This window comes from Plodia interpunctella, chromosome 8, assembly GCF_027563975.2.
Source record: "Plodia interpunctella isolate USDA-ARS_2022_Savannah chromosome 8, ilPloInte3.2, whole genome shotgun sequence".
Taxonomy (NCBI): domain Eukaryota; kingdom Metazoa; phylum Arthropoda; class Insecta; order Lepidoptera; family Pyralidae; genus Plodia; species Plodia interpunctella.
Genome location: NC_071301.1, coordinates 6,712,910 through 6,857,088, shown reverse-complemented (window position 1 = coordinate 6,857,088; position 144,179 = coordinate 6,712,910). Strand labels below are relative to the sequence as shown.

Genomic DNA, 144,179 nt, shown 5'->3' with positions numbered 1-144,179 from the left:
TTTTATTTTGTTAATAAAAAAAAGCATGAAACAAATAATTTATTTCCATATATACATGACATAAACATTAACGATAGCAATTTCCACTATAATATACATCCGATATTACCTTTTACGCATAGAAATCAGAATATTCAAATCGCAATTCTGTATGCACCATCTATACGAAACTCCTTTTACACACGGCTGTCAAGCTCCATACAGTCTCAGATTGTTAAAACGAAAGTTGCGCGGTGTTTACTACACCAATGCCTTATAAATCTCTTTAATTTATATCCAAAAACATAATAAGAGGAAAACGCTATTCATAGCCCAGCATAGTGTCCTGACGTCTCATATAGACCTCTAGTAATTTATAGCGCAGACTTTTACGGAACCAAACGACTATAAAAGTAAATAAAAGCCATGAAATGTCCATAAATCGTTAAACAAAGATTGTGTTTGAAAGTATTTTGAGGTTATTTAATCTCATTTAATCGAAGTAGCCTAAAAACAGGTAGGGTTTTAACAGTAATAGAAAATTTTCACTTACTTTAATATAACATATAAAATAGTGTCAATAATTGTGTTTTCTGAAATAAGAACAAAAGAGAAATGTTGCTTTTCTTTCAAAATTATGTTTCAGCAATAATATTCAGATGCTAATAATACTTGGTTCTGAAACACAATTGTTGCTTTAACTTTCAAGTTCTGAATCTCTAGACAACAAACTTTTGTTATTAACCGCAGGAGACATCGTTCACTAAGCTACTACCTCATATTAAGTTCGTGTACCATCTTGAGAACTAATAACGATACATTGTATATAACAATAATTGTAATGAGCACGTACATGAAATGGACGAAAACCCGGTAAAAAAGGTATTTTAGAAGGTATAACTTAAACTGGAAGGTTTATTAATTTTTCTAGTATCTACAGAAATTAAATAACTTACAATGATCTAAACCTTACTGGAAGCGGAGGTGGTGTAATGGTTAAGACCAAGGCTCGCGAATCCTACGCGTGACCAAGTTTAAGTACTTTTAAATAGTTACTAAAAAGACAAAACTTATCAAAACCACCCAATACAATAATAGTGCAATAAAGTACTTGTTTTGAAGAAAAATTAGTAATACTTTATTAATGATAGGTAATAAAGTATTAAAAATTCATAATATGGACTTAGAAAAAGTGGTGTTAATTATGCATATACTTATGTGCTTTGCAACATTGTCCGTCATTTTACCTTACAATTATAGCTACAGCATAATGAGAGACGATTGTGACAACTCCCCAGAAGAAAATTGTCCTCGTTAACATTTAATCGGTTTGAGAAAGGGGTCGATTTTAAATAATTACTTAACACTTCCTGACGAACCAGAAATCACACCTTTGAAGTTCAAATTAAGAGGCTCGTTTCCCGTACGACCGCACCGCGGCGGGTAGAAATGACTTACAGTCGCTAACAAGGCGTCATTATAAGGATGTCGACCTCGAGTATCGATACTTTTTGCTCATTGTTTTTATCAAGCGTAAATGATTACTGTGATCTAAAATTGCTTCGCGGTAGTCCTAATGCTAAATGACGCAACGTAATTTCGATCAAATTAGATGTCATTATTTTTATTCAAAGAAGAGTTAGATATTCGAGAAATATCGATAGGTGTAGTCGATAAATGCCTCGTCTCTAGTGTTTGGGCAGGTGGCGAAACACACGGACAAAAGGCGGGTCGTATCATTATGTTGTCTTGTTACCGGCGCTTGCGCATCTCGGCGAAGCGATATAATTCAAAAGGCGTAATTACTTTGAGAACTGATAGTATGCCGCGGCGTCGTCGCTTGCTCCCATGATTGTCATGGGTTGAGTAAGTTTACAACGGGTTACGTTAATGAATACGAGTTGTAAAACAATAAAAGGTACCTCATAAAGAGATAAAGAGTTAATGGATTAACTGCCTTTGGGAAATTGTAATCTGATTTGCTGATAAACAATATGTAACTTAAAATACTTTAGCTTCTTTTTTCATTTTGTTTACCTGTAAGAAGTTACTTATGTTATAAAGCTACCTTTTTATCGTTGAAGTTTGTAAGTTTTGGTGTAAAACTTAATATAAATTATGTTGGATTGTCTCTATTACAAAATACCTCATAAAAAGGTATTTATTTTAAATATTATATATATTCAAAACAAAACAATTTTACACTTTCCGTTGCCCGCAGCTCTGCCCTCGGCAAAATAAATATAGCTTGTCTATATAATCTTTCCGATCTCTAGGGGTAGAAATTTGAATTTTATGAATACTAGTTCTGCGAGACCCATTCCTGATTAGTACCCAAATTATTCAACTTTTGGAACTCACCAAACGTGGGATGCATTTTGACACTGGTATTTGATATTAGGTCATTTTGGCATTTTATTAAGATTTATTTTTTTCCTATAAAATAAAATATAACCTGCTTTATCATCTTTCTAATATAAGTACATATTTTGAAGCAGTCATAAAGCGGTAAGAAAAATATAATATTTTCTTTGTTCGACATAATGTTTACCAAAACAAAAGTCAAAATATTTTTGGTTTTAGTTTTGGTTGTTATACCTAATTAACATAACTAAGTCAATTACAAAAATCTAATTACTGCATGAAGATGGTACTGTTTCGATGGAGTCATCAAGCAAAACATTACAGAGATTATCACATTAGACCCAACTTGATAATTACCGACTTAGTTATGGGCGTTCACATATACATCATTTGTGTTTAAGATGTTAAGAACGTTATTTAAAAACCTTAGTTAATCGTCTCAACTGTTAATTTGGGAGATCTGTTATCCGTTACTTCGTGAGATCCCAGTTTTGTTCTGTTTGTCGGAATAAGTTGAGGCCATCATGTCTCAAGTCATTTGGGATTGTGTAATAAAGATTGAACTGTGAGTCAATTTGAAATGTAGTATCACATAATAGAAGTCTCGAATTTATTTTGAGTCTGGATTTCTTCCTGTATATTTATTTATTTAAAAAGTCAGTAGGTGTTATAATTGTAAGTATCTTCATTGTTTATATTACCCAAAATTACATTTTTATATATAACACAAAATTTTGCTAAAATAATGTACTTTATTAATTTTCCAAATTACTGCTTATACAGATATTTCTATTTCTGCCACCAAACAGCAATGCTTGCATTGTTGTGTTCCAGTTTATAGGGTGAGAGAGGCAGTGTAATTACAGGATACTGTATAAAAATACCCGAGGCTACAAAGTACGCAACGCGTGTGTGACACCCTGGTATTGCAGGCATCCACGGGTCGCGGTGACCACTTTTCCCATTAGATGGACCTGCTTAATAGCATTAAAAAAGTGGTTATTACCCTTAAGTAAGTCTAAATACAGTTTACGGTAGGACGAATTTAAATATAAGAAAAGTTGTTTCCATACTTATTGATATACACAATGCACCATGAAGAAATACAGAAAATAAATATCACACAATACAAAATGTAAGACACAAAGACGAATTTATCACAAATCGTTATCGATCTCTTCCAGTTAACATTAGGGCTTAATATACCTAAATATTGTTGTCCTAACTAATCGTCAAAGAACTTTATACATGAGGTTGTGTAACAGACAAATTTATGTAAAAAATTCATTTCACAAGGCAAATATAGATATATAAAAGCACTTAGTTCGACGTGCGATATAAGTAGATATGTTTAAAATTGTAATTATATCATCACGATTTTGAGTTATAATTTAAGAATTATAAATTGTAATAGGCGTGACTGCTTGGCACGAGCAAACATATACCACGTTGTCGCTAGTTATATGGAGAATTGCTATTATAAATGTAATTAAATAGTAACTAAAGGCGAGGTATTCATTACTAATAATAACATATGAAAAAATTATATACTGTTTTTTGGAAAATATGTTCACTGTTTTTTAAAATAAATTTAATTCAGGCATAGCCCAAATAGTGTTAGTAATACAAATATACATACATTTATATACATTTATATATTAGTGCTGCAAATACGCTTCTTAATGGTTGGAAAACTGTCTATATACGCTTCAGGTAGCATCCTTGAAATAATGTTGAATGTAAACTGTGAAAATATATAATATCTACTAAGATAGAAAGATAAAAGTATATATAATATACTAAGATAGAAAATATTCAGAAGAAAAATATACCTACATACATTACAATACAAACATTTCCTCTGTTTATCCTACCAATATTTTTTACTGTAAAATGACCGCCGCGTGGATTGGACCTAAAACATTTGTATATTCGCATGATATCAGATTGATTACCATATACTCGGAGCCATTTGAAATTTATAATCCAATCATAATAATTGTACAAAAAACTCAGTGGCCAGAGTTTAACAATCATTATACTATTGTGAATTGCTTGTGTTCCACATACTGATTTGATCTCATTAAATTCCCTCTTGGTACAGGTGTAATTATTAGAACCTAAAGTAGAAGATACAATATATTAACTAAATGAATTGAAAGCACTGTTCTAATGAAATTCTCATAGTATTATGGCAGAGTTCCTGAACGCCAGAGAAAATATATTATATTTATAAAATTTTGGACAATAACAGGTATTTAAATTGATTGAATATCACTCGAAAACGAAGCGGTATCTCCACTTCCAATGGAGCTTAATTTTACGAGCTGCGCTAAAAGGAACGTGCGGTGGTGGTCCAGTAGTTAAGACGCCCGACTGTGAATCTAAAGTTCCCAAGTTCGATTTCTACTAGTATCATATGAGTTTGCATACCAATCTGATTCATGTATAGTAATTTTCATAGACCTCCGCTTCAGTTCCGGTGAACAAAATCATCGTGAGGAACATTGGGTACTGGTTGTCTAATTACTAGTGTGTATGCGACTACTTGCCTCTAGATGGAGGTAGGAAGCGATACTTAAGTCATGTCAGTTGCCTTTAAGTAATTTGAATAATATTTAACATCAATATTAACAATAAGACACTCGATAAGAAAGATGCAGAAAAATATACTATCTATCTACAAAGTACTTTAATAACCTAATCACAACAAGAAATATGGACAGCACAATTTTTCCAAGAAACATCTCTTCAATTTCGAGATTGCATTGAAGACTTTTTAACAAATGTTTGCAACCGCCCAGAGAGCCACTTTCGAAAAACTAGCTATGAAGTGAAGTTCCCGAGTTTTAACGCAAGTTATAGACGAAAGTTTAAGAAAGATGTTGTCTTGTGATACTTCTTGTTTCTTTTAAAATCACATACAAAATTTGGAAATGTCAAGACTCGTTTTCAAAGAGAGATTTATAAAAATATGCAAAGGATTTTGATGCGCGTTTTTTTATATGATACCTGCGGAAGGTTTATGTGTAAAACTTATTATGGTTTTACGCGAAAGAAGCCGGAACAAGCCACTAGTTAATAATAAACGCCATTTTACATTTTTAAAATGAAAGATTATTAAAATACAAAAGAATAGCTAATGATGTTAATTATTTGTAAAAATAAAAAAGATACATTAAAATTTAATATAAAAACAGGGTGTGTCCACAGTACATCAACATTCGTCGCTAAACGCAAATAGCTTGTCGTTCTATACTCTGCACGTATCTTTAGCACGTGAAACTCATAACATTCATAAAATGATTACGTGAGAACTTTGTCTAGCGTTTTAGAGCTAGTTTACATTGGTCGAGTAATGTTGAACGGGCGAGTGAAGGTGACAGTAACTTCGAAGTAAGCCTTGTAAATACAGCTTAATCGTATTGGGAGATAAAATTAAATAAATACTGGGTTACTATTATTTTTTTCTCATATAAAAATCCACTTGCTTGCTGTGCTTAGTATAAATAAAAATTCGCATTATTTATTATATTATTAGCAGCTGCCCGCGGCAGCTTATGTCACTTTTCAGCTGCCCAACTATCTACATACCAAAAATCACCTCATGATTAAGAGTACTAGATTAGAGACTATTTAGTGGACAGAAATTACGGTGAAAAACTTCGTCCAGTAATTTTAGATTTTTCGCGTTCACACAGATAGATAAACGCGACCTCTTCTTTTTATAATACTTTGTCTATATTTTCCAAAACCTTATTTAAAATAGATTATACTAAACACTCGACTGATGTGAACTAGCTTTAAGAGTGAGTGCGGATTTTCTAATTCTAGGTAGAACGTCGTATTTCAAATCGAATAAATTAACATGTCAAAACAAAAGTTGATTTCAGCAACTTTTTTCAAACTTCGGACTATTACTACACGTTTAGTTTAATAGTAGCATGACAATATGATATGTATAACCTTATGATGAACCCAGATAGAGCTCGAGAAGAGGTAACCAAATGTATGTAATAAGATTTCTCTAACTACAATAAAAGTTTGTGTTAATCTTATGTAATACATTGTCAACGTTATTTAAAAACTTATTCGGTTAAAAAATGTAAATTTAATCGAACACACGCTCATTTAGGGCCATTTACTTGTACATTTTCTATTCAATACGCATATGCGACTATGAACAGCAGGCCTTTTAAAGAATTCAAATTTTATTATAACCGATGCTTCGAATTAATGTTTCCCTGCCAAATTAAAGTTGGTATTAATGTGATCTTTATGATAATGCGTGATGGATAACTAAGATTAACACGTAATTAACGTTAGTACTAATTATGTGAATTGTACGTCCTATTTTATGAACGTCATTAAACTTAAACAAAGGGATGTGTCATTGTTCATTTATTTTCTTTTGAATAAGTTTGTGGAGTTGCAAAACTGGATACGATTATAATAGTCTGACTTCGCTAAAGATCGATATACCAATAATTACCTACAGATGTTCACTAGTACACACATAATTATTATGAATTTTGTAACATTATATAATTTTATGAACAGAATAACAATAATACCTAGCGACCGAAATCGGGGAATATTTTAAAAAATACTTTTCAGGTAATATTTATTTTTTAACAGTAGCGACACCTATAGCCAGCCAAACCTTATCTATGTAAGAAATATCAATGCCAAATAATTCTCCCTCTTCATTATACCCTACTATTAGCTCTTAATAAGAAAGAATATAAAAGAAAAAATATATAAATATACGTTGGATTCAAAAACAGATCTTTTGTTCACAGCAATCTCGCTCAGTTAACCTCGATTCAGGACCCAAAGTACTCTATTAAGGGAAAAAAATTCAAGAATAAAAATGAAAAGCAAATTAAAACCAAGACTAGCAGTCATTCAAGTACGAATAAAAGTGTTTTAATTAAACTGTTGTTATTGATGGGGTCCCCACAAGATGGCGTTTAATCATCAACAAAGGAAACATAGTAAATAAAAACCAGTAACACATTATTACACCAGGTAAAAGATATGAATATGTTTGTTTTGAGAACTTAAAATGATATTAATAATCACACTATTAAAAGTTTTTTACTATCTTATGTTGATAAGAATAAATGGCTTGTATTGTATAATGACAATTGGCAAATCACGTAGACAATAATATCAAAATAATTAAAATATATCTTAGAATAATATAAATATAATTTGTTAGTGTATCTATCTTGTTTGTGTTGGGTAGACCAAACGCACAATAGGAGGATGACAGGGTCCTTCATGGCTAGAAAAAAGTTATAGCCAGACATGGCGAGAATTGTGAGAGGCTTATGAGGAATAGTAGGAGATGACTTTGATGATGATGATGATTTTGGTTAAGATGGCGTACTGCTAATTACGTGTATACTATGTCAAAGTTTTTAAAGCTTTATTTTTAAATCGACTTAATTGCAAGAGTTACGAGCGGTCTAAAGGACCCAAACGTTACGCTCGAATCTTTATTGGAACCAGCAAACTTGGATCTTAATTGCTATAAATGTACTGTACCGAGACTGTATCCTGCCTTTTGTTTAATGTAGGTTTAGAGCGGGTTAATAAAAATAACAGAAAAACCAACGAGAAGGAGAAAATAAACGTAGTGACAAATATATTTTCATCTTTCCACATTCCTGGTTGCGTTCGGGCTGTATTGCCGCAATATCAGATGTCACTTAATATAAAGAATGCTTAATTTTATTCTAAAACTAGCTACACCTTGAAGCTCCTGTGTCTCTCTCAACTTTGCGTGCCAATTCCAAGGTTCGCGTAAAAAAAATATCGATTAAATTTTGAAGATTCTACTGTGTATTACCGGCCGCCTGCCTGACGTCAATCTTTCTGGGGAATATTATTCTTGCCTAGGTTTATGTGTACCTTCGTGGCCCCGTAACGGCACGGGCCTCTACATTTTGGTAACACATACACAACAATGTCAGTTACGAAAATTTTTACTATGAAAATCTATCTATGTTTTTTAAAAACTTGTAATATTTCCTTTATAAATAGAAAGAGAACAATAACTTTTAGAAAGTTCAGTTTACATGTACATTTACAAAGTACAGTCGCAGAGACAATAGTTGCACAAGAATGTAATTGAAATGTCTGCCTTAATTTGTTCCTTCGTTTTAGAACTCCCAGCGTAAGTAAGAATGCGCCTCCATTAATTTAAGTTATTTCTCCTTAATTTGTTGCGATTTAACAATTTCCACCTAAAGTTTTAATTTGAAACGTGACTTGCTAGTAATTATTGTGAAAGTAACTGTACTTTCTTAATGTATGATCTACTTATCGGCAATTAGCCGTCAAAACTTAATTATCGAGCCGCTTTTAACTTTTAAATCGACACGCGATTAAAAGTAATATGAATGAGCACAATTTCATTTAATCGGATACTGGTGATATTTTCAACAAGAATTTTGTATAAAGAAAAAAAAGCTAAATTGCTATTTATTTAATTTAAGCATATAGTGAATCATTCGGTAGGTATATAATTCGCATAGGTATAAATTAGGGCCAGTGCTATATCTGTCTATATAGGTATCTACATCACCGAATTAATTCGTAAATTATTATTTTAAATTCTAACACTTTCTAATAGAATGTTAAGTTTTTGACCAGACAAGTTATGAAAATTGTTGATAAAAATACAATACTATGAAAAAATGCTTAGGAATGAACTCAACTTCCGATTTTTGAGCCTAAGCTTATTCTACAGGATTGACTTCTCAGGAAAATCCGTTTACAACCGGTGACGTCATAAGTATATATAAAATTGTTACGGCGCGTTTTGGCAAGACCAAAGAATTGTTATTTGTTAAATTTTAAGAAATTCTTTGGTAATTAATATGATACTTTTCACTAAATATTATAAAATTTGGACCTTTCTAAAAGAGGGATGAGGTCAAAATTGTGTCTGGTTTCCTATGAATCAATAAATACAGTATGAAGATATAATCAAAATTAGGTCAAACATAACATCTAACTGCCGATTCGCATCTTGTTGGGATCATAAATCGTTGAAATTCTATTAATTCGTCTGTCGATAGAAACAGTAAATGATAAAAGCGGGCTGTCCAAAATCGAATCGATAATGGCGGCACACCCAGTTTTAAATGAAGTCGGTATTTCTATATGCGAATGTTTGTTAGTTTTTCAATCACGCAAGATCTAAATGGATTTCATTGAAATTTGGTTTCAAAGTCGAGAGAGAGGTAACTTATAATAATACATAGGGTAAATACCGAAATCCCTCCACAGGAGCCCCAGGGGTAACTAGTTTTAGAATAAAATTACGCATTCCAGGCATTTTTGCGATAAACTTTGTGATATATCTATACTACTATTAAATTCCAATAGTATAAAAAAATAGAAAGTGTTATTAGCAGTACGTTTCTGTAACATTATAATGACAGCCGAAATAACATGCAAATGCACACGTTCACGTATTAGTTTATCGTATCATGCAAACTTACTGATGCCGTCACCTACTTGTCCGGTTGTTCGAATTTAATCTTTATAATTTTGACTTTACGTAATGTAAGTTTAATATGGCACAGTAAACCAGCTACAGCGGATCATAGAAGAACGAAGATGTAATGACTATGTATGCAAGTTGAAGGCATCGCCCAAAATGATAGTCGTATCAGAGATATATAATAAGCTAGATACCTCATCACAAAAATACTATAGAACTGACATGTCACTTATTGTTATACCTGTGATAAATTAAAATATAATTATGTCCATTGAGATATAGCTTAGAAATTTGAAATTGCTTTACATATGTACAATGTGGTATTTCTACATTCTGAGATGTTTCTTCTTTTAGTTTCGATATCTCTCTGAAAATGATGAGCAAGTACTTACTTAACCCATACTTTGTGCAAATACAGAGTAAATAGGTAATTTTATAAATAACTATCGACTTTCCGCTGAAAGTCCGATCAGCTTATCAGTCAACTTTTGGAAGACTACAACAATTTTGTGAAAACTTGACACCAATTTGTTTGGATACCGACTTGGTTTTATCGTTTGTGCATCAAATATATATAAATATATATATATTATAAATATATATATATATATATTAAATATATATATATATATATATATATATATATATATATATATATAAATATATATATATATATATATATATATTAGGACAAATCACACAGATTGAGCTAGCCCCAAAGTAAGTTCGAGACTTGTGTTATGGGATACTAACTCAACGATACTATATTTTATAACAAATACATATATAGATAAACATCCAAGACCCGGATCAATCAGAAAAAGATCATTTTCCATCATGACCGGACCGGGGATCGAACCCAGGACCTCTCGGTTCAGTGGCAAGAACTTTACCACTGCGCCACCGAGGTCGTCAAAAAATATGTTCAGTTTGTGCAGTCTAAACAAATACGTGTATAGGTTCCTGGTCACACTTCCTGTGATGTCTAGGCTTATATGACTCTATGATCGTAATAAACGGAATCATATGATACGGCACAATAATACGCGTTTTCATACGAAACTGCCAATAATTGCCTCGACCTCTGAACCTCGGCTTTTTGTTGAACTGTTTTGTAACGTGCGAATGAAATGTATGATTAATTTTTATGTTACCTATTATTAAGTAGTGAAGCGGTTGTGGTGTAATGGTTAAGACGCTAGCCTGTGATCGGGAAGATTCCAGGTTCGAATCTTAATCGTACCACATGACTTTACCAATCTGATTTAAGTATAGTAGTTTTTATCGACCACCACTTGCTTCCGGTGAAGGAAAACATCGTGAGAAAACCTGCAATTTGGTTGATTATTAACTTGTATGTGTGATAGAGAAGGCCATTCTTCATTGGTTGCCAGTGCAAGTTGCTGCACTGTTGCTAAGAAGTCGTTGTGTTAGTTTTATTCCAGGTAATGACCACTATCCTCAGCCACTAGGAAGACGTCTATGAAGATTATTAAGTAACTATTGCTTTGAAGAACTCACCACGAAATAAGGATACTTTATATTTTAGTATTATTGAGAGTTTATTCTATGCCAGAGGAAAGACAAGCTACCAAATTGTTCTATGATTGATAGCAACACTTTGACGACCTCGGTGGCGCAATGGTAAAGTGCTTGCTTCTGAACCGAGAGGTCCCGGGTTCGATCCCCGGTCGGGTCATGATGGAAAATTATCTTTTTCTGATTGGCCCAAGCCTTGGATGTTTATCTATATATGTTTTGTTATAAAATATAGTATCATTGAGTTAGTATCCCATAACACAAGTCTCGAACTTACTTTGGGGCTAGCTCAATCTGTGTGATTTGTCCTAATATATATTATTTATTTACTTCAGTTTTTTATAGTAGTAGATAAATTAACACATAAATTAACAATAACCACTAAACACGTCTCAAAACTAAGTTTTCAGAGCGCCATGGTTCCATAACTATCATTTTTATATATCATTGAGTCAAACGTAAAATTTTGGTTTTACATTTTAGACGAACTTCGTCGAAATTTAAAAGCGAATTAATGTCTATTTCTGGCCCTTAATATGAACTTATAATAAACCAGAATTCGAGTCGATGGGCGAATTCTTCGTAGGTAGAATTAATTTTTCGCATAGTATTAGCATTAACACACAGGACTATTACAAGCACACCAAAATTGAGCAGCTTAACTATAAAGCAGCCTTAATAGACCACTATAAGCCTAGTACACACGTGCAGGCGGTGTAATGTTGCATGGTGACAATAATTTAACGTCACAGGCACTTGCATTGAAACCACTGCACAATTTAAGACCTATGCAATAGGGAGCCAGCATTGTCTAGGTCGAGTTACATACATTCACAACGGTTAAGGGGCTTTCATATGGTGAATTAAAAGAAGAGTTTTAAATTTTTCTATCAAAAAAAAAATTGGGGAATGTCTGAAATGGTATTTTTGTTATTGAAGTAATGAATAATACGAATTTCCTGGTAATTTCAAAAAGGAATTTACTGTTGCACTTATATTTTCATTTTTATTAATATTATTATTTATTTTACTTTATTTTCCAGATAAACCGTAAGGAAAATGTATGTGATAGTGATTTCAAAAGTATGTTTTTCTTGAAAAAAAAAACTTTATATTTATCACTAGGGTATTAAAGGAAGATGTACTTCGTAATAAGGCTAATTTTAGATAAAACTGAAGCATCCCAGTGAAGTCGGAAACTCCTGCGCTTTCCAACGTGGTCGTTAGGTTGGTAATGCTTGTTGGTTTCAAGTGCTCTTACCTCTCCACATCCACGTAATGACTTGGATATAGTGACGAGCTTACCTGCTTTAGCACATAAAATCTTAGCGTGGTAACTTACCGCACTAACTAGCGTAGAAAATTAACATTTAAATAAAGGCATCTGACATGACAATGTAACAGAAGTTACTCGTATTTGTACTAGTTTAATGTGAGTCGCAGAATTCATAATAAATAATGTGGGATATGAAATCAAATTATATTCATTTATTCCAAAAACAATACACACAAAAAAGCAGAAAAAAAAATATACTACGAAAATAAGTTACACTCTCATTTCTAATGCAATTTCTTTTGAGATCATCATGAATATATAAGAAGAAATTTCATGATCACCAACAATATTATTGTCTTTGAGTTTTCTCCTTAAATAAAGTTATTAAACAAACAAATAAATGTTTAAAATCACCAGATTCCCTCTTGATAGTTCAAGAATTATTTTAAAAGATTTAAAAGTATTTTAATTAGGGTTTCGACTCATTGCTGTCTTCGTTTTTCTATCATTATTGCCTGAGGGTTTTCCGCCATGACCCAAATCTTCAGTCGCCTGATATTTGCCGCTACCGCTTACCACAGTGGCGGACTTATACGTTGCTTTAAGAGGATTGCCTCCATAAGGATATCGTAACAAATTGACTGTAATTTAGTTTTTTCCTCTCACCGACGCAAATCTAGTTCCGTATATCGTGTTTGTATCATATTTGTACAGACAGCATTTATTTTACGTATGGTAAAGAGAAAAGTTTATATTGTGTTTTTTTATTTATTTTTAATGGCTTAATGGTCAAACAAGCGTGCAGGTTGAGCAAAATTGCATACAAAAATTGTAGTACTTTTATTATCTACTGCTATTTTTTATACTTGAACTAATTTTTTTTTACTTAACTATCTATTTTCTCATCCGAATATGTAAAATTATACACAATTATGATTGTTAACGTTCACGTACTAAAACTACGTCCAGTTTTTATAACATAGGTACTTATTAACTTTTATCTAAAAACACAAATTTAATTGTCACTAAACTTAAGTAAATTGTAAAAGTATGCAAACAATTAGCTATTATTCGAAATAGACTATATTATTATCTATACTTGCGAGGGTGTCTAATTTCTGGTCTGCACATGGATCTATGGTAAGTACTTACGGAGTACCTACTAATTCCATAAATAATACGGTCTCATTTATTCTATAGTAATATTTGACCTGTTTTGTAAACCTCGTAGCCATACTATACTCGTAGCGATACTTCAAAATTGAATTTAAATTACTTACATATAGTCAGATCCTATATGTAGGTAATTTGAATTCAATTTTGAAGTATCAATGGCTACCAGGTTTACAAAACAGGTCAAAAATTACCTACATATAGAATCTGAATAGATGGTTTAGTTTACAGCAAAAATACCCTATTTTACGTGTGGAAAGACTCTCGGCTTATTTATTCATCCAGCCTACGTATGGAAAGGCTCTCGCCTTATTCATCCAGCCACGAATAGCCTACAGGAACAGTACCTAGTAGTAACATACTAATTATAAAAATAAAAATAAAAACAGAATACCTAAATGGTACCTTGTGGCAGAATACCACATTGGGAATTTGGGTCGAATATTGAAGATCCATTGGATACTATATATACTTTACAGGGACGCGAAAACACGCTCTTTGCAAATAGCTACAAAATTGCTTATTTGTCTCCATACGTACTCCTTACGTGCTATTTTGCGCCTCATCGTCTAACAGTACTTTGTGATTTCACAAGTTATCGTAAGGTCGTTTAGTACAGACTTACAAGTAAAGATGTAAAGGTAACCGATGCTTATTAGCATCGTTTTGAAATTAATATGAATAGGTACTTGTAATATTGTTGGACTCATAATATGGTCAGCCAAAAAACATTATGGTTACTCTCTGTAACCGTAGAACTATGTCAAGTAAAAGTCAGATTGTAAAGTAAACATATTATCACTTTTGATGTGCCTAACGGTTTATGTTTCAATTAATCCCAAACAAAGAATATATCAAATTATAGATAATGATGATGTAAAAGCTCAATTCAAGCGTACTTATATAGAAATCAACATTGAGCAGAATATGTCTTGCGGCTAAATTAAATAAGATAATGAAAGACCCGAAACTTAGATCAAATATGAAATAATTACGTACAATATAATTACACATATGTAGTACGTACCTACGTAATGAATAGTGAATATTAAAGAGGTTGTAATCGCTTTGACTGTCGACTAAGAAGTTTAATATTGAATATTATGGGTTTGATTATGCTTAAAAGATTTCCATAGATCGCAGTAGTAAATAAATTATTACATTGCGAACAAAGAAGTGTAGTTCCCGCCCTAGAATAGAAAGGAGATGGGAATAACTTGAGAGCTGTCAAGCAACAACAAAGAAGTTTACTTCAAACCTGTGGCGAATCGGACCTCGGGCTAAAAACATTAACAACAAATATTATATTACTATAATATAATATTATTACAAATATTATATACAAGAATCTTAAAGTATTTACGTATATTATTTAATTATATTTTATCTTTGAAAGGATTTTTTAAAAGTAGATGTTAAAACTATTAAGGTTACCTACACTCATTAACTTGTTCTCAAAGTTCTCAAGTAACCCAGAACCCTTTCAACCGTACAATATAGTTTACAATGCAGTTTAATGAAACTGAAGTTTCAACATTAATAGTTCAGGGGTAGTTAGACTAGTTACAGTCGGCCTCGATGTTTTTAAAGGCTTTCCCGCTAAGCTGCGGTTTTCCTGATAATTTCTCAAGCGGAAATTAAACGTTGCCAGCGAGGCAAACCGGGAAACTTTAAAATTAAAACTGTTAACTTTCATCTCCTTGTTTCAACGGATTCTTTGTGTCGTGATAATCTCGTAATCTTGAACAGCTTTGTGACAGCCCTTTCGGTCGGAACTTTTGTCAAAGTTTTTGCGATTCACGCCACACTTGGAACATAATTACGGAGTTGAAACGTTTAATCTGATGGAATTAGCGTTCGCGTGTGCTTTGTGCGAATCTTTTTGCATCGAGAATATTTTAATAGTTATGGTACTCTCATATCAGATCACAATTGAAATTCTTTTAAACTTAATTTTTATCGAATAATGTGCTTAACTATTATTCAAACTTTAAACGTTTTTTATTTACAGCTAGGAGTTAGAACAGATCCTTATCACCGTGATCAAGTATGCATTCTATTTTTTCACAAAGTGTGATCAGCAAAAGAGGTATGTAGTATTATTGAAACGATAATATAATAGTGCAATAACAAATTTTATTGTAACCACTGCTTCTCGTTCAGCACACTTCCCCACACAAGATTGAATATAAGAGTAAAAAATAATTTATAGAAAAAATAGAATTTCCTATGAAAATTAATTGGATCGGCTTCCGACGAAGCTATTGGAAACGGCAACAGATTGACAATAACAACAGCAGTTCAAAACTTTGTTGTACAAACTAACAAAGTACACCTTCATAACTACAAGAGGTTACAATAGCTTACTGTAACTAGAGAACAAATCTGAGTAAAGTCGAGTTTATACTGGAGTTGAGTAATTGCTGCCGTCATAATGGTGCACAATAAACTGGCTAAGGAACAGTGCACACAATAAATTTCTGTTTTACGTCTTTGATTAGCTCGGCTCGGGTTGCGACACGACCCTTGCATTCATACGCAGCTTGGCTTTTATGTCACTCCGGTATGCCTCGTGCTCACATTGTTTGGACCACCAGGCCACCCTTAAGTAGTGCCACTATTCATTCATACTTTGCTGATATTAGGCAAATTGATTCTATTTTTATTATCGCATACGACAATTTTTGCATTCTCTCTTATATATCTAAGCAAATTCCCGGTTGTTTCTTCAGCCAGTATCGGAGCCCGGAGCGCTTTTTCATCTTCACGCGGTCTTGAGATTTCTTGGTTGTCAGACACACATATCCCGTCGTATGTAGCACATCCTTGTTACGACTACAATTTTGGGGGTATGATAAACTTGCATGTGGATGGTCAACGTATTTGTTGTACTATACTCAAGTCGTACCTTTTAAAACTTAACCATCTTTTCTATAAGATCAGGCTAGCACATCTAGGACTTATTTGCCTCTTCTGTTCTACCATGTGGAATCGGCATAGCCAGAATGCTGTATGCTACATAATTTCGCGTAAGACATTTTTCTTCAGTGGCACTTATGATGAAAATTTAAGTAATGGTTTTTAATTTCATAAATGTTTTGAAAAAGATATATTGCACGTTTCGAGGAAATTACACTAAAATAATATGAAACCGCTCACAAACCTTTGAATCCATATAATAATTTGTATAGCGATCAGTTCACTGATGCAGCAACATCAATTTTGAATTATAATAAAGTACGCAACTGCGATTACAATTACCAAAATGATTTCTTACAAACACCTACTGTATTATCAGAACTGATAAATGTAAAATAAAATAAAGCACGACAAAAATGATATGTTAAGTTTGACATATTGATAGGTAGCAAAAAGTGTAATAAAATGGACTATAATACTACTGTATTCGATTCACTGCGAGACGTCGGAATGACAAATGATCGGGAAATATTTCGGGAGGTTCGAAGTCTGTTATAATAACACTATTATCAATTTGGCAAGCCTTAAATCATTACTTTAATTCAAACTGTATATGGAATGTCTTCTATTTATTTTCTTTCCATTCATAAGATAATGAGTTTCATTTTTATCTTGTAAATCAAAATGAGTCTACAATGGTAGAAATTATTCATGGTGAATTAAAACTTCGTGTCAAAGAAAATATTTTGCTTGGTTTTTTTTAAGACACAGGTGAAGCGTGGGTGTAAATGAGCTCGATTCGCATTCGCATAATAAAATAGGTATTCATCACCATATAAGGTGTTTAATTACTTCACGCGGATCAAAACTGATAATTAAGCTGTGTATAAATATGGAAATAACTACAAATTATATTTAATTAAGTGGAAAATTCAAAAGACAATTCAAGTAAATACATTGTAGCTTTTTATTTTATGTTTTTCTTAAAAAATATACATCATGTCAATGCACGCAACGCATGTATCGAAGTAAAACATGTTATTTTTATAAATATGTATATATGTTGTCTAATTAATTACTTGGTCCATCCAAGTAATAAATTAGACGCTATCAAAAATACATTTTGATTCCCAAACTAACAAATTAATTCGCAACTTAATTCCCAAATTCTTTTTGCAGAGATTCTAAAAGTTAATTAAGAGTAAGGCTATAAATTAATATTCACACTTGGCTCTGTCTACCCCGTAAGGGGTAAATATGTGATGCTGTACCTGTATCTACAAAATGTAATTAATTTCGTATTTTTACCTAAATTCATCATTACCATAGCAATCAGACATCGGTAATGATAAAACACCGACCTCACGTCGTCATGTAGCGTGCGAAAAAAATATCACAATAATTTCTTTGCTTCGACCAGTATTGGATGACATTGCTGTAGTCTTCCAACAGCTAAAACATTAAGACAGAGCGCTACGAATCGAATCGAATTTATAAAATAATAAAATGAAAAATAAGAACCATTTGATGAAAAATATTTTTAAAACTGGTAATTGAAATAAGTGATTTACATTTACAAAACTAGAGATTAAAAGGTACTCTAATCGCAGTAACTTCATATTACCTGTATGAAAAGAATAACAATTTGACAAATTATAATTGTGCATAACATATAACATGGTAAGGATAATTTTACTTTTTATTTTATTTTTTTACCTACTAAAATTGTTACAAACTTTTTCTCCTATGACTCACAGGCAGGCGTTTTTACTTTTTTCTTACTTTGAGGTACTTTGATTAATTGTCGCAACGATTGAAACGGCCGGACCCCCACTGACATTCGAATGGAATATTGTGAGGCCGAATAGGACCTTTTTAATATCGGGCGCCAACGGAAACTAATTTATGTACCGTATACAGTTAGTTCTAAAGAGCCGGTAGATTCTTAGATGAGATATCACTAAACATCGCTTGTGAATTTAGAAAGTTAAGACCGGCTTTGCAATGTCAAAAAATGGCCGTTATGAAGTACAATAATATTTTTGCCACAAAGTATTGAAGATAGCATTCCAATCGACACAAATAAAATATTTGTAAAAGTTTCATATTCCGCATAATAAAATATAGTCGTCGACGTTCGAAGATTCCGCACACGATTAAAGCAATATAAAAAGGTAAAAACCTAACGTGCTCATTTCAAATGGAACATGACACTTATATGCGAATTTCATAAGATCTCAGCGGGCAGCGAATACCGAAAGGTACAACATTTACGACTTAACATCTTTTTAAAGGCCGACCTCCACTCGTATCGGAATATTAAATGAATACTAAAACATCCCGTATACTGCCCAATATTGTTTATGATACAGCTGAGTATAAATTAGTTCACTTTAACAGAAACCTGCTCTTTAGGGGTCCATGAACAGGTTCAATCAGTTAATTTGTTTCATTTTTTTATCCTTTTATTGCTCGCCGCGCTGTTGTAGAGTCCTTGACTCAACGAGGTGTAACTAAATGGTCAAATTTGTATCGAATTGATGTCCGGCCGTTGGTTGGTCGTGATCTTCAATGGCTACACCTGCCTAGTTATCGGCTAAATCTCTAATTATGTAATTGTGTTTTTTGTTACTAATGTTATTTCCTATCGGAATGACTCTGCCGTCTTTATGATACGTTTCATTGTTAATCTGCTATACGGTTTTATTATCCTTATTAACTCCATTTTACACTTCCAGAAGACACATTACTTATCCGAGAATTCTTTATTTACTGTTGATAAAGATTGCAATCTTTTAAATAATATATTATATGTTCCAATTTATGTTACCAAAAGGTATATTACTCTAAATGCGCTTCTTGTAATATTACAATTTCAATAATATAACTAAAAAAATTGTTCTAAAACCAATGGGTTAATAAATAAACCAATGTCGACCGCGCTTTGGCTACATTTAGAGAGATTTTAATTTACAAGTCCATGATCAATCAAAGGTCGAGCTGCCAATCAAAATACCTTAACTTTCATTCCAAAACCGTTCACTAATAGAAATGTTTGATAGAAACTTTTATTTTAATTACCTCTCGCTCGCACAGCCGGTTTGGAGTCAATATTTTCTGCTGAGTTCGAGTTATCAAATAATCGACCTTATTGATGTATGGGCTACTGTCTGGCAATGATTTATAATGGCTTCCGTCTAGGACATGGTACCTCTGCGATGATTTTCAATCACATCCGACGGTTCGTTAGCGCACGTATCTTGTATCTGTGATACACGATGATGATACAACAACTATAAATTTCTAGTTATTTTGGAGGTGGCATTTTTAAATAAGGGCATGGTTCTTTTTCGAATGAATCTAAAAAAATATCAGCTGACAAAAAAAAGAAAACGCAGACAATAAATCTTAGTTATACTTATAGACTACATTAGGAAACTAATAAATGTGTAATAACAAAACCAAAATATATTTGCAATAAACCATTGTATTACTGATTTGACTGTGATTTAATATGCATCTATCGGTACTTTATACTATGCTTTCTAAATACATCATGATGATACACAATGTTAATTAGTCAACAATGCCATAATAAGCATCACTTTTCTGTTCATTTCTTTGTTCCCTGACATCAAACTATCTTTTACCGTTGGCAACATCAACAAGTGGTACAAACACATGTAAATAAATTGAGATGAGCATTCTCGCTGCTGGCAGCACGATCTATCAGTAATTCACGGTGTGTTATCAATCAACCATTGGATGATTGATGAAATATTTTCTTCGGTAGCTAGATAACTTGTCTGCTTTGTACTTAATTAAGACTTCTGCGTACACAGCCTTTCATAAAATATTGGGCTGCCTTTTTTGTTTCATGTTCTACTTTTACTGTCCCGTATTAAGTTAGATGTATCAGTCGTATCAATTAATGTCAAAGAATTCAACTCTGAATACATAAATTGTACCATGTCATTTTTGACATGATTTTATTTTATAATTTTATGATAAAAATATATACATTTTCGATGCGTGTGTCTGTATCTGTCAATATACGACAACTTCATTTTTGAATACCTAAGTCATTTGTCTCACATTTTCCACCATTTTTATTAAATAAATTTTTGACTGTCGTAACTGAATATTACTTTTAGGTTCGTCTTACATACAACTTACATACAAATCACAAAAGGATACCGAGGTTAGTGAAGTTAAAAATGCTTGTAAACATTCTGACACTGTACGTAGATGTTGGCATCTACAAGACTGGTTTGATCACTATCATTATAAAGAATGTCTCCTAAAAATAAAGAAGAGCGTGATATGATCAGTGTTGAGGAATCAAGAAATTGTAAGTATTCCGATGGGATTTTATCCATAGTTTGTTTGGGTGGATTGCGGTTAACTTCGGTAGCTTTGATTTTGATTATGATAATATTTTGATTTTTGGGCTGAAAAAGACTTTATTTTTAATTAACAAAATTCTAACTGCCATAGCAATAACAAACATTATTAAATGTTATATTTTATTACATTATTACATTATAATCAAGGATAATTAGGTTCTTCATAGCTATATAATTACAAAGTAACAATTTCTTCAGGAACATGTAATTTATATACATTTTTATTTGTAATATATACCAAAGGATCTTTTTACATATACCTACCACTACACGTAATTTGTTCAAAGTTGTTAAAATATTCCATTAGGTGTTCGTATTTCTTACAATGTTCAGTGCAATGAATTAAGTGATCGTAAACGCGAATGTGTATATAACATTGACTGTTATGTAAGTAATGTGTAAATTTAAACACCTATTTCTTATTTTATATGCAATAAACAGTTAAATAAACAACATTAATTTGTTGTAAACTATTCACAATGGGAATCTTCACCTGCTTAAATGGCTCTTAATATCGAGATTTACTTTTGTAAAGAATTGATTGTTCTATTAATTTAGTCGTAACTTATGATATTGCAGGTATTTTTTGAGTTTGTGTGTAACATTCTACTCTACTGTCTTTGCTTCTCTTCAGGTTCTCATTGAGGTCAAACGCAAACAAATATTTTTCATAAATTGATTTGCTTATATAGAATTAAATTTCTTGAAATTTTCCCATAAAAACATTTTTAAAGTTAGATTATTAATGTAAAAATAATGATCGCACCTCATAGTCTTACAGACAGTTAACTCAATCAGACTAGTAACGAGAGTCCAAAGTATGACGTGATAAATTATTGTGATTCGCTTAAGTGAAAACGTGCAAATGGACGGGCAATTCTTCAAAGATCCGATCTTTGACTTACCTCAAACGGAGAAAGTACTGTTTAGATGATAAAATGGTATTAAATTATATTCTAGGTTATTGTAAAATAGCGTTTTTTTATTTATGAAATCGTTTTGAAATGTCCTTATTTCTCATTACAGGATACAATGTTCATATTAGATAGATTAACAAGGTCTATAATTAATATTACATCAGCCACAGTACAAGTGGAGAATAAGTTGTGAAAATTTTATTAAAAAATATCTTCAGGTGAATATTAAATAGGTGATTATTTTATTAAACTAATTAGTTACTTGTAGTACTTACTACTAAAATAACAATCAATCAATCTACACTTTTTAGTTTTATAGTCTACTTGACAATATCAGAAACCTTGAAAGCTCTTACAAAATATACCCAACAAACTGCACCATTGCTTGTCGATTGGAATTACTTAAGTTTCAAAAATAAACCTCCCGAGAATCGAATTCTGATATCGATACTCTGACTAATAGTCACGGTCACTCCGTCTGCATTTGACGGACAAAGGGACGAATCGAATCAAACTGTCAGCCATTGTGTTAACATATCGACTACTCACTATTTGTATTCGAATTCCTTCTTCTCACTCTGCCTACATTATTGGATCTACGGCTCTCGTCGACATAGCGTGGTCACGTAGTTCTTTCTATTGCCACTTTAATACTTGTAAGCCAATCATAGTAGATGAATGTTTTGTATCATTTTATTGCAGTATCTACGAATACAACCAAGTAAAGTCAACCGTTAGCATTGGATATTTATAAAAACAGATAACTTTTTGTCAAGTTTGTACGACATACGAATAGAAGTATTAATTAATACTGCATTTTTACATGTTTCGAAGTCTGATACTCAGAATATATCTGACATTTCTAGTAATATTTGCGAAATTAGAAATGTAGAACTACCATTTGGAGACAAAGCTGTTTAAAGTAAAACCTACCGAATTCCTGTAACATATCTTATGAGTCCCAGATAATCTGCAATATCAAATACATTCAATAAATTTTGTGTACAGTAAACCGTTGAGGAGTTTCTAAGCCTGGAGCCGTTCCTGTATGCACTATCAGGCCATGCTTGTCATAGTAATTCGTTATCATAGAAACTAAAAGAGTATATAAAACTACAACTCAATTGGTTGAAGATGTCTGCTTCAAACTTGAGTAGCAAGATTCCACTCGAGACAAAGGACATAGCGACATAGCTACATACATAGTTTCATTGCAAGTTAAATTAAAGCTTGTAAAAATAATAAATTATATACGTACCTACGTAAGCGTGGAAAGCAAGTAAACAGATAGACGATATTTGTTTTAGAATGAACAACAGTTTTATTAATGGCATTACCGATGGGAGTTTATAACCATATTTTTAGCGTTTGACTCGATATTATGAAACATAATGGTTGTAGCTTCATGTATCATGTGGTTTGTAGCAAATAATGAGTTTTCTAATACGAGCGAGTGGGTACAGTTAGACAGCATCCTATATGAATGTTGATACTTTCGCGGTTGAAGTTAGGGTTATAGAGGAGTATTTCCCTTTGTAACTGGTGGATTGACCCTTTATTATGGGTAGTAAAATACGTGTACAAAATGTAAGACATTTATGTAAATCCATTCTCTGTCATTGGTTGTGTTAATGATAACTTGAAATTAGATATGTTTTTGGCTGTAAAGTACAACAGCATTATATATTTGAAAAGAAAATGAAGATTGAAATTAAGTTACTAGCAAACAAAACTGTTTTCATTCCACATACAAATATAAAGATATTAAACTATGAACTGATTATCTTGATCCAAATATTTCATACACTGCTTATCTTTCGCGAGAAGATGAAGCAGTTATACATCATAACAAAATTAACCGTATTATAACAGCGAATATAATACTGAAGATCTAGGTACAATAGGAACATGAACATTATGTCTGCTTACTGGGATCCTACCGCAACAAGTTTGAACGTAGAGTCAACCGTCAGGCCAGACAGCTTCAGGGCAAGTGGTGATGTGTGTACTTTACGACTGTACTTAGGTTTACTTTAGAACTGCTTTGAAAGTAGCAGATTTGTAATGTGCTTTTTGTGTATGAATAACTATTTCTAATGGTTCGTTGATATAAATATTAAGTTTAGAAACATTCGAATAGATGTAATTAGTATTAAGATAATAACGATTCTTCATCAATTAATCAGTTTATGAAATTCCTTTTTAACTGATTGGGTGAGTTACAGCTGGAAATAAAAAACTGAAATTTGATATGATGTGTGTTCCACTAAGAAAAAAATTCATGAAATTCTAATGGAACGATGTAAAATGTTTTTTTTTTTTGCTGATAAAATAACTATATGTATTATCAGAAGACAATAATAAACTTTCAGTGAAGTACTTACAACCATTTAGACATATAGAATCAGGAAATGTACATGTATAATAAAACTTGTATTAACTTTTTTGATTAAACACTCCAATTCCGAGACGCTAAATTAAGCGTACATTATCGGTAATAAACGAAAAGTTTTAGCCGATATCTGTGAAGTTAGTATTGCGGTTTGACAAATAGGTATTTGAAATGAGAATATAAGAGATATTTATTTTTACGTCAGCTGTGACGTCGAAAATTTTAGATATAAAATCTTTTTTCATTTCATATGTTTTAAATATCAGAAAGACCGCTTCTAAACAGCATTAATTAGCAAAGTGTTTTAAAAAAATCTCTTGCATTGTTAGTAGTTGTTGCGACACAAAATTTAATCCGCATTATCTATTTCTTCAAAGCCTTATCCCGTTAAAATGCCTTTGTAGTCTTGTAATGCTAATTCAATCTTTGCGAGTCTACCAGTATTGTCTTTACCTTAGCTGAGATTATCGTTATCACGGAAGATTGGTTCTGTCTTCTTTGCCTGTTCATCTTTTGTAATTTTAACGAGTTCCAGAACATAAGTACCAGCGTCTGAACAAATTAACTTGCATTTCGGATGACGCTAGTTTGAGACACGTTTGACTTGGGCAAACGAATCATGCCACGATTAGGTAACTGCACCATTTAATGCGGCGACTTCAATAATATTACTACATTTGTTAAAATTGTGATCGTATGCTTGATTGTATCAATTGTTTATGTATTTTTTGGTTTTTTTTTTTTGGGTTATACTTAAGAATTCTTGTGAATATACTTAAGAATTGTTGTGTGATACTTAAGGTCTTGTCTTATGGTAAGGCATGTATGGTACACAATCATAAAATCATCATTTAGAAGTGTCACATGGTTTATTGATTTAACTAACGCGATTACTCAATGTTATTATGCATTTAATTATAGTCTTTGTCATCAAACAGTTACAGAGCAAACCAGTTAATGCACTAAATAATTAATTGGTACAGTTGACATCAATTAGAATAATTCAACAGTAAATTACTATTAGACATATCTACATACATTTCATCTAAAACCTACAGGAGATTCGATTAAATATTCCATTTATTTTTATCGAATTCCAAAAAAGTCACAAATCAATTCGGAGGCGCGTAAATATAAATATTTATATTTTAGTTTCCAAGTTTAAATGATAAAAGGAACGTGAATTATTTCTTAAAAAAGAACTAGGTATAAATCGTTAAGTGAGTGAGAGAAATTCGATATATCGTGTTAAACAGGGCTTGTACCCCGCTGAGATCGGTATAATTTGCCTGCACGGAGGCGAGCGGTGGAACCATGCGGCGATGTAAGGGTAAGCTTGCACTTGCTCTTGCTCTAAATATTTTATTCCAGTTTTTAACCCCTTTACGAAAAAAGGGGGGTGTTATAACTTAAGCTGCTAAGTGTGTCTGTCTATTTGTCTATCTATCTGTCTGTGTACGTGGCACCGTAGCTCATCAACGGGTGAACCGATTTGGATGCGGTTTTTTTTATTTGATAGCTAATTTTATGCGGTGGTTCTTAGATATGTTTGATCAAAATCGGTTCAGCTGTTCAAAAGTTGTAGCGAAATAAAGTTGTAGCGAATAAAAAATAATAATTGAAAGTCGGGGTTTTTTTTAATTTGTCTAACAAATAAACTTGTTATTACTTATTATCACCTACTTCAGCTTAGAGTAAACTTTAGGAATTCCTGACATATACAAATTTGGCAGATATTCTTACGGCGGCTACACACTAACGGCGAACTCAGACTGATGCTCACGCGAATGCAAGAATATTGTGTTGTTTGAGCTTTTATTTACCAAACCAGAAATATATACCGAATCAGACTGCATCGGGATAATGTAATAGCCGGCACTAAAGTTTTCACTAAATCATAAAATCATTGTATTCGTTATATTTTTGTAGTTTATTTTATTATACAAAATAGAATATAATTCACAACCATTTTGTTTCACTAATTGCACTAAAATACAAAAGTATTTCGCATATATTATATTAATAGTATTTGTTTTTATCAAATCTACAATATTGTTGTACAATTACATATCATTCATGTCGTATTTTTTATTTCAAATGAGTTTGAATTTCTCCTGGTGTAAACAAGCCTTATTCCTCAAGCTTTGCGTTGAAAAGGTATGCCTATTAGTAACGACTTAGACTGGGAGCTAAGTAATTGGCTCGTCGTGTAAACCTATTAAAAAACTTGGTACATTTATGTGCAAGGCGCAAACCACGCAAACCCACCACCACTGTGTTACCATAAAAGGCACAGTGTTATAAGCAGCACATTAAGGTACTAGATTATCAGGCATCTAAGTATATAGATAGGTCATTACTTAAACGTAACTAATTCAATTAAATTTGATGAAACTCAGTTTTTAAGTCTTTTAGATTATAATACTTAAGTCTATTAAAATATGGCAATAATAAATAATTTTATTAAAAAAATATCTTGTCGGAATTTTTTTCCAAGTAGTTCGCAAATTCCCACCCACGGTTGACATTTATTTTTTCATAAAAAGAACAAAAAATTCGAACACTGGCTCATTATTGGCACAAAAGATGGCGTATCGCAGAAAAGAACGTTTCGAACACAAAGCTCTTTATCTTTTTTGAGATTAATATTTTTGTTAGACGTTTTTTATTCGCGGCTCAGCACTGGGCCGATTTATTTTTTACCAGATTCATAGTTTCGACGGGAATTCGGAACTCTGAATGACACAGAGAATATTCATCGTTTTCTTTTTTAATTTGATCGGAATAAAGTGAAACATTCCTGATTAAAATGTAGTTTATTGATTCAATTTCCAGTAGTTATACTAACTAATATTCAAATATTATTTATGGAATAATACGCATATAACACAAATTACTTAGGTCTCTGAATATCATTGGATTGGATTATATTTTAACTTACAAGATACAAATATGAACCCAAAGTACAAGTTTCTTTGTTGCTAAGGCTCTTTTTATTATTAGTTTTTTAGAAATATGTTGTGAACAAACAGTAAAGTAAATACGTGTAAATTGCAATATGCAATAATTAAAACTTTGATAGGTATAAATTTAGGAAAAGATTCTTATTAAACAGGCAATTCCATGGATTTTGTGAGGACATTTTCTTTAAATTTTTTATGTTATGAACGACGCTTATAGTGATAATGTTTGCTACCTGAGCAGAACCTTCTAAACACCGCGCGTGAAATATTGCGGACCAACCCCTGTCACCCATATCCACCTTATAAAATTATGAAAAAAATGTTATGAGAGAGATAGATATAAAAAAATCACATGGAAGAAAGGGACAGAATGCACGCGAAAGGAGAAAGAGGAATCATAATTGCTTCGATTAGATTTCAAGGATATTAATTTAGTGATTCACGCGTCAAGGTTCGTATATTGTGAATTCGCTACGCTTTGAGTTGTATAAAATATGGAATTCCTTATTGAATGGCCTGTTTACCCTTCTCGGGTTGGGGTCATTGTCTGTTATAGGTTATTATATTATTGGCAGCCACGACTGTCAACACAAAGTGATAAAAAGCTAAGACGGAAATATTTGGCACGACTCATGCTTCCGAGAGGAAGTTTATTTTTTGATATTTTACAGTTCAGTTTTTTAAATTATGAAGGCTATTTATTGGTTTGAAAAAAGGAAACATGCGAATCAAATGAATCGTCACGATTTTGTTGTGGATTTTTTGTAACTTATAGCGTGGGATCGCCATCATCGTTTAAGAATAGAGCGACAAAATATTATTTCAATTTGTTAAATAATTTTACATATAATTTTTTGTATTTGAGATCGTGGGTACGTAGGTACAGTTGAGATTGATAGTAAATCTTTAGCTTCCTATGTGTATGTAATAATGTACATCGACAAATGAACTTGACACAAAAATGCCATGAAGTAAGTATTAATAATTAGATAACATTTTAAAGCCAGCACCCAAGTTTGGTTTGCCTATTAACACACATGACGTTATACGAAAGACACAAAAAGCTGAAGAAAGCAGTTCTGTATTTAAAAAATGCAAAGCATCCAGCCAGCAATAAATAAATAAGCCATATAAAAATATAAAACCACACATACACACACTCAAAGTTATTTCTATGCTAACAATGATTCGCATGTTATCGCGTTTATGTCTTTGGCATACATTAATAAGGGTATAGATGTGGCTTTGTATGCTTTAGGCAAAGTATGCTTGAAGGCCCAGACGTACAAATGTATGTTAAAGCAATTTTGATCAATTGGTAAACTCTAAAGGTACTTACCGACAGAAAACCGAAGCAAATATCTGTGCAGTTACTACAAACACTTAATTTCAAATATTGTGGTTTTCCTATAGGAAAAAACGTAGAGTTTGGTTGTCTAATCCAATACTTCGCCTTCTTATTTTGTTCTTCTAGACTATTGACAGAGTGGTCGCGATTAACGATTAGCCTTAGAAAAAAAATTTTTTTTCTTGGCCGATCTTGCAATGGCTCTTCAATTATTTCGGTTTCAGTATGACTTTTCTTGAACATTCAATACTTCGTATGAAATTTAGTAAGGTAAACGATATTCATATCTACTTAATTGAGAACATCTGCGACAACTGGCTTAAATGATATAAGGTTTAGGACAAGATAGTAACGTTGAAGTTTATAAAATTTTACACTTGTCTTGAAAAATATGAAAATATCAGTAAACGTTTGATTATTTTTTTTTAATATTAAACTTTAAACGTGCGTGTATATTGCGGTTTAAGAAAAGTGATGTACACTTCTGTATCCATATTATTTTCTGGAAAACATATGGGGTGAATATTTTACTCGTTATTTTACGTACGTCATCATGTGTTTTTAAGGAATTTGAGCTTTCGGTTTAATACCCTTCTACTACAGACTTTTGTTTTTGCAATAAATGCAGTGAGTAAAACACTTCAGTATTTATTGAAAGTGAGTTGTACCACTCGACTGTAACCTGCGCAGAAAGAGGCAAAGTACCCACTTGTGACGGTCTCATGAAATGTATTAAATAGGAAACTATAGATATACATTTCTATGTATTAAGTTATAAATTTTCTAATTTGTAACTAAATAAATTATTTTCTAATTAGGTACTAGAAAATTCCTTAAATTCGACTAGTGACATGCACTATAATAATTTGGAACATTTGGATAACTGAACATTTTTTGTACCATTTACTATTTCCATATTGATAAGCTTTGAGTCGAGAAATAAATGAGGTATGTTCCTGACTAAATGACGACGTATTACTTACAAATAAAGTGGCGACATACAAACGTATTCTTACCTCACTGGATCACCCAACATAAAGTGGCGTGAAATAGCCCGAGAGAAAGTATTGGCTATATTAAATTCTGTAACATTAAGATGGAAAAATTGGTACATATTAGGAAACGGGGCGTCCCGCTGTTACCCTTTCCCCACGAAGTACCGTTAGCAAATATAGAGAGATAGCATTATAAAAATAGCCTTGCTTTAAGTAGTGAAGATAATTTTTTGCGCTTGCCTGCTACTTACCATCATTTCGGTCCAATCCGGTAGGTAAAGCCTACTCTGTTCATAAAAAAGTTGAAGAATGTGTCACTATCGCACATTATAATATTTGGTATTAACAAAAAGAAATTACGCTAGACTTTTAAGTCCGCCATTATATATTGATATTTATGAAATATAATTTAAATAAAATAAAAATTTCACTAATTGCGTCAATGGCTGAGTATTGCTTAAAAATAAAGTATTTTAATATGCATACATTTTAAAATACTTTATATAGATTTATTTCATTATTTTAGATATATATCTATTACTTTAGACTCTTCATTAATGTAATTATTTATTTACTAATGTAATTATTTATATACTTACAAAATACAAAATATATCTATATATATAGATATATTTTGTATAGATGTAAGTACATACTCATTATTATACCTTACGGTTTGTATTATTTTATGTTGTAAATTATAATATAGTAGTATTTTTCTGGCAAATAAATTTTTCTGCTATTCGTACATTGTATGTTCAATAACATAACTTCACTCCTTTATCTCATCCCAACACGTTATACTTCCGATAAACGAAATTTATATTCCGGGGGACCACGAGGCTCATAATATATACATAACATTTGAAATAAATAAGGCTGTGAATAAATTAATATCATTGATTCTCAAAGCATGTAAGTGTGAAATTGCTATAGTTTCAACATAGATGGTACCAGTCATTTCGATATCAAAAAATATTTATCGAAAAAATATTATAATACATCCAAACATGTAGAATGTTAATGCAATATATGTGTTCGACGATATTTTATGTGATCAAAATTGTTATATTGATAAAACCTTATCGATATTCTGCTCAAACCAGTAACTTATCTCAGCTAATTTATGAAGAAAAAATTACAGTAATTTGCACTCCAGACAGTTACATGTTTTTGCAAATTTTTGCGTTAATTTAAGTGACACAAGCAAAAGGTCGTATTACATTTCGTTGTAAACTACGAATTGAGTTTAACAAATAAATTTATTTTTTTCTAATGTTCTTTTTTTAAATCGATATAATTGAAAATTGCTGGCATTGTTGTTTTTTTTTTCTTTCATTTATCAGTTATCTTTAATTAATTTAAGACAATTTCACACTGGCTATATAAAATAAATCTACTTCAAAAACTGACTCGTTAGAATGCAGTTAATCGATTAAGCTGAGCAATTCGATTTTATTACAGTCATCATCGGATCTGCATACAAGATCGATGCTTTGACAAGAAAATATCCGTAAGGTGTGAGTGAAACGATATCATTACTCATTATGACATGACAGACGGTGATGTAAAATACTTCAGTGTAATATCTTTAACACGCTTCACGTCCTACTGTATATATTTTATGGAATGACAAAACGTGTTTTTACACAAAGAAACATAATTGTGTCAACGATCCCATAAATAATGATGATAAAAAGAACAGAAACGGATTTTAGTAATATTTAATAATAACTGGCTGATAGATCACAACTATTCTTTGGACGGATTCAAAAGCAAAAACTTATCATGAAGACACCACATCAAGGCGAATAACGATAAAATTTCTTAAAACAAAAAACGTAGGTTCCCTACATTCTTTAAAATATTTAAATTATCATTTGACTTTAGTGAAAAAAAAACAAAAAAGGCGGCTTCACCTAAAATATCACATAATTTTCTTATACTCGAATAATTGACAACATAAATGACCTTATCTCTCGTCAAGCGAATGTGTCAGATACGGAAAAAAAACTCAGATGCCGGCAAGGCATCTGTCCTTTCATAGTCAACTTAACTAAAAGGATTAAATGATATCTTCCTGACAGCGGGTGTGGTCCACCAAGCTTGAACAGAAACCTCTTTTGTCAAAGCATTAAAGATTTTGTTACCTTAATCTTATAATACTATTGTGCCACAGTTAGTTTGTAATTTTTCATCGAAAGGGTTGTTTAATCCAGACTTCCTTCATATAAGTTCTTTTGTGCCAAAAGTTTCAATTCATCTTGCGGCAAATTCGTTTTAGATTTTAATACAAACGTTAGTAAGTGGTACATTTTATGAAAAAAGTTTTTATAAGATTTTTCTCTCAAATTCTATTAAACCTTATTTTCGTTCGACGAAACTGCAGAGACGTGAATGACTTCAAGTTAATCGGATTTATTTGAAAAGTAATGCATTTATAAAATTGATATTTTCTGATTTTCATTATGAGTGTTTCAATATTGAATTATTTTTTTGTTATTTTAAAATTCATCATTTCGTTTAAATAATGTTATGATAAATTTATTTTAGTTAAAACCAGCGAATCAGTTTCCAGACCTTGAAAAATAAATCGGATTGAAGAAGAACACGAGAGGCTTTCAATTATTTTTAGTTTTCATCGTATCGCATCTACAATAATCAAGATTTGAAAGCAAACATGATTACAATGAATGATACAATTATTTAAACAGATAATCGAGTATCACATGCATAGTTTTTAAGTTTGTCTATTTATACATAAATTATAAAACTACCTTTTACTATGTATTTAATGTATATTGGTACCTGTAGGTACATTTATCCAATAGGACATATAAAACCAATAAGAACTATGCGATTAATGGATTTTCAAATTTTGTTAAATAAATAAGTAAGTTTATTAATTTTCAAAAATTTGCAATTGCAAGTTCTTTCGTCTTAACCACGTATGTGGCTTCTTTGAATTTTTCGCTCGCAACTTCGATATGGCTTTGAGGTATTTCGTGTCAAAGTATGCGAAACATCCCATAACTTGCAAGGTTTCGGCGTTTTGTGAGCTGTGAATTCCCACAGTCACCAGAATATGTAGAACATGCATATACTGTAGTGTATATAGCCACGACATAGAATTTAATTTTCTCTCGCAATTCTATATTCTGTATGTACTGTAAAAGTTGCAAGAATACTTCAAACTAACAGAAAATTCTAAAATTGGTTTACTCGAAAGAAAAAATAATAAGGCAATAATTATATTTTTATTATGCCATCGTATTGTGGAATTGGCCCATTTACTTAATCGATTTATTATCCAATTGCAATATCGAGCTTTGGAAGCTGGGTAGTACTTGATAGGTTCAAGATCCATATAAAACAAATAGTTTTTATAGGTGTGTAAAACTTAAATAATGTGTGTGATTAAAACTTAAATAGAAACTGATTTTATTATTATCCTCTAATAATACTCATTGCCAATATAATCTGGACAATATTTAGAAAAGTCAAAGCAATTTCTATTAAAATAATACTTACTTATTTCAATATAATTTATATTAACTTACATAAGCTTTGTGTTTTTAATGTTGTAAATCTATAAGTTAGTTCCAACTAACTTCCCAAACCAGCTGATGCCAGCTTTCATTCAAAGTTTGCGGTGCGGGATACGTTCAGCCGATGGCTTAAGAGTTCCGTAAAAAATAAATTTATTGTAATAAGTCGTCGTGAACACTCGCCACCGCTCGGCTCATCTGCCCCTCGCCCCTCCCTCACGCGACACGAATACTACTCCACTGCAATGCCTTTACCAACATTCAGTCGACTCGAAGCAGCGTCCGAGCACGGTCGCGCCGCTCGACGCTCCAACCGGGTTTACGTTACTGTCTAAAACACGCTTATCGCAAAAATATTTCAACAATACACTGACGAACTCTATTCATCACTCGATTTAAACGAAAAAGTTCAATAGTAGAAACAATTGTGAATATCGGACGTTATAGTGAAATGTTTCAGTGAATTTTGTTTACGTTACCAAGGACTAAATAAAAGGATTGTGATCGAAATAGTTTCATCATGTGCGGTACAATAAGGACTATTACGTGTTAAATTGATACCGAAATAGACTTTTATAAATTGATGGATACTTTACATCCGGCGAGGGAACGCAATATACAAACGCCGACGGAAAAAACATGACACTGAGCCTCCCGTGTCTTGTTTTCTTTCTTCCTTGATATTTGATTTCCCCCACAATGGATATTCGTCAAACTTTATCACGAAAATATCTCTTCAGCCAAATCCTATTTTGGTTTGTTGTTGGTTTCAACGTCGCCGATCAAAGCTCATTACCGCTGAAATATGAAGCTCCCGATGATTGCCAGTGGTGGTTGAGAGGTCCTAATGATGCCCATGAGGTTTCTCTCACATGTAAACTTCGGACAATCAACAGCGAGTTCGACACTACTAACTTCAGTGTCATACCGTCGGAGCACACAACATCTCTAAGGATAGAGTGCAATGAAGAAATGATGTACAAAAGTTCATTAGACGACCGCAGTTTCGCGCATTTAGTCAAACTGCGTGAACTTGTTTTGGATAACTGTAAAATTGGAAGATGGCCGCCTGGCGTTCTATCCGGACTAAGAGACCTCCGAAATTTAACGATTCGAACCAAAAACACGGAATGGGCCGCTATGAGCCTAGAGATAGCATCAGAGAGTTTTACGGCTGTTCGACAATTGGAAAAGTTGGACCTCAGTTTTAATAACATTTGGTCGTTCCCAGAGAACTTGTTTTGCCCTCTCACTAATTTAGTGTACTTGAATGTATCTTCGAACAGACTTCAAGATGTGAGTGATTTAGGCTTCAGAGAGCGTGCAATTCATCAAGCCTTGATAAGTGAACAAGATGTACCTCCATCTGCATCATCATTATCACATAGTGCTTGTTCGTTAGATATTGAAGTGTTAGATGCATCAAGCAATCAATTTGTGCTTATGCCTGAAAATGGTTTTATGGCATTAAGAAGACTGAAAGAATTGCACATCCATGACAACGAAATCTCGATGGTGGCTGACAAGGCATTGTCTGGACTTAAACAACTACAGATAATTGATCTCTCAAACAACAAAATCGTTGCTCTTCCACAAGATCTATTCAAAGATTGCAGGCCAGTGATCAAAGAAATATACCTACAAAATAATTCTATCAGTGTGCTTTCACCTAGTCTTTTCGCAAATTTGGATCAACTATTAGCATTGGATTTATCTAATAACCATCTTACAAGTACATGGATTAACGAAAACACTTTCACCGGTTTAATCAGAATGGTGTTATTAAACTTATCTAATAACAGGCTAACGAAATTGGACCCTAAAATATTCAAAGATTTATATACACTACAAATCTTAAATGTGCAGCATAATATGTTGGAAAATATTGCAGCCGATACTTTTGCACCGATGAACAACTTACATACGCTTATTTTGTCATACAACAAAATATCTCACATTGATGCTTATGCCCTGAATGGCTTATACGTATTATCCTTGCTATCAATTGACAACAATCATCTTGAAGAACTACACCCAGATGCATTTATGAATACATCGTCACTACAAGATTTGAATTTAAATGGTAATCGGTTAAGAAAAGTACCCATGGCCCTAAGAAATATGCGGTTACTGAGAACCCTTGATCTTGGAGAAAATCAGATAACTTCACTTGAGGAGTCCGGCTTTGTTGGTTTGCATAACGTATATGGCCTTCGTCTTATTGGAAATAAAATAGAAAACATAAGTAAAGACGTGTTTTCAGATTTACCATCTCTCCAGATTTTGAATTTGGCCCGTAATAGACTGAAGAAAATTAATATGAATGCCTTCGAAACATTAACAAATTTACAAGCTATTAGATTGGACGCAAATCAACTCACGGACATCCAAGGCCTCTTTGTAAATATTCCCTCTCTGTTGTGGTTAAACGTGTCAGATAACCAAATAGACTGGTTTGATTACGCCGTTATTCCTCCGGGACTTCAATGGCTGGACCTACACAGCAACAACATCAAAGAGTTGAGAAATAACTATCGCATGGACAAAGAACTACGCTTGCAAACATTAGACGCAAGTTTCAATAAAATGACGAAAATTTATACATATTCGATTCCGAGCAGTGTGGAGTTACTTTTCCTGAATGACAATCAAATTACCCAAGTTGAAGCTCAAACTTTTGTTGGAAAAACCAATTTAACGAGAGTCGATTTGTATGCTAATCAGATAACTAGTATGGATCTCAATGCTCTTCGACTGACTCCCGTGGACCCTGGACGCCCTCTGCCCGAATTTTATATCGGCGGAAATCCTTTTCAATGCGACTGTACTATGGAGTGGCTACAACGCATCAATAAATTAGACCATTTGAGGCAGCATCCTAGAGTTATGGACTTGGAAAGTATTTACTGCAAGTTACTATATAATCGTGAAAGGACTTATATTCCACTTATCGAAGCGGAATCATCGCAGTTTTTGTGTACGTATAAAACCCACTGTTTTACATTGTGTCATTGTTGTGATTTCGACGCTTGTGATTGTGAAATGACGTGCCCATCGAACTGTACGTGTTATCATGATCAACCGTGGTCGGCGAATATTGTGGACTGTTCGGCTGCTGGGTACTCCGAAATACCTAACAGTATACCTATGGACGCTACTGAACTATATTTAGACGGTAATAATTTTGGTGGTTTAACAAGTCATGCATTTATTGGACGTAAGAACTTAAAAATATTGTACGCTAATAATTCTAATATTGACGCTCTATATAATAATACATTTAGTGGACTAAAACGCTTAACAGTGTTGCATTTAGAAAAGAACAATATAAAAGAATTGTTAGGTTTCGAATTATCTCCTTTGGAAAGCTTGCGCGAGTTGCATCTACAAGACAATAAAATACATTACATCGATAATCGAACCTTCATAGAGTTGAGGCATCTAGAAGTGCTACGCCTGGAAGGAAATAGCATTTACGGATTTGCTGTGTGGCAATTCACGATGAATCCTTATTTGGTGGCGATAAGTCTGTCTCGCAATCCTTGGTCGTGCGATTGTCAGTATTTGCACAAATTCCGCAATTGGTTTAAGAATAATTTGGGCAAAGTGGAAGATGCCGACAAAATCACCTGCATATTCGATAACAAAACGAATACAGTCGGTCCATATATGTCTGATTTTAACTCCACATTTTGCACAAGAGATATAGGTGGAAGCTCATCCATAATTGAAAACCAGGTCATAAATGATTACCTTCCACTGTTATTAATATCTTTATGCGTCTTCGTTATAAGCTCGGTACTAATATGCGGAGTATTTTATTGGCGCCGCGAGCTGCGAGTCTGGATTTACTACCATTGTGGCTTCAGAATGTGCTACAAAAGTACGGCTTTTGACGATGAAGCCGACAAAGATCGCCTTTTCGACGCCTACATCAGTTATAGCGTGAAAGACGAGGCGTTTGTTGCTCAAATGCTAGCGCCGGGTCTCGAATCAACCGACCCCAGTTTCCGCCTTTGCCTACATTACCGAGATTTTAACGCTTCGGCGTACGTAGCGGATACGATAATAGAGGCTGTAGAGTCATCCAAGAGGACGATAATAGTCCTATCTAAAAATTTCATCAACAACGAATGGTGTCGTTTCGAATTCAAGACGGCACTGCACGAAGTATTGAAAGAGAGACGAAGAAGACTGATAATAATATTGCTAGGCGAGCTACCGAATAGAGATATCGATCCGGAGTTGAGGCTATGTTTGAAGGCGAATACGTGTATTGAGTGGGGTGATAGACAATTTTGGCAAAAACTGAGGTTCGCTATGCCGGACTTGAGGAAGTGTCAATATCATCGGTCGAATGTGAATATTTACGCTTCGGTGTCCCCGGTGGGGGCCGGTCGGGCGCCGGCGCCGCCCCCGCCGCCGCCGCCGGGCAAGCTCCCCCCTCTGCTGGGCGACGCGCTGGCGATACCGGCCGGCGTCCACGCACGCGACCCCCACACACACCGCTTGCCGCCGCATGCGCAGCTCTGGGCATAGCGTATGCTTCAACGCAGGTAATCAGATACTGTCCATACTTGCAACGCTTAAGCGTATTAGTCCAATAAAAGTGATAATTAATTTTAAGTCTAGGTTCGTATTTATTGTCTTAGGAAATACTGTGCCCGACTCGAATACGCATTTATTTTGTATTACGTAGAACGCTAGTTTTTGTTTAGTTGTTACGGATTTCCTAATTTCTGCGATAGTATTTTTAGATAAATAATGAACAGGCCATTGTAAATATTTATTGTTGTAAAAAGTAAGTTTAGCTAGGTACAAGTTAATATTTGGATCGCTTAAATTATTATAATGCCAAAGTTGAAAACTTTTATTATGTACAGATGCATTTATATAACATTATTTTGTTAAACAAATATGTCACAAAAGAGACTGTAAATAATTATGATTTTTTGTACATACAAATATGTGTAAATATTGAAAAAATATTATTATCAGAAAATAATGAAATACACACATTTTCAAAATTTTATTTGGTTTTGTTTTATTTATGTTTACTCCCATTAAGCTATTGTTTCGCATTACATACTTATTTCTTTTTTTTATATTAACACTTTCTACTTACATATTTCATGATAAAATATTCAAATATTTAGCCTGCATAATATCAAAGAAGGGATAGTTAATATTCTAGAACTTTTATATGAGTTAGAAGTTGAGTAAAACATCTTGTTGAAAGGCATAGAATAACTTATATTCTTGAACGCTTATACACTCTCCAGACCCACTTATCTATAATTTTGTTGAAACTTTGATACCTCAAATATATTGATATTAATATTAATAAAATCTTTATCCGACACGATTCAGGAAAAATAAGTACCTAGGTTTTAAAAATAGAAGTCTGATCAAAGTCTTAAGTGAAATTAATATTTTATTATATGGGTAAACTTTAAATAAAAACATTAGAAATTCTTAATATCGTCATGCATTCAAGAACTGTGTTATTGGCGGTGGAGCAGCCTCCAGTTATATATATATATATCTATCCTCTGCCATCGATTTTACGTCCCTATACTAAACTTTTGATATTTTACACTATTTCAAGTGAAATTTGGGGCGTATAACTCTCTATCTAATAATTTATGTTAATTTAAAAATGGCCATTATCAATCTATCTTTCATACTATAATCTATCTATCATCATCTAATCAATTTAAAGTAAGTATCTCAAAAAGTAATAATTAATGAGGTGAATTGGAATTGAACGACAAGGATATAATGACAGCTACAACAACAGCATTCCGAAAGAGGATTGGCGTCAGGCTGTTGGTCGTAAAACCACAACAGAATATTCAACATTTTAAGATAATGATGAGAATTTATTATTTTGAATATTGAATATATGAATAAGTTTCGAGATGTCACAATCGATAATGTAGAAATAGAGTCTAATTGGAAAAAAAGTAGCAGTGCGCCACGAGCTTCCCTTGAGAAAGTTCTCCAAAAACTTTAACTACTAACTGCTGGCATTAAAATTTAGCTTTTACTAACAAAATATTTAATTATCGAAACATTTCGCTCTCTTCTTCTTCAAATCTGTGTAAGTCTGGAAATAATTTTTAAAATATATAAATAACATAAAATCCCAATCCTGACTAATAATATAAATGCGAAATTAGTTTGATTGTTTGGTTATTTGTTTGTTACCTCTTCACGTTCTATCTACTCAGCCAATCTTCTTGAAATTTTGCATACATAGGGTGCCTTTCATCTCGGAAAAAAAACCGTTTTCTTTGGAAATTCACGCGGGCGAAGCCGCGGGTAAAAGCTAGTAATTTATATTTTAGTAGTTTATTACTAAAATAAAAATGACTCGTACATAAACACAGTTGATTTTATCGTGCTAATATCCTCTGTCGCAAAAAAGATTTCTTTTTTTAGGTAAAAAACTTTATTTATTTTACAGAAATTAATGATAAAGGCATACTTACATAAATAATTGAAAACATAAATTAATTATTTTGAACCATTCGACCGTATGCACATCAAAAACTGCTAAAATCAAACATAAGATTGAGTTGGAAGTAATCACTTCGAACTTCTAATAAACATTCGCAGCCAGTCGTTAAATTATGATTTGACGACTGGTTTATTGTGAAATTGCATAAAACCAATGAATCTTTATTCGAGTATATCAAAACATCGCAAAATCAATGATTTACAACAAATAAGTACATAAGATTTAAATTGACTATAATATTACCTTGTATAGTTGAGTCAATGGTGCAATTTTGTGTAGATTAAAATTTAATATAAATTGACACTATTGATTGTACGACTCATAATGTAAAAGCAAACAAATTTATAAAATGTCTAATGTCGAAAACATATTAGTGTTCTACCAAAGACGAGTAGGAATGTTAAGAAAAACGGTGCACTTAGATTATTATAATTTATAATTTCATTTTTTTTCACATTACACCCTTTAGCCAAGATTTGAGTAGGTATTTTATTCAAAAATGATTTTCACTTTGATATCCGAATTACTTCACGGATTTCTTTGAGAAACATTAATCTGTAAATGTGTTCAATTTTAATTCTCAAATATGAAGCATTAAAGTTTGACTACCTGTTGCCCTCACCTTCGCCCGCGATAGCCTATGTTGGTCCTCTGTAAACTATTCTATTCGAGATTTCATCAAAAGCGATTTGACCATGAACACGTGACTGACAGACGGACCTTTTCTTTTAAAATATTAGTATAGATGAGATTGAGTAAATTAATTCATTACATCAGTTACGTACAAAGTGTAGATGGCTTTCGTGCCACTAAAACTGACAATTTATCGTAAATTAGCGATAAGCATAAAAAAGCAGAATATGTAGACATTATTAAAAATCAATATAAATTAAAATTGTTTACTGCACTCCTATAACGGATTCTAGAACTATAAATAATTCCTATAAACAAAGTAAACAACTCACTTTCGCAGGAAAAAACTGGAGAATTATAAATAAAACACTCCCACTCTATTTTCTTGCCATTACAAAGGCCCCGCTTGAATAAATCCTCATATTTTTCCTATTACGCCAATATCTGCTCTTTGTCGCACTAGCGCCATCTACTCATCGAGTCATGAAACTGTTGTTATCTCCGTGCCGGAATCAAAACGAAATCAACACCATTTACTTTTGCTATTCGCACCCTTATCAAACCAAAGAGATGGGTCGCAGAAATAATGGGAAAAGTTATTTCGTAGACCGCAGTACGAGTGGAAATGTCCCGTACAATTTTATGCCACGTCCTGTGTAGTTTACAATGTCTTGGCGAAGATACGGGACGATGAACTTCGAATGTTAGTTCGATAACTTTCTCGTTAAAATATTTATTATCGATGTAAAAATAATAAGCTTTGAGAAATATCAAATTTTGCAGATAACTCAATGTCGAGCTAAGGTATGTCTGTATGTATTGAAGTTATGTTAATATTTTAGCTTTAACCAGAACTGAGTTTACAAAGCGGCTGCTTTAGCCGAACATTTCTTAAGAAATCATATGTTATTTAAACAGATATCTTTCAAACAAAATTTCATTTCACATTTCTACAAAAGCACAACAAACATCTTTAGAGTTTGACGTAGGTATAGAGCATAGTTTCCGTATGCAGATATAAGTTATTATAGCATGATATATTATTAAAAGGATCGCAGATAAAACTTTTTGAAATAATGTCTAGGTTAATCTAGAACGATTACATCCAAACTGACTAAGGTAATGAAAACCACAGGCTATCACAACTTTCAGAAATGATGACAGAAAACTACTAAATTATTATACAATAACAATAAAACGTAATCAACTTTATTCGCTAAAACATCAAAACAAAGTTTAGGGGTCATTCCAATATTTGATAGATAAAGAGACGAAATACAAAGATCTACATCATGGGCGTGAAATTTACTGATCCTGATAATAAATTCCGAATATAATATTTAACCAATGTTTTGAGTAGGAACCGTAAGGGCAAGGGATAATGGAATTAGTTTGGTAATTAACTTACTTAGTCGTTAAAAGGGATACGTACAGATAGTATAATCTGAAATTTTAGTTTTGAACCTTTGTGACGGAGTATGGTTTGAATGTAACCGCAATGGAATTATCAGTGTTTCATTGTTTTGTTATCAAATTTAGACTGCAGTTTGTGGTGATTTCTGGGTTACATACTATTTATTATAATAATTTATTTTGCATTTGGATGACATGCAAAGTCTTTTTCTATTAATGCTAACCGTTGAGTGTTGTTTACTTTAAACAACATTAAACGTTTAACATTAAAAATTAACATTAACAATACTACAATATACCTTTAAGAATAATAAAATTTATTATTAAGAGAAATGTCATCTTTATGTCTCGAAAATAGTTTTTCTTTAGATTTTTGCGACATATGGAAATGACATTAACACATAGCGGGCAAAATGCTGTAATACATTTTCAGTAACTTTATTATATTATACTTCTATCAATACCAACCTGCATAAAATTGTTTTTGCAAACGTACTATAGTATAAAGTAGCTTTCTCTAAAAGGGCTCTAACAATTTTCATGAATTTATGTATCTTAATAGTAGAATTTATGTATCTTAAGTTTGACCACCAAATTGTTTTTGTCATAATATTAATGATAATCTGATGATAACTAAATATTATTTAATTTTTTTTTGTTAAACATGATCAACAGTTAGCAATTACCTGAACTATATAAAGTTTCTCTTATTGAAACGTCCAAAAAAATTTCAATAGCTACTGTGATGTTTTAGAACCAGATAATTCTCTGAAACCATTCACAGAATAATGGATTACAATGAAACACCGAAATAGAATTAGAGTAACTGAAACTGTATCAAAGTAAAATATTTTTAAATTTGCTTTAACAGAATTTAAACATAGGCAATTTAGACTTTAGGTAACAATGGTATTTATAGCCAATTAACGAAATTCTTTTGGAAAGTTTTCTTATTATTTTAATCCAAATTACAAATATATACTTGCATTATCATGGAATAATGACAAAAGAGCCATCTGTTGGAAAATGCCATATGGCGCGACAAAAGACGCATGCGCAATTTAATAGCATCTAGTTTAAAAGCATCTGATCCTTTTGAATATCGTCATCTAAATAAACACGTATGGAAAAAATGTACATTGTCATTCGATAATCCTTTACGTACTCTAGAGATGTCACCGTCAATATCAGCTTTCGTCTAGGCAACGGTATTGAGTTTGCGTAACTCAATACAATTTTTATAAGAGTCATTAAATAGAGAAATTGTATCGTCACGTTAAGGAATAAGGTTTAATATTGATTGATGATATTAGAAAATTTCAACCACAGACCACAAAACAAGGACATACGAGGACAAAAGCATCACAGATAATGTCCCATCCCTTAATCACATGCACCGGTGCTCTCGAAAAAATATTTGTTGATTCTAAATTATTTGTCCGTTCTTTTCTCTATTTTGGGCAACGCAGACCTATTTAAGCGTTTACAACTGGCTTACAGCATTTTCTACGTTCGTATTTGTTGTCAAAATGTTAACTCCGTCACTAATTCTAAAGACGCGTTCTAAATTAGAATCGTTTCGAGGAATGTTCGAAGCGCGTTCAGATCTAAGCATTACATGGATTTCTTCAACGTTAACAATAGATTTAGGTTCTGATTTTAGTTCGGATTCCTCCAACCTCGAGTTCACGTACTTTTTAGTGTCGTTAATTCAATATAAACTTCCTCAAGAATGTGGATAGTTGGTCATGAGAATTTCGGAGCGCAGTAAATAGCCCCGGCGGAGACCGTCATTATAGTAGGTTCATTTCGAGTTCCCAACATTAAGAGTTGGATGTCAGTAAGTGTCCTTCCGATGATAAATCTTTCTAGCTTGCCGTGGTTTACGGCATTAAAACAAAAAACAGAACATTTTTCACGCTCGTACATGGAAAGGTTAAGTGTAATAAATTGACGTATAAAAACTTCAAAATCGAAATATTTGCATTGTAACTTTGTCAGTAACTCTTCTAATAAAAATGCATTGCTTATTTATATTATAAATAGTTTCAAAACAGACATAAAATAATCTCCCATACATCGAGGCACTTGCCTTTCTTATAGATTTGGGTAAAGAAAGAATGAAAAATCTTGACCCAACATATTCGCAACAATTGTCTAAATCTCCATAGACAGAAAGTAGTCCCAATAAGTAGAACTAAAATTCACATGTTATAAAATGAGGGTTCACAAGTTCCTTTGGGAGCAACCTTTATTTGCGTACAAGTTCGACTTATGAATAGCGAATTAGGCCCAGCCCTGCAGGGTATATGCTTTAGATAACCCATAGACGGCGGTTTCTGTGCCGAGTGCCAATAATTGACTATCAAACTTGATATATAGCTTTCTTGGCGGCTTGATGCCGATAGTTGGATGAGTTATGACCGAAGGTCCCGAAGGAATGCGAGGCATTTTGTAACTGGGATGTGGGTAAATTTTGGATTAGCCTTTGTTGTTTATAGAGTAATGGAAAGTTATACCAAGTCACTAGTCCATATTCAAATCAATATCGAATTAAAAAAAAGGATCTTATGAACGGTGGCCCAGGAAAGAAATAACTAAGTGATTATTTTATGGTTTCTTACAACTTACATTATACTCATGTAGTGGTTTTGATACCTGTTACCTAAAGAAATAGGAAGAAAAACGGATACATTTATCGTCTTTTCTCACAACATCTACTTTTGTAGTAACATACGCAGTGGGATTTTAACTTCCCTAACTCAGTTGAAGTTATAAACGGGGTACCCCTAAATATATTTATGTACCTACATTATATAACATTCTAAGAATACATGGATAGAGTTAGGTTGTATTGAATTGACAGTATTTTTGTAAGATACAAATAACTATTTTCTTTTCTATCATAATACATAATTATCTACTTTGCTAATGATTCTTTACAACGCACCTAAAACAACATTTAGGTACCAATATTTAATATCTCTATCTCATCTCCGCATATCCCCAGTTTGTTTCGGTGCTGTGACGCCGCGAAACCAGAGGTCATCGTAAAAAATAACAGATTCAGCTATGATTTTATAACTGGTGGCGTGTCTGACGTCAACTGTCCTTGGGTGTGCTTGTATTCTAGGGCGAAACCACACGCCACATTTTGGTACCAAGCTCACGTACCAATAATACATAACAGCAATGTTACATGTTAAAGGATCCCATTAAATATTGAGGAACCATAATTTACAATGAGTCGGCGCTGCTTAAGCTGGGGTTATGAAATTTTAATCAAAGTTCGGGGGCCTCGTGTATTGGCGCAAAAATAACGTGGATGAAGAAGTAACTATTTTCAATTTATTTACAGTACAATCTCTTATTAATATCTTAATCGAATTTTGTTTTGCAATGAGTTTTCAACGTGTCCATTGTTACTTTTGAACGGGGTAGATCCAAGACCCCATGTCTTGGATCAAGACCCCGTTCTAATTCAAAATTACAAATTGCTGCAAATGCAGGCGAGGCCGAAAATTAGTAATTTTTTATCACTCTTCCCGTAACCAACCAGTGCGTTAGTTTACATACATACAGGATATTGAGGCTGCCCGCGAGAATCACCGCTCTACGACAGTTTGTTCTGTCCTTTTTATATTTTGTGATATCGACGGATACAATATAATAGAAACCATGCTACGTTATTTGCATTGGGCTTGTTTTGTTTTGAGTAATTTTGCACATGGCTGTGATAATTGGTTTTCATAATTTATATTGCAACCCCATAACATTGATAGTTTAGTCACATAAAAATAACGTTCAATTTATTATCAGAAAAATAGAAAACTTAAAATTATAGCTCTTGGAAATTGAATCTAGATAACGCGAACTTATGGACCTGTTTTTAAAAGAATATCTCCTTCCAAAATGATCTCTTCTAGATACATAAGATATATAAATCCTCACAGATATCTATCTGCTATGAGGACAATTTTATATAGGTACCTATCTTAAAATTTTTTCACAACAATGTAAACCAGATAAAACCCTCACAAGCCATTCGAACCAAAATAATAAGACAGAGGCATGATGTCATAACAATCTGAACCAACAGTTTTAGGTACGATGACCTCAAATAAGCCCCGAAATAGAAGAATAAGCGGCTCATCTTCAGATGGCGCTGACATGTGCGAGATCATTAGGACACCAGCGAAATTAAAAAATGCCAGAGGCGACAAAACACCATTAATTTTAGTTTGTCATACTCCACTAATTTGTTAAATTTAGTACCCTCCTAATAGCAGTGCTTCCTGCTACATATCACTGGAATATTAAAGCCCTTTGAGTTTTTTGTTGGAGTTCGGGAGATTACTGACGTATTTATGCGTTAGTTAACACCAATAAACGTAGGGGAACTCATCAAAATCCCGTTAAAACTATTTATTAGTAGTGTCCCCAAACGATAGTTTTCGTAAGCAGGTGTGTGGTCTAGCGTATTTCATTTTTCTGATTATATTTGTAAGTTCATGAAATCCTGTCTAACTTATAATGCGAAGTCTATGTTTGATATCAACATATTCGACCTCTACTACGTCAATAACATAACAAGAACACACAACAATTTTGCCAATCAGATAATAAACTCAGATTTCATAAAATGTTTAGTAGTTTTTACTGAGCTGCTACATATAACGTACAGGAATAACTATATCAAGTTTTTGTGAATACATTGTGAAGTACTTTCATATCGATTTTTTTCAGTAGATGTCTTGTGACAAACTATTTATCTGTGTATATTGCTCTATGTATGTAAATATAAAATACATTAGCATCTAACACTAAAACATGTACACAAATGGAATCCTCATTCAGCTAAACTTTATAACGCTTTCTAAATATTGTCAGCTGAATGATCGTTCAATAATATCACGCAGCCTCAGGAAATTTACTGCTAAAGACTCGAATACGTTAGCACCTGGGCCCTCAAAGTGTCAAGTAAAGGTTCCTGTAACTTCAAAATAATAATATTTTCTTCGACGCCTCAGGTCAAATTTAATTATCATATACCCGGCGACTCAAAAAGTATGGAACGCCTACAGTTACTTATAAATCAATAGTGAAGTATAGACAGTAAGGGCGATCGTCCATAGCCACAAACGAATTCATATCCTTCGTAATATTTTATAATAAAATGTTTTAATAGTGAAAGTATCTGTTAGCCGCCCTGGCGTTAAACCGTAGGACATTTTCAGTAAATATTTTAATAATTTAAACATAAAATTTAAAATCAAATTTTACTTTAAGGAAATAAGTATAAAACTTATAATTGTGATATCGTACCTATCTAAATACAACTATTGCTACCTATTGCAAAAGCGAAATCTGGAGCCACTTTTTGTATGAAAATGAAGAAACCCTATCAAACATAGATGACTTAAAAATTCAGTGTTATTATAAAATGGGCCTCTACATAGGAGTGTGTATTTTATAGAAGTGCTGTAGTTCCCAAAGTGCCCTTATAAAATTTAAGTGAAGATTTCCTGAATACGTCGTACGAAAGAACGACGAATCACTCGGCTATCTCTTGCATATCTGTTTTGTATGTGGCAACTGGACAATGACTTGACATTTCCGGCCAGTTGTCAATGTATGTTTGTCAGTTCTTTGGATTTCAGATGTACACTTCTCTGATGCACACACAGCGTCTGTAATGATGCCAGGAGCTATATATTTTTGAATCTAAAAACGTCATTGTGCAAAAGCAAGTCCAGTTATGTCCAGATATGTAGAAACGAATTGATGATTCTGATAGTCGGGCTATGGACCTGTGACCTAAAGCTAAGACGATGATTCAGTGGGCAGCTTAAACTTAAACAATAGTTAAAATAATGGTGTCGATGTTCAACAATTATTTTGGATCGTTTTGAATAAATCAATGCATAAATTTAAGGCTGCTATTACAAGTGATTTAGGTGGCAGCTCATTCGTTACATACAAATTGTGTCTGGCCGGAAACTAACTGTGTGTGTGTATTTATTTTAGATAAATGTAAATCAGATTGTAGGAAACCAGTCCTATTGTGTTATTAAATTATTCGCTTGACAAAATTATTGAGATTAATAGTAGTGATAAAAATGGCGTGTTTTGTGTTCTAAAAAGTCAGGTTTAGATTTGTATACTATAATTTGTGTTTGCTATTGCCTGCGGACTCATAGATGTAACGGGTGTGTCACTTTATCATATGGATGTAATGCCGACAATTTTCGTGCTTTTTTGATCGCATTTCCTTTCAATTTATTTAATCATTATCATACTAATCATGATGTGTTTTACATTTGATAGATTTCTATATGTTAAAGCATAGTTTGCAAAATAATATGTAGCTTGCCAGATGGTTAGCAAGTACTGCAGTCCATGGACACCAGCAATCCAATAATTAATAATATAAATTTTTAAATCAGATATACATGCTTATATAAAAACTGCAGTTAACAGGAATAATTTTTATTTAATGTTGCAAAATGTAAATACATTTTGTACTAAAAATGACTACTTAATAAGAAATTTAATAATGAGAACAGTCTAGCAACATTGTTACTTATTAAAATGGGTCAATAGCTAGATAATATAAATCCTTGAAATGAAACATATTTTGTGAAGAATAAATTATGTTCATAAATAATTACCTCGCGATACGTACCATTAATAATCTTTAATGAGCATCCCATTCAACATAATCAAACCCATCAGAAGTATATTTAAACCGCGCCATAAAACTTTCAACGGTCAAAGGATCTTTTTAATTTGTCGAGTTTCCGTCGAATAAAAGAAAGAGAAACAATACAGTACTTTTGTTTCAAAGACCCACAAAAAGAGCGACTATTCTACTCTTATTTTTTATTTCCAGTAAGGCATGGTAATTAAGTGAACGGGTCTGTTCATCCTAGTGGCTCCTAAATGCAGGCTTTGGGTTCCTCTGTCGGAGTTGGAGTAGAAAAGTAGGGAATCGTCTTTGTAGATACGGATTTTGCAAAGTTCACTGAACTCGAATGCAGATACCGTGAGATGTATTTTTACGATTGTTCTCTTAATTGTGCAAATGTATGTTTCTTATTGCCTCTTTCATTATTTTTCATTAAGCAGGAATTAAAATAATTTGATTAACGTTTGAAATGTTTTTTTGTTCTTTTTATAACAAAAATCTTTCTTACTCAGGACTATATCTACCTTACATTTTGATTTTTAACACAAATGAATTTCATGTTGTCATTTTCACATTACTCGCCTACTAGACTTTTCAAAATACGTTTCGAGAAATTGAGGTTCGTAATTTATTAAGAGGGATTAGATTGTTTCATGAAAATTAATACAAAATTAATGGAGCATAAACTAACAAACTCACTTAATTATTAATTGCTTCGTCGTTAATGACTTCATAATAACTAGTAGCTCAATAGAGGTAATCTTAAAAGCAATTTCCCATAGTATATCCAGTGATTTGGAGAGCTTTGATCTCCTGTGATGCGAGCCGTATAAGGATTAGGAATCCGTGCGGATTTGCTTAAAGGAAGATGGGAAAATTGTGAATTGTTTCCTTTACCACACGCCAGAGCCTTGAGCAAAGAGAATGTTTGCGAATATACGAACGCCCAAGCGAAATTTTCTGCTTACTTTGCTTTTTGTTTCTGATTGTTGATTTCTTTATTGCTTTATACCGGATTATTCTTTGGAGTTTTTATAGCAGCTTATATCATTGGCTTTGCCAAAATGGGCAACTTTATAAATCTTTGACTCTTTAGATACTTATTTCGATTGTTAAAGAAATACTTTAAACATGTTTCTGTTCCTATTTGCACTTTGGATGCTTGAATTTGCATCAAAACACTACGTATGTGGGCCGATTTTATCCAAGTGAGGTAGGTTATCATGTATCTATTTTATTTTATAGTTTGAATGATTTTTATCATTCCTGTGATTCAACTTGAAAAATATTTATTTTTACCTTAAAAATGAGAGAAAAAAATATAGAAGCGGGCTGTAGGCGTATCTGCAGTGAAGTAATGAACCATCACTCTACTGCGTTTTGCCCGTTGGGCTTTTGCATATGCGCTTGCTTTGCGAGGGCTTGTTGCAATCAATGGCGGCTATAAAGTGTACAGGTACAGATAATAGTTAATTATATCCTACATCAAAAATAGTTTAGCTGCCTGATCTTGCTTGGGCAATAAGTTGATTATGCAAATATAGAAAATATCGTCTGGAAACTAAAATCGTCATGTAATATAAAATTAATTTTCTGCCGTAGATAACTGACAGAATAATGCATACTTATGTGGAGCATGGAGGAGCAATAACAATAATACTCCTGATTCGGATTTTTTTTATTATATACAAAGTTGTGGGTTAAAAGTTATTAGTATATTTCTGATGCGCTTACCAAGTATATTTATCTTAGTGGATCTACATATAAAAAAAGTAAAATTATTTGCCAACAACATTCACACATATAAACTTTTGTTGAAATAAATTAAACCAACTTGGTTTACAACCGCTACAAACATAACCAAAAATTAATAATTTGTACTAGCTCATAAAATTAAAGAAATAATAATAAAATCTATCGGAGTCTATAATTAAAATAATTATTCCAAATGTATTAATTTGGAATTTTGTTGTAAATTTCCGCTGCCATATACTATTGCCGCTAAAACTAGATCAACGTTGTGATTTGAAATATAAAGAATGTCAGAAAGTATTTCAATAATTTTCCAATTAAGACAATAGTCATAGTTCCTTTACAGAATGAACAAATAACAGGCTCACAGTAAAGTAAGATCTACAATCAGAGCGATACGTTTCAGCGGTCACACATAAATCTCAATGGGTTGTACGCTGCACGTAATGGTTGCCACTAACTTACAATAAAACAAAGCTAATTAGATCTGGCGTTGTTTAGGCCATAACAGATACGTCTGTAAAAAAAAGATCCGAAGATGTAACAAAATTAAACTCTACTACCAATAAGTGGTTGGCTTGATGTCGACAAGGATAACGATAAAGATATGCGTGTAAAATGTGCCAGAATATAAAGTAGGAAAGTGGACTCTGGGCTTCGACGTTTTACGGCTGCGATATACCCGGTATTGACCTGAGTTATGAAAGAGATAGAAAAACATAAGATTCTTTTAGTTGTTTTTGTGGTGATTACTATATTTATTTATTTATTCCATTTTACAATAAGACATTGTGTCGGAATTAACATTAGGCATACAATTAAATCATACAAAATAAATAATAATAAATAATGTCCTATCCATATAATAATTTACAATTTAACATTTACTAATACATTGTTAACATTCACTTACATAAAAACAATTATATGACAATTATATACTATAATATGAGGTAGGTATATATATGTATGTAATCTTATCTTCTACCCTCGTTCGTATACTAAATCCTATGAGACGAAGGTGAACCCAGAAAACATCTATCTGTATTAGTAATACGAGTCAAATGTGTACATAAATTTAGGTATAATAGGAAAATATTTTTTTTATATATCTATGAATCTGTAAGCACATTAGTTGATTTAAAGAGATTTATTTGAAAAATCAAATAGCAAAATGATTCAAATTGAAACGACGAAATAAATCCCATGATAAAAGAACATTTACTACAAATTATAATAATTTTATTGAACTAGTGATGCTGAAGATTTTACATGTTGATCACAAACTTATTTTCAATCTCCTAGAAAATTCACAAACAACCAAAGAAAGTCATGAAAATAGTGAAAGTAACAGAGATTAATCTAAACAGAAAGTTCGAATTGCAAACGTCGTAAGTTTAAATCCACCATTAAGTTTCTAAGGCTAGGCACTAATAAAATATTTATTATTACTCTAAGGCATTTTAATCACATTTAGAAACCTTTTACACAATGAGTTGGCGTAATAAAGCTGCAAAACCGGATTTTAATTAACATTGAAATGTGACACGCTCGGTGCGGGGTGGAACTTTTACCATATTATAAAACCATATTAAAGGGCTGTTACTAATAATTAATTAAATGATAATTGCTGCGTTTGGCCGTAATAATGACTAAATGATATCGGTGGTTTGTTTTATGTCTATAGTTTGGTGTGGTTGTTGTACATTTGCATAGCTCATATTATTACTGTTGCTAATATACCTACGTAGTTCAAACGCTTATCATGATATGTGAAGCTATTTTAGTCAAAGCTGCTTTTTCTAAAAATTTTTTATACTCCAAAAATAATTTTATGTTAAACTAATTACCATTAGTTCACCAATACATTTACAATGAAAAGTTATTCAATATTGTTACTAACTACAAAACTACTACTATTACTATTTATATGTAATTTATGTATCTCTTTTTTTTAAGCGTTTGTCCCTTTAGAATTTAAGAATTTTGTACCAAACTCACTAAAATATTTCTATTATCCCAAATTTAGTTATTGAAATTTCGTAAGGTCTAAGGATGTCAATCAATGTTATCTATAAATTAGCGATCATTTTCGAAAATTACTTATTATCGTGGATCAAAACTGAGTTATTTCTAAAGACGGTGAATAATAGAAAAGGCAATGGTGAACCATTACATGAATATTGCCAAGAAAGTCATTGTGTGTGTTTTGTTTCAGTCGCTTTAATTTCATGGACCCTCAGTATATTAAGTAATTTAAGACTGTAACAAAACAATGTTAAAAAATTGTATTGATTGATTCTTTAAGTGAAGATGGTCTTTTGGTCATGACACTAAGAGACTCTCAACGTCCCTCGATAATGTATTGTGGTTATAAAAGTGATAGCAAATATCTGTGCGGAGGAGATGGCAGATGTCAAGGAGAATTCTCCTCTACTACCCTCATTTTTGACACGCGGAACGAACTGTGATTTGTTGGCGTCGATATTTCAAATCCCTCGCCCGACTTCGTTGGACGTTTTGTATTTTCTCTTAGGATATATTAGGTAACTATAAATTGAATCTATAATAAATCTAATAAAGTCAATTTGAACATATCCAAAAAATTTCAAACGAAATTAAAAATATACCTTGTGTAACTATAATAGTTTTCACAAAAAGGATTGAACCTTGTTTTTTAGTGTTTTATATTACATTCCAAATCTTTGAGGTGAAATAAAAAAGGGAATGCAAGAACAAAATAAGCATGAACACTTTCTGGGTTTTAAATTCCCATTTTTGAGTCTTGCTTTCATTAATCACAATGTTACCGCTTCTCAAGAAGGTCCTTAGAGTGCAATTCTTTCCGGTTATTTATGACTCGGCTGATAGTCGAAATTGAACAAAATTTGCATACAAGGGATGCGTAAAGCGAAACCACATGATTAAAGATTGGAGTACAGAGTACAGTATTAAAATTTTCATTATCAGCAAAAATAAATTTATACGATTTCAATTTAGTATTTATATAAGTTTTACATCTACAATATTAGTAATTTTTAATTTTGATAAAAATTTATTCAGAATTTTTGCTCAAATAAATGATCAATCAACATTAAAAATTATTCTGTTGTTTAAAATCGGTGCAAACTTCAAATTTAAATATTGATTAGACATTCCTGAGCAATGTGGTGCGTCAACATTAAATATCACGTATTTATTCCTTGCGGGGTGCCAAGAGTGCCAAGAGTTGCGATATTCAAAGGCCACATTGAGCAGTACGGCGGGTTTGTAGGTTGAATTGAGATTAATTATAATAATCGCGTTTACACATAACAACATACAACATGCAAAATTGCACATGCGACATAGCACGATATCCTAGTAAAGAAATAACATTTCAGTCACTACCAATTAAAAAAATAAAAATGTTATTTGTGTTAAAATAAATATGTAGTAACAATATTCGTAAAGTATTTACTCATGCATGTGGCAAAACGAAACAGCGGCGATACAAACCGAACGGCCATTGTTCGGGTTACAAGGACTACGTTCTATTCTAGTATTTTTTTCTCTGTTCCAATATCTGTTTGTAAATAACTTATTTAGAATTGAATTGCAGGATGTTTTGAACATGCGTCCAAGGAGTATTGATTATGTATAATTATTTTTTTTGTTTAAGAATTAATTTGTATTGATCCGATTAGATTTACTCCACAATGTTTAGGTAATCATTAGAAACTTAAGTTACATCAAGACGTAGCAAAGTGTTAAATCTTTCTGTTTATTTGCGTGTTTTATTATTAACACTGGTGTCAGATTTTATTAAAGTCGCCTAAAGGTATTTGACATGACTTTTACAACTACCTACCGATATCTAGTGACAAGTAGTCGCATACGCACTAGTGAACTTAAACTATAAACTAGTGTGCAGGTCTATCGTTAAATAAAAAATGAGACTTCGGAACAGGTATTTTTTCCAATTAAATAATAACAGGTATACAATAATTTCCATGCTGCAAACTACTTAATAATTACCACTGTTCAAGAAATGCCGAAATACTTATATTATTCCTATCATGCCAAATATTTATTAAAATAAATATATTGTTAAGATAAATTTCCTATACAAATACAATTAACGAAACAAAAATGTGTGACAATTGAGCTGATCAGCCCCCCTGCGCCTGGCGACATCCGTTCACGAGTTGAAGCATGGGCACAGCACAGATTTTGAACCATCTGTACAAACACTCTTATTTAAGTAGTTTTGCTAGTAATAACTTGTTGCACATTGGTACAAAACTTTAATAGCTTGACTGAAAATCTCTTTACCTATAAAAGTTATTTTATCGGCTACACCGATAGGCTACACCGAGAACACATTAAAGATCAACCAGTTACTTTCCCTTATTCACTTTTACTTACAAACCTTATTACTGGACATTAAAACCTCAAAGTGAAACTTTCACTTTCTTAAAACTATCAGTTTCTATCCTTTGTTCTTCAGGACTTCCAATACCCAAAATATAAAAGAAAGTTGCTTCCAATATTAATATTTATTACCACCCATCCTCGGTATATGGCGCAAGTTATAAATACTTTTATTTTGTACCACCCGTCATTGTATAACAAAACAAGAGGTTTACGACGTATTCTAGCCGGTAAAAGGAGCTATCTTTATCGGCTTAGGAGTTATTATTCGACGTTAAAACCCGATGCGCTGCCCCTGCGCACGCCGTAAACATTGATTTCTTGTTGTAAAATTATTTATTATTTTATGGTCACCCTATAAGGCTGTTCTGAAATACCTAGTACTGGAATAATAATGGTATTTTACTTGACAATGTTCAAATGAATAAAGCGAATCGTAAAATCACACTAAACATTGACAATTTTTATGCTAAATATGTTCAAGCGTGTGACCCTACTTTTTGTCCATCGCTCCCACGGTACTAGACTAGCTCCGTTTCAATTGTAACCTGTTACCCCAGGAAATTATAGAGTATATTTTATAAGACGTATATTAAATTATAACAATACTTTGTGCAGTTTCAAAGTGTAATATAATATATTATATTTCACAAATTAACTAACGGCGTATAGTTCAAGTATCACAACGATATTATTTTAATTGACGTGAACTTAAGAAATCGAATTATTTGAACGAACAAAGGTACTTCAGTTTTTGAAGAAATCTAGCCCCCACTTCTCTAGTCAAAATTGTAGCCGGGAAATGTACAAGTATTACCATAATTTTAAAACAAAATTGGACAAAAGATTGCTTTTCACCGAACCCCTAATGGGGCGACATTATCCGAAAGCCGTTTTGTGCGAATAAAATTTACTGTAGAAATTTTAGGAAAGCATGCCGGGAGTTATCTTTATGTACATTTTTATGTATTTTTCTGCAAAATGTTATCGACTAACAGTTAAACGAGGTCTTTAATGTGCCGGCCTTTTTCTCCTTTATCGTGAAAAGTACATAAAGTAATTCCGATGAATTATGGAAACCATTCGCAGTCTTTCGTTATCACAAAAAATAGAATAAACAAAAACTTTTGATAAAAGGCATTTCTTACACATTTCTGGATTTATTGCCGCATAATTTCGACGAAGTTCACGAGTTGCGTAATCTTCGGGAAGAGGAATTTGCTATGTTGCTCCGATGGCAAAAGTTTTCGTCTAAAAATTTCCGTGCACCATAAGTAAACAGGAGATCGATTTTGTCTGGCACGGGAAACGTGAAACTCGGTCAAACGTTACAACTACCACACCGTAAATATTAGCATACTTCATCTTAACAAATTGCGTCGCGTTTCTCACAAAAATCGTTTAGGCAATTTGTTTAAATTACTTTCCTATGCTAATCCGGGTTGCGCTGCGAATATATTGTTTAGGAAAAAGAAACGTGAGCTCGAATGCTCGCGGATGGTATTTCGCTCGTTTACCTCAAATCATGTAGTTGTGGAAGCCGGATCTCGTTCAGAAAAACAAGATATTGCAAGCTATTACGCGGTTAACATCGTAAATAATCGGCCTTAGCACTGTAAATAAATAAGTGTATAGAGTGGGTCCGTGCGAGCCGTATCTGATCCGAGGGCGAAGATGTTGTGAGCGCCGGGAAAGTTGTGTTTAAGAGTCGAGATACCGTACAACGTAGAAGGAGCATAAGTTCTGCGGCGTGTTAAAAGATAATGAGTGCGGATATAGCTTATAAGAAAGATGTTGCGTACAGCCTTTGTAGGGAGACATTATTTTCTTATCTCGCATAGGCGTGTAGGTAAATCTTCTTTGAACATTTTAACGCACCTAGGAAGAACGTTTAAGGATTCGTAATTTATATTCGCGTGGGACAAAGTTTCAAACCGAAGATTTATCTTCTGTTACTTCCAAAGATACCAGCTTTAAGTTGTTTAAAGTCAAACACGGAAAGGATTATTCGGAATTAATTCGAGATTAAGTTTGTTATAATTTTTATAATTTTTTAATTTATAAATCAAAATCAGTGCAACATAGGTTTTTCATTGTTTGCACTAGCTGAGACATATAGAACAATGAGATAAAAATACCTTCATTCCTTCATACCTTCATTCAGAAGTAATATAGTTTCCTACTGATGAAAGTTTTGGAAATCGGTTGCGTACTTCAGCAAATTACCACCAACAAACAAACATACAAATACTCTCTTTTTACACTATTAGTGTAGATTAGTTAAACAAAACCTCACTATTAAAGTATAAATATACTAGATAGTATAATATCAGTTTATATTGGAACTTGGTATTAATTTCTAGATTAATCTTTTTTAATACCTACTTTTTAGAAGATGATTTTTGTTTATAATTATAGATACCAATACCAATCAATAACAAATGAAATCGTCGGAGAAAATTGCTTTATTTATTCTCGCCAACGCACTTCTTCATTATCCTATATTGGATAAGTACGTATGACATGACGTGGGTGTCCATCAAACGGAACAAGTTGGCTCATCACGTCTCAAAGAACAGATATTTTATAATTGAAAACGTTTACGACACGTCCAATGGCATTGATTGATTAGTGTTTCTCTAAATTCGTTTGTCTTTTTAATTACGTGTCTTCGTTTCATGCGATTAGATTTGTTTTTGCTAATCTGAGGGCTTGGTGCGAGGTTGTTTAACTTCTCACTATCGAGTCGATTAGAAGTGAGACGCAGCGAATTTACGTTGTGGTTATCGTTGCGTAAAATATTAGCCACTATTGGTAAATTTTTCATTAGGTTTAAATAGTAGATTTATTAGACTTTTTTTAAAAGAAATCTGCATTAAAAAATAGAACAGTATTTTTCATTCATTTCAGTCTTTATTTGTGTTACGTTTATGCCTAATTTATATATTTATTTATTTTAATGCTGTTCCTTTATGCAAATTTAATAATCTGTTTACAAATACTCTTAAGTAAAATTTCTCAACGATACTTACACTTAGAAACATAAAATTGCTAAAAATAAACTGTTATATTTGCGAAAACAAAAACGACACCTAATGAATGTTACGGAACTCAATAGCGGCCTGTACAAGCACGGAACAGTCCATATAAATTCTAATTTACTTTTTTACTTAATCCGGTCAGAAAATAAAGCGAACGGTTTAGATGGATTGCGCCAGGGTAAACAATCTGAGAGCATGTTCAAAGCCTTTTGCTCTAGAAAGGGAACTCGATCTAATCTCCAATCTTGCGATTGGTGGAGTGGACTTGAAGGCAATGCATCACCTGCCTTCCGCTGCAGCAGATCTTGATTTCTACCCTAATGTACCTCCCACGTCTCTACACACGTGAATGATGCTGCCATTTACTAAAGATCTACTCCGCCCCCCGATCAACCAACGAAATCAGGTATAGCAAGGTATACTTGGGAATTTTCGGAGGTCTCACTGAACTGGTTTGGGCACATCTCGGTTCGGATGCTTCACGTAACTGATAAGATGGCCTGCTGTCCGTTTGACACCTACGCCGGCTACCGAATGTTAGTACTCGATTGTTCACACTGCTACTCGATTATTATTGCTGTGATGAAATAGTCGATACTTGAATCGTTTTATTTCTTTTATGATATTGAGTACACTTGAAGGTGTACATTTTAGATCTCGGAACTGGAGAATTCGAATCCATTTTATACTATACCTTTTAATAATATAAAAGTAAACAGACTTGTTTTTTTACGTTTCGAAGCTTCGAACACGATAAAATCTGTACAATGCCGACGAATAATGTCTGCTATCGGGACTTCGACTTCATACGGCACTCCATAAAGAAGAAAATAGATAATTTAGATAACAAGAAAAAGCCATTCCAGCTTGCGCCGGCCAAATAAATGGAGAGTATTACTCACATATTCAAAGCGTCTCCTCCGTGACATACTTGGAATGGTGACATAATAGAACTCACTTTATGTATCCGCAATAAGCATATAGAAGCGTTGCCAATAGGAGACGCCACTCGAACTGATAATAGTAGTCAATTTGGCAAGTCAACTACGACAAAATATAGCAGCCTAGGAAACAGTAACTGAATATAAAGTTTGCCGTTTTTGTCACTGAACTATTGGATCGACCAGGGAATAACATTCTGCATCCGTATAATATTTTGTTTGCGAAAAAAGGGTTCCCCGTATTTCCGGATTGAATTTAAAAGTGAGCTCTTTCCTGTTACCGGGAACTAAGTTTTCCCTTAGTATAAGAAGTGTTTTACTACTTCTTGTTCGGATGTATCAAAGTTTTGAGTGCTGTCAGCTTTATGTTGTGTATACTTTATTCGTTTTGGATAAGGCAAAATACTTACTTTAAAAGTAGATAGTACGCATGAATTTTAAATGATTTTCCGTGACAACTTTTTCCTTAAAAATTACAAAAATCCAAGGTAAACAAAAACTAAATAAATGGCGTGATAATCACGAAACATATTATCGTAATGTACACATTGCAGAACGTATTAAAGTAACGAGATTACAAAAAAATATATATTCTACAGAAACTCTCGCATGGGTGAGCTCTGTGAGAGGCGTATTTACATTTTTTCCAACACTCACTGGTTGGATGGATGATCCAGTACCGGCATTTTGTGACATTAGGCTCCATTGGTTTTGAATGTATCGCACCCTGAACCAACCCACTCTTTTAAATAGATAAGCAAATGAATTGGAAGCCTTTTGTGTGTATTTAAATATGTTTGGTGGATGAAATGTTCGGGCATTTGGTAACACGCCGCCTGAGTGGATTTTAATAGCTGCTCTTATTAATTTGAATTCTATTATCAAAGTTCGATGGATGCATAATCACACAGTTGTTTTATGTATTTGTATCCCTCCCATTGCTTGCCATAGCTACGTTAAATGTATCCTAATCAATAAAAAAAATTTTATATAATTAATATAAGGCTTAGGCTTTTGTATGTTCATTACTCGCAAAGCAACTTGCAACGTCCATAATAAACTAAGTTATATTAAAATTTTAATTTATCTACGTGAATCGTTTCCACAAACGAATATTTATTTAATTATCACAAATAGCATTTTCTATACCGGTTACCGTAACTAAATCGCGTTTTCGGGGATTAAAAATAATACCCATTCTTTTGGGTTTCCAAATAAGCGTGGTTTACAAATAGCGCAATTTAAAAGAATTTCACGTCGCTAATTAAACACGTCTTAGGGTTCGCCCTTTACTTAAAAGGATTGTGAAATATTTTGGCAATTAAGCCACTGGTTTTATTAAAGAAGGCTGTGGAGTGAAAAATTAATTAAAATTTAAGCCACACTGCGCCCTACGGCAAAGCCTGTAGACACATTTCGTTGAGCAACTAAAGATCACCCGTGTTAGATAATTCGGATGGCTTTATGCGGCTTGCGGCATGAAAGGGTTACATTTTCATTTTCTGTTGTAGCCAGAAATTACAATTGTATTTCGTAATTCCGTGCATTTGTGGATAACGTTGCAGCTGGTTTTAGTTAAAGACGATCATAATCGGGTTTAGCTTTTTGGTATGTTCGTTTTTTATGCTTATAGTAAATAAAGAAAAAATATTATATAGAAGAAAAAATCGTTATTTTTTTATTTTTTATTTTACGTAACCATATATTACTAAGTACTGGTCATTTGGATTAATATTTAATATTAAGAACGATCGGTACATCGACCAAGTTCCATTTTTAAATATGCTCAAATTACATCCGAAACGACAAATTTGTATGCTAGGTGCGAATGTCAAGAAATGTACGTTAGATTAAATCGTGGGCGCGTTATAATGTTCATTATTATTCTTCAAAACAAACCGATACGATAAATCTGCTTCATTTTCAAACCCACGGAGCTTATCTTTTTAAACGATTTACTAGCGCCATCTAGTTCAACACTGGCCTTTTATCACAAGACAATAATTGCATTCAAAATCAGATGCGCAGATACGTCGAGTATTTTCACTAATTAAGGGCCAACATGCACTGGACCACAATTAAGAGTAGAGATTGGCGATAAGCGGGTTGATAGTCAGGACTCAGATAGGGCTTAGTAAGCTGTCTTCACACCTTTAGGGAGAATGCTATTGTGTGATTTTATCGGTTTTCGATGTTATTTTTGTTCAGTTGTTGAACTGTTTTTTTTATTTCGTTATATTTATTGTAACAATGGCTGAACGTCATGGTCACAGGCTAACGTAGGCTGAAAAGATTGATGATAATAATTTCCGATAAATGTTACAATTATATCGATTGGATATAAATTTCCATCCAATAACCTTTTTTAGTAAGTAAAATAAAAACAAAAGCCAGAACATTCTTACAGTGGGTTTCATCAGTTAACTTTGAGGTTAACTTTAATCTGCGCAGAAAAACGTAGTAGTAGTTTATATTTATTAAACGTCCGTGGTGCATAGGTCAAATTGAACGTGAAAGTTAACTGGTGCATCTCAACCTAGTTCGTTTTACAAAAGCGATAAACGCGGTCAAAACTGTTCGCAAAATTGCAAAAATACTACTAACACTTCCGAATCTGCATACGGAGACAGTATGTCATGTACTAAATGCTTTATCTCCGTTGTAGACACGAGGTTCTCAATTAAATGCATAGAAGGTAGGTAATAAGCACTTCACTGAACGCCTGTGTCGTTGATGCGCCGCAAACTCGAGTGTTCCACCACGTAAACTACGGAGTTAGGTTATTTCTGATTTTGTAGGTAAAAAAAATAAAAATGTTACTTTAGATCACTGGTATGCGACTACTTGCCACTACATGGTGATAGGTCATGTCAGATGCCTTAAGGGGACTTGAATCTGACCTACCAATGTTAGCAATACCACACGACAAGAAAGAATTACGCGATTTGCATTAACAGTAATTAATGGATGTATTTTAACAGTGTGCAGTGACTCTGAATGCGGTTAATGAAAATGATTGAAAAATTTAACTAATTATATGAACGGATTAAATGAATGATTGTAAGTTAGCTCTCACTTATTGTGGTCGCGTCATTTACATCGTAACAAGCGCTGGGTTCCTACTCCCATCTCTACTTGGCGCGGCGCATAGAGAATGTATGACGAAAGCAAATTGTGGTGCAAATAGGATATGCATGCTTTTGCCGAGCAAAATGCGATATGGTTAGCTCGTTCATACCTTTATAACAGAAGAAGCAAAGTTCAAATTTGATTTTACTTGTTTAGATTTCCTTTAAAAGTAAATAAACGTTTAGTTACTTTGACACCAATAAAATACAATAATTTAAATAAATTCACAGTCACATAATCTATACGTATAATAAAACTGTAATTTGGCTACGTCTGTACATAGGAGATATTAAAGAAAGGTAAAGCGGGTCTTTATAGGACTAATAGAAACTCTAGTCTGTATGTTTGTTCACGCATCACGCAAAATCTACTGGACGGAATTAAATTAGATTCACAATTGTATGTATAGCGGATGGTCTATCTTTCAATTCCCAATATGTTTAAGAATGTTTCTTTTTCTCCTATTCTGTATAAGTATTTCTTACCGGCTAATTCTATCTCTGATAAGTTTCTTCATAGTTGTACGCTAAATAGTTTTACTTCCATATAAATTGCATCTCTGTTATATACATATGTAAGTATATATCCTAAACTATCTCATGAACTTGTATATCTAAATCTCTGCGGTACGATGCGCTTGCGTGATATTTCGTAATATGAGCTTGATGATATCTTTTTTATTTAACAAGTCGACAACGAGCCGATTCGAGACAATAAAGCATCTTCCGAGCCTGATCGAGAGTAATGATTATTACGGCTGTTGAGCCGACTTGGTCACTTATATTCTAAAAGTGTTTCTTTTTTGTTTATCGCCTAGATAATAAGGTTGTATTTTTAAATAATACATTGTTTATAGGCTACATTGTATTTATACTACATTACATTACATATATATATATATATATAAATAATGAAATATCTATTATCTTCATTGGGTGTTAGTGAAGTATTATTTAAAAAATATACATTTTTTAATAAAAAATGTTCAAAGGAATATCATAATGTCTTGTATCTACAAGGGTTAGCAGATGTATAATTTATAATCGAGACTGCGGTGGATATAGGCCAAGAGGTCTGAGCATGATAAATTCCGCTCTGAACGCTCGAATGCGCTAATTTCAAGAAATATAGTTGGATTTAGATGGTTTAGTGTATGTGTTATCTTGCCTGATAGTGTTATATGTTCGTTCTATTTATCCAAATGATAATTGTATTTGGCGTATAACTCTATGAAACATTATTTTTATTCAAGCATATTATTACAAACAAACTAGGTATATTTGAATGAATGAAAAAGAATCTTGGCATTATTTAACATGGATAGACCCTCATATATTTTGCCATAGATAATAGTATATAAACTATTAGAATAAAATCGGATGCTGTATTGTGAATGTGTTGAAGGATAAAACAAGAGATAATGGGAGAGCTAGCCTACCTGCGCGCACGCACAGCCTCAGATTAGTATGGGACGAGTTATGGCGGGTTGGCTGTTACGCCATATTACTTTAATCGTCATCAACACAATGTACCGATAGCAAAAAAAATGTTGGACCTATTTAATTGTGTGATATTTTGCGTCGCCGCCATTTTACTTACACTGTTTATGCAAAAATAAGCGTTCCTTGGTATAACTATAATTACTGAGAATAGATTTATTTTGTAAAACTCATAATGGGGTAAATCCCAAAATGTAAACTCTCTTATCAATTCAGAATTTCTAGATCAATCAACAGTTTTATTATTTCAGGGAATAATATTATGATTCTGGACGCAATATTAAAAACTCTCTCATCTCGCAATAATTTAAACCTTCATTGGTTGTTGCTGTGCCTTGATCTACAAGGGTTAACAGATATCCTTGATTGTGTCCCTTATTCGCCTCGTACGACATCCTCGAGTGGTACTATTCTACCGTACTGTACAGAAAAATATAAACTAAAATGTTAAAAAACAATAAAATCGGTAGCGTACGTTTTAATAATCAACTAAAAACATAATTAATTATACAACTAAGCTTTCCCTGGGAATCACACTAACCGTTGGTAAAAACCGCAAGAAAATCCGTGCAGTAGTTTTTGAGTTTATCGCGAACGGACAGATGACGCCACAGCGAACTTTGTTTTATAATATGTAAGGATGATTTTGTTGTCGGTACACTCATCGTCGTCCGCGTCAAATGTTACAGATGATTGCATTACATAAGTCATTATCATCATCATATTTTGTGAATCCGTTGATGTAAAGAGGGACATGGCCGTTATTTGGGGTTCATTACCAAACTCAATTGTATGGTCACAATTGAACATTATTTTTATAGATTCAACAATTTTCAAAGGATTACTATTTTTTAAAAACTTTATTTTGATTTTAAACAATAGAATTGCTTTTACACATATTTTTCCATTAAAGCTGATACAAAGTTGTTTGGAAATATTCGAACTAAAATGTTACAAACATTGTAGCGATAAAAAATAACATAATTTACGTTTATGTAGAACTAGCTGCCCCCGAGGCTTAGTTCTCGTGAGAAATTTAACATAAAATGTACTTACTACCTACTAATAAATACCCATGTACCAAATTTCATCGAAATTCTCCCAGTAGATTTTTCTTCATTGAATAACAAACATTCTTACACATCCAAATAAAAACTTTGGCATTTATAAGATTTTTGAAAATGAAGAGACGCTTTTATTTATAATATTATTGGTACTTTAGGATTGTAGACAATTTTAATTTTATTAGATAGGTATTTAATTATTTTTTTTATATTGAAAAGTAGAAATGATTTTAATTGTTATTTAAATTTTGTAATTTAATCTTAACATCTCCTGCCTTCCACAATCATACACGGAACCCAAAGATGTGGCTGCAACCAGTTCTGTTTTTGTTCAAACTGAGTTATGATTGATGTCCAGACGACGATGGCCATATGAAAATTAGACCTTCACGGCTTTCTACGGTTTGATTCAATGATTATCTGCTCGAGACAAAGCATGCTGGGTTTAATTACAATGTTCATATGTTTATAAATATTTGGATAGTTAATTGGAAAAAGAAATTAAAGGCTGGAATTTGTGTGTTTGTAATGTTGTAATTTGACGACCTCGGTGGCTAAGTGGTAAAGTGCTTGCCTCTGAACCGAGAGGTCCCGGGTTCGATCCCCGGTCGTGTCATGATGGAAAATGATCTTTTTCTGATTGGCCCGGGTCTTGGATGTTTAAATATATATATGTATTTGTTATAAAATATAGTATCGTTGAGTTAATATCCCATAACACAAGTCTAGAACTTACTTTGGGGCTAGCTCAATCTGTGTGATTTGTCCTAATATATTTATTTATTATTAGTTAAAAAATCTGAGTTATTTTCATCGCGATACTAATTTTTGACTTTCAACGCAAATACAATGTGTTACCGTTTTAAGTTTTAAAACTTTGGCGAGCCGAGATCAGAGGTCAATCGAGGTATTGTAAACAATGTTAAAATAATTAAATTTATTTTTATTTTTTTAATTTATTTGCGGTTACAGCACCATCAGCTAAATTAATTCCTCACAGGGTATTAAAATAATAATAGTACTTGTAAATAACGAAAAATATGAAAAGGAAGTCATGCTTTCATAAAAATAATCTAATCAGTTAAACTAGCCATAATGATTTTAATTTATAGCCGCATGCCGGTTGCTAAACGAAATATATCTTAGGCTTGACGGAAATCCGCACTGCCGTAATAACCCTTAATTGTCATATAAACTTAGTTAATTATATAATTATATCTAAAGAATCTAACTTATGTGATGGTATAATTACGAACGTGAACAAAAATTATTAAAACTTATGTTGTATATCTATAAAGGTTGAATAGTGATAAAATTATATTTTTTATTGAATTTATATTACATTCTAATACTATAAACAAGAAAGTCTGTCTGTTTGTAATACTTTCATGGCCAAACTGCTGCCGGTTTTTAAAATTTTGTGTACATATTAATGAGGACAAAAATAGACAATCGCGGCCGGAACAGCGGACAACAGCTAGTTTAGTAACTATAGTGGTTCTTATTTCAATAGAAATAGAAATACATAGGTAGGTATATTCTTTTATATTACAACTAAGTTCTAGTACATACGAGTATAAAGTACATTTATAAAGTACTGACACAAAGGCGAATTTGCAACAACAAAAAAAAGTATCAGCAGAACTTTTAAATGTTTCATTATAATAAATCGAAGCTTAAATTTATAAAAGCTCGCCAAGACCTCATTCCGTGTACCAATCACGCCATTAGTTGCTAAATTGTATGTTATAAAATGCAAAAAAGCTTGGAATCCGCGCCTTAAGAAATATCCCTTGCTCGTAATGATTGGTGGTGTGGGATTCTGAGTAAATGTAACGAAATGACGAACCGACAGTGCCCAGAGGCACTTGCGGTTTGCAGTTTGAAGTATACAATGAAATATTAACCAAACAGTTAGCAATTTATGCCTTGTTCGAAATAGCTGGCTCGAAGAGACGAATTCATGCAACGCTTATTAAAAAAGCGCAATATTAGTGTGATATAGTGTGAATTTGTTGAAGATATGACTATTAGTGCTAGCACAAACGAGTGGCGTGGGTGAATACAACCTATACAAATACTCCATTGGCAGCAGATATGTTATATCATTCAATAGAAGGGTTGACTGCATCTAAGTGGCCAGTTGTAAAATGGCAGCCGAATCTTTATTTGAAGTTTTAATTTTGGCGCTGACCGCGCACACTGCCGCTTTACAGCTACACAGCCAAGTCCATCAGTGAAACTAAAACTGTTTGTTTGTCACAGCAGTTTGAATTTTTGGCATAGTCTTATGAGATGGTCTTTTATGGTCTCAAAAGATATATTGAAAGGTTATATTTCATTACGTGGGCCGAACAAATATAAAAAGTACCAATATCTAACAGAGCTGATAAAATAATTTTAGTTTTTATAAAAATCAGTATGCTTTCTTCAAGAGGCATATAAGTGTGATTGTATAATAGATTTTACTCAAAACTCAAAGTCCTTGCTAGAATTTGTCCTACCACAAACTGAACAATACCATAATGGCCGTCCTAATAAAAAATCAGCGCACGAAAAAAAAATTCAAAAGCATTTGAACTAGAACTTCTCAATCTCGTTCTGGCAAACATTGTAAAGTTGTGTAATTCCCGTCAACTTGTCCCATCAATCTAAAACTCAATCAGACTATTGAAAAGACTCGAAAGGTAATCGATTTATCTTTCTGTGTCCGGAATCGGAAAAAAGTCAGACAATACATATGTATTCGAAACCGCACAAAAGCTCTCGAGCGACCCGTTGTAAAAATTTCTATTAGGTACACTTGAAAAATATGTTCCTATTTTCTCTAAAATATTATATTTTAAGCATGCTTTAAGCAATGTTGGTGTAATGGACGCCTGCCTATGGTGCGAAAAGTCCCAGGTTCGAATCCTACTCGTGCCACATGAGTTTTTATACCAAGCTAACTCTATAGTAGTTTTGAAAAACATCATAAGAAAACCGGCACACTGATTATTAATAAGTGTGTGAAATGGAGAAGGCATTCCACATAATAACCACGACCCTTAGCCATTAGGAAATACGACTATGAAGAGAGAAGGATACTTTGTCATCATCAACTGAGGCATCAGTCATTGTTTAGTTATAAAATAGATTCATATTTTCTTACTACAAATTATTAAATAAGTCACATGCTTTTTTTTAAATGTACTGCAATCAAATGAACCATTTATTATGACAATATTTTGTAACCTTTGAAGCGTTGTAGGTTTGGGAGACGCGTTTGAATACACCTCTGAATCGTAAGAACGTCACAATACAATAAGATATCAATCACTCAAGTGACGAGAATCCAACACCGCAGTAGTGACTCAACGTGGAAAATAATCCAGTGGGTGACCCACTTCCAGAGATTTGCATGCACCCCGGCCCTAGAGTAATTTATCATCCGACCAACAAAAAAATATGAAAACACCGCAGATAGTTCGTCGGCAGTTGGAAGTACTCTGAATAACTACATAAACGGGGAAATACATGAACTTACCTCGGATTTATCTAGAAATAAGCTGAATCCCTCGAATAATTATTTAAAAAATACTTATGTATTGCACAGTAGCATTTCAGTCTACTTAATAAAGCACTAGATTTTACCCGGAGCTTCGCTTCTGTGGGAATTTTGGGATAAAATATAGTAATTGACTATATCCTTGATTAATGAACCTTTCTAATTGTGACTTTTGAAATCGGTAGTTTCGGAGACTACCCGCCTCAAACATACAAACTCAAAAAACGTTTACCTCTTTATAATAATAGTATAGATTAATTATCTGGCTTTTTGAAAAAATCTACTATCTAATTTAGGGATATACGTTTCGTACGTGTTAATCCAAGGTGTCAGTTACCTCAATACCAAATTACATAAAAATACTCACAAACTTTCGCCTTTATAATATTAGTCTGATAGTAGCATTATAATATTACCGTGACCAATTTACGTTCTGAATCAAAATATAATTTAATTCGTTCTGAAGTTGGAATACGTTTCTGCAATAAAATTTACAACTCAATTTTGAACAACTATTTATCAATATAGCTGTTATTTTACTCAGTATTAAATATTTTTATATTTTGAACGACTTTCCAAGCGGTAATAACTACAAAATTTTATTATGTTTTTTTTTTTCATATTTATATTTGTAATCATCAAAAAAGTTTAATGTGGCGTAGGTACATTATTTATTTGAACACATCAATGTACCATAACATTATCATATTTGTAGTTACCTAGATTCAACTGTATTGCTTATACAATATTCAAATTGAAACTTAATTATACGAATTGAAAATTAAATAGCTCGAATGTTTTGCCTCTTATTATGTAAATTGTCTTAAAATGATTCCCGTTCGAGTTGATTTCCATTCATCACCAAATCGAATTTTGCTGTCAAGAACCTACATTCGATTAACATATTTTAAATCGAACATTCTTTACAATATTGTGGCCAGAGGTTACGATTATTAAATACTTTTATTTACGATTTAAATAAATTTCTACTAATAACTAAAAATTAAGAAATAAATATTTTTTCTTGTCAAAATTTTAAAACATAAACTAAAGATTGAATCGAGTGTTTATAATAATAAAAAGATCATTTGGCTCGAGCTATATTTACGACGTCCGAAGTGAGTTATAAATTAAAGTATAACAATGCACCGCATCCATTTTGTCGATGGTCATCAATAAATAATTCATAAATATGTTTTTTATTAATTATTAATATACTGAGCCGGTTCATAGTAGCTTCGAAAGAGATATTGTTGTCTCAATTCTAATAATTCATATTTCTTGTATCACCATTGTTTGATTTCGGATTCCAATGTTGCGTGGTATGTTATAACAGGAATTTAATAATTGGGGGGTTTCGTTTTGTGGTCATGAGAAAAATAAATTGGTATACTATTGAAGAAATCTACCCTTAGGCTGCTGTTCGATATGATAATGTCTAATGAAATGTTTGTTATTGTATCGAGCGATTAAAAGAGACTTAACTATTGAATATGACATTAAAATTATGATTAAAGAATTTAATATTTTACTTATTAATTTACCAATCAAATCAAATCAAATCAAATCATTTATTCAGAAATTAGGCCTTCACTATATTATAATTTATACAATACAATATTCTAAATTGAATGATGTTTACTAAAGCTACAAACTACTAGCATTACTGAAGTTATATATCTGTCATTTTTGAATACTTTATTTTTCTCTTACTAATAGCTCTAGTAATCAAAGTTTAATCATCAAAATGCTAATCAAATATTATGCAAACGGCTATCATAACGTATGTCATATTAATTCTATAGTGTCTTAAGCACCGCGCTGTGTGAGACAGATTTGGCAAACTAGAAGTACTCACATTAGAATAAATAAGTTCAGGCTACGTTGATAGTGAAAATTTGTATTTTTTAACAATTACCAATTTTTATAGACTCTTTTTTAGACTTAGGTTTTGTTAAGACTACATTTTGTTAAGAGTAGAAAAATATTAATTAACATTTTTTACAAAATATGTACAGAAAGTCGACTTAGCGACACATGGCATTCTCTACCAGTCAACCGTTAGGCCAAACAGAGACATTGAGATATACTTATCATTAAGATATACATAAAATATTTGACAAAGAAACCTCAAATGAAGATTCGCATTATATAAACTTTATTTAAACAAGCACTTTAAAATATCTGTATGATTTCTTATAATGAAAGTAATTATTGAAATTAAAAAAGGCGAAGGTTTTTCTATTAAATTTATTTGGTTCACACTGTGACATTACTATAGGTACCCGTAAAAGGCGGGAGAGTTGTTATTAAAATAATAAATGCTAATTTAAATTTTGTGAAGCTTGACATAAATAAAGTAAATAAAACTCGTCTAACTTGAGATACATTTTAGCTATTTGGCAAATCGTTTCGAATAACACGCAAAATCTGAACTATACACAATTTTACACACATGATCCATCAATCAATAATTCAAAAGAAATTCTCGATTCGCCAAATAAGGTATAAAGTATTACGACGGTGGGTCTCAGTTATCGTTTATCGAACTTTAACTGAGGGCGTTAATTTATTTAAATCGTCAATTTACTTTTATCAAAGTGTTTTTTATCACGTCGAGAATAAATAAATGAGTTTTAATTTGTGTCTCATGTTTTGCATGTCCATTTTATCGCTAATAAATTGGATTTTATCGTAACGGCCAGCCAGCGTAACTGTGAAGTATTATTTTGGGATGAATTTCATTTGGTAATTAGTTAATAATGTGTCGATTTAAATGATTCTAAAGTTTTGACTGATAAAATATATTCACTATTTCGTTTAAAGTTTAGAATGTAAAAGATACCAAATGGTGACCGTATTATTACATTTTAGCCTTAAATATATAATATTAGGCTAAATTATAGCCTTAAATTCCGCGTTGGCGAATTTCAGTTTTGTAATCATACTTTTAAAGCTCAAAACACTATCTAATTTCCGTCGCAGCAGCCTTATATACTCAATTTTTTTAATTTTTAAACGCTACTGGCAAACTTCCCTTGGCACAAATATTTCCTACTATACCTATCCCTACGCATGCTAATAATGTATGTATGCTGCTTATCTAGCGCAGCTTAGAAGTAGTGTTTGGTTCAAAATAAATATTGAATTCTGAAAAGCAAGTAAACATCTAATTATCATTCATGTCATGAGTGACCTTGTCAATTTTTTCAATAAATGTTATAAGTACATACCTATTTCCATGAATATCAAAGGCTTTCCAAAGAGAACTGTAACACATACCGATCGGAATCATAAGTAGTTATGGAGAAATCTACGTAAAGTCGATATTATATCGATACGTGACTCGTCATACCACGTGAGGAATGTAGTAATTTTGAAATAATATGAACGAGTACGTTGTAAAATTGTTTTACTTTTTGTGAAAATAGAATAAGGTCATTACGAATATTTCTATTTCAGTTGACTTTAATCAACGAATTTACATATTATATTATTGAATAAATATTTCGACGAAGTTAATTTCAAGTATCCTGAATCCTAAGTGAGCACAACGCTGTGTATGTATGTTAATTATGACGCCAACATAGGCCACCTTGCCGCGTTTGTCGCTCAACTAGAACGGCGGGTCATTGTATACAGCTTTATAGACAGACACCACTTTTAGCACCGAAACAATGGCACCTGAGAGAATGGCACCAAAGTTACTGCACAAACAGCATCTATACATTTTTTTATGCCGTTTTTGCTGCCTCTGGTGTCTGTTTTGTGCCTCTGATGACGAATGCCACTGTGGGTATCGACATTTTTGTCGATGCCCACAGTGGCATTCGTGTTTATGTTATGCATGGTGATAACTGTATCACCATCAGTAACGAAGACGGTCTAGACAAGAATGAGCATTATATTCGCGCGCAATCTCAAGCGCGAATCACTGAGTTTTCATAATGAACTTGTTTCAGTGTAAAGTAGAGTCTACAATGATTTTGTTTCTAATCCAAAGTATATTTTTCATGTAGGCTCAGTAAAGTATTTAAGCTATAGCATAGCTATTGCATTTCCATCGTATGCAAGAGGATGCGAATCTACTCAAACCTCCCTTACTATTCATTCGAATAGTACTATAGCCCCAAAGTAAGTTCAATATTTGTGTTCCGTAAATTTTGGACACACTGGAGGTCCCGGGTTCGATGGGCTTCTCATAGGTTAAGATGGAAAATTATATTTTTCAGATTGATCCGAGTCTTGAATATTTATCTGAATTATTATACAATAATTATTATATAATAAGTATACACTTATTTTATAAAATATAGTATCGTTAAGTTAGTATCCTATAACACAATTATTGAACTTACTTTGGGGCTAATTCAATCTGTATAGGTAATTTGTCCATAATATTTATTTGTGCAATATAAACTATCCTTTAGAATATGACGAGCCAGTGTCGTGAGATACAAACACGTGCAGAGTTAAAACTGGTGTTTACTGAGTGTAACGCGAGCATGGAAAATAAAATTTATGGCACACATCCTCGGCATGTCTCTGGAGATTTGCACACTGCTGTGATTTACAGAGAGGATGTTTAAGTAATATACTCTTTAGTTTCGTTTAAAATAAATGGAGAAGTTACAGATTTCGCACTTTATCAAAACTTAGAAGATTGTTTATGGCTTTCCAAGTGTCATGATGTACCCATTATAAAGGAACGATTTTAACTTCTTGGAATAATCATCAATCTCGTTAGTGTTTCCATTAAACGTAACCGTCACATTTCATCGCCTTTAAATCCTAATTATTATTTGGAATTTTAATTTTAACATTGAATTCGCCGTTTGATAAATAAAGGGCGAGAAAACGATCAATTATTATACTGTTTAATTATGAAATATTCCAACGTTACAAGTATTTGTAAGAGCAGTATGATCATTCTTCACAGCCTCTGCTTGTGATCTATAGCTAGCCTAACTTAGCATATAAACCAACACGCCACGTACGCGATAGAGATCTCGCTATTGCAATGTCCATGAGATGCTCATATAACGGAACCTCGTGAAGCCGAAGGTGTAGCCTGCTGTATCCTGGTGAATAGTCTCTATTGCTCCTTGTATCCTGGTAATTTTCATCAACGCTTTTGGATTTTGATTTAATAAATTAAATATTCAGCTTATTTGCATCAAATATTTCAGTTATGAGTTCGATATTTTTGAAAAGTATCTAGCTACTAATTATACTTATTACTTAAACATGACAAAAGTCTAAATAATAATTGTACTTAATAAATATATTATATTCTCTACCAGTTGCTGTCTAGTTCATAATAGTAGGGTTAACGGGAACACGACGCGTATGAGAAACAAGTTGGTTTTGTTGCGACGTGTCAGATATAGATCTTGGTACGTCAGAGTCTGCTAATTAATTTGTAGGATGTGAATGTACAAATGTAATGTAATGGCCACTTCGTCATAACCTCACTTCTCTGGGAAACTTGAGAGGTTTTCTCCAGAAGTTGAGTGATAATGATCATTATAAAGTTTAGTTACTACGCTGCTAACACCAGCACGTTAATTCTTTTTATCTCTAAGAGTTTCACATTACTATCTTACTAAACTTTTCCAAAAAATCTAAATCACAATTTGGCGAATTTGTGTAAAAAATTTGTTACTTTAATAATAATAAAATTCGTTACTAAAATTATGCAGAAATATATATGATTAAACATGTCATACTGACAGCACAAAAATAAAAACTATAATTAAAGCAATGAATCCTCGTGAATGTAAAGGCTATTACCTAAGCCATATTGATTAACGAGGTAATAAAATGGAATACTCTACTTAAACTAAGAGCAAGTCATTTGTCGAATAACTAAATTGTTCCAGGCGTTGAACAGCTGATTGTAATATGTCACCAGAGAGTCTTAGAACGAAGTCCCGTGTTCATAATTCTGCACTATTGTCTCTTTGTACGTCTAAGTCTTTCCATTAATTGCTTGGTTTATGATCTTCTTGACACAATGGGCGAACATTATAATTCGCAGACCATCCTATATAATTCACTTTGGATCGCATGACTCAAGATGTTTAAACCACGCTCAATTTAGAAATTACTTTAAGTAAACATGTCTGTCTTAAAGACAGTCAGATAACATGATATTTCACTCGATCCAAATTTCAATCGTGTTTTTTGTAAATATTAGTAAATATTTATCAATGAACTTGAATATAAACAGTGTCATTATACGGTGACTTAATTTTGATCGGATAATTGTATAACAGCATCTAAGTATGGAACGTTAAAACTAAACAGGCCACTTAACCAATTCAACACTGTCCAACCTCGCTTAATGGCCGTTAGCTGAAAATCACCAGACATCTCTTAACACGAAACATCAAAGTACTGAAAACAGCACTGCATCTACAAATTAATATACAAAAGTTAAGCCTGCTAAGCTAAAAATACGGGAATCAAAGGGGCTGGAGCCAGCAAACGAAGATCATTCTATTTATGTTAATGTCACGGGCGTGAGGAAGCGTTTAAATCCAGTCATTAATTATTGTCACAGCTAAGACAAAATAGATAATACATTCTCTATTTGTTATCCTCGGTATTCCCCATAAAGAGCAGGACGAAAGAAATAACAAGGAAATAAGTAGAGTTCAAGAACAGATTGATGATAGAGAAGCGTTGAAAAAAACATGTCCTTCAAACTTAAGGATGCTTTGAGGCATTTGCCTCCAAATGAGTTTTAGAGCATGACGCAACTCTCACACATGTAAGGATGAAGGGACATTAAATAGCATTTTGTCATCTTTGGAATTTATGGGCCTTAGTTTTTTAAGGATGAGCTGAGCTATTTACTTGTTTTATGATGCTTCAAAAATAATATGTATTGTTATTGTTGTTGTTGCCTCCTCTGTTGATTAATACATCAACAAAATTCTGTATTCCTTGATCGACGGTTTCTTAAACAAATATAGCACAAGTCATCGGCAGTAATTGTAAGAACTGATGTTTCGTATGGAACAATGTGCTAGTACTCTCCACTCAACATTAAAAGCTTTGAATTACAGAATGATAAGACTTTATTGTTGATTTGTTATACATAAAGTATGATTTACAATTTATCTTTCTATCTTTTTTATTTAGGACGACCTATAAAGAATAACAGTATAACTGTGTTCATTCCAACTATTTTCTCATAACCAAGAAGCAATACAGTTAAAAATGATTCGTAATCATCATAAATGTAATTAAAGATGGAAGGCGGTCCGTTTCATTGTGAATTAACAGTAATCAATTAAAAAGAATTTATTGCTCCCAGTTAATACAACTCAGATCCCAAAAAAATTAAGAGGCTTGTTATACTTTCCATGATAAATATGTGTTTAGAAACTGGTTAGAAATAAAACGAAATCAAAAAGTCACTTACCAGATAAATCTTTACTTTGAAATGTAAAATTAATGTTATAAAATTATGTTTACTTCGAACTCAAGATATTTGTATTTGAATATTACGTTAAATTATGTGATAAGAAAGATATTTTAATTTTAACAAAGAAAATTAAAATAATTCGACCTCATAATGGTGATTATACTTTTGGAATTAGATTCCTTTGTCTACATTATAATAAAGTATGAAAAATTTACCTTTAAACAAAAAAATACCAAAAGAAAATCGAGAATGAAAAGTTGGAACAAAAGAAGCCGGCGTAATTATTACACATTGTACAGTCGATACCAAAAACACATTAGCCCGAGATCATCCAGTGATTAAGAGAGGAGGGAATGAAACAAAAAGTCAGCCAACACTTACTAACCGACTCGGCAAGATCGCCATAAATCTTCTGTGTACTGTACAGTTGTACAATCACGTTTGTTCCCTATAGACAAGTGTTATAATTAAGTTTAACTTCGATTTAGCACACGCTGTTGTGTAGTTTAGCAAACAGTTATTGATGTAAATTATAATGAACTTTTGATTAGCTTAATATTTCGGGTCAAATTAAAATTATGCAATATCCTATTTAATGTTACATATTTTGTGCGGATTATTTGAATGGCTGTATCATGAAGAATCAACTGAACGGATTTAGATAAGGTTTTGTACATAGAAAGTTACGTCTTTTAATATAAAATTAAGAGCGGAGCTTTGGGGCAACACTAGTTATTTTGTAAAATTATTTCTTCCTCAGCTGAAGCTTGTCGGAGCCGCATGTTATAAAATTATATAATTTCTAGGTTCATATAATTTATTTGTATAATGAATAGCATTCTTTATAATCAATCTGTAATCTAGCTAACGTGTTTATCTGTATTTTCATACTGTACCATATCATAACCAACACATATGGTGTTTTAGTACTTGCGTACTGGCAGTTAGCGAAACGAGAAAAAAAGCAAAACTACCGAACTAATAATGCAGCTTGTGTACGGGCCACGTCAAAAAACACTCTCACATTTCTTCATAATTCGTGACCTTTATTACTGAAGACATAAGATTTAATAAATCAGAAACTGTCTATTCGACGTGTTCGTACCACCTCGATCGCATCTGCTGTTTTTGTTAACCAGACCGGGGAAGTTCTGTAATTAATTTTAGCTACCATACAGTATGCTGATAATTGATTCTTCATAGTAATTTGTTACTAATAACGAAATAATCTGGGCCAAAAACAGTTAGCCTAATTTGTTTCGGCTGGGGAGGGAACGTTTTTGTATGTACTACAAAATAGATTCTGCAGATAAAGATCTTTTTATACATCTTCAATTTACTGATTGAAATAAAGATAGTACAAACATACTAATATTACTATGTTTTATCAATAACTATTTAGAAAAACAATGTTCATTCATTTAAACTGAACGTACGAAAATAAACAATTATTATATAGCTATATGCTATTATTATATAGCTAAGTAACTATATTGTTAATTTTTGCTCGTTTCATTTTCCAAAATTAATATAGATACGTCCTTCTAGGTCAACAAGTTGAATACACTTTAAATAAATGATTTCCTTCGCGCTAAGTGGCCAGTTCTCAACGAGATATAATAGACGTGACACGATCCCTTTGTTGGATTAATTCTCTCTTTTTCATTGAATCTTTACGACACAAAACAAATTGCTAGTCTAGGTACAATACTGATATGTAAAGAATTTTAAATTTTAAATGTTTAATTCAAAAGCAATGCTGGAATAATAATAATCAATAAGGGCTATTCATTAGTTAGCAGAAAATAGCTAATGTAATTAGTTAGCAAAAATATGCTAGAAAATAATCTAAACAGATGCTGCTTTAATAGCATGTTATTCTGATTATTTTTAGCAAATAAACAAAAGCGAACATAAAGCAGCCTGGTTGTACTGTTTTAAAACACACAATCTCACGATTTACATTGTACACCGCTGTATGGTTTTATTTCATTGTAATCATTGACATCCATGATTTATGAACTCAAATTCTTGGGCCGCTTTCATTTTTTTGGGCCGCGGTAAGTCTCTGAGCATTTAACGCTGATTAAACTGTAAAATTACGGACGCAACGGCTTTTGTGACAGATGCGGCCTCGAATAATAACATTACACATCTGAAGGTAGCAGTGTCATGCGGCAGGCCCTTTGTAGATGAAATCCACTTACATCACAAAGAATACAATGGAGATCTTTGGCAAATTGTAAAATATACACCTAATTATTCGCATTGAAATGTACCGATGCGTGAAGATGCCGATGCCGAAGCATTGAAGGCGGCTCTTGAGGCTTATGAAAACATAGAATGTGAAGTATACAGTAGCTGACTGTATTGTGATAGCTGCATGAGTTTTGCGTTGGTGTCATGCTTGAGTTTTTTGAATGCATGATTCGGTGTGTCCTTATTATATGGCTAGATCATGATTTTACACTTATGTAAAAATATAGTACGGTTACAGCCAAAACCAACGTCTACTTAACGTAAATTCCATTAAAATATGTACGAGTACTCCTTAAAATTGCGTATTTTAAATCGATACTATTACATTAAGTACGTATACGTACTAAAAAGTGGATTTGTAGTTGGTCGACCGAACTGGAAGATTGGTATGAAAACGATACTTTCTTAAAATAACTTTTCAAAACAAAAAAAAATCTACACAAGGCTAAGAATCCGACTCAATACAATCAATTACAAATTATGACACACCCATTCTTCGCATCCACGAGTTGTTAATATTATGAAATATTATCGTGCTATCGGAGCTCGGTTTTTGTTCCTTTTCACTTTTGATTTTAGGTGGATTTTATAAAATCTATGAATGGGCCCTCCGCCCCGTTCGAAGTTTGAATTGTTTTGTCAGTGCCACACCTGGACCCAAACAACGCGTGTGCCCAACCGTTGCTTTAAGATGGCGTCTGACTGAGTGTGAACTTATTGAGCTCTTTAATTATAGCTTTCGAAAATAATAATTAAGAATTTGTTTTGTTTATTTTTATGTTTTTACTGAAATAATACAAAGCAACTTGTACATAAAAAATACAAATATTAAAAAAAAATCCGGGTGCTTTTTTAGTAGTTAAGCGTTGAAGACCAAGCTCAGCTTCTCTCACACTCGAAAAAAAAGAATCAAGCAATAAAAATAAACTCAAACAAAATATACTAGATTTGACATCCTTTTCAGTTAATTTACAAGTCGTTTAAATTAGAGTTTTCTTAAAAAATAAAATGGATTATGGATTCCTTAAATTAAGGCAGTTAATTAAATTGTAAATCAGGTAGGCAAATTTATGAGACTAGAAATTAAATTGGACTTATTTCGTGAATTATGTCAGCTGATTTATTACTCAATAAAAATAATGTTCTTGTTAGTCAAGACCATTATTTTTTTGAGTTAATGAAAGAATATAAAACTTTGAAATACCTATTACTTGCAAAAATAAATTCAAAGAAATAGTTCAGTTTTTGAAGTGAAAACTTCTTTATTGGCGTTGTGCACTTTTTGTGATGGGTAAAAAATGTCAAACTCGCGTCAGGTCACGTGACCCTGATCGAAAATTCGTGAGACGTCACAAATGCACAACGTTAATATTCAAGTTTTCACTTCTGCCAGCACTCCCGAAGTGCAACCCGTTTTTTTGTTCGAACTAGTTATATAATTTATTACTGTATTTGATTATTTATTTCTTATAATTGAATAGCATATAATTGAATATCCTACAATCACTATTTCTCATATTAGAGTATTTTTTGTCGTTATTTTCTCTCCCTTCGTATTAATCAACCATCTAATACAATATTTTTATTTATCGACCTATGCATGGTTGCTGTTATATACAAATAGCTTTTGCCCATGTCTTCAACTGCGTAAGTTTTTTATACTTCATGTGTATGCGAAGTTTAGGAAATAATTATTTTAGGATTAATGTGTAGGATTAATGTGGTGATTAATTAGGAATTAATGTGTCCCCTACACATAAAGAGGTAATTATATGAATGAAACATATTTTTGCATTCATACATGATTCGCTTAAACATCTGGCTTTAAGAAAAAACATGATAACTCGTTTGTCTTTTGTTAATGTATTCTTCGTTTCGACCTGAATTATTAATTATAAACGGTCGATTTTACATAATTTTCTTATTAGAAATAAGTTAAATTATTACCAAGTCTCTGTTTTAGCGGCGTCGTAATTTACGATGCTTTAGTTTGACCACTCAAATGAAAAAAATACAGAAGAATATGCAATACTAAATGTGAAATGTTTTGTTTGATTTATTTATATTGTATATTAGTTTTCTATAGCTGATAATGTCAATGGAACAAGTTACAAATATATAACTGAGTCTGTAGATATTTTGTTTGATTTTTTTTTCACATTTTTTTTAATCACCTACAGTTTACCCATTCATATACAAATGAAGAAGAATATGTTTTTAAAAGTTGTTTTCAATGAATCAGTATTTTATTATCCACGGCTACAATACCGGATACTGATTTAGTTTTTAGTTTCATGCGATTCTATAAATTCTTTATTTTTGTATCTGCCACAACATATTTTAATGAAATCTTGTTCGTTAGTTCGGAATGCCTTCTTGATTTGTCTCGCCATGATTACACGTTCGTACAGCATTTCTGTGTGAAATGATGTTGTAAAGACGTTTGATAAATTGATATTTTTTTTGTCTTACAGTAGCTTGATTAACAACCTTTTACGCAATTAGTCCAATTCGATTCTAAATGATATAACCGAGATTGAATTTTCGTTTGAATATTAATGTTGATTTCGATTCGCTAACGCAACATTATGTGAAATTAATTTCCTGATTACAAAGCAATTAGTTGTTAGTTATATTGCAATCTGTTTGGTTACTAATTGTAAATGTATACATTTTAATGTTATTCGTTAATTTCTCCATATTTTTATTACATTTAATTTATTAGTAAATTGTTATCATTATAAAGCCAAATAGTGGCAACAGTCTTGAAACTGAACGGATACCTCAATTTATTCAGGTGATTTTAGTCGGTGTCAATAACAATGTGATCGATATGTTTCTGATCTGAATGATCACATCTAGTACTAATAGTATTACAGAAATTATGGGCCAGGCCCCGTTGCTACGTTGCGCTCCGTTGTCATCCTGATGTCCGTTAACGGCTCATAACATAGAAATTGTATACATTGACGCACGTCAATGTAAAACCTATAGAAAACAACAGAGCACGACGGAGCTGCAACGTTCTGCATCGTCGCAACGTAGCACATTGACATACCTAGCTCTAAACCGAATTGTATAGTGAAATTATCCGAAATTATCTTTCCTTACACGAGTAAACGTCAAGAAAGTAAAACTATCACGGAACAGGCTCGCGTGCGACAGACGTAATAGCCCCTAATTTACTCATTTTATTCTATTTTCGGGAGAACTCTGTTATCTGCCACCAGTATCTTAATGTTACGAAATCTTTAAATTACGTCCCATCTTTGAAACTATTTCCAGAAACGATTTAAATATTTTTGAGATTTGATTTGTTTAGAGAGCTAGAGGTGTTTGCATAAAATTAGAATAAAATACTTAAATTATATTGAGTATTTAGAAAAATTAACAGCTCTTTATCAATAATTGTCCCAGAGGTATTAACGCGGTAGTCGTAAAAGTCATGTCAGATGCCTTTAGGTGACTTGAATAAGAAATCTGAAACCGATGTGAGCAATACACACTTAAAAGAAAAAGAAAAATATTCAACTCTTGTCATTCACATCATATAAGTATAGGTATATCCGAATTATATTATCATAATACATTAGGACAAATCACACAGATTGAGCTAGCCCCAAAGTAAGTTCGAGACTTGTGTGTTATGGGATACTATGATACTATATTTCATAACAAATACATATATAGATAAATATCCAAGACCCGGGTCAATCAGAAAAAGATAATTTTCCATCATGACCCGACCGAGGATAGAACCCGGGACCTATCGGTTCAGTGGCAAGAACTTTACCAGTGCGCCACAGAGGTCGTCAAAACCTCTGCAAAACTTAAAGGTTATTTTGACCAGCTAAAGCCGATTCTGCGTCGATGTGTGCGCGTTTATATGAAAAAGTTTTAATATTTTTATGTGTAATATCTGATTACAGCTGTTTAATCCAATCAAAGATTCTTTCTTGTTTTTATAGAAAAAAGTAATCTGACTAAGTATAAAAGTTACACATGATTTCCCAGCTATACTTCCAGCAAAAACAGTATAATTCCTGACTGTGCAACTTTTTCATTTGTATCCAACCGACAAGGCTTCGCACTATCCTGCGGCTGCCCCTATTACATAACTCGGAGTATCACGAACTGACCTGAAAGATTACAATGATGATACCTTAGAATTGACATCTTGTACGAAATTTTCTTTTGATTTTGGGAAATAATACTTTAGATGAGCACGACAGATTGGACTTTTCAATATTTAAATAAAAACTTTATAATGTGTAACAAATAACCTTTTTAAATGCGGCTATATTCTAAGAAATTGAAATTCTATATTGATATTGATTGAAATGGGTATACTATATTGATGTTCAAGGTCTCTGGAGAATATGAGCATACAATATTGTTTGTCTATTAATTTTGTATGTAACTTGCTACACCAAGGTAACTTAACTCCCGTGAAATTTTCTGGGTGAATCTAAGGATGTATTCAACCCGTCTACTCAATTTCACCGAAATCCATGCAGTAGATTTAGTTTCATTGTGTAAGATCATCCTCGTATACCTACATCCGAACTGTTGCATTTATAGTACAAATGGGAATATGAATTTATATGAATTCTTCACAGATTTGGAAGTTCGTGTCTGTGAAGTTAAAATTCTGTTCCTTCTACACTGTAGCCTGTAGCGAAATAATCCGACTTACCTCCAAATATAGGCCTCGGCCCGCCCCGTCACGTACCAAAGAATGAGAAAATATACGTGCCATTTTAATACATCCATACATACCTATGTATTTTTTTTAATAATAAAGTGTAAACTATTTTAACAAATATTTGTGTATTTATACTTCATTTAGAAGTTAGCAAAATTTATTGCCATTTTATGAATGGTAACCAAATAGTGATTTAAAAATGTCTTATTGGCATTACCATTTTTGTGTTTTTTAGATTTCTTTTATCTAATAAGTTAAAATATCTATACATTAAACTACAAATGTAACTGATTAAATATAACAAAGTACTTTAAAATAAAGGGGTAAGAGTTACATACATAGGTATATTTACAAATATGCCAGTCCCGTATATATTTTAAATAATCGTAAAACTTATCAAAGAACTACTTTTATAATTGATAAAGATACAAATCCTGTCTAATGTCCCCCCGATTTTTTTAACGTTAATCTTAATAACTTCTTCAACTTTTTATATCTCACACATGGTTGAACAAGGTTTATTCTTTTTTAATCTTCCAATAAATCGGAAGACAAGGGACATAATCCCGGTACTTTGTTTGAAAATGTCTTCGAGAATAAAAACTGTTGTCTCTCTGTCATCATGTCATTATTTTTAGCTTAGCTTTTTTATTGTTACTTTTTGTATGTAGACAACGATCTCATGCTAATGAAAGTCGATAGGATTAATTATATATTAACACGCACTAAGTATTGTGATTAAAAATAGAAACTGATGAAGTCTGATAATATGATAGATGAAGGAGTTTTGTATCAGTATCAGTATGGAAAATTGATCTGATGTAAAAATAAACATGTAATTATGAAATATGTGATTAATGTTATTAAAAAATATAAAACACAGTCCTTGTATTGGGAAAAAATCTACTCATATTGATTGTTCTTCTATCATATAATTTTTGTACAAAATTTAACCAACCAGTATTTTCAGGCATAATTTTGAGAATGTTCTTTGTATTTGTTTTTTTTTCTTCATTTCTTATCGGACAGTTCTATAAATTGAGCATAGCAATCAATAGCACTCGTCGCTATCAACCAAACCAACAAGCGTGATCTTGCATGTACGATGCGCACGCGATGTACCAAAATTTGTTCCGGCTGCACAATAGCTGAGCAGAACAATAAAAAAGATCGGAATCTTCACCACAAAATAATGAGTCCTTAGAGTTACATAGTATTATTTATTATAAATTATTCTGTGTATAATCTTAATTTGTTTATCATATTGATCCACCCGAATGCTTTGATATTATATATTAGGCTTATCTGTACTCTTTTTCTTTTTCGCTTGTTCCATACGTCTGTGACGCCATTAAGCCAGGAGTTAGCATAAAATAAAACTTAAAATGCATAATCTAACCTGTACTCTCTCATCTTCGGGTATTTCTGATAACATTCAGATCTTTGACGCTCGAAAGCCCAGGATTCACTTAAATAAATCAACCATTGAATTTTGAAGATTTGCCTACGATCTATAACCGCCTGCATGACAACCCGCCAACTCTATTTGCATTCCCAAAACAAAGTTGCTATTTTTGCCGATATGTGTCCCTGGTCGGCTCATATGACCACGTGAGAATATTCAGTGGTCTAATTTTAGGGCGAGACAAATTTTTTCTACGTGCTCATCTGTACTTTCTATATTTTATGTTCTTGGGGACAAACAAGTGCGTCATAATTATCCTTTGTTATTAATACATATTACACGCCGCTTAGAACCTGACGCATTGACAAAGGTTGACCCGGACAATCGTGTCTCTCTGACCTCTTTGTCAACCTCGCGAGGAAGTTGCATTCTTTAGTGTGACGCCCTGAGGACCGCGCTATAAATATTCTGATATCATAAATGAATGATAGACGATAAAACTTTTTGAAATAGAACATGTGTGTAGGTATAATAACCGTGATTTTTATTTATTCTTTTATAGCTACTAGATCATAAAGGATCTAGACTTTTTTTCTACATTTATTCCGGTGTAACTTTTTTTTTTGAAAAGAGTGTTTATTCATTCTTTGATTCAATCTGTTCTTAAATTTGAAAGAAATTTCTTTTTTATGTAGAATGTTTGTTACAAATGCTTATTTAGATACAATAATTGAAGGTTATATTCTACTCATTTACTAAATATCACCGAAATCCGTTCACCCCGTTCAATTGTACTTGTTGTTCTACTTCAAAAAAAAATATATAATCGTAGTAAATAGTTCATAAGTTTTTAGAACTGTGATATTAACATTGATAACAATCTATTGTACCCATGATATGTTATGATAAATAAACAAGTCATAAATATTAATGAGAATATTGACTTTCGTATTTTATCACGAGACTATTCTACCGGAAATCCGTGAAAGATTGTTATCAATGAATCCAACATTTTGTTGCTAAGCTACAAACGATTGCAGTGTGTGGTTCCGCCCTAGAATAGTACCACTCAGTATCATCCCTTAGCCGTACAAGGCGACTAAGGGACTCCGAATGTTTATTATAATAATGTTCTGGGCTCCGATTCTACTCTAAATTGACAAAAACTACTACTTTTTTTTTACTTTTAAAACACACTTCTATCCAAAATCTATAGATCAATTTCTAAATAGAAAAAATATGTTGAAGGTAAATAAGTATGCTATGATGATATTGATCTGATATTAATCATTCGTATCTAAAAACGAACAAATTCGACCTAGGATTGAAAAAATGAATCTCCTGCAAGCGAGGGACTTCTTGAATTACATTATTTTCAGTATCGAATATAAAATAAAAATGGGAAAGCGGACCCTGAGCTCCGATGCTCTACGACTCGACAAGAAAGTGAGAAAACGTCTTCTGAGTTTCTTGTATGATTGAGAATTTTTTGTATGATTTACATTATTGAGATTTCTATGCTCTAAACTTGCAGATTTTCTTTCAATCGAAAAGTTACTATTTAATTTTCAATTAACAAAAGATATTACATGATTTCATCATAATAAATATCAGAAACACCCTGTACAGATACCATATGCGATATATGGCGAATCAAACTAAACTGAATTCTGATCACGACTCGCGAATTTTCATGTACCTACTTGAATGACTCGGATCAAAGTTTCTTTACGTCGGCCGACCCTCGTCAATTGTCTATTCCAAACCATATCATTTCGTTGCCACCTACTTATGCAACCTTGAATGAGATATAGGCAGTGTATGATTGTAACATCATACGATATACAGTATATTCGACTTTCCTTCGCTCACATTAACGTCGATCAACGCATATCATAATAAACAATACTAATACACACATATAATACAAGACACAATAAGCCTACATAAGATCTTTAAAAATAGTTTCAAAGTAATTTACAAAACATATTATAGGTAATTGAGTTCAGTGTCGAAGATCCTAGAGAGATAAAAGAAAAAGAGATAAAGTTATCAGTTCTAATTTCTTCTTATTGTTTCCTGTGATATACGTTGACCGACTCAATTAAAAGTTCAATCAAATAATGAAAAGTAAAAAAAATGTTTTATGTATTTAAAATATTTTTGTTTTTGTGTTAACCCGCTATGTTATTCATCATGGATGATAAATAACATAGCGGTATTAGCAAGTATTTAAAATAAAAGATAGAGTGATAATACAGACATACCAATATACTATACTAGACTCTAAGTCTTTATATTCTCTATAGTCAAAATTTTTTTCTTCGTTCAGAAATGGAAATGAATTGAGCAATAGTACAGAAATGGTTTAGTAATATTGTGCACAATCTATATTGAGCAATATTACTAAACCATTTCTGAACGAAGAAAAAAAATGTGGTTGTAATAATATGATCATTAAGTATTTTCCAAATGATAATAACCTGAATAACATAGGACCCTATATTGTTCAAAGCCGTTGTTTAAACATAGAAAAGATCATACAAATCTTTGACTAATATAACAATCTTCAACATCAAGAGCCGTTACAGATTCAAAATGGCTTCTTCTATATTCCGCGCTCTTTTGTCTTTGGCCTTCCCTTAGTAATTCAACAATGGAACATATTTGTCATAGGCAGCGTGGGCACTTAGACATTGAGACAGGTAGTACCCTCTTTGTGCTTGTTCGAGCTACATCCCGTATTCAGTTAGATCTGTTCCTATTGCATCCGACGTAGGTAGGTACCGAAAATTAGTTTATTTTATTACTTTCCCGATAACAATTTTTTTTCCTTGCTCATTAAATCAACCGTACTTTTTTAGAAGACCAGTAGCCCAATAGCGCGGAAATTAATGTTTTAAAAAAATAGAATCGGCTTGGAGACACGATTCCAAATACTGGAAGAAGAAATGGAAGAATATAGATTTAAAAAACAATCTTCTACTTAGAATCGCTTTTGCTTCATTATATACCGAATTATCGCATTTCCAGTGATCAAATTATGCATTAGTAAAAAAAATCATACAAAAAATACAATCATACATATATATTAAACACAATTTTCGATGCTGAAAAAGGAAAAAATTAGGAATACCGAAAAGGTATAAAAGGAATGTATCTCCAAAAATTATGCGTTCACATATTCGAAAATGAAATACTGAGAGCTTTCAAAGGGTTCGTTGCTTTATGGAAATGTAACGATTTGTGTTTTGGAACTATTTGCATTTGGACGGTTACGGTGAATGCATTATGTTTATTGGTACCATTCATTTTTAAATCCTGCTTTTGAAAGGTAAATTCTGATGAATCGTTTCTGGTGTGTGGTTAAAATATTAGTCATTTTGAACTTACACACAATGAAGAACATGACAATCTTTACATATTATAAAAAGAAATTCCTTTGTCGCGTCTACATTTCTGTATGAACGCGGTAAAATCAAAAATAACCGTACGGATTTTTGTACGGTTTTGAGCAATAGATAGTTTGATTCTTGAGGAAGATTTAGGTGTACAATTTATTATGGTTTTTCTCGAGCGAAGCCGGGACGGGCCGCTAGTAAAATTATACTTTTGTCGGTATTTAAAATTTAAAAGTTACTTATATGACCCAAAAATAAATATTGTACAATTGATTATGTAGTTAACAATTGTTCTGTCGATTACGAAATGACAAGAAAATGTTGTAAAATATCCTATTAGCAAACAAATGTATTTTAAAGACACTCTTTAAAAATATTTATCGTAAAATCAACGGGCCTTGGTATTTCTATGCTATTAGAATCACATATTTTGTCACTTATCGAGTGGATGTGTTATTAATTTCAGTTATTTATTTACTTTTTATTATTGTAAATTTTGCAATAAACACGGACTTGATCGACTTCACGTTCTTAGAGGGAAATGACCACAATAAAATATATATTTTTGCCGATTATTTTAGAGACAGCTAAATTCTGCAAGAACTGGCAGTTTAGATTTAACGTCTCGAAGAAAACGTCGGCGGATAGTAACAAAATCGAAGTCTTCTGATAAAGTCAATACAATGTTACGCTAAGCTAGATATGCAGTCAATCAAGTTAAGTTCACTTGACATTACAATGTTTTCTTTACATTTACTGGTTTTATTGCTGAATAATGTTCAATGTATCATGTATCACATATCGGCAACCATAACGTACGGTTCAAAAAAGAAACTAAAATAAATAAATTAAGTAGATTTGTTTAAAATGATTTTCTGTCTTCGTATAGATAAAATGGTTGCTTGAGTTAGGTCAGTAACATTCAAATTGGTAGTAAAAATGATTATAGAAAATTATCACAAAATTTACTAGTTCGTTGTTCTTATAACGACTACTTCGGTTGGACCACATCATCATTATCATCATCCAATGACTTCTTAGACCAATTACTTATGATGTCGATAAAAACATGTGACCTATTAATTGGGTTAAACTCATCTGATAAACACAAATTCGAATCTTCATTGTGATAAAATTCTGGACTATTTTCGTCTACATCCTTTTTGTTTTGGTTTATAGCGTCACAACACGATCACATATATCACAAATGGTCATATATTTGTCATTGTAATCTAACCTCAAATCCAAAACGTATCTAAAAAAACACAGACTAAGCATTAATCAAAAACAATCGATAAGAACTCACCGGAATCAGTCTTTCTAGGTGGCATTTCTTAGACGCAATAAAATGATATTCATCCATATTTCATTGTTCTTATTACCATAACATGACAAGTCCATTACCAGTATTGGACACATGTAGAGGCACAATCTAGGGTAAAGATATAATTATACTCACGTCGGATTAAGTTAGGGGTAAAAAATGTAATTGTCGAGTCATCGTAGATAAATTTGTTAGTTTCGTAAATTACGATCTAGATAACAGTTGATAGGACGCTTACCCTACTTAGTCAGGTGTTAAATGATGCAACTTTAATAGAAGTTGATAAGTTAATATTTATTTCTATGTTTATTTCAAAAACACGACACAAGTAATGTGAATAAAGACAATTTTATAAAGTAAATAACGTACTTATTTTAAAAAACATCAGAGTTATGGGATTCACTTACTAGGTTTATTAGACTTTTTGAAAATCCGTGAAATTAGAGTCATCCGTGAATGATAGAGACTGCGACCTATTAAAAGTATTTTTTTTTTTTGCAAATGTCAAAAATAACAATTTTAATCATAGAGGTATCCTACCTTATTCCCAATGTATCTGTTGCTTCTTATAAAAACAAAAAATCCAAATTTAATTTCGTATAAAATCGTTACCTACCAAATAACGTTATTGGTTATTATGTTGCCTTTATCTCCGCTGTAAACATTAATGATGCAGTAAAAGGGTGGTCTGTATCTTTGTGATGGTAAATTAAGTTTTAAATTCTTTCCGATAGAAACAAAATGAAATCGGTTTACGATTTCACGGTATCAGACACAAAGACTGCGTCATTTCCTACCTTTAAGCTCATTGCTACCGTATCTAATAATGTTATTTTCTTGTCTTTCCATTTGTAAGTATAGTAGTCACTAATATTTCACGAGAATGAATTGACTATAATTTTTATACCTTTACACATTATCTGAATTAAAAATTACTGCCAATCTTAATTTCAACTAAACTGTATTTAAAGCATATTTTGACGTACGCACATAATTAAATATTACTTAGTCCTAGATAAAATATGAAGTTATAATATAACAAAATAAATACATAAATCAAGTTTAGTCACACCTAAAGCCGTATCACCAATTACATTCTAGGAAATGTAATTTTAAAATATCCTCTTTATTGCACATAATATAATCCATGGAGCGCGAATCTGCGCTCGTATTTTAGCCAGCGCTGGATCATAAAGGTCTTCTACGCAAACCCGTATATTTCCCTAACGTACGGGGATTTTTATCATTTGTTTTCTCACAATAACCTCGCATTATGCGTTATCCCCGCAACCAGTCTTTGGCTTCGCGACTTTGCTCATTTATTGAATTATAAATTTAGTGGGCGGAGCGATCGCATTGCCTACCTTCTCACTCAGCGAACAAGACGGCAATACCACCCAGTCGACAAAAAATGAAAGCTCTATTATTTTAGTTCGCTAGGATAGAAAAATAGGGGACGATTGATGGCTTCCCCTCATTAATAAGCTATTAGATTACGCGATGTTGTACCGGCGGATTGGTAGGCCAAAGGGAATCCCAATAAACGCTGCCCCCACTTCCACTTCGATGGTTGATCGAGATTCAAAAGAAGTCCGCTTTGAGCGCGCACGAAACAAAACGGCCGCTCCAAACCCCCGCTCTAATTCTCTTTACGATCTCCAATTTCAATTGCTCCTTCAGAAATTTGAATGTAGGGAGGGACAAGTTTTGTCACGTAGGGTCGCCGGTGAGCGTATAGAAATCTCGTACATATAATGCGGGCTCAGCGTCATAGGTACCCCATTAAGGAGAGTGCCCGAGAGGCGAAGACCATATCGCTTGAAAAGATCAGACTGACAAAAGTAAAGAAAACAGAGTTAGTTTTACGAGCCGCCCTGTTATTAAACATTTAAAATAAATGCGTTTTCTGTTGCGACCGTTTTTTACTGATCCCATTCAGTCTAAGATCAATAGATCAAGCTCAGGCTCTAAACCCTTTGGTATAAACACACACACAAACATTCGTTTTTGTCACCCATTCGTGTACTCTTATAGCCCGTGGACATTTTTGTCCCCTTTGGTGCTGCTTTTTGATACCGATAATTTTTTGTACACCTATTATTAGGAGCCATTGTGCGAAGGTTTAGCTTGGATAAGATCTCTGATATGTCACCAGATTCTCTACTGTATTTTGTTATTCATCAAAATGAGTAACCTTTTTAATCTATCACAAAAGCTGTGTGAGAACCATCAGAATCTTTATAACCATATGGAGTAAGGGATAAAAAAGTTAGCAAATTAAAAAAGGATTCGATGAATTCGACCATGAATAAGTAAGGAATGAATAAAATTGTCTATAAAGATCTAATATTTATGTGGGGAAATACATATATATCTAACAAAAGTTGTACGTTCAGCAGGGAACAAAGAGATACGATTGAAATAAGTAGTGCAGAAATATTCACATTTCAAAAACTGCTTGGTCATCGAGACCGGCGTCTATTCGGAAATTTTTCATCGGGAGAATAAAAATAGCTCTTATATTCAAGACAAAAGACATTCACAATGTCGTTATTACCAGAGCATTTGTGGAGTGAGCTTTGAAGAGGAAAGTTTTGTACAATATTCTGATGTCTTTTAAAGAAATATAGTATTTTGAGATTTATATTCATATGTTTACTTCACTTCTTACTGTTTCCCTGTGGATTCAACAATAAAGCTAGGCGTGTAAATTATAAAGTGTAAATTATAAAATTAAAACATAATTTACAAACAAATATTTCAATAGACAAATATTGATTTTAGTTATTTTTAACCCCAAAGAGCGTTTTCTTTATCACTTGAAATACTACGAATAAATTTGATATCATAATTTTAGTAAAGTTTCTTATATCATGCCTAACCAAATGGACAAAATTGTAATATTAAACTTAAATTTAACACATTCATCACTTATGAGCCTTTTTGGTATTATAATAGAAAAATAATATCGTAATCGTTTCAAACTATTCTGATATTCTTACGATTTGCTTCATCAAAAACTGCTGCTTTGTCAGAACAATAGTCTACGAGACTACCTACAATCTATTTTCTGTCTTTTCTTTCAGAGTTTTGCTATTTGTCGATCGTCTCCAACGATAACATTCTCATAAATCGTATTCAATGCCAGTCACATGATATTCATGATATTGTCTATAACCATTTGTGTGAATTCTGTCTTTATTTTGTACGCTTCAGATGTTGACGTAGAGAATTTCGTAAGTTTGCATGAATATTTTGCTATCGAGTATAAGAGGTTAGGTATTGCAAATAGACTTGCAATAAAAATGCAGTACATTTTACAAATTGTTCTTCAGTTTCTTAATTTAATTAAATCCTTTTTCCGAATGCCATCAAAACAAATTGGCTGGCTTATGATATTATGTTTAATCCATTTCCAAAAAACTATTTTTTTATTATTAGAATAGTTATACCTACTTGAAACGCAACCGAAAGTCTACTACAAAAACCAATGGTTATAAAACGTCAATCCGTCACTTCACTGAAGACCCCACTTAAGTGAAGGGCCTTCTTGGGAATGACTAATATCAATTGAATTAGTAATTGATTACCTTCTCAATGTCAAATTGAATTCATAATTACTATTTGAAAATTTCCGACTGTATTTAATATTTCGCAGTTTCCATTTCTGTATTGACTACTAGCCGTATTTTGATATTGATAATATTGATTATTGATTATATTACAGAAAGACATTGTGTCCAAATTTCTACTGAAATTTCTTCTTTTTCATTTTAACTTTTTTGTTATGTTGATTCAGATCCCGTTTATTTTTTGAATGCTACTAGCCTCTACGATCATGAACCTACCTGTGATCGTAGACTATGAGTTTTCTTTATGAGCATTTCCTTTCTTGCAAAGTTTTGCTATTTACACAGCAAAATCGATAACTCTACTTCGCCTTAGTAGCCATGTGTCTATAATGGGATCCCGTAAGTTTCTCCTACCGTTTTCCGTTCTATAGCCCTTTGAGCAACTTTCGCCTTTTTTGTATAAACTAAAGTATTGGATCCATAATATTACTTATACAAATTCTTCTAATGCGCGCACTACATAAATACTTTTCTCGTTTTATTACCTGGTAATGAACCAATATCCACTGTTTTTCTAAACTAAATTATCAAGTTTATGTGCTTTCGGTATAAGCGTGTAATTTAAAAAAGCATGATCATGCTTAAATTGTTACGTTATTGTAATAAGTGTATTTACATGATATACAATTTTAAATAAAAACAGAATATTTTAAAAATACGATAAATTTCAATCCATTTTGATATACGACCTGCATAAATTTCCCATATTATGACCATGTAGTAACTTGGAACTCCTGGTATTGTTTTTTTTTTTCTTAAGAGTGATACTAAGATTTTATTGAGAACCGATGTTATGGGCTTCATAAAATCTGGTTATCATAAAAAAGCCGAGATAAACAGGCGACATCACATTTTGAATCGGACACCTAATGGAAATTTTATAGGTAAATTTTCAGACCATATCAATATTGTATCCAATAATTTTTAATAGTTATCCATTAAAATCTACTCATATTTTTTTATGTAACACGTACTTGACATTTTTTGTTAACCATGACTTAGATCTTCTCTTTTTTTCTCTTATGTGAGTTTATTCAGACTGCTTTCCTCAGCCATAAAGCTTCAGAAACCAGGATCCACTTTTCTACCTTTTTTCTTCAGTTCGCACTGCCTTTCACATCTCTTTAACTCCAGATCGACTTTTTTATCTGAGAGCAGATAAGTAATAGTTTTATTATAACATGTACATTAATCCATCCATTTGTCGTTGTATTTGTCCATTTGCCAATAATTGTTTTACAGGGAAGCCTGGAGTTGATCTGCTCGTTTCCTCGAATCTGATCACATCAATGGTTGGCAAAATTTCTGGCGACAGCTGCCGATTACGCTTCAGATTGTACAAAATTTTAGTAGCTTCGCAATACCATATTGGATTTCTTTTTCGCTCGATTGAAAGTTTTTTTATCTGTCCCAGACTGTCGCCTAAGCTTCCTTTAGAGTCTCGAATTACATGGTAGCCTCTTTGAAGTGCTGTAACTTTAGATAGGTGCGTATTCATATCGGTTTACCTACTACCGCCTTTATTTAATATTGGTAGTTGTTATTAGGTGTGTACATGGGCGGGAGAAAGTCAAGTTTTTGGCGTTAAGTTCGGAGAAGATCACACGCGTTATGAAATAAATTCATGGACTTGATAGCTCTCGGAAAAATTGGATCTCTAATATTTTATATTATGATCTCGGTATGTACGTGCAAAGAAAATAAACTGCCTATGTATATCTTGTTTTATATACCACATTGAACTTTATCTGTTCATTAGTTTTGATATCATATATCATTTTTTTAATAGTTAATATAAAACGAAACGAGTACTCGAATAAAACAATACAAAAAAACATATTCAATTAACTTTGTTAGCACAACCATTTTTTGCATCTATTTGTAATACAAGGCAAACATAATTACAATAAAAATCGAATCGACTGCAAATTGACTTCCTATACCATCTCGAATAATATCTATTGATATCTTAGCTGAGGGTAAGACAACTGATGCATTCAAAAATAATATTTGTACTGCTATACACAATAAAAGTCTGTCAATACAGTAAGCAATTATTGCGTGGTTACATGTTTACTTAGGACGAAGAGATTGAAGTGTCTTCGAGCATACCGGAGCATTCGTTGAAGAATTTCTCAGTTCAGGCATGTTTAGGCTGCGGTTACGTTGCCGGCAGTAATTTAGAAGCTTTGTTTGTTCCGCGCAAACAGAATTGAAGTTACTGTTTAATCTGTAAGTAGTATTACGACGCGTAAGTCAATATTAATTTGATTGTATTCAATGGAAAGCCTGAAACAAACTGATTTAGTTTGATAATGATTTTCTAGTTTCTTTGTTACAATGATATAAGAAATTCAGCAGCCGAGATAGCATTTTATTTTCATATTTTATAATATTAGTTTCATTTAAAATCACTTATTTAGTTTTTTTAACTGTATTTCTTTACATTATTTACTATTTAAATTTAATTTTTTGTCATTATGTTTCCAACTTTTATAGAGCCTTTTAAAATTCTCCTTCTTCCTCGAATCGCTATCAATCAAGCCTTTACCTTACACGCCTACCGTTCACTATGTAAATAGTGATTGTGAGACAATAACGAATAGGAACAATCATATGCTATAATGTATTTGATTTATTAACCGTCGGCGATCGTCAAGATTGATATTTTGTTGTAAATTGGTCGAGTCTATACTTGGCGGTGAAAATTTTTCAAATTATTAAATCATAATAAAATGATAATATATTCAAATAATATAGTAAATGTTGATCAAACTGTTATTATATTATATTATAAACAAAAAAAATCTATGTTATAACCACTGTCGCACAAAAGTAGGGAATCGGGACAGAAAGTAAGCTTAAAAGGAACGTCCAAAATGTTAACCTATTTTAGTAGGGTTGGCAAAGGAGATTTAAATTAAATAACATTCATTAGATTTACATTTCCGACTGTAACTGTTTACACATTTTTACCTATTTACACTTTATTCCACTAAAAACAATTTAAAATTCTTCAATTTTAAAATGTTACCAGTTTCTTTTACAGCTCCCTAACACAGTAGTATTATATTAATTATGGTAGTACTAAGTATAGTACTACCATAATTACTGGTCTATACCACTCGAACTATATAAACTACATTACCCATCCAAAAAGCATTGTCTTTGAATCCACAATTAACCGATACTATCACTTCTATATCAATTTTAGAAGGTAAGTATATCAATTTGTTTTACGATCTGCCTTTCGCATGAGTGAGATGATAGGTTTATTAATATTCATAGGATAGATGTACTTTTTGATACAATACGCTACCTAAGTAATTTATTTTCGGGTTTTATCAGCTCCTATTATTGTTTAGTTTGATCTTTAACTGTGTACAACTATTAAACACAGATTTTAAACAATCTGATTTCAGGGTTATATCATTGCATTTTTTATATTCATATTTTGTTTACCTTTAAGTAAGTACTTACCTAAACAAACGCGGGCTGAAGGTAATACAAATAATAACATTAAAATTCCCAAGAAATAGTTTAAATACAAATATACGGCTCGTAGAACTCGGACGAAAGACTTCTCCATACTACAAATGAGGGGACGGTATCAAGACAGAAAAAATATTAAAACTTTCTCCTTATTCCGGGAAATCCTGTCCACTACTTTTCCTTACTAACTTACTTCGGATTTAGTTTACGAAGAAATGGGATTAAACAAACATGGACTCAAAACTATCTTATCAAAAAGTTTTATATTAAAATACAAATTTGATTATATTATGAATCTTCTAGAAGAAACATTACATGTGCTGAAAGTAAAGAATAACAAAAAAAAACACAAATCTTGACATGCTGCCTATGCTGGTATGGCCACGTCTTGCGTAAACCGACAAATTGCGTCGGAAACAAATATCTGGATATACTGCTTCCGAATATAGCTCGCCGTTCATAAAACATATTAAACTCTTATTAAACTCCAAATCATTTATTCAACCCCGGGAGATATTTCCATTCCACTCGTCTCTTAATTATCTCATCCCTAAAATCTGTCCCATATGAATTTCACTGCATACGTTAGTGCGTGCCCGTACCAATTTTTGTGTTTTCATTTTCGCCAACTCCGACGAGAAAATCGAGTTTTCGCTCCTATCGCTGTACGCATCTGCCCCAAATGACTCCATGAAGACATAGTATAAATGAAGACAGTGAACTGACTTAGCGTTTTTTTTAAACTATACTATTTTAACAATATTTCAAAAATATTAACGTTTAACATATTTGATAAATGTTATAACAATTTTAATTATGAACTTTTGAGAAATTTAACTTAATTTTAACAAAAGTTTTGAAATTGTCAAATAAACATAATGGTGTTTCAAGTTTACTGTACTGATACCAATTTTAGTGCATTTAAAAAAAATAAAATATTTCTACTAGTTTTGATTATTTAAAATAGAAACAGGTTCGACGTGTTCAGTTGTTTTACTATTAGATTTTTGCTATGATACAGACAAGACAACAGATTGAAACCTTTTGGCGACAAGTAAAGGTCTTATGCGACAGAAAATCAGCCTTCTAGTTTCGTAGAAGAATAGTCTTTATCATATAGAAAATAAGTATTACAATACTTTGATAAAATAGAATGTCGTCTACTAAAATAGACGAAATACAATCTGCGAGTGTGCTAAAAGGTATACACACCAGATGTTGTGGTTTTAACGTAACTAAAAGCTTGACTGAGAGTTAAGGTTCTGTTAAGGCTATGTTTAGTACAAATGAACTTCTTTTGTTTCATTCTTTAGCGGACACTAATCGAGCATTGATTTTGACTTTAACCTTCGCGCCACTGACGTTTAGACAAAACGTTAATGTCAAAATTGACGGTGCAACCCACTCTCATTGTGATTCTTATATAAGTGTCCAGCAACGTGTCTTGTTTACTTAAACAACTCAATTACTTTTTCTGAAATATTATTACTGAATAAGTTTTAGAAATCACTATTGTTATATACAGTCCACCATCCTTATTCTTCTAGATTGAATTTAGTGTAAGTGATTATTACTTATAACTTGTATAATCAATCGTTCCCATCTAGATTAAAATATATATTTTTGTTTCTTATTTATATATTTATAACAATAAACACACAATTGTGCAGTTAGTACCTTTCTCTCAGGTTTCTTGTTTCGTTTTTCTAAGTATTTTATTCCAGAAATGCAGAATTACTTGAATTATGGCAGAACACTACGAAAGCTACACTTGATTATATTTCTTTATGATTTACTATAAATTCCACTTTAATTTAATCACCTAACTAATGTAATTTTAATTATTTTCATGCTCACTCCGGATGGAAAATGAAACAGGTATGTAAAAAGATTTTTTTTCTTACAAATTATTGTTCATTCAGTATACTCGTATTTTGTGTTTCGTATTTTTTTCTTGCAAAATATTCAACTTATAATATTATTAAAATAAGTTTTAACAACATAATCTGTATTTAAGGACTGGCATAAATATATAGACACATCTGTTGTGCTTTATTAAACCTAGCCTATTATATATTTGGCATGATGTTACCAATTACATGAAATTGTTGTAAATTCAAGTAAGGGCATTGTGATACAAAATCTGCGACTGGTACTGTAGTTATAATACCCATTCTTTACCTAATTATTACGATAACAAGCATGCTTTTTAGCAGCTTTTGATCACAGTGAAAGAGCAAATTATTCCAATATTCTTATTCCACATGTCCCATTGTGCTAGGCCAACATTATTGTCAACCGACAAAACCAGAGTGCCCAGGTACCCAACCCACCAATTACCAAGTATTGTCAAAAAATCTATCTCGACGACATTTTGTGTTCGTGTCATTCATACTAGAGCATTTCACAAACACAAATAGTTATGCCCAAAAGAAAACACTACACGATTTCCGACTTTATGAACCCTAATTTAGAATGTACAATGATAAAATCTGAAAGTAAAATTAAATTTGTCGAACGGTTCTCGAAAACTTTTATGCCGTCCTCTGGTCTGTCACATATCCTCCCCATTGTGATTTTACTTCAATGGCATCTATTAATTTTTTTTTAAATTTTATTGTACCGTAGCAAAGAGTTCACTACACCTGCTTTCCAATTTTTATGATTTCCGTAAAATATTCTGTTGATATAAAAATAAGTGGCGTGTGAAATTTGTTGGGTTCAATTTTTATGACGACGTAAATAAAAATTTATATAAAGTATAAGTAAATATTTTTCATGTTGTATGTTATAAACATACTGAATATATATATTAGTTTTGTAATTGAGCGTTTCAGTAAATAGTATAAAACAAAGTCTTTCTGTCTGATTCTAAGTTTTCTTCTTTTGTACCACACTATGAATTTTGATGCACTTTTGGCTGTTATAAAGATAATTTATTCCCGAAAGTTTACAGCTCGCTTAAAACACACTCAAGGATATTTCCTTGAGTGTGTTTTACACGCTTGTTCTAATAAAATGAAAGGCTAAATCAATAATTTTCATTTATTAATGGGTAAGTCAGAGCCGTACCCTATAGAAATAAAGTAGTAATTAGTCAAAAGGTTAGTTTTTTACACTTTTTAGCGATTCGTCGTGGATCACTACATACCCAAGCCTATCATTGGCAGGCAAGTTTACGCCCCTTTAATACCTCAATTAGTTTAATCAATAAACAGAGCACTGTATACAATTGTGTATACTTAAAACAAACGCTATTTCACGGTGATTTAATCCAAATTAGCATTACTAATCATAATTTACATTTGAAATCTCGCAAATTACACATTATAAAGTATGCAAGGCTTTATTAAATTACATGTAAGTATACAATTATGGGTCAATCAGATATTATGTCATAAAAAATCAAGTTAAAATTTTTCAGTCAGTAAAAATGTAAATCTCATATTAGCCAAAATTAAGCTTAATAAGCTTAAACCATATATTATTACTTCTCGCTAGCCAGTCTATTTATATTTTTTTTGGTATCATCGAGATTTATATCACACAAAAGCTTGTGCACAAAGACTCTTGAAAACCGTACTTTGATATCCAAAAATACCCCTTCTGCTGGTCTCAATGTCATTGGGTACCGATGTATACGTCTGTATATTCAGAACAATGGCTACCACCTCGGTTCACATGTCAGAGTCGGACCCTTCACTAATTAAAAAAAAAAGATGGACGAATAAGACCAGCGATTTTTATCACATGCCGAATCATACATTCAAAGAAACGTAGGCGTTGTCTATACCTCCTCCTACTTTAACTAAAACATAATCATATCTTTCATCTCTCTCTCTCGTATTCCGTTCTATTGCATTTCTTCATTCATTAAATCAGATCGTAATTGTTTATAATTATTATTCATTTAAATTTGGAATACGAGTTGCCGCTTCTTCATTTTGATAGCGTAATGGAACTGTGAGAATTTGATACTTTATCTTCTATTCAAAATTTATTCTTACCCAAGATTCGTTTGCTATCTAACATTCTACTTATTTTGAGTTTTATTCTAATAAGAATAAGGCGATGTATATTTTTAGAGACTGATAACATTAGAAAAAAATATTCGTGGTCAAATCGTAAATCGAAACCAAAGACTCGACGGTGTCACTGTTTTTGTTTGAACATTACTGGTTTCCAAGATAACGCTTTTTATGGTCTTAATTATTGTTATGGCCGCGATGAAGACTCACGCGACCGTGTGATAATTATCATAATTGCTTTCCATTTCTCGGAAATCTCAGATTTGTGTTGTACTACTGATTTATTTACTTCTTCATTTTTAAGAATATTATAGATAACCATGCAGTACTATACACTGCCTACCGAACTGAAATATCAAGTAATATACTCGTGATACATCAACATTTTTCTATCTTGATTGTGATCTTCTTGAATCTATATGTTTTCCAAATCTATTATATATAGACAATGTCTGAAATTCGTTTTAATACACCCTTTTATCGGTTAATCATCTAAACAATAAGTAACTATTGTACAAGAAACTAGTGGCCCGTCCCGGCTTCGCTTGGGTAAAACCATAAGAAAATAGTAGCCTATATTTCTCGTGAAAGTCATCTGTCTCTGTGCCAAATTTTATAAAAATCAGTCAAGTAGTTTTTGAGTTTATTCAAAACAAACAAAAAAAAAACAAAACTGTAAATCTTTTCTCTTTCCTATCTATGCAATTATGTATTAAGTGAAGGTTACCTGGTCTAGATGAGTGCCTAATGTCCTCCAATTCATGAGATTTTAATCTGCGCCTTTTGTACGCAAGTAGTCAAATTGACCACCAATGTATTAGTAGAGCGATTTGTTAAAAATTCTAATTAATGATTTTAGGCTACACGTTTCTGTCAACTTTAGATTTGGATCGCTTGATCGCTTCAATCATTATTTAGGAAAGCGATTGATATTGATGGACACAATTTAGTGAAGTGTCTTTTCGGAATCAATTTATCTTCCGATCTACAAGTACCAAACTTTGTGAGATCTAGATCATTTATAACAATTGTTTAAGTATCAATCTTTTTTTAAGTAACCATTGATTAGTTTTGACATTAGAATCGCTGTTTATTGATCTAGTTATCATTATTTTGAAAACATCATGCCACAATACATAAAATAGCTTGTGATATACATTTAAAAAATCATCCATTTGTAAAATGTTTAATCATAAAATATGTAATTTAATATTTTAATCGAATGTTTTTGAGTAGGCCGTATCTGTGTGTGTGTGTCCAACGGATCTTCGATACAAGCTTAATGCTTGATATGGATCGTTGAGTGTTGTTTGCACATGTATTTGTTAAATGTAATGATCAAATATTTTATATTGCCCTAATAATAGACTAAAACCCAACTCCATACACGTCATATGTTATAATTACAAAGTTCCTGAATGAAATTACTCGCTTCTCCATACCGCTAGTAAACTACACGATCCTGGCGTTATGCATAATAATGAGCTTCATATAGCGAATGAGGATCTCGATATGACTTATTCATTCAGAGTCTAATTAGACCCCCTTTGATATATATATACTGTCGCGCTGAACTGAAGATTTATATTTTAACTTTGAAGAAAATTAGTGCATTGAGAACAGTAAACCTGTGAAAAAATCTATAAATTTTCCACCGACTCTTCGGGTCACTCGCTATGGAAGTTATAAATGCTTTAATGGAGTTTGTTGCATCACTTCTATACTCCACTTACTGATCTTTCTTGTACTGTGGATATCATACTTTAATGATTTTGTGAAGGGGTTTCATTCAAGTGTCATTACAATGATTTCACAAGACATCTACTACTCGAGGTCTCCTTCATAACCTTCCACAAAAATCAGTTGGTTGCGGACCGGGCTTCGGGGTAATACAGAATAAAAGGAGAATAAGAGAGAGAGAGTGTGAGACTAGCTAGTAACGATATGCTTTCTGCGTCTTCCTTAACTTTCTTCCAAATAACATTTTAAGACATTTATTACACAGATATTTAGATAACGGGCATCAAACCAAACCTACCCAATTGAACAGAAATCAGTCTCAAACTGTTATAATAATACAAAAAAGTGAAAAAACAGATGGCGGCGTCACAATCGGGTAACCTTTGAGCTTGTTTGTTCTTATCAAAAGCTATAATTAGGCGGCGTCTTGTTAACTTTTTTTTTAATGATTTAAGGGGCATACTACCTATATACAATGAAATATTCGCCTTAGTAAAATTAACTAATTCTGTAAGTATTTAATTGTAGACTCTGTTTTAATTTTATTTCAAAAATTTTTTTTTTCCAAATATTACCATAAAATAAACTGGAGCTAAATACTCATGTCTGATATAGAATGATAAAAATTACAAAACATCCAAGTTTAATATATATGTATATGAAATTATCGTTATAGCTTTTTCCTTTGAAACAAATCTTCTAAATGGATTATTACTGGCAGTCTAGTTGAAAATAATAAAAACAAATCGTTCTAAATTCAAAAGCGAATTCACTCCCGCCAATTGGAACCGGTCACATCTGGTGTAAAATTTCCGCAGTCTGCCTCTTATTTCACCCTGCTCAAATTAAAAGGGAATAGCCCTGCCGACGGCTGGACTGCACCGCAAGGTACAGTTATTAACAATTCCGGTATAGAAATATTTTACTTCCACCTTCTTATTAAACTTGTTTGGCCCTTGTCCTATCTTTACGGTTGGGTAATGAAATAGTGTGGACATGACCGAATTGATCAAAAGTGCGGAAATACAGATATCACCATAATATTTTTTTTCACAAATTGTAATGTCTATTCTTTAATATTATATAGGTACACTTTTCACGAAAGAAATTAATTCCTAATTTTACAAAAGTAGTAATAAAAAATATCTAAAGTGAAACCCCGCTTTACTCCAGATAGTAGAAAAAATGGCCTGTCAATGTTACAAAGAATATGGCGTGTGGTCCCGCCTTAGAATAGGAGCAGCCCAGCTCCGCTTTCCTGCTTTTTCGTCTCCACCTCGAACGGTTGTCGACATCCCTAGTTTCAAACCTTTGCATGCATATCATATTCACAACATCAAGCCAGCACTTCTTGGATTTGCCCCTTCTCCCAGGACCAAGCGGGAATGGCCTACCCAGACATTTGTTCCCTACATCATTTGACATATCCATAGTAATATCATCTAACATAATTTAATTTTTTGGTTTCCAACCTATATTCGTGCGGCGTCGTTACCCGAGGCGCGCCAGGCAGCGCAATTATGTAATTACGTGTTAGAAGATCTGTTTTTATCACGTCCACCCTTGTCTATCCATGATAATTGTATAACATCGTCTTGTTTTGGTAATTCTCATCTTTTTGCCTGAAAAAATATAGCCATATGGTTGGGGTTTTGGTTGGCCGATGACGGTTCGGAATGTGATTAGCGATAAATACAGACTACAATAATTTGAAATTTTTATCGTCAAATTTATAATTTATCAGCGGCCCGGCCCGTCTTTACTCGGGTAAAATCATAATAAAAGAGTAGCCTATGTTATTCCTGATGATTTCGTCTATCTCTGTGCCAAATTTTACCAAAACAGTCCAGGTAGGTTTTAAGTTTTTTCATTACAAACAAAAATACAAATCTCTTCTCTTTGTAATATTAGTATGGAAGTATATATATGAACGGGCGAAGCCACGTTCAAAAGCTAACAAGATAATAAATTAGTATGCATGGATTTCTTTTTTGATTCTTATATTGGTGTCTGCAATTTTAATTATAATATTCAATCCAAGTTGTAAGCCATTAAATAACATGTACTTACTAAAATATGGTGATTCAGAAACTAAACATTTACGAAGTACCTACATAAACTTTTGCATGACAGCACGAAGTACGACAGAAGGTCTAATAAGATACATTATAGAATTTTATATCTATTTAAGTGACTCTCGCCAGCGCTTTTTAATATCTGACTCTTATAGTTTTATTGCCTAACTACTTAAACTTAAAGACTATTTTTCCTTATACGATTTAATTTTCAAAAACAAATCTTCAAAAGGGAAAATAACAAAAATCTTGTTTACTAGCTCTTGCCCGCCGGTTCGTCCGTGTCAATTTTCCACGGAATCTTTTTTTTCCAAGATGAATAGTATCCTATGTCAATTTTCGTACATTTCAATAAGTAATATGCATACAATATTTCAAGAATATTGTTAAACTAAATAAAGCGTTAAGAGGAATAAATAAACTTATTACATTTAAAATATTATTTGGGAAGTTAGAATAGAGTTAAATATTAGCTTGAATAGTTATAGTTAGGATAATATAATGACAAAAAACATATAATCTGGAATTCCCAAAAACTTATTATAAAAAGAAAACATGAAATCATAACAAGCAAAAATAAAACCGAATCGCAAACTTGAACATTTACCTGCTGTCTGCCATTTTCTCAGACGCGAATGTGCTAATTCGCATGCGCACGAGGTAATTTCGGTTACCATATGGCGTTAACAATAGGGCAGGGTCAATAACATGTGTAAAGGAACCCGCGGACGTCCCACTTGGTTTAGTTGACCTGATGGCCATTTGGAAGTCTTTAGAGATGATACAACATGTTTATATATAATAGAAGTCGGGTGATTTCCATCCTTATCCTCACATATTATAAAACAAAGTCCTCTGCCGCGTCTATCTGTCTGTTCGCGATAAACTTAAAAAACGACTGCATGGATTTTCATACGGTGTTTACCAATAGATAGTGTGGTTCCTGAGGAAGGTTTAAGTGTATAATTTATTATGTTTTTATCTGAGCGAAGCCGGGACGGGTCGCTACTAGACATTATAAAAAGAACCCACTCTGTAGCATCTCACTATGTGTACGCAATAAATTCAAAAACTACCGAACGGATTTTTGTACGATTTCCACGAATAGATAATGAGAAAAGTTTAGGTTTAAGTATGATTTGTTATGGTTTTACCCGAATGATGTCGCGGCAGGCGGCTAGTGTTGAATAATTTTACATAAACAAATAAACGATATTTTTTTTTGAAACTACAACACCATTTTTAAATTTTAATAATAAGAAATAAAAGTATATTTAAACTTACTAGATTAAACCTTCATGAAACGGCAACTTGTTGGTGAATTATAATAATGAAGAGCGTATTTAATTAATTAACACGACGAAATTAAGACATTTTAATAATGATTTAGGATCCTTTTACATTATATAGCCTCGCTTTTATATGATAGCCACGTATATTAAAAAGAGATCCAAAAGAACTTTGAAAAAAACATTGATTTGCAAATCAGAAATACGGCTGCGTAATTTCGTATAGACTACATAAGCTTGTTTCTTATTTATTTTTGAAGGAAAAATGGATAAAGTTTAAAATTGAGGTTAACCTCAGAAATAAGTTCTACGTAGAATATTTTTGTATCATCTCTATAAAATTAGTTCCTTGTGAAGACCATTACAGCAAGTCCAATCAAAAAATCATTTTTTACCATATAAATTTGACCGGACATGGCTCGTAACTGACTTACAAAGTTGTTACAGTAATAATATCTATACATTACTCGAAATAAATGATTTATTGATGACGCAATTTTAGATTATGATGATAACATTGTGGTTTTATAATATGTTTTGAAAATATGGAAATACTTACATTATAAGTGTAATTTTAACTTTAATCAGTGCAAATTTCCCTTATGACTAATTTAAACCTATATTTACCTATTAATAACTTGAAAATAAGAAAGCGCTCGATGACCTTACTACATTAATATGTCTTTGGGAAGATATTAATAAATTTTGAAATTAAAATAAACATTTTATTTATTTTAATTTCAACATTTATTAATATCTTGCCAAAATGTCATATATAGACAACACGAAATTTCATCATTGAAAATCTATGAAACATCCTGTAACATTCCATATACGACAAGTTCATTACATCAAAGTCCACAGCCGTATAGAACATTAGTTGGAAAATGTCCGAAATAAGAAGCGAAATCTCCAAACAATACTTGAATAAATCCCCGCTAACAAGAACAAAAGACGAACCTCGGGAAACACCCGGTAATCCCATGCTTTTACGAAAGTAATGCAGCCGCAAAATAACCTCGTAAAGGTGTAGCAATTCTGACGAAAATTCTGATGAGAATTCTGTTACAATATGATTTTTTTGGCCAAAAGCATGTAATAGTGCCCATTGGAATTTTCTATGGAGGAATGAATGATATTATTACCAGTTCGAAAATAGATTCCGAAAATTTATTCTGTAATCTTGTTATGATCTTGCTGTGGACTAAATTTGTTTTAATATAATTATATTATACGTATACGTCAAAAGTTAAAGAAAGTTGGTTGATAGCCGGCAACCGCGTGGGATCATCAATATTGTTACCAAAAGATTTTTGACTTTATAGCTAACGGAATAAGTTTGTTATTATAAGACACTTCTTTGGAGTGTCTTACAATAATAATATTGAGAGTTTCAAAACGTTGAAATTTTAGGTAATTTGGGAGATATTTTAGTCTTACAGTCAGTTCAGAAGAACGCAATACGGAAGGTATAAACATAAATAACCTTCACAACCGTTGGTACACGAATTTGTATACCACCAAATATTCATAGAGCTTATTTTCTAGAGAAATACCTGAGGAAATGTATACAAAGATATTTATGTAATGTGGATTTTTTCTTGTCTAACATCATGAATACTACTTGCGTTGTTACTTGCATACATTCGATTTTAAAAAGTTACATACTAGGTATATGCAAAATACAAATAATGTATGAAATTAAAATAAAATATATTAACACTAGCTGCGCCCACAGGCTTTGCTTCCATGTGATTTTCAGGATAAAAAGTACCTACCTTATGTTTTATCCAGGTTATATTCTAGGTTATATGTACAGGTAATATTCTGCCCATTTACCACATTTCATAACAATCTGTCAAGTAGATTTTGCGTGAAGGTGAAACTACACACAATGCACTTAATATATCGAGTATACATTAAGTGCATTGTGTGCAATGATACGCATTTTTAATTAAGTAAAAGTTTTTATCAATAGTTTAAACTAAATGTATAGCACTACAGCCTCATTTGGTCCTCATAAATTTAGTCGAATCGACATGCTCAGAAGAAGAATAGCTGACACAAAAGAGTGTGTAATAAAATATCACGTGAAACACAAATAAAATCCGCAATACGCTTAGTCAAAATATAATACGCAACAGGCATCGTTGATTAATTTACAGAATATCTGAAGTACAGTACTTTCACAAGCTTTTATTTAACTTGCAATGTAACTATAAGTGTATTATGTATGTCCCTATGTCTATATAATTAAACATTGCATGTCGGGTGGAGTTTTACAACTCAATTTTGAAGCAGATATCTTCCACCGATTGAGCTGAAATTTTGCACACACGTTTAGTTTGGATCATCCGGGAACGGCTCCAAACGTGGAAAGTTCTTAACGGTTTATTGCACGGATGTGATGTTTTTGTCACACGTAGAATTCAATAAGATCACTCTGATAACAAAATCTTAATTTGTGTCAAAAATATCATTTTTGTGAAAAGCTTATTACGAATGTAATTTAAAATATATTTATTTAAATTGGTAGATGAAACAATTTTCATGTATAATTTATATAACTGTGGCCAGTACAGAAATGCAATAAAGTACGGGCAACGCTACAATAATAACTCCATTTTCCGAGGTATTTTCTGGAAGGAGAAAATGGTGTAATTTCTAAAAAGAAAAACTGAAAGCCATAAAGCCTTGTCTACGAGAGCAGGTCAGGGCGATGGATCAACGAGAACGTGCATAATTTACCACTTTTCCTAGAAAAATGTTATTTTCGATATTGGAGTCTTTGGGACGAACATAGTGATATACCTTTTTGTTATAAAATAAAAGATAAGATTATCTGTCCCTTATTTCATGAAAGATCCATTTTCCGTAGGTGTTTTTAATAATATCTGGTTTCTTATTACCTGAATGTATAAAGTTTGCTCCGTAGATTTTGTCCTGGATTATCTGTAGATGTAAATAGAATGGGCTCCAATGCTCAATGGCTGAGAACCAACCTCAACCGAGAAAAGGCTCAGATGAGAGAGAGAGAGAGAGAGAGAGCATGTAAATAGAATGCAACTTCATTCAAGTATAGCTTTTGTTTATTTAAATATAAATAGAAAAATATATTCTTTAGTGCTTCTACGCAGTCATATTTTTGAAGACGTAAACTTAATACGAAACATTTAATTTTCATTGAAACTTTTCGTTCCAAAGATGTATTGTCTCAAAATAAAGAATGAAGTTAGTTGGAGCTCTTTCATGTATCGATAAAATCTATGAGTTAATAAAAGTGTCACGCTTTAGAATCTTCAAGAACTTGGACAGTGAAGTATTTTTATTGCTAAAACTCAGAAATCCTTTATATCAAAGAAAAATAAATATGTATTTCATGGAAATACAAAAAGTTGCACATTTGTGTCGAATCAGATAGTTTCAGCTAACTTCAGTCTGTCTTCACTCATTTACTTTGTTGCATATCTTTTAAATTACGTCAGACTTCGATTCTAAACCACTACAAAAATCTTTGACAAGCTTCTATCAAATAATATTTGTTCTGCACCAGAAACAATCATTCCTTCCGAACCTTTTGTAACCAAAACAAACACAACTCATCGCCCATCTAATATTCAAATACGTATTAAATTTGGGTATTAAAATTTGGCCGGGCAATGATCCGGGTCTTACTATAAATCAGGGACGCTCAAACGCGTAAAACTCCAGTTAAATTTACCGCAAAAGATAATTATACAATTGCAAATTATCCGCCAAACGACTTTCGGCCTCACGTTGCTATGTTTATCTTGAATCACCCCTCATTCTACCCCACTTCTACCCCTTTCACCGGTAGATTAGGGCACCTAAATTACAGGGTTCGGGGTAAAAATAAATCAAAAATTCTGTAGAATATGCTGATTATAAGGTTGAAATTTAAGGGGTCAAACTTTGAGTGCAAATGTTAAATTATTTAATTTAGGCCCGATTCTTTAAATTATTCTTGAATTAATAATAATGATTACTTTTTAAAAGGTTTTCATTTAAGATGATGTCAACATAATTATTGGGTTCCGTTGTTAAGATAACAAGAGGTAATGGGAAGAAAAATGTTACCTCGTTATTCTTAAAAAAGTTAAAGCATGCTGTTATAGTATGTTTTGTCACTGTCGCACTTTATAATATTTGAAGTTTGACCGAGTGAGACAAACCATACTTTTTTAATAAACAATGTTAGGCACTTAACCCTAAAACCAAACAAATGTACTACTATATTGAATATATAAGTATTCCCGTTCAAATCACAACTTAGAGGAATCCCTAACCCTTAGTAAGCATTTTAGACACTCTGTAAGGGAATTATTATTATGCGCCCTCACGGCATTTCTTTAACCCCTACAGTGATCCTGCTTATCGGAAAGAGCGGGTTAAATATAATTTTGCACCCCCCCTTGAACAATGTTTTACTTGGGGATGCTAAATTTAACTTACTAAATTGTGAAAGACGTAATTTATTCCTTTATCATGATTTTCGAGTTTGTTTGTAACCATTTTTGTATCTAAATGGGCTACGGAATATCTGTACATTTGGAGTTGTGAGAATAGAAGACAGTATGTGTTATAAACCGCTAACAAACATTTCAAATATAATTATAGTTAGTTAGTCATTAGCGGCCCATCCCGGCTTCACTCAGGTAATAAAATAATAAATTTTACACATTAATCTCCCTCAGAAATATCACTGTTAAAACTGCATGCATCCGTGCAGTCGACTTTGAGTTTATCTCGAACAGAACGACAGACGCGGCATAGGACTTCAAGGTTTGCTCATTCACATTTTGTTCCATATATTTTTTAACAAACGATTATTACTGGGTTTTTGCATTATATAAAATAACCCAGAAAAGGTAATTCAATTTGAATGGCTTTAAATAATTTGATGAATTCGTTGGAAAATGCAATCGGAGTATTGTTATATTCAATTTTCACCCTTGTTTTACCCGTGTGTTGGCCGCGGCGCGTGCCAAAGATTATCAAGAGGTTGCGAAGAAGGTCAACTCACTTCAGACAAGCCACTTCAGCTCGCCGATTTTTTACAAGTGGAGCTTAGGATCTATTAATAGAAGGCACGTAGCCTTGGATGTCGGAAAATATTTTGTGTTTTGATAAAAACTTTTGTAAAGAGGCATTTTATAATGAATCATTTTCCAAATTCAAATTTCGATATTTAAAACTCTTCATTCAACTTAGTGATATACACCACTTATTGACGTCAAGATTTACTTAAAGTCTACTCTGCCGACTTCCAAAACGCAAGTGATAAGAAGAATTTTTATTATAATAATAATGCGGCAGTCGTAAAAGACTTGACAGCATAAGCCTTTAAGCGACTTCAATAAAATTTGACACCATTGTTAGCAATAGGTTAATTTAGTTTATAATATTACGCCTGAAACATGAAGTAGGTATCTAAAAAGTATATGTCATTCAATACTAAGATGAAAAACAACATTATGAGTACCTTCTACTTAATAATTCGAGCTAAAGTTTGTGATAATAATTTGAATGTCATCATCATCTACATACAAATACGTAAAAAGAACAAAATCAGAAATAACAGCTAAACTAACTTATAGCGAGGAGCACGCAAAGCAAAATAAATTAACAACAGTGTAAAACTTTGTCCTATCTACACAATATTCATTGCCATATCGACATACCATATTCATATCACGTAAAACTGGGCAGTATCTCTTTGTTACTGGTATAATTACGGCATAATACACTCACTCACCAATTTACATGTTATATTAATTTAAATTACCCCCATTTGCTACCCAATGCACCCGAGCGTGTTCAAATTATGGCTAGGATTGAAAAATTTCCAGCAAGTTTGTGCTTTATTGACAGCAAAATTGCAAAATTAATTTACAGGATATGAGATATATAATTTGTCATAACGATTTATTATAATTATTCAAGTTGGTTAAAAATGTCCTGATTTTATTATTCATTAACGTATACGAACTTGACAATTCAGTAACATGATTATTATTTATGTGTTAATTATTTAAACACACACTGCAGTGTTTTAAATATAAAATAAATTATTAAAATATAACTTATTTAAATAATAATGTTATAGGTACTAAAATTACTATTAAGTGCATTAGTTAATTAAAAATAATAAAGTTACTCACAGAATACATTTCGCAACTGTTCAAGATCTAAACATAATTCAAATCAATTTAAATAAATTAGGTATCTTCATTATTTCCAAATTAACACATTTTACTCCGTCCTACAGTCACACAAACAAATACTAAAATCACAACTGCAATGGCACTAACAGATACGTTACCATAAAAAAAATAAATCATCTTTATCGATTGAAACATAGAAAGCATTTTACGGTTTATCCATCCATCCATTCATACGACCTGCCACAATAATAACTAACGTTGTCTGTCATGCAAAAAAAAAAGTAAAACATAATGGGGTCCACCGAGAATCGAACTTCGGTAAATGATGCCATTACCGTCAATAACAACCACAAGGGACAAATTTGGAGAAAGAATTGTGTGGACAAGTAGATGATTTATACACATTTTATATATATATATACATTTTATTCAAGTTAAAACAATCAAATATTTTATGTACTATTGTGATGCGTTTTTTTTAATGAAGTGTTTATTACATATATTAATATTTTTGAAGTGAAAACTACTTTAGCGGCGTTGTATACTTTTTGTGATGTGTAAACTCGCGTCAGGACGCGTGACCTGATCGAAAATTCGTAAGATGTCAAAAATGCACAATGTTAATATTCAAGTTTTTTCACTTCTGTCAGCACTCCCGGAGTGCAACCTGGTTTTTTTTCACGTTTTATTCGTTTTCTCACATTTTCACATCTATAAGATCATAATAATATGATCATATAAGTACTATGTATAAGAACGGAGATACATCAAAAGCCAAATGTATTATTATTACATGAATAAAATAATTGCGTGGATATTTTCATTTACATTCTGAAAATACTTATAAAATTTGTTAAACCAAAAAAGTGCTTTACTTATATGCAGCACGTTATCAACATAGGTATGCTTTTTATTTTAAAAAAGGCCCATGTAAATATGACAATAAGGCTTACCAATAGGCCTACAATTGGATTGGATAGTCAAAATGTAATGTCTTCATTATGCTAGCATTAAATAGGCATAGAAATCCAAAAGCCACGAAGCATTTGGTCAATGCATAAAATAAGGCGTTAATACGAATATGATATTATTAACGCGAAACCGTTCCACGTCATAGCCTTTTTAAATTGAGTTATTCCTTGCATTGTTTGTATGTATCCATTTATTTATATTTCGTTAGCACGTGGAATTTCAATTTCCATATTGCAATCAAGGTGATTTAATTTTCCAGTTATACCTGCTTTTATGGAAGCTGTATGCAAAAAATTGTACTTAAAACGAAAGTAATTTAAAGGACGTCGATTTATAGAAGCTTGGAAGTAATTTGCTTCTTGGCAGGTCAACCCGGCGAATTTTATTAGTGACGACCAATGACCAATAAGACCGCATCAATACAGCACTATTCGATAATGATAAATGATAATAATATGCAAATAGAAAGGAACAATGTGAACCAGTTAAAGAAAATACCCCCGGTAAACAAATTATCCTTCGCAAGACCCCAAAAAGATGAAGAACTTTGAAAAAATAATGTTCTTACTACCAATATATAAGTAAATAGCACTTTAGAATATAGTATTTCAAAATATTTTTAATTTGGAAATCCCGAGTGGTGTCCGTCCGTTAACTTTGGCGTTAACTTTAACGTGCACAGAAAATCGCCAAGTACGCCATTTTTTCCAAACGTCACCGTAAATATTTTTAATTTTTAAACATTAAACAAAAACACATACCTCAAAGTTTGTTAGTAAAACAAGTTTCTTTACACATGAAATATTACCTAAAAATACTTTTTTATTATAATACTTTATACTTTTTTGCTAAAAGTATTTGAAGGTCTTCCACCATCATAATTATAAAAATACTAACGTTGCGGTTACCTTAGAACAAAGTCTCTTGTTTTGTTATTAAAATAAGCCAATTTTAAAACAAAATATTACCACCAACACCAATATTTTTACAGAAGCGTATTAGCTCCATGCTACTTCTTAATCCGATCATATAATTCTATTTATACAAGCAACAAGTGAAAATATGAAAAAATATTCCACACGCGTCTACTACAAATAGTGTATTGTTATGACGAATTCCGCTCTACTGCAAAATAAATAAAGGTCTAAATTAACTAGTATTTTATCATTATTACGATATATTTAAAGTAAGGTTTGGGCCCACTAGTCACAGTTAAGCTTAAGCCGGTTACGGCCCTCCCTATTTTCTGATGGAGATTTATGTCAAGGGATCAAAAGTTTCGAACACACACTATTACAGTCAATACAGATATAAAGCAAGATTTATGTGTGCGTGCACTGCAGGACAGTCGCATGCAAATGTGTTTAACGATTTCCTTTATTTATCGACAGTTCCACGCCATGTTTAATGAATAAATAGGTACTTAATTATATCCTATTAGCACTCTGACACGGATAATAAAAACGTATGTAATTTACCTATTGGTCGTAATGTGCCATAAATGTTGGCGATTCGTTTTCTCATTTAAAGGTTTAATTTTGCGACACGCCACATTTTGCGGTCACAACTTTACGAGTCGCAATTTACGACGCCATGAAGTGTTGTACGCGACAGTACGTACATGTTTGCCAATAACCATTCATAATTTTACTGGAAGACACCAGAGTGCATTGCCAAAATGAAGATTAAAAGAAATTAAGGCCACATGAAATCAAGTTGAATATACGATTCTCGCGTTTTGAAGCAGTGAGAACCGGAAGGTTCCAGGTTCGAATCCTACTTGTGTCACGGTGTATACTAATATAACTAATACCACCTGCTTCCAGTAAAGGTAATCATCACGAGGAAACCTGTACTCCAGTTGATAATATCATCTAGCTATTACATATAACAAGAAAGTCGTTGTGTGTGTTTCATTCCATTTAATGACTACGAGCTTCGGCCATGATGATACGATTTTATTAAAGCAAATATGGCACCTTTAATTGTTTTTAATTAATCTGTATCTATATCCTAGCTGAGCATGTCACTTCTAGTAAGTAACTGATCCTGCAATTGTGTTATTTTTTAGCTTATCGACTACCCATAGAGACCCCGTGCGTCAGTGGTATTTACTTACAGTTGGTAGTATTTATTTATTTTTCTGAGCTTTGTTTAATGACAGAGGGTCGCTGATTTCTGTGAATTAAAACGACACATCATCCGCGTTAGCTTTTATTAGTCTTTTTATGTATGCGGTGTGTAGGGGCTTTTATTTGACTGGTGAATAAAGGGTCCTAACTAGTAAAAAATCTGCAATATTTTAGGCATATTATTTACTTACTTCTTAATTTCTTCTTATACTATATTTTTATTAAAATGGTTATATTTTTAAAATTAAATTTATTAAAATATCCTGTTCGTTTTAAAATTTGTAACATGGGAAAATCAGCGTGGATCTTTATAAATCCTCTATAGCTCCTGCCCGCGGCTTTGCCACGGGAACATTTACTTTTTCGGGATGATAAGTACTTAAATGCAAAAAATGTTTATTACAATACTTAGATACACTTACTTAAGATGAAATTTAAAACTTATTACCTAAACCTATATAAAGTTATAACTTCAAGTACTGAGTATATATATTAATTATCATTCTGCTACGATTCACACATACCACTATTATCGCAAACCAAACTGCTCTTCACACTATATTTTACCTCAACTTACGCACACTTATGGTCTCACATTCATTTCCTAACGTAACCTTGTTCCTTTTTGTTTATTTCTTTTACTTAACATTCACAATTGTAGTCTTTATGTAAAACTTTTAATAAGGAAGTAGCAGGTCATTCCTATCTCGAGTATTATTAGATTACTCACTGGGAAGTCCTAACCTTATATTGTAACCAAGATCACCGGAATAAATGACTTTTTTTTTAAGTATTCTATGTCCTTCTCCGTACTTCAAACTATGTATGCAACATTTCCCGAAGATTGATTAATCAGATGAAACGTGAAGAAGTAACAAACAAATTTACATTTGCTATTATAATATACAAAGTTAGGATGTGAAAGAAAAATGCGACGTTTTCTATGCGTCGTACTTTACCACTTAAAATTAATTGTATTTGTATTGTCCACTTTCATTTTCAAAATGCTTGGATTTATATTCAAATTAGTTGTTTATAAAGCAGTTATCAATTAACTAGTCAACTTGAGTTTAAACTTTTACCAAAAATCCAACGCGGAAAGAAAACTTGACACTTTAACGAAATTAGTGTTTGATGGACAGAAATGTTATTCTTCTGCTAGTTAGCAGCACCAAAATATCTCGCTGTCATTCAGAAACTTTACACTGAAAAGTTGCAGAGACGTTCAAGAAATTTATTACTGTTCAAAATAGTTCATTCCATAATTTGTGCGTATTAAGTTTAAATAATATAATGCCGGTTTGACCAAAAACATAGATTGTGATTTAAAAATTCTTTTTTTTATTGATAAACAAAAGTTATAGAAATATTTTTGTTATAATAAATAATTTGTCATTAATATATTCAATCATTGCTAAGTATTTATAGTAATCATTGCAATTTATTTCACGTAGACTTTGACTCTTTCCTCAAAACAAAAAGTGTAATAATAAATTACACCTCCATAGACGCTGTCAAATTATTTAGAAATATTTTTATATTGTATATTGATGGAATTATGACTAGTTCTTTTCATTCACCACGCTCATCTCGCTCGTTGACAATTCATATCTTTAAAAAAATATTTTTTCACTATGCCATGAGTCAGATGTATTTATTTCCAAGAAAAATTTTATCTAGTTTGATTTTCAAACACAACCATTTATCCAATAATTATAAAAGGCACAAACTGCAGTGGGGAAAACGACAGTTGAGAAGAAATATCGAAATCGTTGGTCTTTATCATGCCTGACGATAATTTTAAAATTGTAAAATGTGTTTTTAAATGTGAAAAAATAAACTTATTTTATGTTTAAACTAATAACTTAGAATAAAAAACGACCAAAATACATACATAATATAGTGATTTATTTTTATCAGCCCCTCACATCCACGCTGCGAAGATAAACAGTGCTATTTTGAATAATACACTATACGAGTACTTGTATGTGATGGCGTGATTTAGCGCACACCATATAAATCTTCATCAAAATGGTTTCACAGGATCGTGGCTTGCGACTTGGTCCGTAACTTCATCCGTCACGAAACATAGCAAATTATATATAGTAATAGAAGTGCTTCAATTAAAAAAAAACTAAACGGGTTGCACTCCGGGATTGCCGGCAGAAATGAAAACTTGAATATTGACGTTGTGCATTTTTGAGGTTTTACGAATTTGGTCACGTGTCCTGACGCGAGTTTAACATTTTTTCCATTATCAAAAGTGCACAACGCCGCTAAAGAAGTTTTCACTTCAAAAACAATCATATCAAATCAAATGCCAAAAATGTCAAACTAATTATTCATAACTCTTTCCTTCTTGTCGTATTGAGGGTTATTTCTATCACTGGTGTCAGACTTAACAAAATATAAACAAAGATAATATTTTTCACTTGTAAAATAAGTAGTTTACTTTTTCAGAACACTTTTCTGCAGTTTATTTGTATACGTACGTATTTAGACATACTATTATGACATTCTAGGTTGAATCACACTAGATAAATTAGGTACATACTTTTGAAGTCGAAAATATTTCAGAAGTAATAGTTTTGTGTTATTATTCTACACACTAGATATTTATGCTTTAACTGAAAAGAATCGAGGAAGTTCATAATAGGTATTTATTATGACGTCATAGGAGCAAAATTTGTGTAAACGCAATAAATTTGTGTTTGGGTAAGCCTCGTGGATACTAGCGCCAATATTTTGTGATTACGGTAATTTTCAGGTACTACTCGTATTTTACGGTATAATAAATGATTTTTAATGAGTGTATCGGCATGTTCAATAAGGTTAGGTTGCACCAGTCAGATTTGAAGCTAACTTTAACCTGCGCAGAAAAACGCAAAGTACGCCATTTTGTACGTCAGCTGCGCGCAGGTTAATGTCGACGTCAAAACCCGGTGGAACTCACCCTATGAGTTTATTGTGTACACATAAACTGTGTAAGTATATAAAATGTGACAAGATATTTTGCATTATAATGTTTAATTAATTGTTGCTAAAATTTATTGCAAGATTTATATTACGCCAATTTAGCAATTAGTTATCCAATCACAAGATACACAATAAATTTATTGCTTGCAGATTGCATTACAAATACATTATTATTTTCTTGTGATTTTAATACATATGAAACTAAGTAACTAAAACACGAATTACATAAGTTTTACATTAATCGATGTTAATATGCGTGGCGTGTGGTTCCGCCCTAAAATTGGGACATTCCATATCCTCCCGTGGATATCGTACTGACGTTAGGCAGACAGCAATCTCCAAAATATTAAAGTTATTTTTTTACAAAGATGATGATTTTATAAAGAGACTTTAAAAACAATTTGAGAATTGTAATGTTTGCTAATGACTATATAATGTAATGGAAACAGACAGAGAAGCAAAGCATAACTCACCCAATCTAGCCAGTTATGGCACTATACATTTATTAGGTTGGTTATCTTGTGTTTGTGTCATTTACTCTGTGACCGTTGATAATCATATACCTAATCTAGACGTGCCATATTTTTTTTTCTGACTTCAATATTTTTGAAGTGAAAACTTCTTTAACGGCATTGTGCAATTTTTGTGATGGGTAAAAAATGTTAAAGTCACGTCAGGACATGATCAAAAATTCGTAAGACGTCAAAAATTCACAACGTAAATATTCAAGTTTTCATTCCTGTCGGCACTCCCGGAGTGTAACCCATTTTTTTAGTTAAAATGTCAAAATGTGCATGTGATATGTTCCCTAAGTTGTCACTAAAACTCTTTGTATAAAAAAATACCATCTTAGTACCTAACGTATTGTTTCATACATTTGACAGCACGTAAGTAACTCTTAATAAGGAGTTTATATAAAAATTCATAATAATGATGTCCCACTAAATCCATTCAATTGAAATCTCTAATAATTCTCTAAATAATTTACATGTTTAAGTATTTATTAGAAATTTAGGCGCATCTAGAAATAATTACGCAGATTCTGAGGAGACCAATGTAATATCTAACTTTGAACTTGCTATGAACTCATTAAGTTAGGTTTATTTGGTTTTGTTACCGCACGCTATATATTTAATAACATCTAAGTTTTGTTTTATCGTTCGTAAAAAATTGAGGTTTCGTTGGATACAAATATATGACAATATACATACAAAGAAGTTCAAAAAAGTGAAAAAATAAAAGTTTATTCTTTCTGTTTTTTTTTTTTTGTCATGACATAAAATTATAGTCAGGATAGTATTTTTCTTCTTAACCTGTCGACTTGGTCGGTTAGAGAAGAAGAACAAGACCAAGAAAACGCCGCCGATACATTTTTTTATATGGTACTGTAACTTTTTGTGAATTCCTCTGCGAAAGCGGAACGGACATATTTTTCATACAAAGTTTCACCCTGCATGATAATCGTATAGGTGTTGATTTTTGAAAAATAAATTACCATATTTGAACGGTGGTCTTTAACGATATGCATGCCAATTTTCATAAAAATAGGACCAGCGATTTAGCCGTGAAAGCGAAAAAGACAGACAGACAAATAGACTTTTGCATTTATAATATTAGTATGGAAGTATGTATATTTCTTAGTTTTGTTTTTTTATCATGTATCTAATCCGAGAAATTGCTAAACATAAAATACGTTTTAATTTACGTTAATGTTTGACTAATATAGTGGTTTAGGCATACATATTGAAGATCAGCAATATTCTCTAATAGTAGTATCTTACTATTAGTACTATTAGTGCACACATTATGCTTAAGACATTTGATGCATATTAATAGGCGATATTAGTACCACACTGCGTGCGTGCCAGAACGCGTATATAGATAGATACTTTTATTGAGTATCAGTTCAGTTTTACGAAGCATTGTTTTCACATAAATTACGTCTAATCTGACCTAAGTATAGGTATTTAGCGTGAAAGAGTAAGTAATGATAGGTACTCGTATAAAAGTTGCAACTAAAGCAAACTTTCCAAGTAAAAAAAATATATTTTTTGTATCTACCAAGCTAATATGTGGTAGGAACAATTTTTATAACTGAAGTAATTATATAAGCCTAAAAACCGATACAAATTGAATTCGTAGTTATGTAGCATTTACATATAGCAGGATGGGTCGCAGAGCGTTTCGACCGCTGCAGTCGCGCTGTCATTACAATTTTTCAAATTTTAACAAATACAGAAATGAGTTTTACCATATGACTTTACATTCATTACTCTGTACTGTCAATTTTATGAATTATTGATTTTGGAAATTATTCCTTCCTCAAGAAAATTGACGGATTGTAATAACCGCGCAGCCGCAGCGGTGCCAGTGCATGATTATTGTATGGATTGTGACTGTGTTGTGATAGTGGTGTTACATACGCGTGCACGCATGCGGTACAATTCCATACAACCTTACGTGCTACATACATATTGTCTGCACTGGCCTTAAACTTTTTGTTGCTGGAAGTACATGAATGTACATAAGTACATACAACGTAAATGAATACCAAAATCGAAATCTACTCGTAAACTATCACGTAGTATTTCAAGTATTCAATCTACCTATCTACCTACCATAACTGCTTGACAACTAAAATACTTTTGAGCATTCGCTGGTGACATTTAAATAAATTGGACATTCAATAGACCACTTACTGGCAAAATTAATGGTACCACTATAAATATCCACCGAAAAATTTATACAACACAGATCAAAAGGTTTTATTGGCTCTATCTTTGAAATTGGATGTAATAAATGTGCAATGAATTGAAAAAAACGAGGAGGAAGCCAGCGTGACGAATGAAATTTGGATAATAAAATTACCATAATCAATACATGCACAGAGTTTCCATGCACCCTAGGTAAAATAAAGATAGTCCAGAATATATTCTCAAAATTTTCAAATAACAGCGAGTCAATCTAGTTTACAATAATCTAAGTCTTTTTTTATTTCGCACAAACTAAAGCCAGCTTTTTAAAATATTAGGAAGTATATAGAAATAGATTTGTGAATAAGATTAGTATACGTATAAAACGGCGCAAGAAATATTTAACTATTTACTCTAATATTTTTCAAAAATTTCTTATCATTATATCAAAAAACAGATATTTCAATTTATAATAAATATTTGTGCTTGTTTAAATATAATTTCATTCTGATTTGTTTCCACGTAAATTATGAGAAGATACTCAAATCTTGAACGATTTGAAAAATACAAACATAAATAATTCTACACTTTCTTTATTTTGTGCAGCTACATCGTCCTATTGGAGGTTATTGCCAATTCTCCATACAAGTTTACATGTAATGTAGGCAGAATTGAAATTAAGCGTGATTCCATGCAAACGACCTCATACAACCACAATTACTGATTCTATCTGCGGCTGCGCTATACTACAGTTTAGTCTAGTCGACTAAACTGTCTCGTTTGTCGAAACTGATTTAGTTTTTGTCTTTTAACTTTGTGAATATTTCAATAGAATTTATGTTCACGATGCAAACAAAGCTTCAACTCGTTGCCATGACTTTTATATAAAAAAAAAAATATCTCATTTTTATATCTACCATCAATTTATTTTTGCTTTCTTCCGCCGCTAAGTACATCATTTATATTTAACTAAGTCTCTAACCATCTAAGTCTTAATGTATCTACATAATCAAGAAATTAATTAAACTTACAACTAAAAATAATAGATGATAGTCTATTCTAATAGTTCTGATTTATCTATAATACGTTCGGTTTACAAGCACTACTAAACTAACGGTATATGTCGTAGACATAAAGTCTGCGTGCTGTCGGTAGCATACAATGTGACTCCGGTTGTTGTGCCACAGATAATGTTAACTATGCTGTGCTAAATGCAGCCAACGCCGGCCAATTATGGCTTACAATTACTGAATTAATTCTAATTCATACGAGTAATTAATTGGTTGATTAAAACGATCCCTAGATACTATCAAACAAAGGCATTTAACGAAACCTTCTCAACTTTAATTCGGTTTTCGAACTTAGCCGTTAAAATAGTGCATAAGGTTGAATAAAATCAGAAATGATAGTATTTTTTACAGCATAGGTTTTTCCGTTTTAAAATTTCAATTATTATTTTTTACATTCGCTTTAGTTTAGTTACATAAATTATTATATGTTAATTACATGTTCTCTATTGTACTGTTGTGTAGTGTGAAATAAAATAAAAAAGTTGAATTCGAGCCAGTATCAGGCCAATGAAAAATAAATAAAAGCGTGTTTATGTACAGGGACACAACTTTCCTGCGACACCTCTTTGACACTTCTATGTATATAGGGTGACTATTTTCATGTATGTTGGTATATACTTACTAATACAGCTTTACATTTGATTTAGAATTTCCGTGCCAGGAACTGTGTAGTAAAATTTACGATCATGTTTACCTTAAGCCGATGTATGTTTGTTTATCATACAGAATCGAGGGAATCTCGATTCCCCGGGCAATGAGAGCGGGTAATTCTGTTTGAATAAGATGAGAACGGTTTGACTTGGTCGTAAAATTAAATTCTGACTTGTAATAATGAGTTGATAAAACATACGTCTCCGGTATCCCATGTTTGCTAGGAACTTTATGTTGTTTGATTTTCATATGAGAGACAACTTCCGAAACAATTTCGGGAATTTTATTATAGTAGAATTAAATTAATTTTTAACGCTATGATAATAAAGTCATCAGATTGCTTTTATTTTGTATAACTTTATATAAAATTATTATATCTAGTATCAATGTGCGTCCATAATAATGAATATGATACGCGTCGAAGCTACACAGGGATTTTATTCGCTAAAATTATTAAAAATAGACCCGGCTATAAGTGACGTTACTGCTATTGTATCATACCGTTAATACATTTAGAAAAAAAAAACAATTTTGGAAAGGATACTCTTTATTAACTTTAATATAGTAATAAGAATGGAGAAGCAGATAGTAATACTGACATATTGTTTTTATTCATCATAGTTTTTAGTATTTTAAACCATACACAAATCAATATATCGTGACACATCTATACGTTTATGGGCTACTGTATTCTTACGGAACTACGAGTGTTAGCTTTGGAACAGTTCTATTGTCAACAGTCACGTTTTGATTATAGCACTGTTTCCAACACTAGGTGGTCTTTTTGAAAATAAAACTAGCCTAAAAATAATCATATTTTATGTTTATCTTTTCTACTGAGATTGTGTCACATACTTTTTGCAATTATTTCTCCCTATAATATTTCAAGGCTGTCATAGCTACCGATGTAACCGATGACATGAAAGAGAGAGATTCCATGTAGGTATAATATTGACATAAAATTATAGATCAAAATTCGGAATAAGTTTTTATCATTTATTTCAAATGTTGGGCAATGTATCTACTGTATTTCACTATTACTAATGATAACCATTCATTTTAATTACAACTTCCATTTCCCACAACCTAAACTCTAACTCTAAGATTTCTAAACATGTATTTATATTCGTATTAAAGCGGCTCAATTTATCAAATTGTAACATATTAACCGGTCAATGCTACAGTTTGGTAAAACGTGATAATGATTAAGATAAATTTAAGTTGTGTGTCGTGAGCTAACCAGCGTTAATTTTAACCGGGCTTGCGTGTAGACTGCTCCTTACCCAGACCTCCATTAACAGCAATCATTAATCATAGTTTTAATAATGATTTAACCCCAACTAGATTAATACATCTTCATTCCATTGAACGCAAGGGCTGAACTTACCAAACTTTTATCATTCAAATTTCACTGAACACATTCAAAATCGAAGCCGCAACAAATGCTTACATTATTTTATCTACATTCGTTATTACAATCCATTTCTATAAGTCTTATTGTAATCTGGATAAGTCACAAATTGTGACAATAAAAATATATTGTAATGAATTCAAGTGCGACTGTTACAAATGCAGAAATTCGGCCTTTGTTGTTTACCCATTGTGTACAATTAAACGTGGAAAGATGTAATAATCTCAAATATCTTTTTGTGTTTTTTCATAGACACATGCGGGGTCATAATAAATAATAAGTACGGGACGGCGAGAACATTTTAGCGTCACAATGAATTGAATGTAAAAATTAAATGTAGGGTTGGAGCGAGTTAAGCGTGCGTGCGCGCAACCATCAAATACAGGGTGTAATATTATTTATTACAGTATAATATTTGTTACCAGCCACTGTTTATGGCACATATTTTTTATAAATTATTTTTTATTAACGTCCTAAAATGCCTCATTATTTTGCATTGATGTCTGCGGCGTGGGGCTGATATATCATTAAATTTGTTTGTGATTCTCACGAGACTTACGTACACAAGTTTACTCCCTTCAGAAATGTTGTAAACATAATAAGTAAATTATAATTAGGATGCGGCGTTTTCATCTAAATATGATTTTAATATCAAAAGTGTTTCTCAAATATTGAAAGCTTTGTAGAACAAGTAAGATAATTAAGATTTTCAAAAACAACTTAACAACTTTGAGTATTTGGAAAATACAGTTATTATTTTAGTAAATTTTGGAAATATTTTTTTTTGTCATTCATTTTACTCCCGTGTGAATTTATGGACGTAAAGTACCTAAAGTATATTATGTTCTTTCAGGTGTAATTTTACTGATGTACCAATTGTATTTAAAATCCACGATATAAAAAAAAAACAATAATTAGCCAACGACTAAACCCGGACAATAACTTTTGTTAACAGTAAAATTGGCTGTGAACAAAAAATTTAGTAACACAGGGGTCAATTCTCAGCATGTTAATCGAAATATAAGAATTATTCTCGAGGAAAAAATTATTGGTTAGCCCCCAAGCTATATAGTTAATTGTAACTATTTCGTAATAAGCCGTGTCAACTATTGTCGGACTCCCAAACCAAAATCAATTCGCCATATGGTGCCAAGCATAAGTGCTCTATGAAATTCCATTTTATTCGTCAATTACATTGGCAATTTCATTGTTATTCTCTACTGGTGATTCAGTATTTTATTGCATGTTTCAAATTCTATGAAATGTTTCATTTCCATTTACACCTAAACTATCCTAGAATATTCTATAGTTTTTTTATGACATATTTGGACCACTCTCCATAGACAATGGCGTGTGGTTCCGCCCTAGAAATAAATCCCGTTGAATGTTATTGAATAAAGCGACTAACGGAAACTATTGTAGCTAATAGTCAACAATGTTAATGCCAAAGAGAGTTGACGTCTAAAAGGAGGTACGTCTAGTTATTAAAAAAAAAACAGAATATAGGCCGGTTGTAAAATCGCAGACAAATTTTCAACATTTTTGCACTGAGCCCGGGCTTCGCGGCATCTCAAGCAACCGAGAACACGCTGATAAGAGAGACAAATTTAGTACTAGTTTTATGACTTTTTTTAAGGTGATTTTTAAGAAATACTGAACTGTGACAAATAAGCGCTAACGAGAAAATACGTAAAGAATATAAATAATTTCTAACTCCTTAGTTATTTGGGTGAATTATTTAACCATATTGTATAACCTAATTAAAATATATTTATAAATAAAATGGATAATGACCTTATAATTCCTCACAGCAATTCGATTCCAAAATCTAATATCGATTCAAAAGTGAAACGTTACGTAGCTATTTTCATCGAAATAATTATTCAAATTTGGAATTCAACAATACGCAGATAATAATAACGCGCTAACAGCAATGTTTTGTGTGTGTGTGCAGCGTGGTCCCACGAACACACGCGATCTCCCCTCTTTCATTAAATACGTTTCCGCGTATCACGCACTATGTCATTTCCTTTACTAGGGCTGGGGGAATGCGGTTGTGAATTATCGATAAATTTGTATGTAAGAGGAATTCGTTGTGTTCTAGCTATCAACGCCTATTTGGTAGCCTCGCATTTTATATCTGATCTCCTTATATTAGGTATTCATTTAAACACAAGTTTGTTTCATTGCGTTTCATCTCATCTGTGATAATAACTAAATTGGCCTTTACACTAGTAATTTATAACGTAAGTTTTATGGTAAAAATTTACAGACTGTCAAATTTTGTATTGATATATTATTGTTAAATACAAACAAAAAAAAATGTTTATAATTATGTGACGTTCCCCAGGTAAAATTACCTTTATCGGCGATTTTTAGGTTAAGCATATTCCTGTAAGATTCTACGCAAAAACCATTTACTCGTAGATGAAAAATAGACTCATACATAAAAAATTGTCCATAAGGTATCTCAAAAATTGTTAAATAAATGTCAAATATTTCCAAAAGTTAGTCACACCAATAATATTTACGTCATAATTCACTAATGTAAATGTTGCCATAAAATAATTCGCTATAATAATTAATTGATTTTAATAATTTGATGAAGTTGATGTCAGTATGACGATTGACGGCCGGTTTTGTCATTTCTCGATTAATTTCCACATTTACCATTCTTTAAAGAAATTGTTTGAATCTGATTTCTAAAACGATATTATTAAAGGCATAATAAGCACGTAAGTTTACGACTTCACTCGGAAATTAATGTTCACAAATGTAGGTATCAAATGAAAAAATAACCACAACCTGTAATAATTTAAACAGTACTAGATCTTCGATATCCTTTATATTGGCTGATCCAATGATGAATAATTCAGTTATCTCCTTATTAATGATTCATGTTTTATGATTTCCAACGAAGTTTGCCTTTATTTAAATCATTCACATCTAACTCGTAATAAACCGTATATTTAACAAAAGTTTCTGTTCACATCACTATATTGCTTTCCATGGGAAGCTATTTGCGGTTTCAATCAAACCTACGGAATGGTATATTACAGGCTTAAATCCTTTATTTAATTTCAGTTTTAATAATATTAAGTTACTTAACAGGAATAAATGTTAATGAAATTCTACGAATGTTACTAGCTAGGTTTATAAAACTATATACCTATTTCAGTTTGATATCACAATTATCTTAGTTTACTTGTATGTCAGTTGATTGTCGTATTTTAATCATCAAGTTAAGCTTCTATCTATAGTAAGCTTTACCATACATTTCTCAGATTATAAGAATTTCGTGTCTCTTGAAATAAATACTTATTAAAGTAGGTATGTCAATACAATATTATAATAGCTCGCGCAACCTATTGATATTCTTTCATACATTCATTAATTTATCATTGCAATGGTTAAATACTTGAAATTAAGACATAGTAATATACCTAGTCAAACCAAGAAAACTTATATAATATTTTTCATTTGAATTTTACAATACTATCGTTGACTGACTTTGAATAAAACTAGAAATTACCTAAACGAAGATAAAATCGTTGTCCATTCTTGCGAAGAATTGGGGCCTGATTGCCTGACATTGGGTATTTTACAACACGCTTATCTGCACTAAATTGGTCGTTATACAGATTTCGAACTATTTAAACTTCTGTTTCCCAGGCCGTTTGATCGGGGCTGGCTGGTCGAAAAGCCATTAAAACCCCTGGCTTTTGGTCACCCTATTACAATGCGTGTGAGGTTACCCGTTGTTTTTATTAACTGCATAGTTTATTTTTAATTTCCTAAATCATTAATCGATGTTGCCAATTTTGAGTTTTCAATTGTAATGATACAACCATTGTGCAGGAGTTGTTTGTTACAGAGTAAATATAAATAAATACATAAATATAAATATATATTAGGACCAATCACACAGATGGAGCTAGCCCCAAAGTAAGTTTGAGACTTATGTTATAAGATACTAACTCAATGGTACTATATTTGATAACAAATACATAATATAGATAACATCTAAGACCCAGGCCAACCAGAAAAAGATCATATTCCATCATGACCCGACAGGGGATCGAACCTGGGACCTCTCGATTCAGTGGCAAGAACTTTACCACTGCGCCACCGAGAGTTCGAGAACAACAATATTTTGTTGTTCTCAGCATTTTGTATATATGTACCATGTACTATATGTCCCATGACATAGAGTTTAAATTTCGAGAATAATCGCGCGAGATTATTATATACAGTCAACATGACTACCATCCAAAAAATATGACATTTTGACATATTTATTTATGATTTTTTTTTAACATGAAAAATGTTAAAAAAATATCATTATTAAATATGATCATTCTTCAAAAAACTGTATTTGAAACTAGCCGAAAGTATTTTTATCTCGAAGTACGGCTTATAGGTCCATCTAATTCTTATTAAGTCTATATTTTTACGTATTAAGGCCTGATACAAGATTAAAAGGCGATCGATGTTAATTAGTAAGACCACCAAAGAAGCTTTATTGATTTTTCCTCGTCAATTATTGTAAGACTATAAAAATCATGTTTAAAAACTAAATTCGGTAATTCAGCAAGAAGTTCACTCGCTTTAAAATATTATTAGCCAAAACAAGCTATCTTATTTATTCTCACGGCATTAAAAACCTATAAGATATTTTAATTAAGTTCATTAAACAAATTTAATTAATATTCATAAATTGCTCCTGTTTTCCTCTACGTAAACTTTGACGTATATAACAAAATCAACATTTAAATAGTTGTTAGAATCTTTGTCATGCATTAAATATCAATAAAGATTGCTATCGCATCCGTTCGATATATATTATTGAAAAATATAAAATCTTTAACGAAATTGGTGAACGTAAAAACAAAGATTTTGTTTTACATCATTCGGTATTTTAAAATTGCCAATATAGAATGAATTAGATTTTTTTTAATATTAAATTATTATTTTATTACAACGAAGTACGATTATTATTTTCAGATATGGGTTTAGTCCTAGGTGTAACCTTTTTTCTCGTTACTGGAATTTAACTATAACCTGCTTTCGGGACTTTAAGCGCTACGAAAACCGGGGTCGGCTAAAAAATTAACCTTAAATTTGATGTTTCTTAGTCGGCTCGTAAATCCAGGGACCGAAATGGATCACTCCTAATCTAGGGCGGAACCACACGTTACAATTTTCTTATCAACATCATGATACTTAAACTCTACGTCTACATAAAAATCCATTTTCCGTCCCTGAGGGATAACTCACTCGCTACGGTTTATTAAATTTCAATGATACCAAATTATTTTATTACGACTATCGAAAATCAATTTCATGTTCATTATAACGAAACGGCTCATAAAATTGTGTCATAAAATGTATTTATTTATTGTTTTGAATCAGGTTCGTTGGTGCATTTCAGACGAATAGGTAGGTATGATACTACTAAATTGTACATGAAAGTGCCGCAGTTATAAGCAAGAGGGGTAGATACATCCAACATTTATGATTTTCAAAATCGAGTTATTAAGATATTCGTTTTTAGCGCAAAAAGGCAATCTTCCAGTATTTTTACTTTAAAATTTGAAAAAATATATTGGATGCGCTCAACTCGCTTATGACGGCAGATATCAATGACTTACCTAGTCATATTCTCTAAATTTTATAGATTGACAAACGCGGATCGCATAAATTACTGTTCAGGCAGAAATATAATGAATCATTTTGAATTTCTAAATAACAAGATCTAGGTGAGAAAGTCTGTCATTTGATATTTTACAAAGCTTATAATACTCTGATTATCTTGTTACTTTTCATGGTTTATGTTGTAAGGAAATAGAAAAAAAAAATTGCCAATAAATCCGTACCAAGTTTAGAGGAAAACATTACTAATACATCGAAATATTCCATCGATAAACAATACACGAAACACCAAACACCCGCCTCCAACCAGCAGTTACCTTTAATCATGATAGCTGCCCGTCAATGTTTACCTATCCGAAACAAGTTCCAGAGCAAATATTAAGCTTTCCATACAAATGAATACATTCTGACACAATGGGACTTCCATTTTGACCGCGTCTGTGTTTGCGCATACAATTCACACTGCACCGGCCTATGCCACCGAAGTATTCGTTTGACTTTCTTTATTTTATGAATGCCTGGTAACGACTGCCAACCTGCCTACAAATTTTACATCATTAGTCTACTAATAAGATTTTGAAAAAATATTTTAGATTATTTTTGACTACGTTTCTCATCTAGTATTATATTCGTAATAATTATTCAAATAATTTTGTCCTACAGAGTTTTTAAAAAAATGTCGTGAATGGATTATATGTCTAGTGTTCCTTAGACACTACAATAATATCCTAAATAATTACAACTGCTATTATCAATAATTATTTTAAAAAATACTTATATCTATCATTGATATTATTTAAACCATGTCCTTTATTTTGCATAATGACACTATTGCTAGAAATTATTTTAAAAATCAGATAAAACGAAATAAAATTGTAACTCAATAACCGTATCTCATAAACGTTGGCCGGTTAGATGAGGTGTTAACTGATCTAGTTAAGTTTAACTAAGCCAGGTGCAAAGTACAAACTTGTTGATACAAGTGATCAAACTGCAATGTGGGGTTAACTGCATTCTCATTATCTAACACAGTATTGGATTCCATATGAAGTTTATTGGAGTTTATGCACAAGTTTATCATAATATAATTTCGCATTGCTTAGAAATCTAGCACTATAATCTATAGTATAGTTTTACACTAATATGTACGTTACTAATTAAATTATATTATATATAATTATACATCTTACATTTAGGTAGAGGCAGGTGTGTAGGTACGTATCTACCTACCTACTATATATCTATAAATTTTCCATTTAAGTTCTATGCGGTTGTGTAATTGATATATTTTTTAAATGGGGCTAATAAAATAGTTGATTCACCCTTGAAATTTAATTTCAATAAATTAAATTAATATATAATAAATAATAGTAAATAAATTCCTCACTTTGAAAACTATAAATAAAATCTTTAACCATTGTCCTCAGCAGTACGCATTGCTGAGTGTGCCTCATGCACATGCGATTCCTTATGGCGTATTATGGCATTATCCCACTTTGGCGAGTTCGGCATACATTGCTGAGGTTTCATAGCGGTAAATAAAAGCTCTCATACAAACTAGGCAATGTTTGTGTATTCCCATTGGCATCTATCTAAGCTCGTCGACTCCACATCCAGGTCTTTCCTATTACATTAGTCATGTCGTCAATAAATAAAACTATTTACCAGATTATGGTTTTTACCCGAGCGAAGCCGGGACGGCCCACTAGTACATGTATAAGTCAGAATCGGCCAGATGTTCTCCTGTCACTTTGGCTGCCCAAATACACAGTTGGTGGATGTCCTACGCTATAAAAAAATGTAAAATTTTACACAAGATTAACTGTAATTTATTATTTATCTTGAACATTATCTAATTTGGAAACTAGACCTGTTAACCATATCCTTATAAGAAACGAATAACTAATTGTGTACCATATAAAAAGATTTATTTCGTCATTTAAGTAAAGCAATCTTTCTTTTTGATTAATTAATTTTGATTATTTTCTTCTACTTTAAAAACCAGATAGTAAATATTTGGATAAGCAAAAATATGTTTAATTTTTGCTCAAAATATTGAAAACGATTAAAATTTTAATCGGTTAACATAATGTTGAGACACGTAGCGCTATGGCGGAAAATGAAATTGACATGCATGGACTTTCCGCTCCTTTTTTGAACAGTCGCGTAAAAAGGTTTCGTATGAGCATAATATTATTATTCCTTACAGTTCCTGAGGGCTCGTTCGAGGCTATTACTCATCTTTTTCCGACCGTTTTTACTACTAGACGTGAAAAATGCCAGAATTTCCACGATCGTCCAAAGTGGCCGGATTAATTCGGAAGGCACTTATTTCAAATTGGATTTGATTCGAGTCGAATCTTGTACAGTCAACTACAGCCTCTATGTGGTCGTACTAATGGCGAATTTGCAATAAATATGGACAGTTGATTGTGGACAGTCGCCGTAGCTACTTCTTATTTCGTTTTAATAGTGTTCAACTTGTTCCATTTGTCGGTTTTATTTTGATGTCGATCGAGCAGCTTGGCTTTGTGTAAAGATTGATTAAAATTTTACTTTGAAAGAAAATTAAAGTTATTTCCTAGAAATTCTCTTGTTAAATATAAGTTATTAAAATTAACTCAATAAATCTATTGTAGTAGATAAAGGTAATAATACCCGATGAAGTTTTAAAATATTTTTATAATGTGACCTGCTGACTACAAAGAAGCGTTACACTTGACGAATTGTGTCTAAAATTAGCTCTGATTAAAATTATTTTGAGTTTTTTTGACTTTCTTATTACATCAAAAACCGCTATTCGGATTCTGAATATATACAATTTTAATATGTATAAAAATGATATACCTAGCAGAGTAACCTATCACCAACGCACTCAATGACATGTTATTTGTAAAGGACAAAGCCCGGCAAAAGCTACTATAAAAATAAATGACTTATGATTACTTACTTAATGACTTACTTACAAAATAATTCAAATTAACTGATGTAAGTAGTTCATGAAGATAATATCGTAACGATTATATCTGTCCAATTGAATCGATGGATTTTAAATTTTAAATATCGAATGACCGACGCTTGAGCTTCTTGTTCAGTCACCATAATTATTATAAGGATTAGTACACATTGTGACTTTTTAGTGCAACGTTTTTTTTTTCAGGTTCTCTATAGAAGCCGTATAAACCTTACCAATGTGAATAAAATTTTAGTAATCCAAGTTTCACTGTAATATTCTAAAATTTGGCTACGGTAAGGACCTTATACCTAAATTTAGACTATTACAGTGAAACTTGGATGAATAGAATCCCAAGGGAACAGTTATTTTATTACATTTAAAGAGGTGGTTCATATTTCACTAATAGAAGTTTTTTAGCACCAAGGTGACGAGACTTCAGTATTATTTTTAGTTACAGAAGTTTACCAATTGTTGTTATATAAAATATGGTTAAATTGTCGTATGTATAATACAAACAGAACGTAAATAGATATTTTTTAAATATAAATAAACAATATTTTATTTGTGAAATCCGTGTATAGCCTAGTATTATTTTTATTAAGAAACATATGACATGAGACTATTTATCTATACTATTATAATAAAGAAGAATGCGTGTTTGAGTTTGTATGTTTGAGGCCGGTAATCTCCGAAACTATCGAATCTATTTCAAAAATTCTTTTTCCATTAGAAATGTACAATATCGAGGATTACTATAGGCTATATTTTATCTCAAAATTCCAACGGGAGCGAAACTCCGGACAACATCTAGTAGAATATAATCTGCAGGGTTTTCGTCAGCGAGTATGTGAAGGAGCCCTTATAATTATATTATGTGTGCACATTGAGTATGAATGTCAGTTTACTTTATCGAATCTTCTTACGCTTATGTGAATGTTCGTTGGTTACTGGCAGCTTAAAAATACTTATTTTTAACTGTTACTGTATATAGGTATTCTTGTCGCATATCGTATGACTCTTGATCTTGCACATAATTATCTCATCTAACATATATATTTGTGGGATTCCTAGTATAGGACTCCTCCATTTATGCCTTAGAGTGGCCTTATTATGTGACAGCTGATAGGTAACAATTGCATGCCCAAAGAAATTTTTAATTTTTAACTTTTTGTCGTGAATTGGTTTACTTGGCTCTGCGTTACCGAGCACTAATTATAAGCCAGGCCCCATTGCACCGTCGTTTCCCATTACGACGACGCAACACTTTTTAGCTCTGTTCTTTTCTGTAGATTTTGACATGTACGTCGAAACTTCATACAATTTCTGCGTTATCTGTCAACGGACGTCAAAATTCGGTGTGGAGATAGTTGGAGAGCTGGAAAGTGTCATATGCCACTTTTTGCCACGAGCGAATCCGCGGGCGACAGCTGGTCGTATTGTATTTATTCAATTTGTATCTATTGCACGTTCTTTTATTCAATTTTTCTATGATAACATCTAGCCAGATTATATCCTTTATCCACCTACATCATAATGGATATTACCGGAAGGCTACTTGAGGAAATGTCAAGAGCGTTGACCTCAACTAGGGTCCTCTAAAACAACATAAAACGAGGTAAAGATAAATACTGATGCAGTTTGCTCAAGTGCTCGTAGGTGGTACTCGGAGTACAAACTATAGTGAGTCGCATACCACGACGAGAATTACGTGTAAAACAGGTTATAATTTTCCAATTAGTATGATTTAGGGGTTTAATTATTTTTCATGTCAATATTAGTTGTCGGTTATAAAAATAAATTGATGATTCTGTGTCTTGAAAATTAATATATTTCGAACAGTTGCGCTTTTAAATTATATCAATTAAACCTTTTAATAAATGTATCGATTGTCATAAAAAAAAATCCAGCTAGAAACATCATATTATAATATTGCATCCAAAATTAGATTTCTCTTGCAAAACTATGTCATTAGATAACCAACAATAGTTCCATGATATTACTGCAATATGCATAGTTGCCCGTAGTTGCACAGTTGACTGGTTCTGTAGTGTTCTACCGCTTTAATTGAGTCCAAACTGGCCAAAACTTGCGCTCATTATACTGTCATACAACTGATATTTGGAAAGTTGGTCTAATGAATATAATGAATAAGAAGTTGGTATAAAAAATAAGAATAAGTACTAAATGAGTATTAAAGGGAGGAAATAGTATATGATGATGTCCCATTTCGATTATGGCGACTACTTCTACGATTTTGAACGCGCTGGTTTACTCGCAAGTGGCTTGTGTACATATTTACAGCTAATACCATTCGTATAATAAATTTACCTTTTGCTTGCTATCTAAATTATCTATTTCTAGAAGTCTAGATTATCTGGTATAATAGGTTATGTTTTGGTGTAAGGATATTTGCAACTCCTCAATGTTCATTGACTATAATTTGTAGGAAAATCATATTGTTTCAAAATCATGTGGGCGAAGCCGCGGGCAAAGGCTAGTTTAATTTCGTGCCTCTATATGTTTGTAAGAAAAGACATTTCGTTGTTTCTAAAAGTTAAAACATACTTCAAGCTAAAGTCTCATTCTGTCAATGTTCATAATATATGGTTTCTTTAGTAGCGACTTAAAATGCTTAACACATCATCTGAAGTTTTCTCAAGAACTGAAACAAAACTGAAAATTTACTTTTTTTTTTCCTTTTTTCCAGTGCATCTTCGGAGCGCACTGCGTACACCTGGCTACCAGACACCAGAATAGAGTTCTGCTCACCATACAGCCGGCGACGGAGCTCCAACTCCACCGTTTATGAGAGCGACTGATGGTACGAGGTCTTCGACCAACTAGATGAGGCGTTGCTTTGATCTCGGACACTTGAAGTGAAATCCCCTGTACCACGAAACTGCTAGTGATTTTTGACCATCGATAGATAGATTTATTTAGGTAAATTTGACTATTAAAATTTAGACAACGTGACACTTAATTGTTTCATAATATTGTATTTTTAATGGACTATGTTCAAAAATTGTCTTGATTTTAAATTAATACTGCTCATACATTCTGCCTTTACACGTATAGTAATAACATTATATATGTTAGTATAACATGACTTTACCAACGATAATCAGTTTACCGCTTTTTTTCTATAGATAAATTTCGTTATTGTTCGGCAAAAGTGGAAGCGGGATGAAGCGTCGAACATTTTTGCTCATAAATTCGTTAATATTCGAAACGAGAAGAACTTCTCTGGCAAAATGAATATTTATGACGGGCTACTGGTAATGCTCCATTTATGGACAAAGTTAGAATGTATTCTGTCGACTTATCGAGTGTGGCCGGATCACAAAGCTTTCCACATTGTGTTTTGAACGCGATGAGAAAATAACAAATGATATCGATAGTTCCAACAGTATCTTTGACACTCGTTTGTTTTAGACAATGTGTATAACTGTAAAGTAAAAAACAAATGCTTTGTACAAAAATTTCATTTTTGACATAGGTTTTTATTGACGTCAGTGTTTATATTCAACATGTAAAGGAATCGTGTCCTGCACGTACATATTTTTTTTAAAGCCGTTGATTAGTTCACGAGTCGAAAGTCAATCTTGGTATATCATGCTAACGCATTGTCACTCGAACTAAACGTGTATGTCAAATTTCAGAACAATAGGTTAAATTCCATCCGAGCAAACATGGTTACATACATTCCAAGTTAAATAAAACTTTTGTGTGTTTTCGTAATTCAAAGTAATAAAGAACACTGGAAATTGAAAATAGACCTCTTTTGCCTCGACAACGACTAATGTCTCGTAAAGCGAGATATCTATTAATATTTTTTTAAAGTATCCTAGTCCTCTTGGTTATAAATTAATTGCTTAATATTATTATTAGTGCGGGTATTAAAATGTGCACGTACCTTTTATACTTCGGACGTTTCGGGTCGTGTTACAACGACCCGTGGTGGCCGAGTGGCTGACTCAGCGACATGACAGAATATTTATCTACCGCTAAGTAGATTTTCTGCCATGTACCGTCACAAAACAACAAAAGTGCGCGTGTAATACCCGTATTAAGCAATTAATAATGAAATGCGAAAGTTTAAATTAGTTATAATTATAAGTAACTAGTATTATATTACTATTAAGACGTACGAATTTGCAAGATATTGTGTAAGAAATAACACCATTTGTTATAAATTATATAAGTAGTCTAGTTAGTCACTTGTATGTAAAAGATTAGATAGGTTTGAATGCTGTGATTTCATTATTTTGTTAAAATTATGTTAAGCTTCACTGCAACAGAAAGAGATGTAGGTATGCATACCTTTCGATTGCACCGTCAAATTACGGTATGTAATTTATGCTATAGTTATGTTATGCCAACTACACACTATACATATAACATTGCGTACTTTGTAATAGAGCTTTTATGTATCGCACTGAAAAACCAGCAATGTATGCCGAGTCCGCCAAAGTTTGGCCAACTGTTTGTCTTCGATAAAACTTTTGAGAACACGGAAATTAAAAAATATTCCATTAAAAGAAAAATTATGTTGTATGTTATCTATCAATTATAACTTGTTATGTTTTCCGTCATTTTGTAAGTTCTATAACTTTGTTTTTGGCTTGGCCATTGTAAAATATAAATATTAAACTATTTAGCCATAATGATAAATTTATTTTTATAATCTAGAAAACCCAGGTTTCAAGACACACGATCCAATATGTAATCGTAATTGTACAAAACTATTGTAACATTTATATTGTAAATAATAGTGATTTAAATATCCTAGTCAATAAATTTGCTTCTGATATAAATATTGTTTTGGTAATGATAAGGGAATTGCGTGAAAATGACATTTTGAGAGACTGTTTCAGATGTAAAGTTATAAATTTGTTATTACTATCCAGTACTTCTGCATTATCTATAGTTGTATTCCTCGTTGAGGCCATCATGTGGAATGTAACACACACACAACAGTTTCCTGGGCAATAGTGGAGTGTTGAGTGTTGATATACGTATCTGCGGAGAACGCAAACGAGGATTGAAAAAGTAGAATTGCATTTTCTTCTCCATTTCACATACTAGCTGATAAATCGTCAACTAGAGTGCAGGTTTCCCAGCGACATTTTTCTTCATTTTCTTCTTCTTAATCATTCTATGAGAGACATTGACAGTATTTTATGTCTAATAAGAAGTAACTATGTTTTTTGATAATTAAGTAAATTAATTGGACCACTCGCTAAATTATTTATTTTATTATACCAATTAATTTTAAGTTGTATCAGAAACTAGTAAATAATATTTATTAAATATCAGTAACAACGATTTATTATCACTATTGATATAAGTTCTAATCATTCATCTAATCTACATTTTAACCTTATATTTAGCATCAGTTGATTAATAAATAAATCATACGAAACAGAGACAAAAATATTCTTCCATTTACTCAATATATTAATGCTAAATATTTATTACGGGAAAAATATCTTACTGTACTCGTACATGTAAATAATGAAATGTTTACAACAGTCATATTTATTTGTTCTGATTTATTTTAAAATAATTAAATGCTGTATTAATTTACCTATTTGTATTATTTATACACCGATGTTAGTTTTTGACCGAATTATAATAAAGTTTATCCGCCGTCTGAAATTTTACAAAAATGGGGCACATTGGAGGGAGTTATGACTGAATAAAAAGTAATATTTTCATTGCCATATCCATCCATAGGATGTCATGTTTCTGTAACAAAAAAAAAACAACTACTTAAATACATTTTTAATGTGTATAACATTTGCAGTTATTACATGCTTCGTCATGTCTTCATGTCCTTCTATTTGTAGAAAAAAAACACTTTCTGCTTTAAAATAACGCATTTTCTTAAGAATTTTAATGACTTAATCGGCCGTAACGTGACAAAGCTATTTATAATTAGTACGATATAAAAACCATTCGTACTAAACCGCTTGTTAATTATAGCCGATTTACCAAGGATTCGATTTCCAACTGTCACAATGAATGGCAAATAAGTTTATTTCATTGGTTATTTATTTACATCTTGGCCTGAAATTTCTCACATACCACAATTTAGGCCACGTATTATATACTATGTCGATCGGCGTTGTTCACCCCAAAACAATACGACATTACGAGTAAAACATATGACTCGTCAGGGAACTAAAAGAAATATAACATAATTGACGACTGACATATGTACCTACATCTGTGGAATACAATAAATAGGGTGCATATTCAATAAACTTTTTTTAAAATAATTCAAACAAGCGAGAATACTAGACACTTGCGACTTAAATTTAAATTAAACACTTTTTTTTTTTTTAATTACCTTTTTTACTGCACGGAGTACACAAAATAAAATAAAAACATGTATTATACAAGTCACCATACAGATTAGTATCACAACAACATAGTACACAATATACGGGGCCATTCTGCGATCGTGAAAGTTGGGCCAAGATTTTAGGACAAGACATAAAAAAACTTTTGAAGATGTTTTTTTTTATGTTTAGAAGTAAATACGGTGTGCAGTGTTACTTGCGTGTTAAATCGAGGTTTTTGTGATGTGCCGCCTCTTACTAAGTAGCACCGGATCGAATTTGCTGACGTGTTTCGTACTACAGTAGCTTGATTCGATAGTATTATGTAATATAGAGTACTAGCGACTAGAGCCGGTTTCGCACGGGGTCCTTTGAATAATTATTGTATGTCGATTGTAATACACCTTCTAAAATCCATACAGACAGATTTTATTTTACCCATTACTATACTATATAATGAAACATTTAGTACGTATAGTAAAATATACTTACTCATATATGAGTGCCAATGGTCAGACTAATAAAAATGTCGAAGCACGTACAAAGTGGAGAAGAAAAAGTAGGAAAGTGGATTCTGGGCAACGACGCTTGGCGTCAAAGGAAGAAACCGGAAAAACGCTCCGATGAGACAGAGAACCAGTAAAGAGTAAAATTTCAGCTATTTTGAGAAGCAACAGGCTGGCGGTCGGTCGTAAAATCACAGCTGATCGTCAAAATTGTAAAGATTATTTTTACGCTAGGTTTCACCTAGAATTCCATTGGGAACATGCAAATATGAAAAGTACCAAGAACCAGCTAAGAAACAGATAAAATAACATGTATATACATTGTATACTTACACAAGTTATTTATCTCCACGACGACCTCGGTGGCGCAGTGGTAAAGTTCTTGCCACTGAACCGAGAGGTCCCAGGTTCGACCCCGGTCGGGTTATGATGGAAAATGATCTTTTCCTGATTAGCCCGGGTCTTGGATGTTTATCTATATTATGTATTTATATCTGTTACTAACTCAACAATACTATATTATAAAATATAGTATCGTTGAGTTAGTATCCCATATAACACAAGTCTCGAACTTACTTTGGGGCTAGCTCAATCTGTGTGATACGTCCTAATATATGTATATTTATTTATTTTATTTATCTGTTTCTTAGCTGGTTCCAGCCGCATAAACTATTCCAATCGCATCTAGCGTCACGGTCACGAACGTCATTGAAGAGTTTCACCTGAGTTTATTTGAGTTATTCGATTAAAGACGGATTTCCGATGGGAGATTTTAAGATATTTTTTTAAATAAAGGCATTGTTAATATGTTGTGGTGACCACTTACGATTGTTAGGTCGGTCGCATGCCTGTTTGCGTGCACTGCATGGTAGTATAAAAATATTTTATTTTGTGTGTATCAAACCATTCAACGTATTTTCCCCTAATGAGCCTTATACTTCCATTGTACAACAAAATAGTTATCGCGTGATTCATAAGTCAACAGAATTATGAACTCATTTACATAGTGGCAGGCCCTTAACAGTAGTATGCGAGATGTTGGATCAATCCGACCCACCACGTTACGAACGTTAGGCACCAATTCTCACGGCAAAGTCAATAATCCCAATATTCAGTAAACAAATTTCCACAATAGAACTTGTAGGTCTTCATTTGTAAAACTACTGTAATCAAATTAAAACCTAACGGTTTATGGTATAAGGTTGAAAGTTTTAAAGTTTGCTGTGAACATTCAAATTTCTGGCTACCGCGTATTGACATTGCCTTTGTAAACACTAATAGGAAATTCAAAAGTGGGAACCAGTTAAGATGAAACAGTGGATATGTTAATTTTGTTGGCAGATTGCATGTGTGGTTCACAAGTCATTAAAGTTTAAAAGAGGCTAGTAAGAAATAATGTGTTATTATCGTACACTAGGTTTAGTATACTAATTTGGTTTATGTCAATCATTTTGTCATTTAGTTAAATGCTGGTCTCAAATTGAGACATTTGTCTTTGAAAACCGTAAATGTAAAATAATGTATTAAAGACATAAAATTAAACGTATAAATACTGCTTATAACGGTAACAAGAAGCAAAAAACAAATATTTATTTCACTCCGTATATTCAAACCTGTTTAAAATCTCCACAAATATAAATGAAAACTCCACACCGGCACAGATTCTGCAAATCTCTGATATACATCCGGATTAAGCCTTATAAGAGTCCTAATCCACTTTTTATTCCCGATTTAAGCCCACGTAAGAAGACGTATTTTTATAGCAGTTTAAGGGACTACCTTCAAATATTTTTAAGTAAGAGACTTCAATGTTAAAGCTCTTATACACTATTCGATAGTTATACAAATTATATTGGATCAAGTTACTTTTTGATGACAATAATACGATCTAGATTTTTCATGTTAATAGTTTTTTCTTTATTTATTTAGTTTAAACTGAATTATTAGATTTACGTTAGTGTTAATGGATCATATATATGAGGCATTTATTTGATTTTGATAATTTGCGTCACTAAGAGAGTGATGTAATTTTTGAAATAAATAAGTTTTAAAAAACGGGACCTGGCGTATGAAATAGAACGAGATGCGTGTTGCAAAACGGGACGGACACAGGGAACTGTACGGGACACGAAGTGAAAAGCAAGAAACAAAACTAGACAGAAAACAAAATAAATTTTACCAGGTTTTAATACGGAATAATAGAATGAATAAAATATCTTTTGTGTGTAAATGCTGTTGCAAATGTGTTGTTTAATAAATGCACTTTAGTATTTCATAATACAGCTCCAATGTAAAGGGATCTTAAGTATGACAAATACAATAAATTGAAGTTTTAACTTTTATTCAAATAAATGAGCTAAAATATTTGCTCTGCAGTCCTACGCAACGCATTTTAAACAGTTTCATTTTTGGATATTAGTGAGATTTTATAATATAAACAAGTAGGCATATATGGTTTCTCATATAAATAAACTATAATTATGCAATTTACAGTATTGATATAGATACTTAATTAATTAGGTTTATTTTATTATTTTAATTTCACTAACAGAAAAACATATAAATTTTAAATGAAAATATCTCTAACATATCTTAAGCAGTATACTAAAATATTTTTTCAGTGTTGTCATATATTTCATATACTGTGACAGGCTGTATTACAAAAAATGATTCAATATGAAATAAATAGTATTGAAAATAAATATTAAATTTCTAAAAACGTCCAAAGTGTACGTGACTTTTCTCAGTTATAGTATCTTAAATCTCTAGACTGAAGCACTTAGGTACACTACATTTATCGAAAACCTTGCTATGTATCATGTTTAGTGCCGTTTACGTTTCAGAAGTTTACGCCAACTATTTTCACTAGTTATTATGTCTATAAACGTTCATTTAAAAATTAAAGCAACAATTTGTATTTGAAAGTATACCAAATGAAATACTACCACTTCGTGCCATACTGTGACCACTTCGTACTATACTGCGTGTAACTTGACTTAAAAATATGGTAAGAATAAAATTAAAAAATATAGGAATTATTTGATAAAAACTAATTTGAGAAGTACACATTAATAAATACTTATTACTACGGAAACACGAACTTTTTAAAGCGATCTTGCCGACTATAGTTTCGGCAGCTGCTGTATAACATTTATCAAATTTATGTTATGCATGTTATTTACTTAATTATGATCAGATTATAATTAGTTACTGTTATATTTAGGTGCTATTAGTTAGTTAATTATAATTAGGTACTATTAGTTAGTTAGTTATATATATATCGATACCTCCTACGTAAAGTATCGTAACTGCATTTCGTCAACTTTACAGCACAGCCGTTTAAAGATCCGCTGCTAGTTTATCCATGATTATTCTGAAAAATGAAATCCTAACTTTTTGAAAATTTGCAAATGAATTAAGAAATGTGTACGTAATAAACATGTGTACTAGCTTAAATAATATTTGTTCTAGTTTTTGAGAAAAATCACTTAAGACATTTTACGTGGATAATACTAAGAAGTAAAGAATAGTATGTCGTACTTACCATAATTTACTTTGGACAGTTAATAAAACTATTTAATTTAAGTCATAGATACTATATTCTACGTCGTAAAACTTTGTAAAAAAATATTGTAAATAATAGATAATATATTATACTTTGTTTAATCGGTAAATAATAATATTTTAACTTTAGCAATTTTATTGCAATGAAAGGAAAATAATAAAAGAAATATGAAATCAAACATTTTTATTGATACTACAATGATTTCTTATCATTGTGTCACAATAATTTGAGTACTCCAAGTGCTATAAAATTAAATGTGACATAATCGTTTAAACTCTTACTTTGAGATCCTTCAATACAACTTGTTTATGACCTTATAATGTACTTATTTATGTATATGAATCAGTCTTATACATGAGAGTTAGGAAATAGGCAAATACCTAATAATTCATAAATTCTTTAGGATGCAGGAAATATATTGAACATATTGTATCACTAATTTTTGTAATCTCTTACCTACTTTGAGATCCTTTAAAACTTGCTTCTTGAACTTTCGTTTACGCGCCACATCTTTCCTAAGCTGATGTGAGTCATAAAGCTCTATTTCAAGCAATGTCGGTGAAGGTTTGTTTTTATAAATGTCGCATTTATCACATTGGTCCTTAGGAATGTAAAAACTTAGCTTAAAATGTTGGTTAACGATATCACGATATTGCCTTTCAGTATGGGCTTTATCAGAGTATATGTGTTCGTCAAACCATTCTTTGTATAAGTCAAATAAGCGACAAAAATTTTAAATCACCATCTAAATTAATTACTACTTCTACTATTTATTACTTCTACTTTGCCCGTAATGAGATTCTATGGGTTGAATGGACTTGATGTGATCACACACACTTTTAACAACGTCCACGCTGGTCCATATCTATTAATCCACTAGAAACATCTAGTTTTTCCAAAGCAGTGTAGACAAATTGTTCACTAATAGAGAAAGTATTTAAAAATGTTTTCTTACAAACAATCACAAATTCGTTTTCATCACTTCTGTTTACTTTAAGTCTATAAATTAAAGTAAAATTACTGCCTTGATGTTGTATCTGTGAAAACCCTACGTTTTTTCTGTTTCTGCACTAAATAAGCTACATAAGCCCATTGCTTTTCTCTGTCACCTAAATTTCAAAATTGATTAAAAATGGCAATTATTTCATCGTTACTAATTTTCCAAGAACATTTTTGTCTACACTTCTCCAACACATCGGTTTTATTGTTTTCGCATACCTAGTGGTACCATCTCGACTCTTATATTCTTGGCCTAAATTTCTTAACGTCTTCCGCTTATTATCAATCCAATCTGCAACATGCCGACGTACCTACGATATTACCTACATCCTTTCGAGAAATCTTCTTTCTTTTTCTGGAACAACTTGGCGTTGATTCGGAAAATGAAGACAATGGAGTGTGACAATAAATGCTTGTGGTGTGGTTAGTAGATAGGTAGTCGGAAATGACTGATAAGGGTTCCTGTAAAGCATTCTCAATATACCAAGGACAGAAGTAATTTTAACAATCGTAGTCTAAATGGTTTGTAGCACAGTTTGGGGAAGGAATAGGTGTAATATTATTATTTGGTATTAGTTTCGGATGAATCTAAAACAATAAATTGTAAAATTAATAATTAAGCACTTATATAGCACTTATATAATATAATTTACTAATGCATTACCAAGGAATTGGCATAGGTTCACCTTCTTGTGTATCATTTACTTTTAAATTAATAAATGTAAGTGCGTCGTCAGGGTGTGCATCAAAATTTTTATTGATTTCCGATATAGGACCTAAAAATAAAAATAACTTAAAAAATCTTCGTTAAAATATTCTTATTATAAGAACAGTCCACAAACTGCAAGAAAATGGTAAATAACAATAGGAGTACCAAATATCAATTTGTTTAAAGAAATAACTTACTATTCCGCGATGTACACATTCTTGGACGTTGTTTTCCACCTCTATGTCAGAATCTGATAAAAAAACACATCATTTGCTCAATGGCATCTAAATTTATATTTAAATGCAAAGGTGATTCTGAAAAAAAATATTTGACGATTTTTTGACACGTATAATATGGTAAGTCAAATGCTTTACCGAAGTAATCTATAGGATGTAGTACATACGATAAAAAAACAAAATTAAACGCCGACGTAAAACATCGTATGTAAATGTTCCGATATAATACATTTTAATTTTTCCGGTGTAAAATATTGTATGTTACATATACGACATTTATTTTCTAAGTGAAAACGACGTAAAATATAGTAAGTATGAAATACTGTATTTTACATCGGCAAAGATAGAGAATTTTA

General features: G+C 32.2%; 1 protein-coding gene across 1 annotated transcript; it reads left to right on the top strand.

The window, feature by feature from the left end:
* Positions 1-33,615: 33,615 nt before the first annotated feature.
* Positions 33,616-137,010, top strand: Toll-6. Its single transcript, XM_053748789.1, has 2 exons — positions 33,616-37,894; positions 134,172-137,010. Exon 1 carries the CDS (start codon positions 34,038-34,040, stop codon positions 37,875-37,877), a length of 3,840 nt encoding a protein of 1,279 aa, XP_053604764.1. The 5' UTR covers positions 33,616-34,037; the 3' UTR covers positions 37,878-37,894; positions 134,172-137,010.
* Positions 137,011-144,179: the final 7,169 nt, after the last annotated feature.

Excerpts from the sequence above, each read along its gene's own strand:
- Toll-6 (XM_053748789.1), top strand. The coding sequence starts at position 34,038 with ATGGATATTCGTCAAACTTTATCACGAAAATATCTCTTCAGCCAAATC.